Source organism: Phacochoerus africanus, chromosome 11, assembly GCF_016906955.1.
Source record: "Phacochoerus africanus isolate WHEZ1 chromosome 11, ROS_Pafr_v1, whole genome shotgun sequence".
In the NCBI taxonomy this organism is placed as follows: domain Eukaryota; kingdom Metazoa; phylum Chordata; class Mammalia; order Artiodactyla; family Suidae; genus Phacochoerus; species Phacochoerus africanus.
Window position 1 is genome coordinate 2,523,986 of NC_062554.1, and position 144,179 is coordinate 2,668,164.

Consider the following 144,179-nt stretch of genomic DNA (forward strand, 5'->3'; position numbering starts at 1 on the left):
GTGGCTGCCGGCGGCTAAAGCTCCGACTCGACCCCTAGCCTGGGAACTTCCATATGCCGAGGGTGCGGCCCTAAAAAGACAAATAAAAAATAAATTCTCTGTCAGTTAATGAAATATATTTCTGAAATAATTAAATGTGAAATATATCATGCTTGGGATTTGTGTTAAAATACTCCAGTGACTAATAATAGCAACAACAATAACAACGGGGGGCAGGGGGTTGAAACAAGATTGGCAAAAGGTTAATAATTATTGAATAGTTATATGGGATTTCATTTTTATTGATGTCCTCCTTATCATTCTTGTGAGTGTCTGGAAGTTTCCACATTCAGTTGTTAATGATATAAAGTCTTGGAGCAGTTATGACAAAAGCTTTATCAGTTCTGCTTGGTAGTGCACACGAGCGGCTGTGCTTTCATTTTGCATAAAGCTGACTCTGCTAATCTAGTGTAACACTTTTTCCTCTGGTTTCACCTTAGGTGATGTTAACACTGCAAAGTCTACTTTCTTTTGGGCTATATTTTTTACTGTTAGAGATTAGCCTTTCTTTTCATTTTTAATCTGTTGGAATTCCATAGTTTGGATAGTGTCTCTTCTAAACAATATGCCTCTGTATTTTGAGACTGTTTTAGTATCCTTTTGCCTATTAATAAGTTAAGCTGTCATCTTATTCTTTATATAATTCTGTTTGTCCTCTATAGACTTATTGTACCTACTGATTTTGAATGTAGATGTCCCACTTGTATCTCTTCTGGTAGGGAAACTATTTGCGACATGTTTTTCAAAGTACTTTCCAGGGAAGTTTGATAGTGCTTTTAGTTACCTGAAGTGCAGGCGCCTGGTGGTTCTAACTCTGGAAATGTATCTTCTGGGAATATCATGACGGGTGAGTGTCTAATGACCCCTTTGAGAGAACTGTTCACAGCTGTACTGTGATACCCCGAAACCTGGAATCAGTCTTGGTACCCGTCCCTATGGGAAGAGTTCAATCATGGAACATCGTAACGTGAAATGATACGCAGCCAGTACAACACTGCAATCACCTACTGCGCAGAGTAAATTACACTCGGCAGCTTCAAAGAGCCAACATGGGTCATCTCCCTCGGCGTCTAAGGCTCAGGAACCTGGGAGCAGCAGGCAGTGCGGTTCTGGCTCCGGATTTCTCACACGGCTGCAGTCACGCTGTGGGCAGGACCGCAGTCGCTGGGCTGGACCGTCTCGGCTAAGGAGTTTGCCCACAGGGCTGCCGGCAGACGCCTCATTTCTCACCGTGGACGGAAGGAAGGCCTGGGTTCCTCCCCGAGGGCCGCTCCCCGGGGCTGCCTGAGTATCTCACGATGCGTTAGGCAGCTTCTCCCAGAGTGGCCGACCCAGGACAAAGAGCGAGGAGGCGGCTGCAGTGCCGTTTCTGAGCTGGTCTCGGAAGCCGCCCACCACGGCCACCGCTTTGCTGGTTTCCCTGCTCATCAGAATTCAGTCCCTCAGACCAGCCCACATTCAAGGGGTGGGACTTAGGCTCCGCCTTTTGAAGGGAAGGATATCAAATAACTGGGGACTTATTTTAAAATCACTATAATAGGTCTATGTGTACTGCCCGAAATGGGAAATTTACACTATACACCACGTGAAAAAAGCACGCTGCAGAATTAACATGTCTTTGTCGTGAACAAACTTTGGTGGGGTGGGCGGGTGTGAAAGAGGGCCAGCAAGGACACAGCGAAGACCACGGTGGTTACTGGGTCATGAGCGGGGGAGCCCTTCCGTCTCCAGCTGCAGTACTTCAGCGCTGTTCTACCTCTGTGAGCTTCTCTTCAGTAAGAGAAACTACTCCTAATCGGCAGTACGCTTTCGAAAAATAAGTTCTTAAATCTTTATGAAAATAACAATCGAAACCTAAAACATGTTATTGACTGTACTTTTTACAAAATGAAGGACCAGTGAGTTCATTTATTTTTTACACTCACACCAGCTTTTCAGCTTCCGAGGATCCTGACTTTCTTCTGTAATTTATACAGCCATTCACATGTCTTAAAGTAAGCTTGCTATCTTTACGTGTTTAAAACATTATTAATAAACAGTGAATTTATTCTTGAATTTGAACTTGTGACTAGTGTTTCATTTCTTAGGCACAGATTGCCATTTAGTTTATTTGGAAAACAGTACCTGGGTGGTATGTTTTGAATCCTTGAATATTTCAGTACATTTCCGTTTTCCATTCTCTATTAACACGATATGGCTGTGTGTGGAAATTTTTTTATTTATTTGTTTTGTCTTAATAGAGCTGCATCCACGGCATATGGAGGTTCCCAGGCGAGGGCTCAAACTGGAGCTGGAGCTGCCGGCCTACACACAGCTCACAGCAAGGCCAGGGATCGAACCTGTGTCCTCACGGATGCTAGTCAGGTTTGTCTCCGCTGAGCCACGATGGGAACTCCTGTGTGTGGAAATCTTGATTTACAACCGTTCACAAGTTTTTAACTTCTCTCACCTTCACTTAGCCATTAGGCCTGGGTTTAAAAACCACTGCTTTGTAACTGTCTGACCTTGTAAAAGTTACTTAATACTGCTGTTAGTTTCCTCATTGCTGAAGTGGTGCTAATAATACCCTACTGTTGTGATGGTAAATGAGACAAGACAGCTTTCTTCACAGAACTGCTACTATGACTACTATGTCGCTGCTGTCATGATTATGACGGGATAGTCCAGTTCCCTTCCATTTTATTGTAAACTCCTTAAAAGGATCTATTTCTTTTATTCTTAGTATTTGCTGGACTCTTTAAAGTGAACTTTGTAATTGAGAATGTGTCATCAAAGAAATAAAATGAGTTTGTCAGATAACCAACTTATGATCTATTCTTTCCACCAAAATAATTATTTTTAGACAATTAGAATACATGCATTTATATCATCTACTTCCTAAAATTGCATAATAATAATAATAAAAGACCTAAGAAATGTATGAACTTACAGTGGTGAAGCTGCAGAGCCATCGGCAAATGCGAAACTTCAACCAAAACTTGGATGGACAGGAGCACAGTGGTTTAAGAGCCACCGAGGGCGGAAGATGTTAGAGCCTAGACTACTCAGCAGGTGACAGACAAGAAAGGAACTGATGAGCCCTGCGAACTTCAGAGTGTGGAGCAGAGGGCCGGCCAAAACAGAAGATCCCAAAGTACTCCCAGAGAGGAAAGAGAAGGTGCTACAAAGAAATTACAGACTATTAAATTAAAAAAAAGAAAAAACTGGTCTTAGCAACACGAAAAGCTTAGGAACAGTGACGCAGTTGTGAGAAAAAGTCTTTTCACTCTAGATGTCTCCACCCGGGCTCTGTGAGGGACAGTAACAAAGACTCAGGCAGAAGTCATGCAAATGATGCTTGAGTTTGCGCATCCGCTTATGGACCTCCCGATTCACGGAGCAAATCACACGAGAGGAAGAGTCACGGGATCCTGAAAATGGAGCGCTAAGGAGTAGCCGGCCCTGCCTGGAGCAGGCGGATGGCCGTTTCCAAAATAAAGGGGTTGGTGAGGGGCTGAGACACGTGATAGATTATATGGCGCCTGCAGCGAAGGATGTGAGGACAGTCGGTGTATGAAGTTAAACAGGCACCTCCCCCACCAGATGGCATATCATCGAATCCGGAATCGCTGAGCCCTGCTGTGGATTTCGCCGGAAACCCAGTGACGGTGCTCCGGGGGGGAGGAGCGGGGGGGGGGGGGGGGGGGGCGGGCGGCGGCGTCCCTCCCCTCGCAGTGGGAAGGAACAGGTAACGTCGGAAGCAATACCGTCGCAGCTGGCAAGGATGCAGACCTGGGTCCGAGCTGCAACGCCTTCCAGTCCGTGATCTTGCGAATTTACTTCATCTTCTTCAACGGGTATTTACTAACGCATAACATGGGGATGATAAGAGCACTGGAGCTCCCGTCGTGGCTCCTGACTAGTATCCATGAAGTGGTAATGAACCTGACTGGCGTCCATGAAGACGCAGGTTCGATTCCTGGCCTCGTTCAGCGGATTAAGGATCCGGTGTAGTTCACAGACGTAGCTCAGATCTGGCGTTGCTGTGGCTCTGGCGCAGGATGGCAGCTACAGCTCTGATTCACCCGTAGCCTGGGAACCTCCATATGCTGCGGGTGTGACCCCAAAAAGACTAAATCAGTAAGAGGATCTACAACACAGGACTGCTGTGAGGCTCGCCCGAGAAACTTGAGTGCTTGGCCCAGTGCTGGCCGACAAACGCTCCGTGACGTGTCTCTGGTGATGAAGGCCTCAGTGAGGGTACCTCCTGCGGCCCCTTGACCTCTATGATTAAGCCTCCTCTTACCTTGCTTGCTTTTACATCCTGCCTTTCCGCGTGCTGCTTATGTTACCTGTTGTTACCTGCGGAACGTCTTTTTCGTCTATTTCCTACTTAGATTTCTTCTTCCTGGAAAGCCTGCTCTTTGACCAGATGGCAGTGACCTTTGACGATGTGACTGCTATTTTTACTTGGGAGGAGGGGGAATTCCTGGATTCGTCTCAGAAGCAGCTCTACAGAGAGGTCACGCGGGAGAACTACACGAACGCCCCGTCGGTTGGTAAAGTCACCCCGTCTCCTGGGAGCAGGAGTCGCTTCCTCTGGGACCAGTTTTGTGGCGTACTTGGGCTCTTTGTCTGGGTGTTGCATGGAGATAGAGGACATAGTCTCAAAAGTGAGTCGGAAATCACATGACCAACAGAAGCTAAAGCAACGTGTCTTCTAAAACACCGAGGCTATCTAATTAATAGGTATTTGTGGCTATTATTCTTTTCCAGATTACACTTAAACCTCAGATTTCCACCCATAATTCGGGGCAGTCCTAAATGTTTTCTTTGTTCACATACCATTTGTACAAGTCAGCTTTTGCTGTATAACAAACTACCCCAAACTTAGTGACTTAGAGCAAACCTTGTTACCTTTCAGGATTCTGGTTGCTTAGAGAGATCGCCTATCCTGGGTGATGTGATTCGGGCTGGATGGTCTGAGATGAGAATGGACAGCTGAGGTTGGTCAGTATCCGTGTTAATAATGGGCAGGCGTGGACCACACGTCTCTCTTCAAGGAGACCAGCCCAGGCTCACTTACATGGTGGTCACGGGACTGACTTCCCAAACCCGCCAAGCGAGGCCAAGCCCTAACGCACAAGCACCTGCCACGTCTCTGCTTGTTACCACTTGTGTTGTCCCAGTGGCCGAAGCAAACTAAATAGCCAGGCCTGGAGTCAGCACGTGAGGGAAAAGCAAAGAAAGAGATGGGGAGTTTTTCACACAACCGACCACACTCTCCTAGAACAGAAAACAGTGTTGTGTGTCTTAGGACTATGCCCCACGTAGAGTAATTCATTAAGTCTCAGTCTTTATGACCATTTCTGTGAAAGCAGTCAGACCTTCTCTTTTATTTCCAGCAGTATCCACCGAGTAGCAGATGCTCAGGATGTCTGCTGAATGAGTGAGTGAGTGAGTGAACGAATACGTCCAGGAATGAACAAACAAAGGAATTTCACCCCCAAATAGCAGCCTCGGTCATAACCCTTCTTTCCCACTCATGCACACACGTATGTGCCTATAATTCTGGAGCTTGTTGACTGAGATACTTGGAAATTTTTAAACACCGATCTCAACTCTCCACTGGGTTATCCGCTTATTTTTCCAGGAAACTGGAAAGAGAGCTGTAACCCCCAAGAGGAAAGATTCAGATATTGAGGACACAAACATCTTCCCTGCTGGCAAAGCTGGAGGAATGCCAGCGCGCAGCAGGAAGAGAATCCAAACTACACAGACCCCATTCGGGGTATGCATCCCAAAGGCCCTCCCCACTGTCAGGAGCGGTTACTCTCCACACAAGCACCAGGGCACGGGAGCCACGAGCTGACCTTGGAAGGCAAACGTCCCGGGAGCCTGAGGTACAGAAAGCTCCCCCCTTGTCAGTCCTCACCAGATGCTGGTGGAGACGTCTGTGTGAGCGGCTCGGGTGCAGTGCCAGGAAGTAGATACCATGTTGGCACAGCCAGGGAAAACCTCTCTCCAGAAAAAGCGCAGAAGCCCCTGGGTCAGCGTCCTCCCATCCCGGGAGAGGAAGCCCTCCCAGCGCGCCCGGGGGCGCTCGGCCAGGAGCATCGGCTGCGGGGCTCCGGGGCGAGAACCACTGCGGATGGGACGCAGGCACAGACACCTGTTCCTGGAGCTCGCGGTGTGCGCTCCACGAGAGACACAGCACCTGGGAGGAAAATTCCATCGCGGTTCCCTCGGCCCCGCAGGCGTCCCTCAGCGACCAGCCCTGTGCAGGTCCCCGAGAGTCCCCGCAGGCAGGAGGCGGTGCCCGCGCGAGGACGCTGCCGGCAACCCGCGCCCGAGCTCGGGGGTCCACGTCCAGCCGCGAGCCCCCCGGGCGCGGCGGCGTCCCCGTGCGATGCATGTGGGAAGAGCGCCCCGCAGGCCCCCGGCCCGCTCCTTCCTCCGAGAGGCCACGCGCCGGAGGGACGCCGCAGACGGCGGTGCGACAGGGACGGCGAGAGGACGGCCCTGCTTCGCCGTCCGCAGAGCCCATGCCCCGGAGCGCAGCCTTTTAGGTGCGACCCGTGTGGCAAGAGCTTCTGCCGGAGGTCAGGGCTCCGCGTACACCCGCGGGTCCGTCCGGGAGAAGCCGCACACCTGCGACGCGTGCGGGAAGGGCTTCAGCCAGAGCGCGAACCTCCGCATTCGCCCGTCGGTCCACACGGGAGAGACGCTGCACACGTGCGATGCGTGCGGGAAGGGCTTCGCCCAGCGCTCGAACCTGCAGATCCACCAGCGGGTGCGCACCGGGGAGAAGCCCTACCCCTGCGGCCACTGCGACAGGGACTTGGGTCACAGCTCAGACCTCCGCATCCACCAGCAGGTCCACACGGGGGAGAAGCCCTACACCTGCCGGGAGTGTGGCAAGCGCTTCAGCAAGAGCTCCAAGCTGCACACCCACCAGCGGGTCCACACGGGGAGAAGCCCTATCCGTGTGCCCAGTGCGGTAAGGGCCTCCGTCAGCGCTCACACCTCCTCATTCACCAGCGGGTCCACACGGGCGAGAAGCCTCATCAGTGCGCTGAGTGTGGCAGGGGTTTCACACAGGCGAGAACACTCATAAATGCCCTGAGTATCCTAAGGGATTTGACCCGAATTTACATCTTCACAGTAAGGGCACGAGAGAAACCTTATCATTCTGTTCATTTAGTTAAGCGTTTTAACTGAAGCTTCCCCTTAAGCCCAGAAAATGCTGCTGGGAAGAAAATTCCATAAATAATCCAAATAATGCCAAGCAACACTTATAGTTTTCCCTCATTTTTTCCAAGAATCCTTTGCTTTAAGGGGAGATCTTTGGGAGGATATTTAAAATTAAAGTGTATTTTTCTACTATAAATACTATACCTAGTCATTATAAAATACGTACGAGTCAAGAAGAAAGACTTTTCATCTTGTTTCATTCTAGTCTTTTTTTTCCTGTACATTCTCATGTGCATGAAATCATGCTACATGTTCAACTTTGTGTTTTCATGGACTTCAAACCATTTAGTTATATTTTGGTTTGAACTGGAATTGACTAGCTATCAGTGAACCAGTATCCTGACTCTCCCGTAAGCCCCTAAGAAGCTACAGGAAAAGATGAACACACGTAAAACTTGAAACTCGAACTGGTACGCAACATGCTGTTCCAATGTGGAAGAATTAACTAAGGGGCCGGAAGATTCCCACTGCTTGTGACGGAAGACAGGAAAGCACTGTGTGACCTTTTATGCAAGACACCGTCTCTGGGAGATGGTATTTCTGTCAGCCAGAAAGTTCAAGGACCACCTTTTTATTGCAGGGGTGCTATACTCTGAGGTTACCAAAATACACCCCCACCCGTTCCCCTCCCCAGTTTTCCACATTTTTTCTTAGGTTCAGACACCAAATAACAAGAAGTACAAGATTCAGTTTCCCTTACTACATGGGGAAAATATCTGACTATCTACAAAACCAAAGAGGGAGAATGGATAAGGACCTCTGCACAGTAAATGTCCAAAGACAGTGAATAACATGTTCAGAATTGTGAGACTGAAAAATCTGTTATCACCTATAGTTTTTTCTTATCGGCCAATTTGTCCTTTATGTGTGTTAGGTAATAAGATACACAAGAAAACAGAAATAGACATGTACCTTTCTTACAGAGAGCTCAAGAATGTGGAAGTCCTCGGATAAAAGAACTGGCGGCAAACACCAAAATCAGACGTGCAGTTAAGTCCGAATCATTGTTAACTTGTTTACAAAGTTTCAAAAATGTTAAATAGTTGTGCAAGAAAATATCTGGTATACAAACACTGAGTATAGAAACAGTCTATGTTTTAGCCTGGGTGGGAGAGTAGGGTTATCAGATACAATACAGGACACCCAGTTAGGCTGGATTTTCAGATAGGCAATAATAATGTTTTAGTGTAAGTATATCCCAAATATTTCACAGAACTTATGCTAAGAAACTGTTTATATGAAATTCAAATTTAGCAGCGCCTTGTGTTTTGCTTTTTTGTTGTTGTTGTTGTTGTTTGGGGCCACACCTGTGACACATGGAAGTTCCCAGGCTAGCTATAGCTGCCGGCCTACACCACAGCTCACGGCAACGCCGGATCCTTAGCCCACCGATGGAGGCCAGGGATCAAGCCACATCCTCGGGAACCCTAGCCGCCGAGCCACGCCACACGGGAACTTCCGAGCACCTTGTCTTTTTATTTGCTAAATCTGGCAACCGAATGAGGGAAAGACAGCAAAAAGAGTGCCACATTCTGATCTTCAATAGCATGGACTCATTACGTTTTTTTCTTGACTTTAACAATTCTAAAAATAAAGGTGAAATATATATTTTTTTTACAAAGTTAGAAATTGTAACGAACAGAACTTTAAATAAAAAGCACATATAAAAAGCAAAGAGTATTCAGTCCCCATGGCAAAAGATAGAAAAAAAAACAAGAAATGATGTAAAAAATTGGAGAAGATGGATCAGGATGAGAGCAAATCAAATATATCAAAGGAGGTTAAATCTTCCCTTAAAATGTTTCAGAACCCCTGACTGAGTTAAAAGTTTAATTATATAACAAAGATTCAAGAAAAATGATATGAGCACTTTTCAATTGCTCGATACTGATTTATTAATTTTACTGATAGAAAAGAATATGCATTTTTTAGCAAACAAAGGCATGCTTACAATGTTTTTAAAGTTAATTAAAAATGAACTAATTAAACCCATTAAAGTGGGTAAGAATATAAAAACAGTTTCCTAAACTCTTGCAATAATCAGGAAATACAATGGGTGCAAAAAAGGGTTTGTAATAATAAAATTTCTTTAAAAGGAACAAATAGCAAAAATGTAGAATGAAAAACAAAACATAAATTGAAAATAAGAGGTTCTGAAGAGAAAAACCTTATATTTTTAGAGGGAATGGTCTTAATTTATAGATTTATTCCAAATCTCATCAAAATCTCAATGAGATTTGAAATCGAAAAACAATATTCTAAAGTTTTTAAAGAAAAATATATATTGGAGAAAATCAAAGATAATTATAATATTAATGAGATATTAAATGATATATTGAAGTTAAAATATTGAGAATTTGATTGTATACTTAAAAAATGTTCAGAATGTTCAGTTCATAAAGAACTTAAAAATAAACCAGTGTATGGATTACATATGTATATATAACATATTAAGTACATATGCTTAAAAGCTTTACATATGATAAAATTCTCATGAATAGGATTATTCAGTAAATGGTGCTGAGAAAGTGATTTAACTCTTGATGAAAAATAAAATTAGGCTTTCATCTCATGACCTATAGCATATATATTGATCTCATATATATTGATTAAAGCACAAGTTTTCAAGCTGTGTTCCATGAGCCTCCATACAGTTTCAGGAAGGCTGGCTCATCAAAAACATAAAAGCCACAAGTTAACTCCATTTTCATCAATTCATATTCGAGATTAGCTCAAGATTTTTTAGAGGACGTTCTACTACTTTAAACATGAACTGTTTAAAATTCACCAAAGTAGGTTTTTATATGGTTGAAAGACACATATCCAACATGTATTTTTTTCAGAGTTTGATAAAATGGAAGAACTCAGAAAAAATTTAAACTATAGGTTAAGAACACATGTAAGTCAAGACAATAGGGAAAGTATTTGCCATGATTATGATAGTTATGAATTTTTATAAATTAATAAAAGAGATGGGTACCTAGTTTAGAAGGTGGCAAAGACACCAACAGTAAAGCAATGAAACACCACTTTTATTAACAAAAATTACAATAGCTGTTTTCAATGAGAGTAACAGCGTGAGTGATACTTACACACTGCTTATGTCAAGGGTGAATTGCTAAGACTTTCTGGAAAAGCCATGGCCAATCATCAGCCTTAAAATAGTTATTTCTCTTTCTTCTACAGTGATTTCACATGTGGGCATCTATCCTATGGAAATGGTTGCACTGCTGGGGAACTTCTACTCGCAAAGAACAGAGATCCACTTATCTCATACACAAAACGAGTATCACATATGTTTTTAAATCTCACCAAAAAACAAACAAAACCAAGCAACACAGCCCCAGGACAGCCGCTTCACCCCGAGGACCTGCTCTGGGAGCCATCAGCTGAGGAGCCGCGGCCCTCGAGAGCTCGTTTTGGCCCCTCCTGTGTACTCGCTCTGTGCCCGCTTCCAAGTGCCACCTCACCCGGGATGGAGGTTTTCAGTTTGGTCGCCCACGACTCACGTGTACCTTCCTTCCGCATCTCTAGTTAGACTGGGAGGGATCATTGGCTCTATTTGTAATTACCTCCTCTTGGCAAACCTTTGAGGCCAGGCCACATCACAGGCCACCGGTAGGCCTTTGGTTGGCCAGCTTTGTACAGATGTGCACTTGATGTTTTCAGACAGACAGGCCCAGGATGAAGTGATAAGGCATGTAAGGCGGTCATTAAGGGCTGACGTTGAAATAGGTTTCTCCAGAAAGCGGGGCGTCTGGCCAAGCATCTGAACGACGTGAGAACATACACACAAGTAAATGTTCGTATTTACTGAAGTACCTGTATGCTGCGCGACTCCCAAACGGGAAAGGTCAAAGAAATGATGACGCGTCTACGCGAAGCGACGCAGTCATTAAAACTTGTATTTCCCATGAGGATAGACTTACAGTGTGAAGAGTATGGAATATAGAACTCTATGTGGGGTGACAGCCTATTTGTACAGATATTGCCATGGGGAAAATATTGGATATATACAAAAATGTCATTCGTGTGTTTCCTTTATAGGGTACACTGTGGTATCTTTATGTTCTTCATGTTTTTCTGTATTTTTAATATTTTTATTGGTCTTATTTTCATAAAAAATAACTATCTTTACATGCAACTTGTTTAAATGTTAGTGGCTGTATGATACTCCATTGTATGGCTGTAGCATGATACTTAATTTTCTTTATATTTTTAGGGATTTAGACTGGGTTGACTTTTTTTTTAAATGCATGTATTTTATTTTTACATTCAGTCATTCTTTTTTTTTTTTTTTGTCTTTTTGCCATTTCTTGGGCCGCTCCTGCGGCACATGGAGGTTCCCAGGCTAGGGATCCGATCGGAGCTGTAGCCACCGGCCTATGCCAGAGCCACAGCAATGTGGGATCCGAGCCGCGTCTGCAACCTACACCACAGCTCACGGCAACGCCGGATCGTTAACCCACTGAGCAAGGGCAGGGACCGAACCCGCAACCTCATGGTTCCTAGTCGGATTCGTTAACCACTGCGCCACGACGGGAACTCCCTAGACTGGGTTGATTTTTATATCACAGACGGCCGTAAATGTGATTATGTATGATGTTTTCTATTATTGTTTGTAATTTTATATTTTTCTATATTCAATTATTGTGTTACGAAACAGGAGGCGGAAGGTGTACCTTGGTTGAAGAAATGAAAGAGTGACATTACATGCTGTATCAAGCCACTTGCAAGTAACCTGACATCGCTGGAGCCTCAAGTGTAAGCGTGCACAGGGCGGCCAGGGGCAGGAGGGCTTCCTGCGCCCGGTTAACCGCCCTGCCGGTCACGGAGAGACCGTAAAGCATCTCAAGTGAAGGAACAACATGACCTCATTTGGAAAATGTGACTCGAATGAGCCTGTGGTGCCAGAGACACTGCGGAGCTGAGGGGACGGGGAGGAGCAGGAGGGGAGGTCACAAGGCCGAGGAGTGGATGGAACTAGGGGCTGTGGACGCGTGGAGAACGTAGGAGGCAGTTTCGTTTCTCCTTAGGGTTACTTTTCATCCCAGCGCGCTCGCCAGGGTAAAACTGGAAAACGTTCATTTAACAAATGTATACGAAGCCAGAAGAGGATTTTCAGAGACATGGTCTAACTCGCAGTTTGAACAGAGTCCCTCGGAATGCTGTGCTAAGAACCGGCTCGAGACACCCGGAGCAGGGATTCCAGTTAGAAAGCACTGCAGCGGCGCCGGAGAAAGACAAGCTGCTGCAGGACGTGAACAGTGGAGGTGAGAGAAGCGTCCGGTTTGGGATGTACTTGGAGTTTGGGGGCTGTGACATCAGAACGCAGGTTTATACTGGGCGGTAGACGGTATTTCAATAGGTAAAAAGCCGAGAGAGTTTACAGACAGGAGGAACTGCTTCCTTGAGGACAGACAGTGGAGTCAGTCTGTCCAGACTTATGATCTCATGCTGGGGTCTGAGCCACTCCTAAAGGCCCACAGCTTTCTCATCTGGAAAACGTCAAGTGCAGTTGTGTTGCGGCGACAGTCGAGCCCACCTTGGGGGAAAGTCGGGGGAGGCGTTCTAGAGAGCGGTTTCAGCCTTGGTCCAGAAGAAAGCAAACTAAGTTGCGGAGGTAGGGCGGGGGGTGGGAGAGTATCTGAAGGAGAGTCGGCAACACACACAATCTCAGGAGTGAGTACAGCTGAGGGGTTAAGAACTAGGCTGCCGAAGTGCAGATCAGTTTTTATGAAAATCAACACATTTTTATCATCGCTGGGCCAGGGTGGACTGGGAGTAATGCAGCCTGCTGTCGGCAATCCTGGTGCGAGCCGAAGCCGCCTTTCAGGCAGGCAGACCCTGTCCGAAATGCCACCAAATTAACTGGTGAAATCCTATGTCTACTGAATGTTGTACTGGGCTATGCAGGGGCTGAAAACCTCTAATCCAGTCCAAAAGGTAACCCTAAGGCGTGTTTCTGTTCATCTCCTTAGGTTCTAGAATTTAGACTATTGGCCACTAGGAAGTCATGTGTACAGGTGTATGTCACTAAATGTTAAAAGTAGTGGAGTTCCCGGTGTGGCGCAGTGGTTAACGAATTCGACTAGGAACCATGAGGTTGCAGGTTCGATCCTTGCCCTTGCTCAGCGGGTTAAGGATCTGGCGTTGCCGTGAGCTGTGGTGTAGGTCGCAGACGCGGCTTGGATCAAGCGTGGCTGTGGCTGTGGTGTAGGCCGGCGGCTACAGCTCCAATTCAACCCCTAGCCTGGGAACCTCCATATGCTGCAGGAGCGGCCCAGGAAAATGGCAAAAAGACAAAAAAAAAAAAAAAGTATTACATAATGACTTAGAACTCTTATCATTCCTGAAAAGGTTTCCTGGTGAACAGTGAAAAGCACAGCAGCTGAAAAGATGTGAAGAATCACTGGCCTTTGATCCAGGATCCGTCTTCTATGGATAATCATTCGAGCACTCTGGGCTGAAGTATCCCTCACTGCCAATTAAAAGGGCTTAGACAACAAGAGTTCTAAGGTCCCCTAAGTGAACTCAGCTTTGATCTCTATAACATAATGCCTAACATGTAATAAAGTATTGGCTTTCACAGCACACGGATTCTGGGAAGGCGTCCTAAAAGTTCGACGTCATTTTAATTTCACAATCCCTTCAAGAAAGGTTCTAAGTGTACCCCATAGTGAAGAAAAGTCACGGCTCGGAAAGGCTCAGGATGAGCCTGAAGAAACCAAGTGGAGAAGCCCAGGCGGAAACCTCAGCGCCTGCTTCCAAGTCTGGGGACGCAAGTCATCACACACTTTTTTTTTTTAATGGCTGCACTCGTGGCACAGGGACGTTTCCAGGCCAGGGATCTAATTCAAGCTGCAGCTACGGTGACTGCGGGATCCTTTTAATCCACTGCACCAGGCGGGGGAACCAAACCTGAGCCTCCACAGAGACAACAGCGGATCCTTAACCCACCGTGCTACCGCGGGAACTCCCATCCTACACTTCCAATAGCAACTGAAAAGAAGCCCTAAAGACAGACCAGTTACCCAGTTTCCCTGGGAAAGCCTGTGGATTCTAGGATCCCTGGAGCAAACCTGAGCATGTGGACAGGCCAGAAAAGCCCCCAGAGCAAGAGGATCGGGCACCCACACGCAGCTCAGGTGCCCAGGGCTTCACTTTGTGGGAGGAAGTGGAGGGAGAGGCGGTGCCTTCGCAGCGACACCCCCAAGGCTCCCGTGGCTTGGCTGCTCCCCGCAAGGCAGGACTCCACACGCTTGCTGTCCCCGCAGGCGGTCTGAGCCTTCACGCCTCCTGAGGGCGAGCAGAGGTCTGGTGCTGACTTATTTCTGTGGACAGGCTGAAGCTATCAACCGCACACGCACTTGGTTAGGGCTTCACGAGAGATCAGACAGAACTCCCACCGCTCGCGGCTGCGGTGAGCTGAGACTAGGGCAGCTTCTCTCTGGAGACGCTCATCTCTTCAGACCACAAAGGCCACGGTCCCTAGGTCCTCCTGGCCGCCTTGTCGCCTCCTGCCCCTCCCCAGGAGGAGGGCGTGGGAGAGGAGGCATGGAGCCCTTCACAGCCTGGGCTCAGGTCCGGAGGCATTTCTCCTCCATCCGAGATGCAGTTTCAGAGCCACCTCGGAGATCTGGTCCCCGCGCTGGAGGCCTGAACTTGGCCAATCTGGTCTCTGCAACCCCCTGCCTTCACATCATCCGTGTGGCGCTGGCCCCCTTCTGTGATGCTTAGGTATCAGGAGTTCCCGGAGTGTCTCCAGCTTCCAGCCCAGTGCCGCCGTGCCAGAAGTGTTTATTAAGGGATGGAGAACGTTGAAGACATAGCATCATCGTCATAACTTCACATCTCCAAACAATTTCAAGTACGTTGAGAAAACAATTCGAATTTGGGGGTTTAAGAACAAGGAATCCATTTCAAATTTTAAAGGTGCCCCGTACAGAAGTAGTATCTCCAGTTGTGCTTATTTGAAAACTGAGTCCCAGGAAGAGAAACTGACTGAAAAATTCCCTTCCCCCTTAAACGGCAGCTCTCTTTTTATACACATAATGCAACCGCTAAGAAATAAAACTTTAAAGCAGCATCAAGCAAGTTGACATGCAGGAAGACCTCACGTCAGCTTTCTCTGCATTTGCATCATCCGCTCAGTAGAGAACATGAAGCACTTGGTTTAGAATCAGAGCCAAATAAATAGCAGCTGATGCGGAATACTGACTTAGTTTAATTCCAAAACGTTCTACATTTCTATTCAGACGTCAAAATCACTGAGATGTTGCCATTTTCTATCCATGAAGACATAAGGGAAAATTCTGTTCTTCTCCGAAGTTTAATCTTCTAAGAGCCTCTTCCTTTTCTTGCCTTAACCATTCTATCTCCTGGCCTTTTTAATTACTTGGTTTCCTCTCCGATGTACATCCAGGCAAGCTTGATTAACTGCTTCACAGATGCTGCTTTTGTTTGTTTTTACAAACTGAAGGTTTGTGGCAAACCCTGTACTGTTGGATGACGGTTATCACTTTTTAGAAGTATTTTTAAATTAAGGTATACACATTGTTTTTTTGGGTTTTTTTTTTTTTTTTTGTCTTTTTGCCTTTCCCAGGGCTGCTTCCCACGGCATATGGAGGTTCCCAGGCTAGGGGTTGAATTGGAGCTGTAGCCGCCTGCCTACACCACAGCCACAGCAACGCGGGATCCGAGCCGCGTCTGCAACCTACACCACAGCTCACGGCAATGCCGGATCGTTAACCCACTGAGCAAGGGCAGGGACCGAACCCGCAACCTCATGGTTCCTAGTCGGATTCGTTAACCACCGCGCCACGATGGGAGCTCCTGCACATTGATTTTTTAAAGAAATAATGCTATTGTGCATCTCAGAGACTACAGTGTAATGTGTACGTAACGTTTATATGCACTGGGGAACCAAAAAATAAATTTACACGACCCATTTTATCGCCATACTTGCTTTAATGAGGTGGTCTGGCGCCCCAGCCGTGATACCTCCAAGGTACGCCTGTACTTTAGCATTAGACGAGGCAGCTCTGGCTTCATCTTCCAGCGGGCGAGAGGCCCCCTGTCCCGTCATCTCCCAGCAGGCGGACCCGCATCAATACCCACCTGCAGACGGTCAGACAACTGGCCAACAAGCCTCCGCGGGTCAGTTTTTGCTGGATTTTGTTGTTTTCAAGCTAACGGCTTTGATCGAGTCAGTATCTGTCGTCCTGGGCAAGCCTGCACTCACGTGTGTAAACACAGACACACACAACCAGGTGTTTGAGAGTATTCACAATGCACAGGGTTTCTGAATGGAGTTTTCCATAGTTAATATTTGTCTCTGACCAGGTTTTCGAGAGTTGTTACCTTCCTTCTCTAGTTCACTGACAGATGGGAAAAGCAAAGGCAAACCTCTCTTTTGACAAAAAGTTTCCATTTCATGACTGAACATGCGTTAACATAAAAGGTCGGGCGAGTGTGGGATCCAGCCCTGATTAAAAGCGAGCTGCTACATCCATGACAGATTCTGGTGCTAAAGTTTCTTCCATAGATTAAGTTTGATTCTTAGAAAACCTGAACACACATAGTTATAATCCTTTGCCCCTGTAACTAAAATGTATTCTGTCTGATGCTTTGGAGGGTGGACTGTTAATTACTGAGCCAGGCTATTGCTTCTTGGGTCAATAATAATAGTTACAGTGGCTATGACTTTTGAGCACTTACCACGAGCCAAACACTATGCTCCACCATTAAGCACTAACAATGTTAAAGCCATACATTTGCATTTTATTTGCAATTCCTGTACGAAGGTATATCTCTCACCATTTTCCTCATTTCCTAGAGTGGTATCTAGTTAACATCTCTGACAAACAACAGATCGTTTAAGAAATAACCCATTTTTATCTACAGATTCAATGCAATCCCTATCAAATCACCCATGACATTTTTCACAGAACTAGAATGAACAATCAAAAATGCATATGGAAGCACAAAAGACCCAGAATTGCCAAAGCAATCCTGAGGAACGAACACCAAGCAGGAGGCATCTCTCTCCCAGACTTCAGGCAATATGACAAAGCCACAGTCATCAAGATGGTGTGGTACTGGTACCAAAACAGACAGACAGGCCAATGGAACAGAAGAGAGAACCCAGAAATAAACCCAGACACCTACAGTCAATTAGCCTTCAACAAAGGAGGCAAGAATATAAAATGGGGAAAAGACAGTCTTTTCAGCAAGCATTGCTGGGAAAACTGGACAGCCGCATGTAAATCAGTGAAACTGGAACATACCCTCATACCATGCACGAAAATAAATTCAAAATGGCTTAAAGACTTACGTTTAAGTAAGACAAGACAACATCAAATTCCTAGAAGAGAACAAAGGCGAACATTCTCTGATATTAACCTTACAAATGTTTTCTCAGGTCAGTCTCCCAAAGTAACAGAAATAAGAGCAAAAATAAACCAATGGGACCTCATCAAACTGACAAGCTTTTGCACAACAAAGGAACCCATTAAAAAAAACCAAAAACACAACTTACAGAATGGGAGAAAATCGTTTCAAATGATGCAGCTGACAAGGACTTAATCTCTAAAATATAGAAACAACTTACAAATCAACAGCAAAAAAGCCAACAACCCAATTCAAAAATGGGCAAAAGACCTGAATAGACTGTTCTCCAAGGAAGATATGCAGATGGCCAAAAAGCACATGAAAAAATGCTCAACATCCCTGATTATTAGAGAAATGCAAATCAAAACTACTATGAGATACCACCTCACACCAGTCAGAACAGCCATCACTAATAAGTCCACAAATAACAAATGCTGGAGGGGGTGTGGAGCAAGGGAACCCTCCTGCAGCATTGGTGGGAATGTAAATTGGTACAACCACTATGGAAAGCAGTGTGGAAGTACCTTATAAATCTATACATAGAACTACTGTATGACCCAGCAATCCCACTCTTGGGCATATATCCAGACAAAACTTTTCCTGAAAAAGACACATGCACCCCCCCTCCAAGTTCACTGCAGCACTATTCACGATAGCCAAGACATGGAAACAACCCAAATGTCCATCGACAGATGATTGGATTAGGAAGATGCGGTGTATATGTGCAATGGAATACTACTCAGCCATAAAAACAACAAAATAATGCCATTTGCAGCAACGTGGATGGAACTAGAGACTCTCATACTAAGTGAAGTCAGTCAGAAAGAGAAAGACAAATACCGTATGGTTTCACTTATATCTGGAATCTAACATACGGCACAAATGAACCTTTCCACAGAAAAGAAAATCATGGACTTGGAGAACAGATTTTTGGTTGCCAAGAGAGGGAGGGAGGGGGAGGCACTGGGAATGTGGGGTTAATAGATGCAAACTACTGCCTTTGGAATGGATAAGCAATGGGATCCTGCTGTACAGCACTGGGAACTATGTCTGGTGACTTGTGATGGAGAAGGATGACCTGAGAAAAAAGAATGTATGCATGTATGTGTGACTGGGTCACCTCGCTGTGCAGTAGAAAACTGACAGAACACTGTACATCAGCTATAATGGAAAAAAAATCATTATTAAAAAATACTTTACTGAAAAAAAAAAAGAACCTATTTCAGCCATTACGACATCAAAATGAAATAACGAGCCTAAGAGAAATGGACTTGGACATCAAGGAGTATTTGGAGAAAGCTGACAGAGCAGCACGACTACAGGAAAACCACTAAGTTCGAAGACCACACCTACGAGGACAAGAGCAAAGAGGTCCCAGTCAGGGCCACTTATCATTATTCAGTCGTAACTCAGTGAGAACAGCAGAAGTGTTTTTTAATTCAAAGATATATACCAACTTGAAAAAATACTGGTGTGTGGTAGTGGGGTCCTCGGTCTAGAGCCAGTACTGACAGCACTTTCGGGAAGTCTGGCTGGCATGGAGATGACGTGTTGGCAACCGGAGAGGGATCCTCTCACAATGTGCGCAGATCGGTTCACCAGGATGCACACTCGAAGAAGGCTCCAGTTTTGACTTCAGACTTAGAGCCGATGTTTCTGGATTTGACACCAGAGGCAAAGGCAACGAAAGCAAAAATAAACAAATGCTCCTACCTCACTCTAAAAAGCTTCTGTACCGCAGAGGAAATCATCAAGAAATGAACAGGTAACCTACCAAAAGGGAAGAAAAAATATTTGCAAATAGTATACCTGATAAGAAATACATAAAAAACACAATTCAACAGCAAAAAAGAAAACCTTAGTTCAAAACAGGTAGACGATCTAAATAGATGTTTTTCCAAAGAGGACACACAGGTGGCTAACACACACATGAAAAGATGCTCAGCATCCCTAATTACCACGGAAACGCACAGCAAAGCCGCAATGAGACGTCAGCTCAGATCTGTCAGAATGGCTACCAAAATGACCAGAAATACCAAGTAATGTCAAGGATGTGGAGAAAAGGAAACCCCTGTGCAGTGCTGGGGGGAACGTAGCTAGATCCAACCATTATGGAAGACGGCAAGCAGGTTCTTTGAAAAGTTATCAATGGAACTACTGTGATCCAGAAATCCCACTTCTGGGCATTTATTTGAGAAAACAACGCCACTAAATCGGAAAGGTATCCTCCGTTTCCATGTTCACTGCAGGATTATTTACAACAGCCAAGACATGGAAGCAACCCAAGCGTCCACTGGCGGATAAATGGATAAAGAAGATGTAGTATATACACTTATACCCAAAGGAATAACATTCAACCATGAAAAGAAGGAACTCTTACACTTGATAACACAGGTGGACCTTGCGAGCACCATGCTCAATGAAGTCCACTCGCAGGCTGAGAAAACCTCTCCAGCAGTCATCCCCCCAACTGTCACGGCTCCAGGCCCACAAGGAGACTTCGATCCCAACTTAGCTCTGATAGAAAAAATGGCAGCCTTCCTCTCTCCTAGAGGCGGTTCCTCTTAGTGCTGTGAGGATTAGAAGACCTCGTGCATTAGCAAGAGCCTGGAGAGCAAACGTGGGAGCAGATTCCAAGACGGTCCAAATGGAAGTTAAGTTACCTGCGGGTTGAATTCGCTGTCATGGTGCAAACACCTGGGCCCTGGAGTTTAACGTGTTGTTTTAAACACCAGAAAGAGCAACCTAATCTGTTAAATTGGCTAATTAAAATCTGGAATCAAACTGGGCCTACTTCTAAGAATATAACCTCTTGAATACCACAGAGAATCGTGTTCGGAGATGCAGGGTGGTGGGATATAGGGATACGTTTATTAGTCTCTGTTCTCCAGGGCAGAGGGATATTTTGAAAGAGGGGCAAACATGTTCCCCAAGAGCTTCGCTGTGTCTGTTCTGAGATGATGAAAATGGCCACGCGGGAAAGGGGTGTCTTGATCTCTGCAGTAATCACACAACTCAGGAGCGGCAGAGGCCAGGTGGGGGCACCCTGTTAGACACAAAGGGTCACGATCACTGCCGTGAGTCACAGGAGGAGGAGGAGATGCCAGTGTTTTGATCCAGAGGAATCTGCACCAGTGGCGACTGGATCCCAGCTCTAAACACGAAACAGACGGGCCACTCCTTAAGTGCTTCTTGATACCGTTCGGTGGATGCAGGAGAGACTGGGTGCCGTGCCTGCCTCGCCCCAGCTCCTCACCTCTGACCTGGCCCCGCAGCGATTGTTGCTGCTGCTATTTCTGAGCCTGGAGGTTCTTGAACCCTCCTGATCTTCTGTGCTGTCCCAGGCTGAGCTCTGCAATCCCCCCTCCCTCTTCCAAGGCTGGATGCCTGCTCCTTTCTGCAATCTCCGGTGCCTTCCTGTAGTAGACTCTGCACCTGTGATGCCCTGTGGGAGGCTCGTGTATTCCCGAGGGTTTTGAATCCTTAACTCCCGTAAGGACCTGTTCCCGTCTGTGTACTGACTTGGTAAAGGTTCTTCACACAGGGTGTCAAACTGGCCCTCCAGAAGGGCAGTAATTATTTACACTCCTGGCAGTGGTTATGAGCTGCCATTCTTTGAGAGTCCTGCTAAAATTGACTCTTACTCCTTTCGTATGTTATTAGCCCCAAGTGTAATGCTTTCATTAGTGAAAACAGTATTTTCCCCCATGTTTATTGGTTATCTTTTCACGAACTGACAGTAAGTTAATTCTTCAGACCAGTTTTCCATTTATGTTCAACTTTTAACTTTTGCTTTTAATAAATACCAATCTATAGTACATAGTCACATAATTAATGTATCTGTATATGATGCATAATATTAACTATTCTTTTTCACACACCTACTTGAAGTGAAATTATGCCAAATCCCGACACACATTTAGGTCTAGTTACAATCAGTTCATTCACGGGGATGTCAATTCCCAGGGTGGTACCACACCGTGTGACTCGTGAAGTTCCCATCATTCCCCTATTTCACTCATTCATTCATTGCTTCTCTCTCACTGGGGGCTGTCTCTGGTGACCAGATGGCTCACAATGAGGGACATCTTACTTAGAGGAAGACGACCGAGCTTGAAGAGGTGCTTCTGCCAAACCTGTTCTGGGCATGAAATACTGAAATGACCATGGACCACGGGCCGGGAACACGGCCAGTGACTGCCCCCTCCCCCCAACTAGAGGATAGTGCAAACAATTGTGCAAGACTTTAGGTTACATTAAACTTCTGGATTCAAGCTGTGTCACCTGATTGCTGCAATCTTCCCTGGGATTATTTAATTACCATTGTCTCTATTCGTGTGTCCACCTGCTTGTCCTATCGAAAGCACTTGAAGGCCATCACTCTCAGGAACTGTCACTGAACAGTTAGTCCTGAATCCCTGCTTCTCTATCATTTACCCCAGCTCACCTCTTGTGTTACGGCAAGTTTTTTCTCACACACACACATACATACATACTATATGTACACACCTGCTCCTTACTTTTTTCCTGATAGTGTGTCTTGGAGATCTTGCCTGTAAGTGCATTTAATGCCTCATCTTATTTTCTTGGCAGGGGCGGGGAGGCACATGCAGAAGTTCCTGGCCCAGGAACCAAACTCCCACCACAGCAGCGACCAGAGACACAGCAGTGACAAAACCAGACCCTTAACCCATTAGGCCACCAGGGAACTCCCCCTGCTTTTTTAAAAAAGTTCATAGTCATTTTAGCTTATTTCTACAAAATAAACTTTACAATCACTTTTAAGAATTTTTAAATAGTTTAATTGGGGCAATTCAACATCTCTACACTAATCTCGTCATCCAGAAACATCTTTCCATTCATTAGGGGTATTTTTTGAGGACTGTATGTAGTATATCTGAATTCACTTATTAGTATATAGTATGAGCATACGGGAGTTCACTTATGAAATGTTTTTCAATTGATTTTTTTTTTCAAGATTGTCCAAGTGGTCTACCATATTACCAGCAGATGATTTCCTCCTGTCCAATATCCATTTATTGTTCTCCTCTCATTATTTCACTTTCAGAGCACTGAATAATTGGGATGACGAGAATTCTACTTTGTGCCATCACCTTTGGGGTAAAGTCCACACTTGCAGAGTGGCTTACAAGGCCTTTCAGCCTGGACTCTGAGTCTCTACCTACCCTCACCTCTGTTTTCCTGCTCTGCTCCTTCCCAGAACCACATCCCTCATCCTTCTGCAGCCCTGTACTCCTCCTTTCTCCTTTACCACCTATTTTAACACTCGAACCCTCCGCCACGCGCAGTCACGCTTATTTCTACTCTTTCTCCATCTTTCAGCTTAGATGTCTGCCCCTGAATACAGAGAGTAAGATTCAAATACTCATTAAGCAACGAGGTTTGCGGGAAAAGGCTGGAAGATGTTGATCGGCTATAATCGTTCTGCAAAGATTCGATGCTAAGTGTGCTATAAAAGAGGTATTGGAAGATCAGCGTGTTTAACTTCGTAGATAGTGCACAGATCTTAGAGATTTGGGAGAAAAAAATAAACATTTTACTTAGACCCAAATAGCAAGCTGTTGAGAAAAAAGACAAAAAATGAAAATAGTACTTTTATCTTTCAACCGCCCCAAAGAAAACCACAGCTTATAAAAAAAGGTGAACTATTAGATTCAGAATGCCTAAAATGAGAATGTCAGAATCCATCAAATTAAATACGTTACTGCTTTGATAAATGAGTGAACCATATACCTCAAAAATTTATGTTCGGAGAGTTTTCTCGTTAGGATTCCCTACAAGTTGCCTTCTGTGTATATGAATTTCCCTACATCAATTACTTGTGCAGGGTTTGGCCTTAATTTAACAACTTGTGATGTAAAGGACGCACAAGTGAACACAGGATAATCTTTTACATTTATTGTAACTCATCACAGGGGCTCACTCCAGAATACATTTTTCTGCTTTTGGATAAGGGATGAATTCAGACAAAAGCCACCAACAACACTCGTTGGGAATATCTCCAATATGACTCTTTGGGGGCAGATTAAAATAAGCATTTTGGTTCAAGAATGCTTTGGGATCCCGACATAGTTTACAGAAGAGGCGGTTCTGGTACAAGAGTGTTAGGATACTCTGCTGACCTTTCAATGTTGGGGATAAATGACAGCCCCCGGGCTATGGATGTTTCTCCAGCCCAGACCCCGAAGAGAACTTTTAAAGATGCAGATACTGAGAATACAGGTAGATTAATAACACATCCACCTCCCATTACAGCTGAAGACCTTCTTCCAGTTCTAGTCCCTACTCGGCACCAGGGAAGCCAAGGATATCATCAGGGGTGGAGTAACTGGTTGTCACTGTGGTCTCTGCCTTCAACTCAGAGTCAGTCCTTAGGAGTGTCCTTCTATATTCTCATGAGCTCTTGGTTTCTTGTGACCTTCTTCGGAGGACTAGAACTTTGAGTTTTATTAAACACTCCAAGAATACTGCTTGGCTCCTCCCTAATACCTACTTCCTCAATAGATGAAGAGACTCTAAGTATGCTATAGGTCCCATTTTTAAAAAGGGAATGATGATGGTGACAGCTGTTGGCATGATGATAGATAACCACTCGTATGGTGATATGTTTAACTCCAAATCCTTATGGCCTCGTTTGGAACCTGGAAAAACTCTCAGATTTCTATCCAAAACATATTTACCTCCAGTATTAATTCAGTCATATCAATTAAAGAATAATCTGACAAACATTTCATTTATTATATTCACAGGATTCCTTGCAGCATAAATTCATGGACGTTGAATGAGTTCTGCACTCTGACTGAAGGTAGTCCCACATCCTTCCTGTCGCAGGGCTTCTCTCAAGTGTGAAGTTTTTGGTGTTTAATAAGGTTGGAACGCCTTGTGAAGGTTTTCTTGCACTCCTTACATTTGAATGGTTTCTCTCCTGTATGAATCATTTGATGTCGAATAAGCGAGGAGCTCCGGGTGAAGGATTTTCCACAGTTAACACATTCATAGAGATTATCGGCAGAACGGAGTCCCGGAGTTTTACTACTGTCTTCACGCTTACAGAAGGCTTTTCCACGTGTATTGTCTTTGTAGGTCTCTGCTTCAGTGTGAATTTTTTGATGCTTAGTAAGGTTTGTACGTCGATTAAAGAATTTTCCACATTCACTGCATTTATAGGGCTTCTCTCCTGTGTGAATGATCTGATGTCGAACAAGAGATGAACTGCGGCTGAAGGATTTCCCACATTGGTAACACTCATAGGAATTCCCTGTGGCATGACTCTTTGGGTGTCGAGTATCTGTGCTCAGGCTCAAGGCATTCCCACATTCCTTATATTCTGACTGTTGCTCACCTACTGAGTCTAAATTAAATATGTTAGTTTTAAGCTGATCACACTTTGGGGAATCCTTTTTCACAGGAGCTCCCTGTTGTGTATCAATAATGGAGTTAACATCAAAACTTTCCTTATTTTTACTATATTCAAAGTCTCCTTTCTCAGTGCCGACCACCTCAGGGATGAGAGCTTCTTGTGACGAATTTCTAGTCCAGTGTTCCCAGTTCCTATATGACCCATCATCACTTTTCCAGGCCTCTAAAGAAGGGTGCCCGCTTTCGGTTGGTCTTGTTTTAATCACTCTGCAGTGTGATTCTTCTCTAGAAATTCTCTGCTTTGGAACTAAATCTTGATTTTCTGAAATTGTTTCTCTATCTAAAAATCAATTTAAAATTCCATGAACTAGAAGAAGGGAAACCACTTAATTAAGAAAGGGATGCTAGACCGTATAAAGGTTTATGCATATTTTATGGGTCTTTAAATACAGCATGAAAAAGTGAGGCAGGTTAGAAAACCAGGATTAAATGAGATTAAAATGTTAAAAGGAAGGCTGGCAGATCATAATATATGAGGAGAGCTATTCAGGAATCTAAGGAGAATACATAGAGCTTAGGTAAAATACCATCATATTAACTGGGAGGGGGTGGCTTACAGTAGTTCAAGCCATCACGATTCTTAACTAGTCTGTGAAAGTTATACCCAATCTTCCTTTCTCCAGCATCTTGTATCTTTTAACCCAAGATTCCAATAAACCCTTCTAAAATACTAATTTAATCCTATCTTTAGGAACATGTCAAAATTTATAATCCCAATACCTTAACTAGCTAAAAGAATGCTTGCAATCATAGTGCTCCTATTTTCCATATGGCAGCTAATATTCCCTGTTTTTAACAAAGGCAGGAAAACTATAATATGTCATAGCAGAGGAACTACGCTTTTTCTGGGCTCAAATCACTCCTAATTCTAAAAGTGTTCAGACACTTTTCTATCTACTTCCTAGAACTCACAATTTTACCTGTTCTGATTAAGACTACGTTCTTCTCCTTTCAACTGTCTTGTTTCTCTATTTCACTTAATAAATCCCACTTCCTTTCTCAAAATTGCTTTTTCACTTAGCTTCTGTATAAGTATAGACAGTATACTGTACATTCCAGCATTTTTTTAACTACCACACCTGTGGCATATGGAAGTTCCTGGGCCAGGGACTGAATCAGAGCTGCGGCTGCAACTTATGCGGCAGCTGTTCACCACCAGATCCTTTAACCCACTGTTCTGGGCCAGGGATTGAACCCTCACCTCCATAGCAACCCAAGCCACCACAATCAGATTCTTAACCCACTGTGCCACAGCAGAAACTCCCTCTAGCAATTTTTTTTTTTTTTTTTGCTTTGCTTTTTAGGGCTGCACCTACAACATACGGAAGTTCCCAGGCAAGGGGCCAAATCGGAGCTACAGCTGCCAGCCTACACCACAGCCATAATAACTCAGGATCCCAGCCTCGTCTGTGACCTACACTACAGCTCATGGTAATGCTAGATTTTTAACCCACTGAGCAAGGCCAGGGATCAAACCCGCATCCTCACGGATACTAGTCAGGTTCATTAACTGCTAATCCACAAAGGGAACTCCATAGCAATTTTTAAAATTTAACTGACGTCTTTTTTTCCATGTAACTTCAGGTACGTCTAAGGAACTTCTGTTCCACACTGTAATGGCAGCTAAATTAGGTCCTCAGCTTTGAAGCTTCAGGGTTTTTAGGACATCCTCACCCGACTATCCCTACTCTCTCTTCCAACTAAACAGATAAGAGACTGTTGCCTTCTATGTGGAAAGAATTTCCCTCAGTGTCTCATTTTTGTTTAATGGGTCACTGTTCTTCTAACATTTACACCAGAGTTCATGAAGAGAATCTGAATAACCATTATTTTTTACCTCTCATATCTAATCTGTCTTTAGGTTCTAGAATTGTATGAAATGACTTTTACCTCAACGCAGCTTCCACTGATACATGCAACTTTGTCAAGTATATATCAAGTCAACCTTCTTTAGTCTAAATTCTAGGAGAAACCATCAATTGTCTGTACAATACCCACGCTGGAAAATAGACTATTAAATCAGAATCTCCTAGGGTGGAGTTGAAGAATATAATGAGAATATCAGTTGTGGTTCTCCTGTCTCTCATGAGTGCACCCTGGACCTGCTGGGGCAGAAAACTTGTCCCCTCATCTCAAAGGTCTTCTCAGAGGGAGGAACCTCATCCAAACCTGGATTTAATTTGGATGAAGAGTCCCTAGACTTCAAGTTGGATGCCATAATGAGATAAGGTCTCAGGAGAGAGTATATGTATTTAGAAGGGGGAAAATGAAGTTACCTTGTTGCCAGAGGACAGACTAGAGCACAGCAACATGGCAGGGCATCTTCTGACACACTTTCCATTCAGAAGTGGAGCTTACTTTTCTTCCCCTTGAATCTGGGCCCTGTGACTACTTAGCCAAGAGAATGCAGCAAAAGCAATACTACGCTACTTCTGGGCCTAGCCTTTACAAGACTGACAGCTTCCGATTCCACTCAGGACATTCCCTCTCAGAGCCTGGCTGCCCTGCTGTGAGAAGTCCTTGCCTCAGGAGGGCCATGAATAGGTGTTCTGGTCCACAGGACCAACTAAGTTCCCAGTGACCACCAGCACCGACTTCGAGCTAGGATGAGGCATCTGGCCACTCCATCCCAGTCAAGTCCCTGGAACTCCGCATCCTCAGCCAACATCATAGGGAATGTAAGAATTCCTACATCAACTCACAAAATTGTAAATTAGTACAATTACCGTTTTAAGTCACTAAGTTTTAGGGTAATCTGTTAAAAGTAATAGATGACCAAAACCGCAATTGTTCTAAAAGTATTTATTGAACAGCAAAATCCTTGGTTGTAGTTCCCTAAGTGAATCTTTGTTTTCTTCATATTTACAACTAATTTTTCATTCAACTTCCTTACTCCTATTTTTAAAATCTCCGTCACGGATTTTGTTCTTTTCGAGTCACTTAGTTCTCATATGTAGAAAAACTACTAATATTTTTATTTTATAGCTGGCCACCTTACAAAACTCTTAACAGATGCAATAATTTTGATACTGAGTCTCTTGGATTTCGAAGTAGAAAGCTATCATACACAAATAGCTTTTCCTCTTTTTTATTAATTAAATTTCTCATCTGTTTCATTTATTTTTCTTCTATTAAATCTTTCTGGTAAATATTAAATAATTACGGTAATAGGCATTCTTATCTGTTGATTTTAGTGGTAACACCACTGTTTATCTTTACATGTGATATTAACCCATGATTTGTTCTCTTTTTGCTCTAATTAGATTTCAAATCACTGGCTTATTTCTGACCACTAATTCCAAACTCAAAAACTGCTTTATCTGTAAGATTTTGTTCCTGTCTCTAACTTAAGACAAAAATAAACACTTTAAACCTCAGCCTTATAATCCTAATTACGGAATCTCGGCCTACATCCCTCCAGACCAGCCCATGGCCAAACCACCTCCGCCTTTCTTTGGCCTAAAATTTTCCCCCAACTTCAAATCACTCCAGTGGCTATGTGTCCTGACAGATGAAATCTATAGATTTCAACTCATAAATTAAGCTCTCCAAAATTTGGCTTTATGTTCTCTATCCAAACTCGCTTTATAGTATCTCTAATAAACTTGGATCACTGGCTTTTAAATCTAGGGTATACGGAATCATTTGCTGAGCCTGAAAAATGTGCAGGTGTGTGTGTTTACGTCTGTGTGCATGTGTACACACGCCACGTGGCTAGGCCAGGCTTCTCCTAAGTGCAGCGCTGTCAGGGGAGTGGAACTGACAGTTGCTAACCTGAGAGAAAGAAGTAGAGGCTGCAGGCCTGCCACAGCTGAGCACAGTGTCACCTCTGCTACGTCTCGCTGATTAAACGTTCTGGTACCAGCTCAGATTCCAGGGGAGCGGAAGCAACATCTACACCTCATGGAGGGAGTGACAAAGACCTTGTGGCCTTCAATCTTTAATTCACCAAAATTCATTAACTCTTTGGGAAAATAAATTGCACGTAGTGAAGTAAATTCCAGGTTAATTAAGGTGTGTCATAAATCAGAGTTCCCATCATGGCTCAGTGGAATAACCCAACTAGCATCCATGATGTCATGGGTTCGATCCCTGGCCTCGCTCAGTGGTTAAGGATCCAGCATTTCCATGAGTCGCAGATGTAGCTCAGATCTGGCCTTACTGTGGCTGTGGCGTAGGCCGGTAGCTGCAGCTCCAATCTGACCCTTAGCCTGAGAACCTCCATATGCCACACCCACAACACTTAAAAAAACAGTCTGAGGTAAATGAAGTTAGAGTATAATGAAAATATATGTTTCTTAGTTTGGGGAGGGAAAAATTCTTATACATAAAATTAACAGATATAAAACAATGAGGGAAGATATTTGATAACATAATTTTTTTTCTTTTTTAAAAATTTTTTTAGTATTTTTATTTTTTCCATTATAGTTGATTTACAGTGCTCTGTCAATTTCTACTATACAGCATGGTATGTGTGTCTGTGTGTATACATATATACACACAGACACACATTCTTTTTCTCACATTACCATGGTCCATCACAAGTGACTAGATGTGGTTCCCTGTGCCATAAAGCAGGACCTCATTGCTGATCCACTCCAAATGCAATAGTTTGCATCTATTAACCCCAAACTCCCCGTCCATCCCACTCCCTCCTCCACCCTTATGGCCCCACCTGTGGCGTATGGAGGTTCCCAGGCTAGGAGCTGAACTGGAGCTGGAGATCTACACTACTGCCACAGCCACACCAGGTCTGAGCCACATCTGCAACCTACACCGCAGCTCGCCGCAACACCAGATCCTTCAGCGGCTCAGCAAGGCCAGGGATCAAACCACATCCTCACAGAGACAACGTTGGGTCCTTAACCCACTGAGCCACAATGGGAACTCCAACATAAGCTCCTAATATATTAAAAACTTCTAAAGTTTGAATAAAGGACATAAAACAACCATTTACTGAATCACTAATGACCAAAACAAAATAACTTTTACTTTTCTCATAATTCAATACCTACCCACCTACCCACTTTTTTCTTTGGTTCCTAGGTATGTGCGAAGGCTGGAGATATGAAGTAGGGCAGAGAGCTGCGCTCCCCACCCGCAGGGAACATAAAGCCTCATGTGGAGCAAGGTGCACACGGATACTTGTAAAATACACCTGCGACAGACAGCGAGAGGAAGCACGCGGTCCTGGTACATAGCAAAAAACAGGAGCCTAGAAGGGAGACGCTTCCCCGAGGAAAAGTGGGCCCATCGGAGTCTGAAGGAATAGGAGTCAAGGAGGCAGAACAGCAGAAGAGGCTTAAGGAGCAGTGTGCACACGCTCCCCACGGAAGTGTCTCTTCTCTGCTGAACCCCAACAACTGTCAGCACACAGGGCAAAGCAGATGCTCATACCTATGCGACGTCGGCTGACAGAGAGGAGACCCGTGTGGTTCCAGGGCAAAGAGGATGAACTGTGAGACAGGGGGAAAGGGAGGCAGGGACCAGTGTACTGTGAAGTCAGCAAACCCGAAAGCAGCAGAGACCCGAGAGGGTTCCGCGACAACATCTGGTCTCTACGATGCCACGTGGTTCAAACAGCCAAGTTGAGGGGAAAGAGACAAGCCGAGAGGCAAGCCGAGCTCTTTTACTAAGACAAGCGAAGACAAGTGAAAAGGCTACGCTGACGCTTCAGGTGAGAGGTGATGGTACATGGACGAGGGCAGTGATGCTGCAGGTGGAGAGAAGTGGAGACGAGGCAGGAGGCGGATGGGCTCCAGGGTAGACACTTGCAACTAATCTTTCATTTACATTTCCTGAGGCAGGAGTCAGGTACAACTAACCTCTTGTTCATACTTCCTGAGGCAGGAAACAGGTGGATTCTAGGTTGGGCGTTTACAACCAGCCACCTGTCTACACTACAAGACAGAAATAACAACAGGCACAAGGCCAATAACTGGCGCTCGTCTCCTGTGAACTTGTTCAACAATGGTGATGACAGGATCAGAAGAGGGGCTGCGCCCTGCTGGGGCAGAACAAAGAGGTCACGTCCTCCCCATCCTCGAGATCAGGGAGACCCCAACTACACATGTGCAGAGAGACCCCTCTGGGTCAGAAAGGGAGGGGGTGCCAGGCCATAAGTCGAGATAACCTTCCCACCATGCTTTGCTTTGGAATCCATCTTGGCCAAAAATGTGCACGCAGACCAGGGGAGGGCCCTGGGTCTGGTCAGGTATAAAAAAGGTAACTGGCCAAAGGAAGACAAAGACCCAGAAGAACTGCCCTCTGTAAGTGAATTCAGTCAGCTCTCTGGTGGCTTCTCACTGGGGGGACGCCCGCACCCTCACTCCTTTGGGTGTGTATTACTGCTTTGCTTCTGCCTTTGGTAAACACACCATTCTCTCTCCCACGTGTTGTACTGTGTTTATACCAATACACTTTGTACCTGTTTTCAGTCTTTACCTCCTTGGAACATTCCTGCTTTCAACAGGGGCAATTCTGCTCTTAGCCTCTAGCTCGTCTAGTGGCTATAGGACTCCTGGTTCTCATCCAGGCGGCCCAGGCTCAATTCCTGAGCAGAGAATTTAGATCTCGCTTCAAGCCATCACTCACTGCTGTCTCTCTGAAATCAGAGACATTCAAAAGATGTTTAGGAAGTTAAGATAAAAAAGGAGTATTAGTTAGTAGATGCAAACTGGTGCATCTGGAGGAGAGAAGCCATGAGGTCCTGCTGCAGGGCTCAGGGAACTGCATCTCGCCACTTGTGGCGGAGCACGACGGAGGATAACGTCAGAATGGATACATATGACCAGGCCACTGTGCTGTGCAGCACAGACTGACACAACACTGTAAGTCAACTGTGTTAACCCCGAGGATGGGAGAGGGAAGGAGAGGAGGTTCTAGGGAGGGGGATACTCAAACTGCGTCCGTGTGACTGGATGGATGGCAGCTCATCCAGCCAGGGGACAACAGAAGACTGGACAGGAGAAAAGGACTCCGGTTTTAGAACTTAAGGCATCTTTGAGACATTCAAGAGGAGGGTCCTGTGCATATAAGTTTTCAGTTCAGAGAAGAAGCCTGAGCTGCGAATATAAACTTGTAAGCCACTGCAAATGCGTGGTAACTCAAGGTTCCTTTGCAGATGTGATGACCTAGGGAAGAAAATACAGAGCAAGAAAAGAAGACAAAACGAGAGCAGACACTGGTCCGACAAACTCTGAAACTTGACAGACGGGGGAGAAGGGCGAGTCTGCGGGAGAGGAGCGGAAACTCGCACGTTTTACGGGAACCCGGGAGGGTTCTGTGAACGGGGGCCGGGCAACGAGGTCACTGGCCATTGAGAAGCCAAGTGACACAGGGAGTGAAAAAAATCCCCTGGAGAGAGCTACCATCCAGTCCTTCGTGTTTCAGATTAGTCTTTGGGGCGAGAGCTAACCAGGACGGGCTGAGGAGTAAAAGGGAGGAAATGAGGAAGGCAACGCATAAAACCCCCAGCAAAGCCCGCTGTAAAGAGGTGAGGGACGGTGACAGAAGAGGGTGCCAGCTCGAGAGAAAAAATTTAACAAGTTATTTATGACCTGAAAATATTAAAAAGCTGATGGATGAGGCAGAAATGGTGAAAACAGCAGGGGTCCACGGAGTTCCCGTTGTGGCACAGTGTAAACAAACCCACCTAGGAACCATGAGGTTGCGAGTTCGATCCCTGGCCTCACTCAGTGGGTTGAGGACCCGGAATTGCCGTGAGCTGAGGTGTAGGTCGCAGATGCGGCTCAGATCCTGCGTTGCTGTGGCTGTGGTGAAGGCCGGCAGCTATAGCTCCGATCCGCCCCCTAGCCTGGGAACCTCCACATGCCCTAAAAAGCAAAAAACGAACAAACAAACAAACAAACAAAAAGCAGGGGTCCCAAGGATGTCAGGGAGAGGATTTATCTTATAAAGGAGGAAAGAGAGTAAGCGCCTGCCACATTAATAAAGATCTTGGGTACAGAACACCTGCTGGTGGCGAAGCTGGTAACAGAGCGAAACTACTCCCTCATCACCGCCTGCAGGACGCGGCACAACCCTTCTGCAGACAGTGTCGCCTCACGAGATGAGGCACTTAACGGAGTTTCTCCCTTTGACGCCCAAGTTTCTCCTCTACGAAGACATCCTGCGAAGGGACCAGGTGTGCTTGAAAAATTGGCAACAAACTGAACGTCCAGCAGCGAGAGTGGGGGATGGTTAGATACATGACTATACGCGTCTGTGCCGGACCGGACCCCTTCCACAGGCGCTTTAGTTAAACGGGTGTTCGCTCACGAGATCACGTGAGGAGAGAAGAGCAGAACACACAATGACACAGTCCTGATGATCCCAATTTTGTGAGCAGGAAATATTTATGAGCCGCGGAGACACGCCGTCACAAAGAACACAAACCGCAGGTTCACACTGCGCTCCGGGCGGGGAGGAGACAGGGTGGGCTGCACTCGTCTTCACGCAGTCGAAGTTACATTAAACGCACAACTTGTAATCTCTCACCGACAAGACGGGAATGAGAACAAGGAGATTCCGAGGGAGGGGGAGGCTGAGGCGCCCGCGGAGGAGTCCAGGGTGAGAGAAGGAAGAAGGAGAGACCACTCGAGCCGCTCCAGGAAAAAGCAGCGTCTTTCCTTTCAAAGAGAGACTATGATTTCCTGTGAGGCTGGCTGGCACCTGTTTCTAGAGTCCTCACCACATGCCGGGCACTGCTCTAAGTGTGCCACACGCGCCAGCGCGCTTCGCCCTCGAGGAAACGTGGCGGTGGCGCTACTGCTGCCTGTGCCACCCAGGAGCAAAGCGCCCCGCGGGCGCCCCAGGCCAGAGCCAGCGGGGAGCCTGTGCTCCTGCCCACACCGCTATCCTGACTGGCCACAGATGAAAAAGAATCCCAGAAGCAAAAACACGACTTTCTTCCTGCAACGTTTAGCTGCCTGTGTTCACCTCCCAACTCTCAACTCAAAGCTTAGGCTGCACAGTATCTGGGTGTTTCCGAACGGCTGCTTCCTACGGAGGCCTCAGAACTGCCTGGTTCTTACCCAAAACAGCTGTCCTTGGGACTTCTGGCTCCATCATGCAGGCTGGTGTCTGACTTTGCAACTCGGAGATCTCAGCTGGCTTGGAGAGAAGACGCTCTGATCGCGGGGGAAGAAAACCACAAAGACCTTTCAGGCATTTTCAGGGAAGAGAATTCCATCCCAAAGTGGTCATCCGAGAGCTGCTAAAAGCTAAGGCCGGAGACCACCATGGGCCTGTGCGTGCCCGGCTCTATATCCCGACGGCCTTTCAGTCCCACACAGCAGGAAAACCCGCCATCAGGCCCACAAGGCACTAGGAAACCCAAACCCAAACCCAGAGGCCCTTCGCCACTTTCACAGGCCTACAGCTTTTAACCCAGATGAAGGGTGAAGACCGGGCGGCCCAGGTGAACATGCAGACGCCACCTTTACGCAATGAGCTCAGGTTCCTGAGGGTCTCCAGCATCACGTCCCTGCACAGCGTCCTCCCCGCGGGGCCCAGCTGCTCCCACTCCTCCTCGCTGAACTCCACAACCACCTCCTTGAACGCCACCGGTTCCTAGAACATCAAGTTCCTTTTTAATCCAAGGTGCCAAACATACGACGAGAGGAGAAGTGAATTTGGAAAGAACAGGGAGGTGGCCAGAACACTACACACCGAGAAACAGACAGGCCGGTGTTTGAGGTTCTAAGTGAGTTTGAGGCTCGTCAACCTGTTCCTCTGCGAAAGCTGCGGAAGGAACATGAAGGGCCGTCCTAACTTTAGATTCGCTTACATTTTAACTGCGGAGGGAAGAACAGCTGGCATGACGGTGGAACCAGCAACTACCACGGAGCACAGATAGTTCATGCCAAAAGGGTCCAGGAAGAGTTCGAGCAAGATGCTACGGTAGATCTGAGGGAACGCGGTAAGGACGGGAGCTCGGCTCGCCCGGCGGTCGCGTCTCCAGGAAGCGCAGCCTCCGCTAAAGCCTCATCCTTCAGGTCTCAGAGCCCAGTGGCACCGGCCCGATGCGCCAACCGAGCCGCCGTCCTCCTCATCAGTGCCGACTGCATTGGGTTTCTTATTTTCCCGTGAAATTACTGCGACAGCTGCCATTCCCTTTGTGCTCGAGTGTGCCTATCTACGCTCACCAGCAGGCAGTCTCCGCAAAGGCAGGCCTTTGTTTCACTTCTCAGCCCTCAGAAAGCGTCTGGCACGACGGGCACTGCACAAAAGCTTGCTGCAAGGCCCTCTTCCCCTCGGCTGCGGCACCTCCCTGGCGGGCGTCCTAACCCTTCCCCGCGGGAGCCTTCGGGCCACTGAAACGTACAAACCCTTCCTCCAGGGCAGAGCCCGCCTCCGGGAAGAAGCCGTCTACAATAAGCCGTCTACAACGGCTCTCTCTCTCTTTCCTCAACCCTCTGCATCCGGGCTTCTACCCCCAGGCCTGCTCGTGTCTCCACGACAGACGTGAACAGACATGACTCCGGCCGCATTTTCTGAACGTTTAAAGGATTCCTCCCTGAAATCTGCTCATCCCTTGCGATCAAGGTGACGCCACCTTCTCCGGGCTCAGCTCCGCCACTGTGGTCCCTTCCCTCCCGCTCCTTGGAGGTTTCTTCTGCTCCTGCCTATGAAACGACATTGCTCAGGATTCTGCCCCGGCTCCCTTCGCTTTTCATTCGAAACACTCCCCGGGGAGGCCCTCCCTCCATGACTTCTATTATTGTTTAGAATCTCGAGGGAACAGACGCACAGAGAATATACGAAGATGAAGTAGTTTCCAGAGAGTGTATCGCCAACTGAAGCAGGTCAATGTCCTGTAGGAGGAGAACAGTCCTGTCCTTGGAAGCAACTACACTGGGCAAAAAGCCAAAGACGAAGAAAAGAAAGAGCAGAGCACACGTCAGTTCAGGGTGGGGGTGCAGCTCACCTGGCCTCTGCCTGCTGGCGAGTCGGCGTCCAGCGCCTCTTGCGCGACGCTCCCCTTCGGGAGGAGAACAGGCTCCGTGCAGCTTCGCCCTGAGGAAGAGAAGGAGGACTTTAGAGAGACGAGCTGGGCCCGGGGGGACGCCCGTGGTTACAGCCGCTCTTGCAACCCGCAACGCACAGGAACCGTCCTCGGAACCGTGAAAAACGAACGAGGCCAGGCTCCGCCGGCAAGCAGCATCGCCAGGGCTGGGGCCCAGCTCGTCTGTCTTCAAAAGGCTCTAAAAGCGGTTCTGATATCCTACCGGGGGCGGGAACCACCAGATCAGAGAGAAGAGGGCCCGCGCGGTACCGAGGGCCTCCTCTGTGCCTAGAGCACATCCGAAAAAACCACTTTCATCTCTTCAAAAGATCAAGTCACCACAGGCTAAATTCTATGTCACCCGAGCAAGCCCTTCCGCAAAGACACCGGGGATGGCTCCTCTCGCTACGCTGTTCTCCGCACACCACACACGGGCCTGGGCGGTCACCCTGGACGCCCGTCTCTTCCAGGACGTGGGAACCTGAGAGCAGACCATGCTCCTCCCAGCCCTTTGGTGAGACGTCACCCAGGCCCACCTCCTCACGCTTCTCCAAGCCGCTCACTCCACCACTGGCCCGCCACTGCCAGACCCCGGACCCGCGCGCTCTGTGAGGACGTTTTCACTGATTCGGGGGAAATAAGACAAGACAGAAACTATGCAGGAGGTACCTATGACACGGTTTCGTAAACAGAAGCAGAATCTGGGGAAAAAATCCAAATTCCTGAGCAAGACGCTATGTGAATATTGTCACAAGATGACAGTCTGTTAACTTTGTTCAGGCTGCTAACACTTTGTGAAACGCGTTTGCTCTGTCCCATGACCCTCAGGGCAGTTGCCACCACACCCTTTCCTGCTCTTGTCATTTCTGGAGGTAGACAAGGTACCTGGAAAAGACGCAAAAGCCTTCAAATCAGCCGGCCCCTTCCTTGTTCTCACTGCATGTGGTTTCCTTCTCTTAATTTTTCCCCCGGTTTTTTTTTTTGGGGTGGGGGGGAGCGCACCTGCATATGGAGGTTCCCAGGCTAGGGGTTGAACTGGAGGTACAGCTGCTGGTCTACGCTACAGCCACAGCAACACCGGATCCTTAACCCACGGAGTGAGGCCAGGGATCCGACCTCATGGATGCTAGCGGGGTTCATTTCCGCGGAGCCATGGCAGGAACTCCATGTCCTCAGGAGGAATCTTTGCAACTGCGTCCTCTGAGACACTCACGGCATTCAAGAAAAATTCAGGAGTTCCTGTCATGGCTCAGTGGTTGACGAATCCGACTAGGAACCATGAGGTTGCAGGTTTGATCCCTGGCCACGCTCGGTGGGTTAGGGATCTGGCATCGCCGTGAGCTGTGGTCTAGGTTGCAAACGCAGCTCGGATCCCCTCTTGCTGAGGCTCTGGTGTAGGCCGGCAGCTACAGCTCCAATTAGACCCCTAGCCTGGGAACCTCCATATGCTGTGGGTGCGGCCCTAAAAAGACAAAAAAAAAAAAAGAAAAATTCATACACACTCTCAAGCTCTTTATGAAATATTCCCTCTCCTTTTAATCTAAAATGGATTTGGGCTGTCACCAAAAGCCACCTCTTCTCACCCTCCTCTTCTGTGGTCCTGATATACTCAGGCTTCTCCATTCCCAGCCTCATGAAGCCTTTTCTAAAAGTTTCTTCTTAGAGGCTCGTGCCACTCAGCTATGACCCTATTAAAGCTGTGATACACTGAGCTACTGCAAATTCGTTTCTTCAGCCTATACGTGCTGAGTACCTCCCACATGTCAGGCACGCAAACGCCCCCCCCCCCCCCCCCCCCCGCCCCGAGAGCCTGTATCTGTGTGAATGACCCACCTTAAACAAGTAACTGTACTAGGTTTATAAAAACTTACCTCGCTCACACACTGCTTTCCACCGCAAGCCTGATCACGACAGGTTACTTCAATAAAGGCGTCATCAACAACCCAGCCTGAACACCTTGACAACCTCATAGGTACTAGTGGTCAGCAATCAAGCTACTTCCCGCACTCAGAGTTGGGTCCTTCACCACTCAGCGGTTCTGCTCTGAGAACGAACTTGAATAGATCAATCCCCAACTACACTTTCCCGTCCTTTCCATTTTCGCTCTCTTGCCCTTCGAATACTCTCCCATTTTTTTCAAGGTTTCTCAATAGAACACTGGCCTTTAGTTTTCTCCCAGGCTATCGTCCCTCTTGCGAAGTCACTTTCTTTTCTATGCAGCTTAGATTTTGCGGCAGATCACTTCCAGATTTATTCTTCTCAGACTTCAAATTCCTTTGAACATGGACTCTTTACACGTAACATCCAATCTTAGCTTCACCCAATCATCTTTTCCCTTATCTCTTTAAAAAGCTGAGGCAGATCTCGTATAAAACTCACCATACTAATGATCGGAAAGTACGTAATTCCCAGCTTCCAGTCCACTCACAACGCAGGACGACCGCCACCGTCACCCAACTCCAGAACATCCTCGTACGGCCAAGGTGACCCTACCCACCAAGGAGTCACTCCCTTCCCTTCCTTCACATGCCACCTCCTCGCACTTGCCTTTTCTGGGTATTTCACACAAATTCAGTCACACCGTATGTGACTTTTTTGCCTTCTTTAAATTAGCATAACATCTGACGCTTCGTCCACGTTACAGCATGTGTCCGCACTTTGTTTCTTTTGACGGCTGAATAATATTTCATTGCGTGAATATAAATTTCTCTACCCAATCATCAGTCGACAAACTCTTGGCCTTTCTTCCATTTTGGGGTGCTCGTAAGAATAATGCTGCTGTGAACACTTATGTACAAGCTTCTGTGTAAACATGTCTTTGATCCTCTCGCATACATGGCAATGCTGTGCTGAACTTTGTGAGGCACCAGCGAAGTTTCCTCCACAGGGGCACTGCCGTGTTACATTGCCAGGTGAAGGTTCCGTTCCAATTTTTCTACGTTCTCGCCAATGCGTGTTATTATTATTTTTTTTTAAAATTAGTATAATACAACTCAAAAAAACCCCACAAATGATCCAACTGAAAAACGGGCAGAAGACCTAAATAGACATTTTTCCAAAGAAGACATATGGACAGCCAAAAGGCACATGAAACAATGCTCAACATCACTGATTATTAGAGAAATGCAAATGAAAACTAGAATGAGGTACCACTTCACACCAGTCAAAATGCCACCACTAACAAGTCAACAAGTAACGAATGCTGGAGAGGTGTTGAGAAAAGGGAACCCTCCTTCACTGTTGATGGGAATGTAAATTGCTATAACCACTATGCTACTATGGAAAACAGCGTGGAGTAACCTCAGAAAACTAAATGTAGAACTACCATATGATCCAGCAGTCTCACTCCTGTGCATCTATCCGGATAGAACTTTCACTGAAACACATACATGCACTCCTATGTTCACAGCAGCACTATTCACAAGAGCCAAGACATGGAAACAACCTAAATGTCCACCGACAGATGAAAGGATTAAGATGTAGGACATACATACAATGGAATACTACTCAGCTATGCAAAGGAACAAAATAACGCCATTTGTAGCAACAGGGATGGAACCAGAGACTCTCATCCTGAGTGAGGTCAGTCATACTCTGGTTTCTCTTCAAATCGCAGACATCTTCCACCTTTCACTGAGAGAAGCCAGAAATACCATTTTTTATGATAGCTCTTATCTGTAGAATCTAAAATATGGTGCAGATGATCCTACCTACAAAACAGAAACAGATCATGGCCAAGGAAAGCAGACTTGGAGTTCCCAGGGGTAAGGAAGAGGAAGTGGGATGGATGGGCACTTGGGGGCTTTTGGATGTCAACTGTTATATTTGGATTGGATGGGCAGTGGGGCCCTGGTCTACGGCACAGGGAACTGTGTGTGACTGGGTCACTGTGCTGTACAAGAGGAACTAAAGAAACACTGTAAATAAATCAAGTACACTTTAATAAAACTATTTTTTTAAATAAAATTAGTATAGCCATCCTAGTGGAATAAAACTATTTTTTAAAATAAAATTAGTATAGCCATCCTAGTGGATGTCAACTGTTACCCCATTAAGTTTGATATTAAATTCCATAACTAATTATGACCAATTATTCCTATGCTCGTTGGCCATTTAGATATTGTCTTAGGAGAAGTATCTATTCAAGTCCTTCACCCATTAAAAAAATGTCAGGAGTCCCCACTGTGGCACAGTAGGTTAAGAATCCAACTGCAGCAGCTCAGGTCACTGTGGAGGCATGGGTTCAATGTTGGGCCTGGCGCAGTGGGCTAAGGATCCAGTATTGTGGCAGATGTAGCGTAGATTGCAGCTGCAGCTCAGATTCAATCCCTGGCCCAGGAAGTTCCATATGCCATGGTGCAGCCTTTCAAAAAATCGCGTTGCTTGTCTTTTTGTCGTTGAGTTCTAAGAGCTCTTTGTATTTTTCCAATACAAGCTTATATCAGATACAATTTTCAAACATTTTCTCATTCTGTAGATTTCCTCTTCACTTTCTTGATGACATCCTTTGATGCACAACAGCTTTTAGTTTTGATGAAAACTAATTTTTCTTTTGTTGCTTATATTTCTGGAGCCATACCTAAGCATCAGTTATCGAATTCAAAGTCATAGAGTTATTTGTTCTCCTCTAAGAATTTTATAGTTTTAACTCTCATATTTTGTTTGGTTGATCCATTCTGAATTAATTTTTGTATATGGTATGAAGTTTTACTTCAGCGTTTTGCCTGTGAGTATCAAGTTGTTCTAGCACCAACTGCTGAAGAACTATTTTCCCACTTAATGGTCTTGGCACCCTTGCTGAAAGCCAATCGACCACAGATGTGTTGAGTTCATTTCTCAACTCTCGGTTCTATTCCACTGATCTGTATGTCTATCCTATTCTAGTACCACGTGGATTTGATTAAGGTAGCTTTCAGTAAGTTCTGAAATTGTGAAGTGTGCATTCTCAAACTTTGTTCTTCTTCGTGAGGCTCTTTTGGCTATTTGAAGTCCTTTGAATTGCATGTGGACTTTAGGATCAGCTTGTCTTTATCTGTAAAAAAGGTAGCTGGAATTCTGACATGAGTTGCATCTGCTTTGAGGAGTATTTTCTTAACAATATCAGGTCCTCCAATCTATGAATATGGGATGTCTTTTCACTTATTTAGGTCTTCCAACAGTGTCTTGTAGTTTTCAGTGGACAAATCTTGTACCGCCTTGGTTAAATTTATACGTAAGTACTTTTAATTAGGTCATGGTAAATAAAATTTTCTTAATTTCAATTTAGAATACAACTGGTTTTTGTATGTTGATACCTTGAAACTTTGTTAAATTTGTTTATCAGGTCTAACAGCTTTTTATTGGAGTCTTTAGAATGTTCTATACATAAGAACAGGCTCACACTATTTAAGTCACAAAGAGAAAGACAAATACCCTATGATATCGCTTCTATCTGGAATCTAACATATGGCACACAATGAAGCTATCTACAGAAAAGAAACAAACCTACTGACTTAGAGGACAGACTTTTGTGGTTGCCAAGGAGGAGGGGGAGGGGGTGGGAGAGACTGGGATTTGGGGGCTGGTGGATGTAAACTAGTGCATTTGAGGTGGACAAGCAATGCGATCCTGCTGTGTAGCACAGGGAACTGTATCTAGTCACTTGCGATGGAACATTACGGATGATGTGAGAAAAAGAATGTATATGTGTGTACGACTGGGTCACTTTGCTGTACGGCAGAGATCGACAGAGCATCGTAAACCAACTACAATAGAAAAAATAAAAACCTTAAGATAACAAACAAAAAGACCAGGTCATCTGCCAGACCAGAGTTTTACTTCCTCCCTCACAACCGGGCTGTCTTTTAACATCTTTTTGTCTAGCTGCACTACCTAGAAGCTCCAGTATGATGCTGAACAGAAGCAGTGCCAGTGGCATCCTTGTCTGGTTCCTAATCCTGAAGACAAAGCCTTCAGCCTTTCGCCATTAAGGATGAAGTTTGCTTGAGATTTTTCACAGACACCCTTTTTTAGGTTGAACAAATTCCCTTTGAATTTCTAGTTTGTGGAGCATTTTTATCATGAAAGGGCACGAATGCTTTTCTGGGGCATCAATGATCACGTGATTTTTATCTTTCATGTAATCCGTATGGTGTATGATGTTGACTTTCATATCTGAACCATCCTTGTGGTCCTGGGGTAAACCCCACAGGGCCTTGGTGTATAATCCTCTTAATGTGCTGCTACGTTTGGTTCACGAGTTTCCTTTTCTTGCGACACCCGCGTCTCTGCCATCAGGTTAAAACTCCCATCACAGAGTAAGTTCCCAGGGAAGCCATTTTGTTTCTGCGTTTACTTTGCAAAAATTCTAAAAAGGGCTGATTCAATCTCTTGAGTTGCTATAGATGAGTTCAGAGTCATTCTTGGGAGCTTTTGGGATGTTTCTATTTCACCCAAATTATCTAATTTGTTGGCATAGAATTGTTCATGGCATTCTCTTGATTTATGCAAGGTCGGTAATAACGTTTATTCCTAATTTTATCATTTTCATCTTCTGTTTTTTCTTGGTCCTCGTAGCTAAACTTGTTATCTATGTTGTTGATTCTTTTTGAATGTATAAAGTCTAGAGTCTTTGTTGTGTTTGTCCACTTAAGTCTGTTTCCTTAGCTTGGTGGTTAGCTACCAATTCCCCAGAGATTTCCTCTAATGCTTGAAACCAGAAGCACAGAAATGGAAGGCACTTCCTAGCCTTTGCGGATGGGCCGTCTGCATCAGAGCAGGCCGTCGACACTCAGCCAGTGTGCACCTCACTTCAGCCTTCGCTTCCCGCTTGAGCAGAGGCCGAAGGCCAGTCCGAGGGGAGAGTCAGGACACCCTCGGCTCTTTCTGAACAGCTACTTGCCCTTCCAAATCCCCTCTTCAAATCCCCTCCTCCTAAAGCACCCACCTACCGGCCAACCTACTTGCTCAGTCTGTCTGTCTCAACTGTTTACTTGCTGTCGCAGGTGGCAGTGGCCACTACGGTTTTTCACGAAATGTTATCTGACGAAAGGCGGTGGCTCCAGCCCTGAGAGCTGTGAGGTGGGTAAGAGAGGGCAAGGCCTTTAGGTGGGTTCTTCAGGGAGGCACCGCGCAGGAAAAGAAACCAAGCGCCGGCCCCAGTCTTGCATAATCCCACAACCTCTCATTTCCTTCCCACCTACACTCCGAGAGTGGCTAATAATCATCACCGCATACCCACCTCATACTTGCTGTTTTTGACTCACGCGACAAGCGGAGTAACGGCCCCCGGAGTGGTCCTTGGACACAAGGCAAAGGGACTCGGCAATCTTGGAGAACCCGGAGGCGAAGAAAGCACCCGGAGCCCCGAGAAGCAGAGAGCTCTTCCCAGCTAGGAGGAGGGGGAGGAGGGGGGTGAGGAATTGGGGGGGGATGTGAGTGTGTGTGTCGGTGCACACACAGTGCCAGGAGAATGGAATGGCTGCAAGATGGCAGCGTGAAAGGGACCTGGCTCCCGCCGCCAGCCTTGACGATGGGGCAAGAGATCACGAAGCCCGCAGTCCTCCTGCGGCCTTGAATTTTAGCCCAGGGAGACCCATGATGGACCAGTGACCTAACCAATAATTTCAATATGTTATTTTCAATGCTCATCTTAACGGGACCTTTACACGTTGCAACGCTGTTAACACACCTTTCCTGAAGATTTCTTACTTCTTAGCTCAAGAAACCAACCTTTCCTGGTTCTCTGACTTGCTGGATCATGCCTTTCTCGCCTGCTAGAACCTGAGTTTTCTTGTTTTGCTCAGCACACCATTTTAATTATTTTTTAGATAAAGACAAAACATAACCCCACCAATATCATCACTGCCTCTAAGTAATAATACCTAGTAGAGGAATTCCCGCTGTGGCTCAGCGGTAACAAACCTGACTAGTATTCAGGAGGACATGGGTTTTACCTCTGGCCTCACTCAGTGGGTTAAGGACCCGGCGTTGCTGTGAGCTGTGGTGTAGGTCGCAGATGTGAATTGGATCCCGTGCTGCTGTGGCCAGCCGCTACAGCTCTAACTCGACCCCAGCCCCAGAAATTCCATGTGCTGTAGGTGTGGCTCTAAAATGAAAAAAGAATACCTGGGCGAATATCCAGTCAATTGCTTCATGTCTTAGAAGGGCCACACACTTGCACAATCGATTATCCATCTTTTTTGCTTTTAATTTCTACATCTCTCCTCCACACCCACTCCCTGCTTCCTTAGGACTGTTCTGTTTTAGAAGCTGGCCTGTCCCGTCACTTCACAGTTCAGCTTCTACCAACGGCATAGACACGCCTGTGGTGTGGTCTCACGTGGTCCTCTGTCCTCTCTGTCTCCTGTAATTGGCAGTTAGATCTATGCCAGCTCTTAAATACTGAGTCTCCCTAAGGATTTGTATTCTTCCCATTTCTGTTCATACCTGTAAGTTTCCAATTTTTCTTTAGTTTTATCCCAGAGAGACCCACCGATGCACAGACCTGTGAAACTATACATCCGTATTGTTTTAAACGACCAAGTTTATGGCAGTGTTACTGCACCGAAGGAAACTGCTACACTTCTGAACACTAAAGCCGTATCATTACATATTAGATTATTCATTGAGGTTGTCCCAAAAAGACTTCGAATTCAACACGCCACATCATTAATATATGCGTCTCTCCTCCAACAAAATCTGTCATTTATGCTCTGTTCGCGCAAACCAGACCATTTATCCCATCCACACCCGACATGCAACAATAAGCCCTTAGGTTCAAACGTCTGTCCTCCCAAGGCTCCCGCATCCTCTGCCACCTGACCCAGTACAATAGTTCCTAACTGTTCTCCCTGTTTTCAGGGCCCTTGGAGCTGTCCTTTACACTGGAAGTTGATAAACTTTTTCTGTAAAGATCTCGATTGGGAATACTTTCTTTAGGCTCTGCGGACAATACAGGCTCTGCTGTTACTAATCTACGCTAGTCACAGTATGAAAGCAGCTACAGACAGAATGTAAACGAATGGGTATGGCTGTTTCAACAAAACTTCATTTCCAAAATCATCTGCCCTGTGGCCATAGCTCGCTGACTGCAGCTCTACACCGAAAGGAGCGCGATATTTTGGAAAGGCAAAAACGAAACTGTCACCCTCCTCCTTAGGACCTGAGGTCTCGGTTCGGCCTTCCTAATACGTAGGAAAGCCCGTCACGATCTGGCCTCTGACACCTTCTACCTCAGGAAAAGTTATTATGCTAAGTGAAATAAGTCAGAGAAAGACAAACACTCTATTATGTCGCTTATGTGTGGAACCTAAAAAATACAATGTACTTGTGAGTATAACGAAATAGAAATAGCAGTCCTATTGTGGCTCAGCAGGTTAAGAACCCAGCTAGTATCCATGAGGATTCGGGTTCGATCCCTGGCCTTGCTCGGTGGGTTAAGGATCCAGCATCGCCTCAGGCTGGGTGTAGGCTGAAAATGTGGCTCAGATCCTGAGTTGCTGTGGCTGTGGTGTAGGTCACCAGCTGCAGCTCTGATTCAACCCCTAGCCAGGGATCTTCCACATGCTGCAGGTGCCGCTCTAAAAAGAAAAAAAAGAAAGAAACGAGCAAACAAACGGTGGTTACCAGTGGGAAGAGGGAATGGGGGAGGGGCAACATAGAAGATTAAGAGGTACAAAGTATTTTGTACAAACTAAGCTACAAGGATATATTGCACAACACAGGAAATATACCATATTTTTTTAGGGCCATTCCTGCGGCATATGTAAGCTCCCAAGCTAAGAATCAAAAGGGAGCTGCAGCTGCTAGCTTACACCACAGCCTATGTCACAGCCACACCAGATCCACGCTGCGTCTGCGACCGACACCACAGCTCACGGCAACACTGGATCCTTAACCCACTGAGCAAGGCCAGGGATCAGACCGGCATCCTCATGGATACTAGTCGGGTTCATTACTGCTGAGCCACAACAGGAACTACCATACCCCATATTTTATGTTAACTATAAATGGAGTACAACCTTTAAAAATTGTGAATCACTGTATTATGTACCTGTTAATATGTTAATATCACATTGTATATAATGTGCTGATATGTTAATAACACTGTATATCAAATACGTCAATCAATGATTTTTTTCACACGGGAAGCGTCACCTGTTCTAGCTCCGATTCTCTGTATCCTCACCTTCATCCTTTAGCAGATCAATCACGTCCTCTATGAGGCTCACCACTTCTCTGCTGTTCTTCGGATGCTGTAAATTCACCCAAGTCCTGACTTCTTCAGGGAGAACTGTCAGGAACTGCTCCAGCACCAAGAGCTCCAGGATCTGCTTCTTTGTGTGAATCTCTGGTCTCAGCCAACAAAGGCAGAGCTCCCAGAGTTGGCTCAGGGCTTCATAAGGCCCAGATACTTCCAAACACCGGAAATGTCTGAACTTCTGACGAGAGGCCTCAGAGTCCTCTGTCTCCCTCACCGGGATGGTTTCCTGCTGCCAAGACACATCTGCTCTCAGGACCTCACTCTGTTCATGAGGAGCCAGGTTTGGAGGTTTTAAGACGGCCATCAACTTGTTCAGAGGATGCATCTTCCTAGACAGAACTCCCACCGCAGTTCAAATTGTCTCACCAGAGGATTCCAATGATTCTCAGGCTTGGGCTAAACACCTGTGTGCTATATATGTCCAGTGAGAAAAGTTCCAAGGGCTTCAGACCCAAAGCTGGTATTCAGGTACCTGAGAAGCTGAAAAAAGGCAAAAATATGACCTGAGCAATTATTTAACCAAAGCTCGATTTTCTCCACTGTAAAATGAATATAACAATACCTATCTGATTGAATTATAGGGGTTAAAATTCAACTCACTTCTTGGCACTCAACAGATTAAAACAGACACACAGTGCATCTGCTTCTAAGTACATTTTACAAGCTGGCCACAAATCTGTGCGCAAAAGTTATTTTCTATAAAGATCAAATAGGAAATCAATAAAATAGAGATTAAAAAAACAACTGAAGAAATCAATAAAACCAAGAGCTGGTTCCTTGAAAAGGTAAACAAAATTGACAAACCTCTGGCTAGACTCACCAAGAAGAGGAGAGAAAAAACCCAAATAAACAAAATAAGAAATGAAAAAGGAGAACTCACAACGGATACTACAGAAATACAAAAAACCATGAGAATACTATCAACAATTGTATGCCAACGTTTGACAACCTAGAAGAAATGGACAACTTTCTAGAGACTTAGAGCCTGCCAAAACTGAATCAAGAAGAAACAGACCAACTGAACAGACTGGTCACCTAGAAATGAAATTGAGTATGTCATAAAAACACTCCCTACAAATAAAAGTCCAGGACTAGATGGCTTCACAGGTGAATTCTATCAAACATACAAAGAGGAACTTATACCCATCCTCCTTAAACTCTTCCAAAAAGTTGAAGAGGGAACGCTCCCAAAGACATTCTATGACGCCACCATCACCCTAATTCCAAAACCAGACAAAGATACCACCAAAAAAGAAAACTATCGACGAATATCTTTGATGAATTTAGACGCAAAAATTCTCAACAAAATTTTAGACATCCGAATCCAACAACATATCAAAAAGATCATACACCACAACCAGGTGGGACTCATCCCAGGTTCACAAGGAAGGTTCAACATACGCAAATCAATCAACATCATACACCACGTTAACAAAAGAAAAGTCAAAAGCCACATGATCCTCTCCATAGATGCAGGAAAAGCATCTGACAAAGTCCAACATCCATTCACGATCAAAACTCTTACCAAAGGGGGTATAGAGGGAACATTCCTTAACATAATCAAAGTCATTTATGACAAACCCACAGCAAATATAATACTCAATGGAGAAAAGCTGAAAGCCTTCCCACTAAAATCTGGAACAAGACAAGAATGTCCACTCTCACCACTGTTATTCAACATAGTACTGGAAGTCCTAGCTACAGCAATCAGACAAACAAAAGAAATAAAAGGCATCCAAATAGGAAGAGAAGAGGTAAAACTGTCACTGTATGCAGATGACATGATAATATACATAGAAAACCCTAAAGACTCAACCCAAAAATTACTTGAACTGATGACAAATTCAGCAAAGTAGCAGGATATAAGATTAACATTCAGAAATCAATCGCATTTCCGTATACTAACAATGAAATATTAGAAAAGGAATACAAAAATACCTTTTAAAATCAAATACCAGGGAATACACCTGACCAAGGAGGTAAAGGACTTATATGCTGAGAACTATAAAACATTCATCAAGGAAATTAAAGAAGATGTAAAGAAATGGAAAGATATTCCACCCTCCTGGGTTGGAAGAATAAATATTGTAAAAATGGCCATACTACCCAAAGCAATCTACAGATTCAATGCAATCCCTATCAAATGACCCATGACATTTTTCACAGAACTACAACGAACAATCCAAAAATTTATATGGAACCACAAAAGACCCAGAATTGTCAAAGCAATTCTGAGGGACAAAAACCAAGCAGGAGGCATAACTCTCCCAGACTTCAGGCAATAGTACAAAGCCACAGTCATCAAGACAGTGTGGTACTGGTACCAAAACAGGCAGACCGACCAATGGAACAGAAAAGGACAGTCTTTTTAGCAAGCATTGCTGGGAAACCTGGACAGCTGCATGCAAATCAATGAAACCAGAACACACCCTCACACCATGCACCAAAATAAACTCTAAATGGCTGAAAGACTTCAATAGAAGACAAGACACCACCAAACTCCTGGAAGAGAACATAGGCAAAACATTCTCTGACATCAACCTTATGAATATCTTCTCAGGTCAGTCTCCCAAAGCAACAGAAATAAAAGCAAAAATAAACCAATGGGACCTCATCAAACTGACAGGCTTTTGCACAGGAAGGGAAACCAAAAAGAAAACAGAAAGACAACTTACAGAAGGGGAGAAAATCATTTCAAACAATGCAACTGACAAGGGCTTAACCTCTAGAATATAGAAACAACCTATACAACTCACCAGCAAAAAAAGCCAATAACCCAATTGAAAAATGGGCAAAAGACCTGAATAGACATTTTCCCAGGGAAGATTATCAGATAGCCAACAAGCATAGAAAAAAAATGCTCAACATCCCTGATTATTAGAGAAATGCAAATCAAAACTACCCTGAGATACCACCTCACACCAGTCAGAATGGCCATCATTAATAAGTCCACAAATAACGAATGCTGGAGGGGGTGTGGAGAAAAGGGAGCCCTCCTGCACTGTTAGCGGGAATGTAACCTGGTACAACCACCATGGAGATCAGTATGGAGGTACCTTATAAATCTATACATAGAACTACTGTATGACCCAGCAGTCCCACTCTTGGGCATATACCTGGACAAAACCTTCCTTAAAAAAGACACGTGCACCCGCATGTTCATTGCAGCACTATTCACAATAGCCAAGACATGGAAACAACCCAAATGTCCATCAACAGATGATTGGATTAAGAAGATCTGATATATATACACAATGGAATACTACTCAGCCATAAAAAAGGATGACATAATGCCATTTGCAGCAACATGGATGGAACTAGAGACTCTCACACTGAGTGAAGTAAGTCACAAAGAGAAAGACAAATACCATATGAGGGAGGGGGAGGGAGTGGGAGGGATCGGGAGCTTGGGCTTATCAGACACAACTTAGAATAGATTTACAGGGAGATCCTGCTGAATAGCATTGAGAACTTTGTCTAGATACTCATGTTGCAACGGAACAAAGGGTGGGGGAAAAAATGTAATTGTATTGTATACATGTAAGGATAACTTGATCCCCTTGCTGTACAGTGGGGAAATAAAAAAAAAAACAAAAACAAATACCATATGATATCACTTATATCTGGAATCTAATCTTAGGCACAAATGAACCTTTCCACAGAAAAGAAAATCATGCACTTGTAGAATAGACTTGTGGTTGCCAAAGGGGATATCTGGAGCTTGGGGTGAATAGATGCAAACTATTGCCTTTGGAATGGATAAGCAATGGGATCCTGCTGTGTAGCACTGGGAACTCTGTCTAGTCACTTATGACGGAGCATGATAATGTGCAAAAATAGAATGTGTACATGTATGCGTAACTGGGTCACCATGCTGTACAGTAGAAAAAAATTGCATTGGGGAAATAACTATTAAATAATAATAATAATAATAAAAAGTTATTTCCTGACCTCATCTGTTGGGGAATGTCCCCTGAACTGATCATGCAACATTCAAATAAGGATTAGTAAACAGAGTCAGGGATGGATATATGAAGGCCTTTGAAAAGAGTGTAGTAGAAGGAAAAATGCACAATAGTAAAGAGTTAGGGCAAAAGAACGTTTTAGAATATGACATTCAGAAGAAAAAAAAAGTTTGGAGATGAGAGGAAACCACAGACTAAAAGCAAAAGAAAATGTATTCCAGTTGACAAAGTTACTTTCCATGGAGGTATCGGTTAACAATTCTGATACTGCTACACGCCTGCTGAGACTGAGTCATAAGTAAATGCACTGCAGCTTGTGGTTTCTCTGTGTCTGAGGAGGAGTCTACGGATAACCAAGGGAAGGAGGCGAGAATGGTCCATGTGGTAATAAATCAGAGGTGGAGACATCAGCATGAGCTTGTGTTCAGCTTAGTGCAGGTAAAGACAGTTACATATAGACATACTTACAGATACAGAAATATACAGGGGTTGGTATATACACAATCTGTTTCCCTGATGGCAGACTCTCAGATGAGCAGGCTTAGAACAAAGGACCCCCAAAAAGAATACCTAGCTCCAGACCTGCTCATCTTCCGTCCTTCCTCCCTCCCTTTCTTTCTTTTTGGCCACACCCATGGCACGTTTAAGTTCCTTGGCCATAACTGAACCCAAGCCACAGCACTGACAATGCCAGGTCCTTAACCTTCTAGGCCACTAGGAAACCCCTCAGACCTTGGTTTCTAAAATCATTCTTCAGTAAAAGGAACCAAGGCCCCATGGGGAAATAGTTGATTCTAAGACTGGGGCAGGAAATATACAAGATGAGCCTGAAACATCTTGAAGGACCAGAAAGTAAAGAAATGGTCAAAACCAAAAAACCAAAAACACATTCAATGCAGCACGTTAAAGGCATACAGGAACCAAGGTGCAAGAGCTCCCAATGGCCAAAGCTGGAACAATACAAGCAACTGGATGACCACCCAAACTATAAAATAAATACCCATAAGCCACACTGATAATACATGATTGAGCCAATCAATCAATAAATGAAGGAGAAAAACAAATCTCCCATGAGAGGAATTCCAAATAATTTAAATATGCAATCCTTATCAAATTACCAATGGTATATTTCACAGAACTAGGAAGAAAAAAATTTTAAATGGAAACACAAAAGACCCTGATCAGCCAAACCAATCTGGGGGGCGGGGGAAGAACAGCTGGGGGAACTCATGCTCCCAGACTTCAGACTATACTACAAAGCTACAGTCATCAAAATAGTATGATATTAGTACAAAAACAGAAATATAGACCAGTGGAACAGGATAGAAAGCCCAGAAATAAACCCCCGCACCTATGGTCAACTAGTCTATGATAAAAGAGGCAAGAATATACAATGGAGAAAAGATAATCTCTTCAATAAGTGGTACAGCTGGGAAAACTGGACAGCTACAGGTAAAATCAGAACATTCTCTTACACCATAAACAAAATGTGTATTTAAATTCAAAATGGATTAAAGACCTAAATGTAAGACCAGATACTATAAAACTCTTAGAATAAAACATAGGCAGAACACTCTGACATAAATCACAGCAATATCTTATTGGATCCATCTTCCAGAGTAATGAAAATTAAAACAAAAATAAATAAATGAGACCTAATTAAATTTAAAAGCTTTGGAGTTCCCGTCGTGGCGCAGTGGTTAACGAATCCGACTAGGAACCATGAGGTTGCGGGTTCGCTCCCTGCCCTTGCTCAGTGGGTTAAGGATCCAGCATTGCTGTGAGTTGTGGTGTAGGTTGCAGATGCGGCTCGGATCCCATGTTGCTGTGGCTCTGGCGTAGGCTGGCAGCTACAGCTCCGATTCGACCCCTAGCCTGGGAACTTCCATATGCCATGGGAGTGGCCCAAGAAATAGCAAAAAGACAAAAAAATAAATAAAATAAAATAAATGTAAAAGCTTTTACACAGCAAAGGAAGCCATAAACAAAACAAAAAGAAAAATGAAAAGCTGGGAGAAAACATTGCAAGTGGAGAGACTGACAAGAGATTAATCTGCAAAATATACACAAACATCTCCTGCAGCTCTACATCCAAAAAACAATCAAAAAATGGGAAGAATCTCTAAAGAGACATTTCTCCAAAGAAGACAGACAGATGGCTACTAGGCACATGAAAAGATGCTCAATCTCACTAATTATTGGAGAAATGAAACTATCATGAGTTATCCCTTCACACTGGTCAGAACGGCCACCATCAAAAAGTCTACAAACAAGAAATGCTGGAGAGGGGATGGGGAAAAGGGAAGCTTCTTACACTCTCAGTGGAAATGTAAATTGGCACAACCACTGTGGAGGACAGTATGGTGGTCCCTTAAAAGAAACAAAAAAACTAAAAATAGAACTACTAAATAATCCAGCAATCCCATGCCTGGCGTATATCTGGAGAAAACCGTAATTCAAAAAGAAACATACCTCCCAATGTTCACCGCAGCACTACTTACAATAGCCAAGGCATGGAGGCAACCTAAATGCCCATCTACTGAGGACTAGATAAAAAAGATGTGGTGCATGTACACAGTGGAATATTACTCAGCCATAAAAAGAAGGAAGTAATGCCATTTGCAGCAACATGGATGGACCTAGAGATTATCATACTAAGTGAAGTCAGTCAGCCAGAGAACAAACATATCACTTATATGTGGAATCTAATAAAAATGATAGAACTCATTTATAAAACAGAAACAAACAGATTTGGAAATCAAGCTTGTGGTTACCCAAGGGGAAAGGTGGGGTGGGGGGAAGAGAGGGATAAATCGGAATTTTGAGACTGGCATAGACACACTACTACATAGAGACGAGATAACCAACAGAGGACCTACTGCCTAGCACAGGGCCCTCTACTCCGTGTTCTGTAATAGGCTACACGGGAAAAAGAATCTGAAAAAGAATGGGTATGTGTGTAACTGAAACTAACAACACTGTAAACCGACTACAATCCAGTGTGAAATAAAAACTGGAGCTCCTGCTGTGGGTTAAGGATCAGGCATCGCCACAGCTGCGGCTCGGATTTGACCCCTGGCCCATGGGCTTCCATATACAGCCGGTACGGCTAAAAAAAAATAACTTTTAAAAATTAAACTGAAATAAACAAACAGGGGGGAAGAGACAACTCTCTCAGGAGAAGAAGTCCCAATCATTTCCACAGTCAGCCCTCCGGGAGGTGGAGGGCTGTCCACCCCCCGAGCGCGGGCTCTGTGACCTGACTGATTTCCTTCCGCAGCTGTACTTCTACTGGGTGGGACATCGGAGAAACCTGACAACCTCCCTCAGCCGGGTGATCCCGATCAACAGCCAGAGTGACAAATGCTGTGACAGTACGCACCCCTGAGAGGGCGTGGTGGAAACAGCTCTCTTTCTCCGTCATCCTCGTCCCCTAAACGCATCACCGCAGCTCAATCAGGAGAAAAACAGCACACAAATTCTCTAATTCAGCTTCCTCTAAAATACCTGGCCAATCCTCCTCAAAAGTGTAAGGGTCATTAAAAACAAGTCTGAGAAACTATTACAGCCAAGAGGAGCCTGTGAGGATAAAACAAATAAGGCATCCCGGCTGAGATCTGAAGAAAGAGATTAGGCAAAAACTAAAGAAACAGGAATCATGTATGGACTTGGTTGTATTAACATCATTTTGTTAACTGGAACAAATGTACCACACTGTTTGTCAGTGACGGGGAGATGCTTAGAGATATCTGGAAACTCTGTATCAGCTTCTCCATTTTTACTGTAAATTTCATACTGTTCCTAAAATTAAAATTTTGCTTAAAAAATTAGCAGACACTTGCCTGATGTCTGCAGATTCAAAAGGATACATGGTAATACGAGAGAATTAGGGAGCCAATGGTGAAATAGGATGAGATGAAGCTGAGTATCAAAGTGGATTAGCAGACTTCAAATCCTGATTGGAAACAGTAAAGACCAGAAGGGACGGACGCCATTAAACACGACAGAAAAACCTGGAAGGACCACCCAAAACGTGGAAGTAAAAAGGAAGAAAAAAGTTTATGATGAAAAAAATTCAAATCAGTGATCCACGCATATGGCAAAAGGAAAAACAATAGCACAGGAGAACTTCCGTGATAAAAATCAAGTCTGCCACCCTACCTGTCTTTTTATGCCCCGATTTAACCCAGAGAAGTATTTCTTTCTTCCTTTCTTTTGCTATCTAGGGCTGCACCCCAGGCACATGGAAGTTCACAGGCTAGGGATCCAATGAGAGCTACAGCTGCTGGCCTAAGCCAACTCAAGGCGGGTTCCGCGCCGATAAAATTAACAACACAGTGGGTATGAATAATATGCTTAGTCTGATATATAAAGCCAGATAAAATGCAGTTTCTACACTGCTATTTATTAAGCTACCAATCAACTTCTCAATAAACAAAAAGTAAATATAAGCAGTATAAACCACATTTCTTACCAGAATGAAAACCAGAATTTAACACCAAAGAGAAACAAAAATAGAAAAAAAAAGTCTCAACTAATTTTGAAACTTAACTTTTCCTTCTAAAAACAAAGCAAAAACACTAAAAACGCCGTAACTTCAAAATCTGTAGAGCATAGCTCAAGCTCTACTATTATCCAGGTAAGGATTTGCCATCGCCTAATTAAACAAGAATGAGATGAATTAAACGTTCAACTCAAAGAAAAAGCAACAAAACATACAAGAAGTTCATAGGTTAAAAGCAAATTAATCAGTTACTCCATGTAAGTAACGACAGAGCTAGGAGGAGAGGTCAGAGATGTTTATTACACGCTGGCATTAAAGACTCCAAAGCAGGAACAATGATAGAAGGTCCACGGTGCGGCCGTGACTGCACGAAGCCTAAACGCTCTGTAAGCGGTGACTACTGAAATAAACAAGGTCAAGACTAGACCCCTCCGAGGGCTTAGCACGAAACCAACATGCTGAGCCCCGCACTACTGAAGGGGGAGGGGCGTGCACTAACGCCCAGGTTACAGGAATCTAGCGCTAAATAACCAGGATTTTACAGCTTCAAGGTGCTAATTACGGGAAAAGGGAGCATCTGTCTGTGAAAAGGGTTGTTTAAAGCGGTGGCCTGAGATAAGGAGAATCCTAGCTCTGATCAAGAGCCTTAAGCAGTTTGCAAATGAGTGTCTGAAATAAGGGTGCCTGGAGGTTCCGACGTCCGGCGGAGTGGTCGGGAATGACTGGAAAGGCAAGGCGAGTTGGAATGAACGTCTCTCCAATTTCTTTTCCAGGTGATCGGTCCAGTCACACCTGGCACGTCCATGAGGCAGGCATCCGAGTCACTCCCAAACCTACTGAGCAGACGGACCCACCTGGGGGCCGCCCTCTCACAGAACCACCGAGACGACGACATCCCTGGACCTAGAACCCTGCCTCCCGACCCCGACCGCCCGCCCGCCTCTCCTCGCCCGCGCACGAACTTCCCGCAGCCCGCGCCTCCAGGCTCGGCGGCTCGCGCCTCCAGCCGGGACTGGACCCAGGCAGCCAACAAGCCGAGGGGAAGCCGCGCGTTCCACGTGGACGCCCTGCAGCGGAGCCCCGCGTCCTCACCTCCCGCTGAGCAGGGCTCCCGTCGCACCCCGGAGCCAGTTCAGAGGCGCCACAGAAGTCGCCGTCCAGGCTGGGGACAGGAACCCGCGTTGGCGCCCACTCCTGGAGGAGGCGACGCGGCCACACTCCACGCCGACCTGCGCCTCTCAAGTTCCCAGGGCGGGTGAGGCTCCGCGCACGCGCACCAGCCGGGCAAGGCGTCCCCAGAAGCCCCCGCGGCCCCTCCGGTCCCGCCCCCTTCCAGGCCCCGCCCCTTCCAGGCCCCGCCCCCTTCGCTGACTAGAGCCTGACCTGGGGCCAAGGATGCCTGGCCAGGCCCAGGGCCGTTGGGAGAAGGGTGTGTCCAGCTCCAGTTCCCTCTAGAAGCGGCCAAAATCTTACCGTCTCCCCGCCACCCGCTCTCCTCCCCCATTTTCCTGGACTCAAAATTCAGTGAAATAATTTCGAAAAGTTATCGTCTGGTACGTAACATGGTTTAACACGGTTTTTACGGATTCGCTCATTCATTCAGTTTTGCATCTGCAGTTCAAAAAGTCTTGCAGATGATCACGAGTCGGGTTTTGTCTTATTATTTCTGAGATACTTTGTGACATCAAGAAGCATTGTAAGTAGGCAACTGAGTATAAGTTCAGGGGCTTAGAGGTGTCTGGGGCCACTCTTGTGATATTTGTGTCAATAACGGGGAGACGGTAGTTGATACTGGGACGGGGGGGGGGGCGGGCAACTGCGATGAGACTGCAGAGAGAAAAAGAGAAAACAATAGAAGGTGGGGGCCTCTAAGACTGGGCCCCAGAGGAAGAACTCAAACTAGTAAGTCAGGGAGCTTTCAACGCAGGGTAGAACAAGACAGGAAACGAATTTTTTTGTTTGTTTTGGCCAACCTCGTCTGTACTCATTACTTTCATAAGCAAATTTTTAAATAGCATCTCACTCATACCACAGGACTCTAAGAAACAGGTTATCATCACCCAATTTACAGAAACTAAAAGGCAGCAAAGCTGAGCTTCAAGCTCAGATCACTTTGCACCTGTCCCACTGCTCCTCACGGGATGCTTTAAGATTCAAAGGGCTATTAGTAAGATATGCCAGAATTGTGGAAAGATATTTTCCAATATTAGGGGAAGGGTGTGTGCGATGAATTGTTTGTGATGGGGTTGACCTTTATAAAAGTCACTTTCAACTAGCTAGGCAAAAATTCAAATTTTAACTTGTAAGTATTGCCAATAAACAGGCTCAGACATAGTTTTTAGCCAATTACGAGTGCAGAGAAATGCAGAGATCCATTCTCCGATGTCAAATGATCAAATGAATGTGGTACACCTGTACCAGGGAATATTACTCAGCAAAAAAAAAAAAAAAGAACTATTGATGCAAATAACACTTGGATAACTATTGCGGAAGTGATGTTGAATGAAAAAAGTCAACCCCCAAATGTCACAAACTCTATGATTCCGTTTATGGAGCATTCTTGAAATGACAAAATTATAAAAATGGGGAAAAATTCAGTGATTTCAGTGGTCAGGGATGGGAGTTGGGGAGTGAGTTAGCTGTAGCTGTAGAAGAATAGCAAGGAAGAATCCTTGTGACGATAAAACTGTCCCGTTTTTTAAACTGTATCCATGTCAACATCCTGGTCATAGCACTGCAAAATGTTTTCATAAGATGCTACCATTGAGGGAGTTCCCGTCATGGCGCAGTGGTGAACGAATCCAACTAGGAACCATGAGGCTACGGGTTTGATCCCTGGCCTCGCTCAGTGGGTTAAGGATCCCACGATGCTGTGGCTGTGGCGTAGGCCGGTGGCTACAGCTCCCATTAGACCCCTAGCCTGGGAACCTCCGTATGCCGCAGAAGCGGCCCTAGAAAAAGAAAAAGAAAAAAAAAATGCTACCATTGGGAAACTGGATATTGGATACATAAGATCTCTTATACCTGCATGTGAATCTACAATTACATCAAAACTAAAAGTTTAATAATAATAAAAAGGAGTGCAGGGAAATGGAAAAGGGGCCAAGCAGGAGGCAGAATGACCACCCTTCCTCCCACACCTCTTGTAGACATGAGCTTTCTGATCCTGTGTCTTCAAAGATCCGCAGAAGCCTGGCCACTGCGCTCTAACTGAACGAGGGTCATTTTCAGTTTGCGGTCACCTCACTAAAGGTCGGCCTAGTGTCTAATGGCACAACTTTAAAACATTTCTCTCAATATGTGACTTCCATCGCAAAGCCATCTGGGACTAGATCCTTAAGACGCTTAGAATTACTTGGCACAGATTCTTCTCTGAATTTAAAAAAAAAAAATAGAGAGAAAACTTGACCTGACTTAAGCCAAAACTGTTCCTTACATGTTCATTCCGCCATTTTTTATTGAGAGTTTAATATGCGGCAACGCTGTGCTAGCAAGTGAAAATACATTAGTAAATGCAATTAAATGAGGACTGTGTTTATAACCAACCGAAGCATTCTCTATGCTAAGCTATTGTATTTCTTCACCCACAGTTCTGTGTTCACACACCCTCACAATATTGTGTTGTATAGATTGTGAGTTGCACTGTTCAGTCTGGAATTCGTACATATTCACAACACAAATAGGAGTGATTTAGTTTCATGGTCCATGTGCATGGATATTTGTCAGTTTTTGGCTTCTGATCATTCGAACAGCCTTTCTGTAATTATAGTCTTCTGGGCAGTTAAAGACTGTCTCTCTCCGTAGAAACACCTGATACCACTTTCTTTGTCTCCAGTGAAGCTAAGGCAAGGCATTCAACTTGGACTTGATCAATTAGATGCACCCAGTCTAGTCAATTAGGATGTAATTGAATTAAGATCTAATGACATGAAAAAGCCAGGATATCAAATATTTGTTTTCTTTCTAAAATAGGCTTTATTTTTTAGGTCAGTTTTAGATTTGCAGAAAAATTGACAAGATATTGTATGCTAAGTTCCCATATACCCCCCCACCACCACCACCACTTTTCCCTGTTATGGACATCTTACATTATTGTGGCACATTTGCTACAATTAGGAAAATAAGATTGATACATTGCTATTATTATCATCATGTCTTTTTAGGGCCAGACCTGAGGGATATGGAGGTTCCCAGGCCAGGGATGAATCAGAGTTATAGCCGCCGGCCTACCCCACAGCCACAGCAACACCAGATCCGAGCCCCATCTGCAACCTACACCACAGCTCAAGGCAACACTGGATCCTTAACCCACTGAGCGAAGCCAGGGATCGAACCTGTGTCCTCACAGTTACTAGTCGGATTCGTTTCTGCTGAGCCACAATGGGAACGCCTGATACTTTATTTTTAACTAAAGTTCATATTTTGTTTGGATTCCTTAGGTTCTTTCTGTTTTTGTTTTTGTGTTCTGAAAACTCGCATCCTCTTTCGGATCCAGGATCCCACCCAGGATGCCACATTTCATTTGGTTATCATGTCTCCCGAGGCTCCTCCTGGCTGTGACAGTTTCTCAGGGTTGTTTTTGATGACTTTTACGGTTTGGAGGAGAACAGGCTGCATATTTTACCGGAAGCCCATGTACGAGAATTCGATGTTTTTCTCATGATCAGACTTAGGTTAGGGGTTTGGGGCGGGGTCACAGAGACAAAGTCCTATTTCCATCACATCATCTCAAGGGAACCTACGTGAACAGGGTTTAACACTGGTGACGTCCGCCGGGATCCTTTGGCTGAAGCAATGTTGTCAGCAGTTTCTTCTCTTTTTCTATCAGCGGGAAAGGGAACAGGAACATTCCAATTCCCAGGCTCAGCGAGGGAATTAGCAGCTCCAGCAGCCCGGCTCCATGGACGGTGCAGACAGTGTAAAGAGCGCCATCTAGTGCTGAATGGCAGTGACGTCCTCATCAGACACCCCCCCCCCGCCCCCCCAGCCCCCTCCCGCCCCCCGCCCCGCGTGATCATGATTTGGGTAGTTCAGGTTGCGGGATCCAAACTGCCCTTATTCACTATTTGTTCCTTTTAGCTTAAATCATGCATCGTCAGTTTCTGTGACTGCAACTAAAAACTCTGATCAACTTTTTATGATTTTGTGCTATTAAAATTTTCTCTAGGAGCTTCTTGGCGCTTTCACTGTCCAAGGCAGGAGAGGTAGGAGTTCTTCTCCCGAATGTGAAAAAGCCCCACAGGCATCTCTTTGAATGGGGTGGCGCATGACTCTCTCAGAGTTTCAGTTATCCATTGCTGCATAAGAAACCATCTCAACACTTAGTGCCCCAAAACAGCAATAATTTTACTTTGCTCAGGATTCCAGCATTTGGACGGGGGGATGGCAAGGCTAGGTTGTATTTAAATAGGTCGTGGCAGTATTTAAGATATGACCGTGGGAAGGAATGCTTGAGATCATTGGAGGAAGCTCACAAGTTTGGGTTAGATGCTGAAATCCCTTTTCACTCGGATAGTCTGTGCTTATGTGGATTTTGGGGTGATGATACCAAAAACTCATTTTCTGGAGCTTTCCGGAAAGAACATCATGAACTTGGAAGGAGCGTGGCCTCTAGGACCCTTTCTCAGGCTGAAATGCTCTGGGACATGAGTGACCCCAGTGATAAAGACTTCCAAATACATTGGTGATTTTGATCAGAGACGATTTCAATATTTGTACCACTGGGACATCCAAACTTGAAATGTCTTTAATGTTAGAATCACGTATACACCTCAGGTGTTATCTCAGGATAATTCAGTTTAAACAAACCTCTTAGATTTAAGGGTGATCATATTTAAAATACGTCCACATCAGCTGAATTAACCAAAATCTCCTTCAAAAGAGTACTTCATACTTCCATCATCAAGCAGTAACCTCACTTTTCATCCTTTTATTTCTCCCCTGTGTTTAGGGTGGTGTATTCACAGGTTCTGGCCCAAGTCCCTTACTTTTACGCATCTCCTTGAAATGACCTAATTCATAAGTGTCGACGGAACGCCTGCTCCTCTTTTAAGAACGTTACCTTAAAATCAGACCTGGAGGTCACCGCCTCCGAGAAAAGGACTTTCTTCCAGCGAGTTTCCTGAGAGCTCCTTTGACCTCCTTGTTCCTCAGGCTATAAATGATGGGGTTCAGCATTGGGGTGACCACTGTGTAGAACACAGAGATCGTCTTATCCTGCTCTTTCGTGGTCCTGGCGTTTGGCCGCATGTAGGCGAATATTCCTGAGCCGTAGAAGAGGACGACGACAATGAGATGGGAGCCACAGGTAGAGAAAGCTTTGAGCCTCCCCGCCCCAGACTGCATCTGGATCACGGCGGAGACGATGTTCCCGTAGGAGACGAGGATGAGGGCGACAGGCGCCAGGAGGATGGCCACGCCCATTGCGAAGATGGCCGTCTCGGTCTCGTGGGTGTCTGCTGAAGCCAGCCTCAGGAGGGCAGGGGGCTCGCAAAAGTAGTGATTGATCACGTTCCGTCCTTGATAGGGAAGTTGGAAAGTAAAGGTGGTGTCCACCAGAGACACCAGGGCGCCGCCGGCCCAGGACCCCACGGCCAGCCGGAGACACGCTTGTTGGGTCATGACGGTGGCGTAGCGCAGGGGCTTGCAGACGGCCACATAGCGGTCATAGGACATGACCGCCAGCAGGGCACACTCGGCACACCCAACCAGAAGGAAGACGATTATCTGGGCCATACACCCCGAAAAAGAAATGGTTTTCCTCTTCACCAGGAAGTGGACCAACACCTGGGGGACGATGCTGGTAGAGAAACAGAGGTCTGCGAAAGACAGGTTTCTAAGAAAAAAGTACATGGGCGTGTGAAGTCGAGGATCCAGGAAGATGAGAATGATGATGAGCAGGTTTCCCAGCACGGTCAGCAGATAAATGGTGAGAAAAAGAATGAACAGCAGGAGCTGGGTCTGCACGTCCTGAGAAAGGCCAAGGAAGACAAACTCGGCCACGAAGCTGTGGTTTTCTTCTCCCATTGAGACTTATGCTTGTTTACCTGTTGGGCTCAAACAAAAAGAACAAACTTTGCGTGAATGACATCAAGTCCTGAAGCAGAGGCTCATTTAGAGCTCAACGTTAAAACCTAATTCACTACGTCTAGATTTTTTGCACCCAAATTGTTCTAATGGATTCTGAGTATTTTTATTCTTATTATTGGTTTTAATTTAAATCCACTTCATTCCCCCCCCCCCCAGTTTCCTTTCCCCAGTGTCATTTATTTATAGATAGAATATGATGCTATTAAAGCCTCTGGGCTAATTCTGCTATGAGGATATCATGTGGATTTTACGAAGTGACTGCACACTTATTGTTAGGAAATGACATATGCTGTTAGGACTATACCACCATCTGATAAAAACCCTACATATTGAATTATAACATATGCTTGAAAAACGTAAAACTGTTTTTAAGCATCAAATCTAATTTGACCTCTTAAAACAAAAAAACTTTTCTTGGGTTTAAAAATAAATAAAGCCTTGGCATATCAACACTAAGGACCATTCCATTTGGATTAAATAATAAAATATTAAAGTTAAAACATTACAAAAAAGGGGAAAATAGGTTAAAATTGCTGTGATATAGAGACAGGATCAGACTTGAAAAACCACAAAGCCTTCTAAGAAAACAAGAAGGAAAATGTATAGAGTTTACAAAATAAGTTGAAAGGTTTTTGAGCGATAATAACAATGAGTAAAATTTAAAAAAAGATAAACTACAAACAGAGGACAATGTTTCAGGGAGATACAGGACACAAGTTAAAATTCATTAAGATTCCATATCAAACGCTATGAAAATTGTTGAATAATGAAATAATGGGGCCAAGGACACAAACGGACTATTTACAAAGAAGAAACGCAAACAGCTACTAATATAAGAAAATATTCAGTATTGCTATAACGAAGTGCAATTATGACAATGAGACTTTTCATCTGGGACATTAGCTAAGATTTTAATAGCAATAGTCGCAACAAAAATAACTTTTTTTTTGTCTTTTTGCTATTTCTTGGACCACTCCCGCGGCATATGGAGGTTCCCAGGCTAGGGGTTGAATCGGAGCTGTAGCCACCGGCCTACGCCAGAGCCACAGCAACGCGGGATCCGAGCCGCGTCTGCAACCTACACCACAGCTCACGGCAACACCGGATCGTTAACCCACTGAGCAAGGCCAGGGACCGAACCCGCAACCTCGTGGTTCCTAGTCGGATTCGTTAACCACTGCGCCACGACGGGAACTCCTTTTTTTTTTTTTTTTAAGGGATGCATCCCTGGTATATGGAAGCTGCCAGGCTAGGGGTCAAATCAAAGCTACAGCTGCCCGCCTACACCACAGCCACAGCAACGTGGGATCCTAACCAAGTCTGTGAACTACAGCACACCTCACAGCAAGGCTGGGTCCCTGACCCACTGGACGAGACCAGGGATCAAACCCGCACCCTCATGGATGCTAGTCGGATTTGTTTCTGCTGCTTCACAATAGGAACTCCCAATAGCCAGTTTTTACTGGGCATTTAACACAGGTCAGGCATTCCTTTAAGGTTTTATATGATTATTTTGTCCAGATAACATTATGAGGTAGATACCGTCTTCTTTTACAGATGAGAAAACTGAGGCACAGAGAGGTTGAATCACACAAACTAACAGCAGAATCCATTAGCTGTGTAACGTGTAATGCGGGTGCAGAGAAAGACACATTTTTGTATAATGAGAGTAGGAAAGTTAGTACGATATTTCTGGAAAGCAATTTTGTCAATACATTAAATGACTCGAACACTCATATGCTTTGATTCAGTTCTCAATAGTATGGGCAAGGCAGAAGTTCCTTTTTTGCCAGTCCTTTCTCCCCTTGGAGGAATACGAATCTGATCGGTAACATTCTAGGACGCTGACCAGTCCACGTTTACCGCTGGGTGGGCTATTGGGCGTTCCAAGGTCATGCACGGTTCTGTTTCTTCTCTCTCTTCTGGAGCTGAACTGAGAAGGTGAGCAAGGTCCCCCTGAAGAAGTTTACTTGCTCTTTCTCATAGTTTCCAAGTGTGCTCATCATTGCTTCCTTCTACTGTATCATGTTACCAGCCGGAGGGTAGAATGATGATACAATATGGATTTAAGCCACAAGGGAGGCTGAGGTTCCCAGAGACTTTAGACCAGACCAAGCAGCCCAACCCACGCTTATCACAGCTCTGGACCTGAGTGATGTTAGCAACTGGCCCAACTAATAAAAAGTGGTGACTTATTTTCCATTATTTCATGTTTCTTTTATAGGACGCTAAGGGAAGAAATGACCAGGAATAGAGGAGTATGAGGAGTATAAGGAGTTCCTGAATCCCTTAAGTCTAATATCATCTAATACCCTCAGATATTGTCCCAATTTCTAAATCCAATTCGAGGAGTCCATTCTAAATAAATACTCTAAGTTGCAGAAAGTATTTACAGGAAAATATGTCTGTCACATCACACAATGAAATAATAGTTTAAAAATACATAAAAGCAATGCAACACAACAGAGATCCCAGAAATAAACCCACACCTGTATGGCCAACAAGGTGCCGAGAATACTGACTGGGGAAAGGATGGTCTCATCAGTAAATGCTGCTGGGAAAGCTGGACATCCACTGACAAAAGCATGAAATTGGGCCTTAATCTCACACCATATACAAAAATAAACTCAAAGTGGATTAAAGACTTAACTCCTAGCAGAAAATATAAGGAGAAAACTTCTGGACATTAGTCTTGGCAATGATTTCTTGGATATGACACCACAAACAAAAGCAACAAAAACAAAAAAATAGACAAGTGAAACCACATCAAACTAAAAAGCCTCTGCATTCCCAAGGAGACAGTTAACAACACGAAAAAGCAACCTATGGAATGGGAGACAACATCTGCAAACCATGCATCAGATAAAAAGTTAGTATCTGAAACACATGGATAACTCATACAGCTCAATGTCCGAAAAGCAAGTATCACAATTAAAACATGGACAAAGAAACTGAAGAGACTCTTCTCCAAGAAGACATAAAAATAGCCAACAGGAACCTGAAAAAGTGCTAAATATCACTAATTATCATCAAAACGTAAATCTAAACCGCATTGGTTACCTCACCCTTGTTAGGATGCCTATTATTAAAAAAAAAAAAAAGAGAAACCCAGAAGATAACAAGTGTTGGTAACAATCCTTATACAAAACAAAGGATTATTACTCAGCCATGAAAAATGAAATGCTGCCCTTTGCACTAGCGTGGATGGACGCTGAGCGCATTATACTAAGCGAAATAAGCCAGACAAAGATAAATACTTTATGGTTCCGCTTATATGTGGAATCTAATAAATAAAATGAAAGAATGAATATAGCAAAACAGAACAGACTCACAGATACAGAGAACAAACTCACGGTTACCAGAGGGGAGAGGGTGGGGGAGGGGGAGGAGATGAAGAGGCACCAACTACTGTGTATAAAATAAACTATAAGACTATATTTCACAGCATAGAGAATATAGCCAATATTCCAATAGTAAATTCAAATGGCGTGTCATCTATAAAAACACTGAGTCACTATGTTGTATGCCTGAATAAAATATTGTAAATCAACTATACTTCAATAAAAAAAGGATTTTAAAATGTTGACTATACATACAGTGGAACATTATTCACTTTTTAGAAAGAAGGAAATCCTGCTACTTGCGACAACGTGGATAAACTCGGAGGGCATTGTGCTAAATGACCTCAACCAGACAGAGAAGTCCAAATACATATAAATGTGATAGCACTTACACGAGGAATCTGAAATAAGTCAAACCCGCAGAGGCAGAACGTGGTGCGGAGGTCTCAGCGGCTGTGAGGAGGAGGAAATGGGGAGAGATCCGTCACAGGATGTTAGTGATTAGTTACAGGATGAATAAATCCTGGAGATGTACAGTCCCCGCAGTTTATCGGAGAACCATTTCCTCTCCTGCAATTATTTCTGAAATTCCACAGAGAATAACTTACCTACTCTCAGCACTGTCAGCTGCAGAGCAACATCTGCCCCTCTCTTTGGTCGGTTCTCTTGTCCAGGTGTGACCTGGGCAACATCTGCCCCTCTCTTTGGTCCGTTCCTTGTCCAGGTGTGCCCTGGGCACTGCCGTGTCGTCTGACCCGCAGATACTGATCATCAACAGCACTGACAGCCGTGACGGCAATAAGTGTCCATCGGTACTTGCCAAAGGGCTTATTTAGATTAATATACTATATGTTAATTTAAAAATATGAATAGTGTATAACATGGTAAACCCGATGTGTAATTAATGAAGGGTTATCCTGCCACCACCATCAAACTCTCCCACGTTATCTAACGTTGTGGGTAACAGACGGTAACAAACTATGTGATGACAGAGTGGCTTGACATCTATACTAATCCCTTTGCCTGTGGGCCTTAAACCTCAAGTACTCTGAGAGTATATTTTCCATAAGTTGTATATTGTGTATTTCTTCCTTTTTGCAAATACCGGTTCCTTATGACGGTTATAATAAGGAAAGTGTTCCTGAGCACTTACCTAAACTGCACCGTGATGCAGTTCTCTCGGGAATTATTTCATGTAGCCAGACAGCCTGCAGGCAACGTGAACGGACACCAGCCGTTTCTGTGAACATCTGCACTCGATAACAGTCTGCAAACTCACAAGAAAGGTGAGCTCCTGCTGTCTTCCCCAGCAGCCCTGGGATCCACAGATGTCCAGAATCCCAGGTCCCTCTGCTCGTGTAACCCTTCAGCTTACAAAATCCTGCTCCTTTGGATTTTGGAAAAGACTGTCAAACTATAGTTGATTTACAACGTTGTGTCCATCTCTTTCACTTTGATTCGAATGATGTAGCCACACTTCGCCTGGTAGCCCACGGCCCTTCATCCATGGCCACTAATAAAGGCATATGCCCCAAGTTCTGCCCCCCTCAAAAGAAAAAGAAAAAAAAAAGTGGCTTGTCCACAGTCACACAGCTGACAAGTGACAGAGCTGGCATTTGAGCCCCGGCAGTCTGGCTCTGGAGCCTGCACCATTCACCACCTGGCGGAGGGCTATCTGCATGAAGAAATGAACAGAGGGCAGAGGATCACCCCGCGAGGAAAGGGACCTGGCTCCAATCCCCACTCTGTGACATCCAGAGTCATTCAAGTCTGTGCGGTGTCCTGCAGCAGGGCCCCAAAGGCCAGTCGCAGCCTCCACTCGAGTGTCGGGTATGCCCAGAGCATCAAACGCTGGAGCCAGAGCGGGTGGCTGCTTCGGGGAGGAGAGAAATGGCTGTGTTGACATCTTCCACAGAAAGAATTCTTTCTGCTGAGTTAAAAACGTGCAGCAAAATACCATGTATGGGCATGTGTGGGTGCTTCTCCCCCAGAGACTCCTTTAAAGGACAGTCTCACCACACTGATGAACTCTTTTTGGCCACATCCACGGCACGCAGAAGTTCCCAGGCCAGGGAGTGAACCCTCGCCATGGTAGTGGCCTGGGCCACAGCAGTCACACCACCAGGTCCTTCCACACTAGGCCACCAGGGAACTCCTACATCGATAAACATTTTACACACCACAAAACCAAAAATCCAGATAGAAACTGTACGTACACATAAAGAGTGGCTCTCTCGCCATCTGTTCCAGGGAGGATTTGTACATTTAAGGCACATGCATGTGAATATGTTGGTTGGGGAAGAAGGTGGTTTAGGATCTAGAAAGGGGAAGAGAGTTGAGTCATAAATAAGCAGAAAAGGAGCCAAACAAGATGAAATGCGGTATCATCTCTATTCCAAGGAAGGCCAGGGATAATTATTCTTTCAGACTCTAAAGATTTCATAATACTCTGTCAGCTTTACTAATTCATTCAACAACGGTGTCTCTTTACTACAGAGAGAAAATGGCTGGGAAAAATAAAACAATGAGACTAAAAGTTTGAAGAAAGCAGGCCAGGGAAGCTGACCACAGTGGACAGGACTCCAGAGAGTGGAGAAGCGCAGAAAGAAGGGACACAGCCAGAGTCTCTGATCTGTTTCCCCAAACCAAAATGACAGGCAGTGACCCTTCCTCCCTCTGAGCCCCTGGTCACTTTGTAACCAATTCGGCCTTTCCGGCTATCTTCTCTCAGGAACCTTCTCTCATGTGCACACAACTGGAGACACCAGAATGATGCCTTGTTACACACACAACACACGCCACGTACTCCTACTCGGTCAGCTTTGCAAGCAGGGTCTCACACAAACACGCAGCCATGCACATGCCAGAGATGCAGGCACCTGCGTATTTACTATTCTTATATACCTACTCACATGGCCACCAAATCCTACCCACAACAAAAGGAGTCACGGAGTGGGTACTGAGCCAGTGGAAACCGAAGCCATCCTGCCTGACTTGCCCGGGGAGGACATGGAGCATGGGGACCGGTGCGAATCCAGCACTGACTGGACCTGGGCCACTCTCCTCCGTCTGCTCTAACCCACCCAGGTTAGAGCAGACTGGCTCAGCCAGTGTCCTGTCCAGTCCGGGCCCCTTTGCCCTCCTAGACCCAGAGGGTGCTCGCAGGCCAGAAGCTCCTGACGGGGTTCCTCAGGGCAACACCCCGAGCGTCCTTCCAGCTCCCTGCCTGCTCCAGGGGGGACGGTGGGAGGAAGGCAAGCTGCGGGCAGACAGCGACGGGCTGACAGCGCAGGGCAGGGAGAACCAGGCAGAGCTGCCTCTCCCCGGGAAAATGAACGGAGCGGGCCTCTCCCTGAGGGAGAAGGTCCGAGAGGACGGGGCGCTGGATCGGGAAGAGTGGGAATAGGACGGTCTCCGGGGTCGAGCGAGAAAGAAAAGCTGAGGGTAAGAGGGCGAATGATCAAGTTCAGCTTCCCCAGCAGCTCGCGCGCCTCCCAGCCTCCAGCCAGTCCTGCCGAGTCCTACCCACCCCGGCGCGTCTTCACCTGAGGACAGAGATAAAGCAGGAAAACAGCTCAGGCGCCACAGGTAAGGCAGCCAGGATTGAGCACCCCAGGGAGTGATTCTTGCAGCCTGCACCCCCACGCCTGAGGGGCGTCCCCAGCAGCCGCTGGGCTTCCAGGCAGGGTCTCCCACGCCTGCCCCACAGCCAGCCGATGATGGGACTCCATCGCAAACCCGTCCTCCTTCCTTAATTCAAGGCACAAACTCCAATTCTCTCAGGTCCCAGCTCTGACCAGAGGGACTATTTAAGGGGAGGTCCTGAGAGGGATGAACGCAGGTCGTTCCCTGGAGCTTCCAGAACCCTCAAGTTTATTACCTTTCCATCCTCTGAGACACCCCAGGGCGCCTGTCTTACATCTGAGATCACAGGCCAGAGCCTTCACATCACACGCACCTCTTTCTCAAGCCCTATACCAGCGTCATTCAAAGGACGTCAGCCCATCACGTCTCGGAGGCTCATACGTCATCAACACCTGCGTTCTCATTTACGCGGTAACCGAACAGAAATGAAAATGAGTGAATAGTGGATCATGCAGATGCCAGCTATCTAACTGAGTAATGCACCTTGGCCGAAGGGCTTGCATTGTCATTTCAGTTTACGGTGTCTTGGTGCCACGCGACCCTCTTCAGTGGCAGAGTTTCACTTGGTTAGCCCTGTCCTGATACCAACATGACAAAAGGGTGTGCTGCTGCAGTAAAGCTGTATATAAAGCTTTTCTTTGGTGGGAGACTCCACTGTCAAAGGGCAGATCGGTAGAATAAAACAGTTGCAGAATGATTAAGACTACTTTGGCCGCGGGAAAAGGGACCACTCCTACAATTCTCTCAAGCTAATGTCCAAAAAAGTTAAGGTGAGTTTTCGATCCAGATGATGCGCGCATATTATCTGAAGGCCAAATGCTGTGAGAGAAAAACCGAGGAAGAACCGAGTCCCCAGAGGACACTGGAGCTGTGTGATGTGCAGGGAATGCCCTGAAGCAGTCAGTCCTCCAGCCACAATTCAAGGGGCAACTCAGCTCCAGCAAAACGTCGTCTGTCCCGTTAAGGAAATGCTATTAATTTGAACTCTACAGTTTCTCTGGCTTTGCGGTTTGGCTTACACAGTATTTGTAGTTTTGTTGTGGTTTCACAGAACACATAAATGGAACTCATTAAAAATAAATGGATGATGCTCCATGGTATAAATATACCATGATTTATTTAACCACATTCGTATTAATGGACATTTGGGTTATTTCCGATCTTTAGACATTAAAACATTACCAAGGTGACCATCTTAGAATATACATTTATGTCCTTATCAAATGTGTTTGAAGAATAAATTTCCCGGGGTTTAATTCTGGGGTCTAAAGGTATGTCCCTTTAAAATATCAGTAGATATTGTCAGGTGCATTAATTTACGCTCATAAAAATTACATCAATGTTCCTATTTACTCACACCTTTGCGAACAGTTGGTGTTGTCATACTCTTCGACTTTGCAAATGTTAGTTAAAAAAAAAAACCCCTCATTGTTATTTTATTGTAAGATACTTTACACTGTGTTATTTTATAAGATACTTTATTGTATGAACATAGTATCATATGTTTATTGATCATTTTTCAATTTCTTTTTCTGTGAAGGGATTATTTACTCATTTTCTTTTATTGAGCTGTTCAACTCTCTTTTACTGCTTTGTAAAACCCATGGCTATTATGAAAAATTGGCTCTTTGATTTTACCTTGAAAATAAGTTTTTTTCCATTTTGTTAGTTGACTTTATGGATTTTTATATTTTTTGTAATTTAATCTAGTCAACTCAATCAGTCTTTACCACTCATGATTTCTGATTTTTGTGTTAATATTTATTTTTAAATTTTTTTTATTTATTATTATTATTTTTTTTCTTTTTGCTATTTCTTTGGGCCGCTCCCGCGGCATATGGAGGTTCCCAGGCTAGGGGTCCAATTGGAGCTGTAGCTGCTGGCCTATGCCAGAGCAACACAGGATCTGAGCCATGTCTGCAACCTACACCACAGCTCACGGCAACGCCGGATCCTTAACCCACTGAGCAAGGGCAGGGTCGAACCTACAACCTCATGGTTCCTAGTCGGATTCGTTAACCACTGCGCCATAACATAACTCCTGTGTTAATATTTAAAAGGCTCCTGATTATGTTTTAAAAGATTATGGTTTTTAAAAAAATATTTTTCTAAAATTTTCATATTTTTGCTTACATATATGGCTTCATTTACATCTCAATACATCCAGAATTTATTTCTGATTTAAGGAGTGGGGTAAGGGATTCTTAGTTCTTTCCCCAAAATGGTTCTTTCTCCCACAGAATAGGAGAAAATGTTTGCAAACTTATGGCTGATGAGAGTCTTGCATTTAGAATATGCAAAAAATTCATGGGCTCCTCAGAGCAGTTTTCTCAGGGTTACTCGAGATGCTGCCTCCCGGATTTACATCCTCATTTTGCCCCCAAATAAAACGTAACTCTCAAAAAAAAAAAAAATCATGCTGCTGTGCCCTTCCACGTTGCAGCACATGTCAGTACTTCACTCCGTTTTATGGCTGAGTGATAATTCGCTCATGGATGTAACACATTGCTTATTCAGTCCTTGGTTGGTGGCCACTGGGTTGTCTCTACTTCTAAGAGGCTGTTTTGAACAGCGCTGCTGTGACCGTGCAAACACAAGCTTTGGTCTGGTCACCGTTTTCAGTTCTCTTGGGACACACACCCGGGAGTGGAATCGCTGAGACACTTGGTAGTTCTGGACTTCCTGAGGAGTTGCCAACCTGTTCTCAGAGTACCTGCACCAGTTTACAGTCCCAGCAGCAATGCAGGGGGGTCCATTTCTCCACACCCTTACTGGTCAGTACTCTTGCCTGCCTGCCTGCTTTCCTTCCTGCCTGCCTTCCTTCCTGCCTTCCTTCCTGCCTTCTTTCCACCCCTCCCTCCCTCTCTCCTTCTCACCTCCCTCCCATCTCAGCAGCTGTGGGGTTTGCAAATACTTTCTCCCACTCCTGGGGCTGTCTTTTCACTTTCTTGGCAAGAGCAAGTTAAAACAGAGCAAAGCTCTCTTAATCGGCTTCCGGCTGTCTTTTTCTCAATTACACAGTCAATTGTTTGCTGTAAACTTTTGACATTTTTCAGAGTCCAGATAAAGCTGTGTTTGTTTGTTTGTTTGTTTTGTTTTCCAGACAGTATTTGCCCTTTTTTTTTTTTTAACTTCTTCAGAGGGATGGCCTTTTGGAGTCCCCCACGTTACTGTTTTCATTCTTAAAAATAATTTTGGACAGAACTTTGGCTGTTTTAGTAATCGTTACAAAGTGTCAGTTTGGAATTTTGATAATCTAATCACTAATAATCATCTAGTTATTGTCTATTTCATTGATTTCCTGTTTTATTTTTGGATTTGCCTCTGCCCCCAGCAGCTTCAATTAAAAATTCATTTTTTCTCTCCTCTCTCTTCTCTATCCCTCTCAGCTCTCTCTTTTAGTGAGGGGTTACTTAACACAGTAATTTTGCACCCATCTTAAGTAAAACCCGAGAAGTTTTATATACCCGTACACCTGCACAGCCATTACGTAGATCAAAATATAAAATATTCACAGCACATCCCAAGTTAACACTCCCTCAAAGGTAACTATTATCTGGAGTTCTACAAGTAGCAATTAGTTTTGTCTGTTCTTGTGCTTCAAATAAAGGGAACCATACACTATGTACCTCTTTATGTGTCTGGCTTCTTTAGTAAACACCATTCTGTGAATTCTGTCTATGTGTTCTATGTATGATAGTTCATTTTTAAAAAGTTATTTAATAATATTCCATTGTTTGTACCACAACTTATCCTTCCTGTCGTTCATAGAAATTTACATTGGGAGTTCCTGCAACAAACCCAACTAGTTAGTATCCATGAGAATGTGGGTTCAATCCCTGGCCTTGCTCAGTGGGTTAAAGATCCATCATTGCCGTGAGCTGTGGTCAAGTCACAGATGCGGCTCGGATCCTGCATTGCTGCAGGGAAGGCCAATTGGACCTCTAGCCTGGGAACCTCCATACGCAGCAGGTATGGCCTAAAAAGATAAGAAGATTAAAAAAAAAGAAATTTATATTGCTTCCACACTGGGCTATTATGAATAAAGGTATTATAACACCCTTGTACATATTGCGTGTTGGATATCAAAACTCATCTCTCTATGGTATATATTAAGGAAGAAATTACTTTTTAGCTATTTGTATTTTTTTTCTTTGGCAGCATGTGTGGCATGCAGAAGTTCCCTGGCCAGGGATGGAACCCGTGCCATAGCAGTGACCAGAACCATAGCAGTGACGATGCTGGATCCTTAAACGGCTGAGCCACCAGGGAACTCTGCTATTTGTATTTCTTACATTGTAAGTGCATGTTCAAGTCTTTTGCCCATTTTAACAACTGGAATTTTCTGACTTTTCTAATTAATTTGTAGCAGCTCCTTATATATTCAGGGCATCATGTCTATAGCTTACCGTTAAGTTATTAAAATAATAATATATGTGTAAATAAACACAAATAATAAAGAAAATAGGGTTAAATTGTCATGAGACATGTTTCTACAATATTTTCTTAGCCTCTTTGCTTCTGTTTTCTCTGCTGAAAACTCCATCTTGTCCTGCTTTACTTGACCCCACCTTCCTGCGTGAAAAGCAGTCGCAGTGCTGGTGAAGGACATAAGCTTAAGAACAAAGACCTAAAGGCATAAGTTATTCATAGGGTCAGCTGAGTGAGGACTTAATGCTTTGGTCTAGGCACGCCGTTTTGCACAAGCATGCTCTGTCCTCTAAAGAATGAGGAAGATGAGCCTCATGGCCCCAAGGGGTTTATGAGGGGTCGTTAGCAGGATATGCATTAGCAAAGGGAACCAAGGTGCAAACCTAGGCACGCTGGGTTGCTGCAGAAGCACAATGGTGATTCTCTAGAATGCTATGCATGGACAGCTGACACCAAGCTTTCTCAACTGCTAATGATTGTTAAATGCCTAAAGGTCAGAATAAAAGCTTAATCAGCAACCCGCTAGGTGACTTTTAAAATAATTAAAAAAAACCCTATATACTGCACCTACAACCCCCTCCTCACTTGACATAGGCCTAAAGAGCACAATAAAAGCAGTGTGGTTTCTTGAGGCGGAGCTCTTGGTCCCTGAGACCTTGAGTCCCCCGGTTCCCACCTTTAATTAAGATAAATGTCTCTGTGTCTTGCTTTATGTTAATTTTTTCCTTAAGTTTCATAGCACCCGTTCTTCAGCCCCATCCTGCTGAGCGGGTCTCGGCACAACTGTTAATAATTAGAGAATCTAAACATTTTCTGAGGCACACAGTATTTGCATTCTACAAATTATAAAATTCCTCAAAATCTTACATAGAGTATGTGATAGACCTGGGTAGCAACCTAATTATTTTTCCCTCCAGAATACAAATACTTTTGCAAAACATAACACTTCTCCAAAGAGAAGGCACGTAAGAAGAACGGATGACGAGGCTCATAAATGGAGATCCGAGGGCTTAGTACGTGTCATTTTTGTCCTCCTTCGGCCATTTGGGAAACTTCTGAGAGGAAATGCAGCTCAGGATCCACCCGAACGACTCAGAAATCTCCTGGGCGCTCCAGCTGCTCCAGAGACTGCTCCTAGTATCCCGTGGTTACCTCGCTTAAATGGAACTGCTGTTGCACAGTGTGCCCCAAAGTCAGCAAGACCTTTGGGTAGATGGAGCAGGAGGACACAGGAGATGTGGGGATTCCCCTTCCTGCCTTGCCCTTGCCCTTGACTTTGGGGATTTAATAAGATAGCCTAGACTCTGCTCTTCCCCTGCAGCCAATACACCTGTGGCAATTTCCCCCTTAACAGCGAGATGTCCTCACTGGTTTTAACATGCTGATATGATCTTTTCTCTCCACCAGATGAGAAAACACTGGTAAGATTATTAGAGGGAAGAAAAGAGAAGGCATGCTTTGAACAGAGGAGATAAGCTGGCATATACTGGGAGGGATCTGGTTTCAATCTCTTTACAGATTTGATTTTAAAAATTCAACTGGTTTTGTCCAAACAGTCTGCTTCTTGCCGCTAAGTCTTTCGCTGTTGATCTGACCAGGGTTTTTTCCCACAGTGGATCTACCATATCAAACCACCATCACAATGCCAAATTCTTTGTGAAGAAGAATTATGGTTCTCACCTGACGAAGACATAGCAGGACTTCCATGGGTCCATATTGATCCTTCAGGTGGGAATTCCTATGCCCATGTTGATCTGGGGTTGGAGAATAGCAACCGGCTTGGAGAGTAGGAGGTGATTTCGAGCACAAAAGATCTTGGTCTGAGAAGAGAAATTTAGTATTTTCTCTGGGTTCCTATGGATTTCCTTGGCATCTTCCTCCTAAAGGAAATATCAGATTAGACAGTGCATGGCTCTGTGATCCTATCACTCTGTTCCACATCTAGTAATATATGCCATCTTCAGAGAAATGAACTTACAAGCTGGTGTTAAATCTGGAGAAAAGGCAGAGTAACACGAGAGAAAGGCTGACGGTAAACATAACGTCTTCACAGAAGCTCGCTGACCTTGGAGGCAGAGTCACAGCCACCTGGGCAGCATGTTCCCCCACACACTTGCACGGGAGAAGGACATGCTTTTAAAAACAAAGCAGGACAGGTCAAGAGTGTCACCTTCTAATGTCCCACGCTCAGGGTCAGCGAAAGCCCCTCTACCGGGCAGGTCACACGTCACACTCATCTCTGACTCACATTCACCTCTCTGTTTCCTGTTACTTTGGCTCAGGTCAAATCAGCTCAAAAAACATGCGTTAGACACTTCCTCTGTGCCAGGATTTCTCTTATTTGCTGTAGAGAAAAATGACTCAGATGAGGTCCCTGCCCTCGAACATCTTACAGTCACAAAGAAAATATTTTCAATTCGGTTTGTTACGAGCCATGATGCTGTAGGTACACTATGTATCCAGGGTAGGCTGGACGTTTGAGAACGTGTGTGTTTTTGTGTGTGTCTATGTCTGTGAGTGTTGCGAGAGGTGGAGTGGGGATGGAGGAGATGTGTGGGTCAGAAAGAAAAAGGGTCCAGAATAATACTTTTCCTAAACGGAACCTTGAAAAACCGGTAGCAGATGAAGAAGGCTTAGGAATCAGAAATGACCTGTAGCTGCTCTTGCTATAAATTAACGGTGGATTGTAGGCATCACTTAGAACTTTGTGACATGTACTTAGTCTTATGCTCAATATCCCTTTTCATCAACCCCAAGAAGGAGCATTTGTTCACCACTTCCTTTTTCCCTGAGCTCTAGACACACGAGTGGTACAGAGCATTGATTTCTGTTCTGGGAAGGGTGTGAGCTGGGGGCAGAGAAAGGAGTCTAAAGGACCTGAGCTGAACCGTTACCCGGAGACTCTAAGAACCAAGTGGGTAATAACGTCCTATAAAGCGGTGTTAATTTGAAATGTACCCATCCTAGATTAGCTTGTATTTTCAAAGCTTATTTTCACATCAGCTATTTTGACTATAGGCCATATTTCCCTTTGGAAGCAATTCTAAAGTCTGATTGACGAAATCGTTAGATGACGCAGCAGACTCAGTTGGCCCCATTGTTCATTCACTAAACCACTGTTTGCTACGAGTCTTCACCAAGGACCACGCTGGCCCTGGGGATGAAACACGACTACAGTGTGTGTCCACCTGTCTGAGATGCTTTGGCCTCGGGAGCTGGGTTTTCTATCTGTATCCCCTTTACCAAGCACGTGCTTGGCCAACGAGGTTTGCTTAAGAAATAAGGTGATGGAATATTTGAAGTGTGTCGACTGCTCGGGGGAAATGATGCTAACTGTACGTGGCGGGCATCTGAATAGAGAGATTATGCTGAACAAAACCCAGTGAGGTTTAAAACGCAGTGTGTCCTGGTGTGGGGCAGGGAAAAGGGCTGGAAAGGTGGCCTGTGGTCAGACGAGGCTGCCACCTACGATCATCAGGTAGAGAGACGATGCTCATATTGGTGCTTTACTTGTTCACTTATTTCAGCGATGAACTGAAATCTTTCATCATTTCTGACTCACAGACCCATTCAGATGCCTAAGGCCCTGTTATTAGATTCCATGGAATGTAATTAGGTCTTTTTGAGAAAACTCCTGGGAATTCCTTTAGCCTAGAAATGCTGAACATGGAATTCAGGGGGTTCTTCAATTTAGATGTGAATGCTCCTTCTTTATTTGTACTTGAGCTGAAATTTAAAATTTGTTTGAATGTAGGTCCCGAAACCATCGCTAGCAGGATGCATGACTTTATCACCAATAGAAATCAGAGGAATTAAATGGATTGACTTCAACCTATTGTTTTATTACTAGAAGTGTGATATTCAAAAGAAGATACTTTTGATCTATCATATGTTTGCCAGATAGCAGAAGTGGATGCATCGTCTTCGAAAGTATGAAGCTTCACAATATTGAAAACGTTCCAGATAAAGCAGCACGATCATCCTCGAAAAACCTTGTACAAGCGATTCTTGAAATGATTGGCCGTGACTGGGGGCAATTCCTAGGCCCTCCACCTCGGAATTATATAATTGCATAGGCTATGCACACCCACGTTTAATGACTTTATACTAAGAAAAGAGACAAACTATGAGACGGACAAATCAGACCCAGGTGACCGAGTTCCTCCTTCTGGGACTCTCTGATGACCAGCGCACCCAGCAGCTGCTGTTCCTCTTATTCCTGGCTGTCTACCTGCTCACCGTGCTTGGAAACGTACTTCTCATGTCCCTTGTTCTGGCCGACTCTCGCCTCCACACACCCATGTACTTCTTTCTATGCAATTTATCTCTGGCTGACCTCTGCTTCTCCACCAACATCGTCCCTCAGGCCCTCGTCCACCTGCTGTCCAGGAAGAAAGTGATTTCCTTCACACGCTGTGCAGCGCAGCTTCTCTTCTTCCTCCTCTTTGGGGGTACACAGTGTGCCCTCCTGGCGGAGATGTCCTATGACCGGTATGTGGCCATCTGTCACCCTCTGCATTACCCTAGCATCATGACATGGAGGCGGTGCGTCCAGCTGGCCGCAGGGTCGTGGGCGAGCGGCATTCTGGTGTCTGTGGTGGACGCCGCCTTCACGCTAAGGCTCCCTTACCGGGGCAGCCGTAACGTGGCTCATTTCTCTTGTGAGGCCCCTGCCCTGGTGGTCCTGGCGTCCACAGACACCCGCGCTCCAGAGATGGCCATTTTCCTCATGGGGGTTGTGATTCTCCTCATACCTGTTGCCCTAATCCTGGTGTCTTACGGCCGCATCATAGCGACGGTGGTCAGGATGCAGTCAGCCTCGGGGAGGCTCAAGGCATTCTCTACCTGTGGCTCCCACCTCGTGGTGGTCATCCTTTTTTACGGGTCAGCAATCGCCACCTACATGACACCGAAGTCTTCCAAAGAACAGAAGAAGCTGGTGTCTGTGTTCTATGCCATAGTGACCCCCGTGCTTAACCCCCTCATCTACAGCCTGAGGAATAAGGATGTGAAGGGGGCGCTGAGGAAAGTGGCCACGAGGAATGTCCCATGCAGGCTTGCAACTTTCCACTGACAGTGAGACGCTGCTGGCTGCAGACTTGTGAGGCTTGCTGAGTAGGTCCCCGAGCAGGACTGCAATATGGTACAATTTTCATCTGTGGACCGACTCTCCACCCTTTATCGAGCCCTTTCTTTGTAGAAGGACAATAATGCATGAAACATTAGGAAGGAGGGTCTGCTTCCTTCTAGTCGGGATTTCAGGAAGTCCCCTGAGAAATATTCCTGTTTCATAAATCATAAATCCTGGAGCCAGTAAAATCTATCTTTTAAAAAATCATATCACTATCTATTTCAGATCCTATTCCAACTCCTCTATCTTTTGGTTATTCATGAATATCTTTGCATCCTCAAATAACCAATAAACTGACCAACAGTACATAACCACCTGACATGGGCTGGGGCTCCACGCATGCGTATGTGTGCACCTGCACCTGCACGGGCATCTGAGGGGGAGTGAGGAGCATGGGTATGAAAACGCAGAACCTCTGAGCTCTGCTGTCACCTCTCACACTATTATTAGAGACATGATCTACTGGGGCCCATCTTTATAAGGGTAAACAGAGGGGTTTGGAAACCAACAACAAATAGTGACATCCAAGGGGAGCGAGAGTGAGAAGCTATTACCAATCCTAGGCCTGAAGGATCAAAGGGAGGCAGCTGAAACTTGGGGAGGGAGCTGTACATGGAAAGCCACCGACAGGAGCTGGGACTTAGGTATTTGGAGGCAGGAAGCTGTGGGAATAAACATGTCCAGCTCATTCTCTACATATGTTTTGATTTCCTGTTACTGTATTAAAAAAACCCAGAATAACCTCCTCATCCGAAGATCCTTGATTTCATCATGTCTACAAAGGCCTTTTTACCGTGTACAATAACGTACCCATGGATTCGGGGGACTGGGATGGGGACATCTTCCGGGGCCAAGAGTCTACCTACCATCCTGAGGTCAAGTAAAATTAACGTGCAAATTCCCGAAAGCTGGCTCGAATTTTTATCATAGTGCTAATGGACCGAGTCGTGTGAGCGCCGTCATGTGAACAGAACCTCATGACCTGCCTTTTTATTTGCAAATTCTTGTGATATTTCAGAATGTGCTGCCCTTCTGGTGCGTGAGAGCTGCAGGATACCCCACATGGGAGCCTGAATGGGTGTGGGTACCTCCCTGGCACACAGAGTTAGAGCTGTTTGTGGCGTCTGAGGAGAGGACGGGCCTGGGAAGTAAAAACTACTTTACTCTGCTCACTGTCAGTAAATGCGTGTGAACGATTTACAAAAAGCTATGGCGCCCACATCCCGAGTCTGCTCTTTGTCCAGAGTCCAGAGTTGAACAATATTCACGGACAAAACCCTACACGGGGGCTGCTAACTTGCTTGAGGGACATGCAAGCTTACAAAGGACAGTTGATTTCATCCAATCACAATAGCACTACCAAAAAAAATCTAGGAGACAAAAAGTTTGGGGTTATTCACAGCAGTTTCCCATACTTTGTCCACATACAGTCATTTGGGATTCTTTCACACCCTTCCTATCAAGCAGCTCTCATATCCGAGATGCACAATTTGAGACTGAGGCAGTCATTGGTGTGAAGTAGTCTTCCTCCAGATGAGGCACCGGTTATGGCAGCAGAGGAAGCTCTCAACTGACAGCCCCCTAAACATGTATACGTGACGAGACAGTGGAAGATTTAAAGTATCTTTTGATTTTCTGTCCTTCTCACCAGAATATAATTCCATGAGGCAAGACAATTGTCTGTTTTCTTCACCAGGGTATTTTCAGGGTCTAAATAAGGTTTGACACATGCTGAATGCTGAATAAAAATGTGTGAAATTTTGAATTTGAGTTTTGACATTTTTGAAAGTTTGAGTTTAAACTCAAAGGCTGTTGAAGAAATGAGTGCAGGAATAAAACAAACTCTCCTGTTTATTGTCATTATTCTCATCTAGCGCATAAACAGAAAGCTCGGTGAGAGTCATAAGTAGAAGTTTTGGACAAAAAGAGAGTAAGGCAGAAAAATATAAAATGACAGGGATGGAGAAGGTCAAGAAAAATTAAAACCAAAAAATGACAAATTTTTGTGAGGTTGTCAACTTTCAGAGAGGCTGCTAACGGTGCAAACCAGCAGCAGCCTCAGAGACACTGGGAGGGAGCACAGCCTCAGAGAACACGGGGCCACGGAAGCACCTTGGTTCATCGCGCCTGCTTGTCCACTCACAAACGGATGCCCGTGGAAAGCCCACACCCCAGTGGGTACACGGTGGCACCTGGAAAGAGTGGAGGGCAAATACGTACTGGAGAAACTTGCTTTTCTTCGCCTCGTCCTGGAGTGCTGCCCCTTGGTTTCCAAGCCCGTCACAGTTTCCGAGGGCCCAGGGCCCTGAGGACGACTCGTCTCAGTGCAGCCTTCACCTCACTGTTCCTTAAGCTGTAGATGATGGGGTTCAGCATGGGCGTCAGCACCGTGTAGGACAGGGACAGCAGCTTCTTGCCCTCGGGGGAGGTGCTGGACCGGGGCCGGAAGTAGGTGAGGATGGCAGTGCTGTAGAAGAGAGAGACCACCAGCAGGTGGGAGGAGCAGGTGGAGAAGGCCCGGTGCTTCCCCTCTGCCGCGGGCATCCTGGAGACGGCAGAAAGGATGCGGACATAGGACCCCAGGATCCACAAGAAAGGGAAGAGGATGAACAGGACAGTGGCTGTCAGGGCCTCCAGTTCGAACACGGAGGTGTCAGCACAGACCAGGGCAATGACGGGGGGGCTGTCGCAGAAGAAGTGGTTCACCCTGTTGGGGCCACAAAAAGGGAAGCTGAAAATCCATGTGGTCTGCACAGTGGCCACTGGAAACCCTGAGACCCAAGAGGCAGCGGCCAGCTGGGCACAGGCCCTGCGACCCATGATGACCGGGTAGCGCAAAGGGTCGCAGATGGCCACGTAGCGGTCGTACGCCATGGTGGCCAGGAGGCAGCACTCAGCAGCTCCAAAGAAGAAGAAGAAATACATCTGAGCGGCACAGCCGAGGAAGGAGATGGTTGTGTCCTGGGCGATCAGGGTCCCCAGCACCTTGGGCACAATGACCAGGTTGAAGCCAATCTCCAGGAAAGACAAGTTCCTGAGGAAGAAGTACATGGGGCTGTGCAGGGCAGAGTCAGCAGCAGTGACCAGGATGATGAGGACATTTCCTGTCAGGGTAACCAGGTAAATGATCAAGAAAAGGAGAAACAACAGAGCTTGTATCTCAGAGGACAGGGCTGAGAAACTCACAAGAACAAACTCGCTGACGATTGTCCAGTTTCCCCACATGATTCTTCTGCCCCGGATCTCACTGGGCATCCGTACTCCTGGAAGGTGGAAGTTCCCATATATTATTTAAACCTCTATCATACCCTCAGAAAGGGAACGTCCTGTGGCCTCATTCTTCATTCTTCTTATTGTAGTTGTTGACATTCAAACACTCTACTTCCTCAAATGTAAAAAACAAGTCTGGCTACGGGATTCACAGGTTTTTTGACAAATGCTAACTTTTTTTTAGACGGAACTGAGGCGCACCCTATGTATCACACGCATGTCCTGACTTGGCCCCAGGGAGGACGGTCAAGGTCACAGCTTCCCTCTTGTGCGGGTCCCCATCTCTCCTCCACCGTCAGTGGTGCTAAAAGAAGCTGCCAGGCCACGCTTTTCTGAAGAGAGAGGTCCTAAGGCACAGAAAGGTGGTGAAGTGGGCCAGGGCATGTTTCCTACAAAGCAAAAGGGTGGGAAGGAGGAAGTCGAGGAAAGTGAGCCAAGGAGCACCAGTGTTCCCGAGCAGGAGTCCTGCAGGGGTTCACTCTGCAGCAGCTCATACTTGGGAAGATTTCAGAAAATTGAGGAAAACGTCATCTCTAACCTCAGACAATCATAGTTGGAAGACACGTAATATAGAAACGGGTTTATCTTGATTCCTGGACTAAGTATTGTCTTCAAGGCTCCATGTGCTGAAACCAAGGGAAGGCAGGCTCTAGACAGTGTCAGGCAGAGAGAGACTCTAGGTGTGCTATGTGAACTCCTACTGGTTGACTTGGGTCTTGACTCTCAAAAAATACAAAACCTAATTTTACGTATTAACAAAAGCCAACTCAAGCATGCAACTATAACTAATAATGTTAAATTCTATGAAAAAGGATCAGAAAGCTTCATCATTGCATCAACAACTAAGCTTCAAAACTGGGACCCTGAAAGTCTCTGTAATGACGATAAACGTAAATGAAGCAATAAATCTAAAGAATTTAGCATGGTGACTGGTACATAATACATGTTCAATGAATGCTAGCCATTATAGTTCTTATGATATAATGCCAGATCTACCTTCCAAAACCCACCTCTTATCTAACCCATTGCCCAAACTCACTGTAGCCCTCGCTTTTCAATCACTGAGAAAAAAAATTGTTTATTCAATAAGCATTGCCTTTTGTGTGCCAGACATTATTCTCAACACTGAAGATAATACATCAGTAAATAAAACGAACAAATCTCTGCCCTCATGGAACCCACCCTCTAGAGGGGAAGACAGATTTAAAGTTAATTATGTAAGTAGAATGTACAGACTGTTAGATGGGGATAAGAATAATGTTGAGCTTCTTTTCATGTGCCTATTAGCTACCCATATGTCTTCTTTCGAGAAATGTCTATTGAGGTCTTCTGCTCATTTTTTGATTGGGGCATATATCTGGACAAAACTATAATTCAAAAAGACACATGCACCTCTGTGTTCATCACAGCAATACTCACAATAGCCAAGGAATGGAAACAACCTAAATGTCCATCGACAGGTGAATGGGTTAAGAAGATGTGGTACATATATACAGTGAAAAACTACTCACCCATAAAAAAGAACAAAATAATGCCATTCGCAGCAATATGGATGCAATTAGAGATTCTCGTGCTAAGAGAAGTAAGTCGGAAAGAGAAAGACAAATACCATATGATATCACCTATATGTGGAATCTAAAATATTGTACAAATGAACCTTTCTACTAACAGAAACAGACTCACAGACATGCAGAACAGGCTTGTGGCTGCCAAGGCCTATGGGGGAGGGAGTGGGATGGACTGTGAGTTTGGGGTTGGTAGATGCATTACATTTAGAATGGACAAAAAATAAGGCCCTACCATAGAGCTCAGGGAACTATATTCAGTCTCTTGAGAGAGAACATGATGGAAGATAGTATAAGAAAAAGAATGTGTGTGTGTGTGTGTGAGAGAGAGAGACAGAGAGACTGTGCCATACAGTAGAAATTGGCACAACACTGTAAACCAACTATACTTTAAAAAATAATGCAGAAGAATAAAGCAGTGGAGAAGATAGGATTGGGGGTGCAGGGAGGTCACAGATGGCTTCACTGAGAAGATGATATTTGCGTAAGGGCTGAGCAAGCGAAAGATGTGAAGTCAGGGTGGTGAAGGAAAGGGGGGGTAAAGAGCAAAAATAATGAGAAAGTTATTTAAAAATGTTGCTCATCCTTATTCATTTTAAAAACCTCAAGCTGGGCATCACTTCTTTATGAAAACTTTTGATACCTTACTTATTTTCATAGTAAGAATGAACATTTATTGAGCACCAGGTCAGTACCAGACAGCACCTTGAGTGTTTTGCAAGTATTATGTTTGTCTCACAACTACCAGAAGATGTAGGGACTATTATTAGATCCACTTTCCAGCCAAGGACTCTGAGGCACAGAGAAACGGAGTAATTGCCCCAAAGTTAGGCAGCCAGCAAGTGTTGGCATCAGGGTATGCTTCCTAGGCAGTGTGACTCCAGGGCAGGAGTTTGACAACAAGGAGGCACTTTCACCCACTCTCTGAGAAGGAGAGTGAATTGAGCTTAGGTGAGACTAGGCTGGAAGGTTTGGCATAGCATGGTAGCGAAGGAGAAAAAAGCAAGATGACTTATAGAGGGGCGGAAAGTTTCAAGGTATTAGCACCATCGGAGAGCTGAAATACCACTTTCACAGTCCTTATCTTAGAAGAACCATGAATATATGTCTGCATCTCACATTCTAGGTGGTACACTCCTTGAGAGCAGAACTTGTGTCAGCTACCCTGTGATCCCAATGCCTTGCAAGGTAGACGCCCAGTCAACCGTTATTGAGTGATGAATGAAGAATGAAGAAGATATGGAAACTAATCAGGGAAATATCTCTACAGACAGAGTGCAGGCACAGTAAGCCCCAATGGCTAGGAATGCAACACAAAAGATGATACACATCAACAATACAGCCTTAGATTTCAACACTGATAAGAGTCACGAATTAGGCTCATCAGCTTCCTCCACACACACCCCCCGCCCCCGCCTTTATCTTCCTCACTTCATGAAAGGATACCACCTGGCTGTATAACCCAGGAACTGGGATAAAAATCCTTCACCTCCCCTCTACAAACTTGATTGTTTTTCTTCCTAAACCCTGACTCAGTGTCACCTTTTTCATTCCTATCACCACTGCCTTTAGGTTCTGGCTCTCCTTTTCTCTGGCCTGGAGTATCGTAGGAACCTGATTCCAGCTCATTCTCTCCAAACCATCCTTGTCTTGGGTGCGCTCTGACAGCAACTCCGATCTGGTTACTTTCCTCACCTGCTGACCATCTTTTGGTCGCTCCCTACTGTCCCTGGAACACCAAACCCTCTGGCAAGGTCTTTTTCTCTGACAGTTGCTTATTCCAATTTGCAATCCTACACAGCTGATGCCCTGATCGTACCAAAACACTTCCTGTTCTGTGCACACCTTCTCTCACTCCTCATTGCATGCATGTATATGGTTTTCTATTCTCAGAAATCACTTCCTGCCATTATGTATCACTGTGTGCTCATCTTGCAAGTCTCAGTTGAAACATCATTTTCTTTGTAAAGTTTCCCTGTCCTCCCTTGGCCAGATTAAGGGATTATTCTTTTACTTTCTTAAAACACTTTGTAGAAGCCTCTATTTGAGCATTTTTATAATTGTGTATGTATGCATGTATTTATTACATACGCAACACCGTGAGTAGAAACATATCCATTCATCACTGTGTCTTTTGTACCACCTAGCAGCATGCTTAACTCCAAGTGCTTAGTGATTAATGCAGCCTAAGGTATAGCAATTTTCACAGCAGTTTAATCACACTATTGAATCTCTAGCTGAGCCTACAGTCTAATAAGATGTGTGTGTGTGTGTGTGTGTGTGTGTGTGTGTGTTTCATAGGTGGTACATCAGGTTTTATTTTCCATGGTGTATTTATTCTGCTAAATTTTTTGCTATGTGCTGAGCAGCTATTTTTACAATTTTATTCTAACAGCTTTTCACCACTCACTGTGCCATGGATATCCACTTCTCTCAAGTATTTAGTTGAAATACTTCTTAAGACAGAGCCAAGAGCCTGGGGCACATCTCTTAAGCCATGTAGCCAAATGGCTTGACATCAGTTTTTAGCCTCTACTATTTGGGCAAATAGCAAAACTATTTTTTTCTATCAGAGACTTTAAATTATTTCAGACATGGGCTGGGTATAAACAGTTACCTGCACTGTCATCTGAAACATATCTCTTTAATGTAGCAACAAAGCCTCTGAAAGAGTTCTCAGATGCCTCAGTGAAATGTGGATAACTTGTATCGGTCCTCAATCTTTAATTCAAATCTAACGTCAGTTTCCTTATGGAAACCATTTCTGACCATGCCCATCCCCCACCTGGGTATAATTACTCTCTCTGTGGTGTTCTTCCATTGGTTTTAAAATACCCTTATTACAGCAATGGTTTTGTGTCGTAATTACTTTTATATGTGTCCTCTCCTGCACGTTGTGCACTCTTTGAAGCCACAAATCGAATGGTATCCATCACTATATCCACATTACGTTGCCCTGAACCCACAAAGTAACATAAATGTTTGCTGAATTACAAATTAACATTTACCTTGATGCCATCAGTTAATTGGCTTAACATACTAATATCTTAAAAAGTTAATGAAGTTCTTTGTCATGCGATTCTTAGGGATTCCATGATAGAGTCAAAAAATCACTATTATTTTTTAAGTATTTACCAAAATCCTCTTCACAATACTTTAGATTTTTGCCTGGCAAGAGATAAAGAAATAAGTTTAGAATTATAAAACACAATAAACATTTGAATTCTTACTGTCGTTATAGCTATTATTATTGATACTACTATTTTTTCAAAAAACCTCTCAATCCAACCTTTGGTAAAGCCGTGTTAGACAGACAGAGAGCAATCCAATGAAGTGTAGCTAAGACCTATCACAGTTGAAACCAGAGGAAAAATGCAGCATAGTTTGAGAATTTCCTAGTGACCCCCTACCTGATGGTGTGACTTAGACACTAGAGAGCACGTGACAAAAGGCGAGGAAAGAAAAGGTTTTCAGGCCCCGAATGCCGTCTTTATTAATGAGAATCTCTCCTTAATGAAGCCAAGGGAATTTGCATATGCAAAAGGGTAGATTTTCTGACTTTTAAAGCAGAGGTGGCTCTTCTCTTTTCCTTAAAACCAAATCTTTCAGGGACCTCAGTCCAATGTGGATGAACAAGGGTAGGAAAGGGGCTCAAAGCCCTACTTGCTTTCACTTTTCTCCTCCCTATAACAGCCCCCCCCCCCAATGCCTCTTCTTAGGACCCTAAGGCTGCTCAGACCACAGTATGAGTTCATGATTTGCCATCTGCCTCCCTCTCATATCTTTGTATTTCTTTCTTTTGTTGTTTCTTTCTTCTCTTTGTATTTCTTTCTTTCGATCTAGCCTTCCCTCCCTCTTGCATATCTTTGCCTCTTCTCTTTTGTTTTTAGTTTTGTTTTCTCCTACTAAATAGGAGAGGGGTGGCAGAGGGGAAGAGAGAGCCTTGGTGGGGATGGGGCATCATGGGGATGCTTCGCTGGGGTGGCCTGGCCACAGCCACGTCTCTACCCAGATGGTCCCCTTCCGGACACAGCATCGTGGAGACTCTACTTCTGTTTTAACACGGAAGAGCTAGTGAACACACTTAAGAGGACTTTGGGAATCTACCACACGCGTGATCGCTTGAGACCACGTGGCTATGATGGCAGGACTCTGGAGCCGTACATTTGGAGTTAAAGTTCTGGTTATTGTTTGTTTTATCTGAGAGACACAGAGCTACCGACACGACAGTATTTTGAGTCATACTTCTTTCCAGCTATAAAATGACAGCTATTACCAATGCCCCACTCATCTGATAGGTGGCCGTGGGTGTGGAGTGAGATGATAGATGTGCAGGCACTCTGGACATGCTAAAGCACCATGCACGTCTTACCACGGGCTTCTATCCTTGCCCGGGTCCCTCTGCCCCACTTCTGTTTGTCAGGTCCTACAAAACTCCATGTTTTTCACTTGAGACCTGGCCCCCTTGCTCATCTCTCAGAAATGTGTCAGAGAGGATACATTTTTTCATGTCGAGCCCTCGTCTTCTTTACTAGAGGTTTCAGGTCCGGGCCCCCTTTACTTACTTCCTGTGAGCGAGACTTGCCTGAATCACGTTCCAGAGAAGCCCTGGGTTTTCTCAGCTGCTCTAGAGCAGCTTTTGACTATGTCGGAATGAGTGACTCCAAGGGAGCCTTAAATCACGGCTTTGTCTGTGCAAAGCATTTTGGAAACTTATTGGATGGGGTCTGTGCCGGTCATTCCAGAGACACTCCGGGCAGTGCTTGTCCTGGTCCACATGCTGCTGAACGCTGGGTCGTGCTTGTCACATTCTCAGCAGAGCTTTGTGCAGGGCTGTGTCAGACACCCCGGGTGAAGCCTGGGCAGTGGCCAGGCCAGTCTGTAAAAGAGCTCCGAGCTGTGCAGCATTAGTCCCTCCAGAGGAGCTCTGGGCTGGGCCTGTGCCAACCCCTCTAGAGGATTCCAGGCTGGGTCTCAGGACTGTTTTGGTCCCTGCTGTTCACCGTAGGGAAGTGATTCCCTCAATGCCTCCTCTTGCTCAGCTGAAGTCAAAGGTTCATTTTCTGACAGAGGAGAATTTTGAAAGGTTCTCAGGGGTGCAAAAATTCATGGAGATTCTACAACCCTGTAACTGGAGGAAGGATGTGACGGCAGCTCCAACTTCTCCGGCACTCGTGAGGCTACAAGAGAAAGACAAAACTCAGTGGTCTGTCTATTCTCCAAGGTCTCCGTCCGAGAGACTAGGGAGCAGCCGGTATTCTTTACTTTATTCCAGCTGTGTTGAGATATAACTGGCATGTGACGCTGTGTACATTTAGGGTGTGTAATGCGATGATTGATACATGTTGTGTTGTGACGTGACTGCCACAACAGGGTTACTCAGCACATCCATCATCTCACATAATTTGCTTTTTTTGAGGTGAAAACATTTAAGATCTGCTCTCTTAGCAACTTTCAAGTATATCATCCAGTATTCCTAACTGGAGGTACTTCGCTGTACATTTGATCCCCAGAACTGATTTAAAACTGAGTTTGTACTCTTTGACCAACATCGCCCAAGCCCAGGCCCTGGCAACCATTCTACTCTGAGTTCATTTTTTCCCGATTCCAGGTGTAAGTGAAATTATACAGGATTTGTCTTTATCTATCTGACATCTCATTTAACACAATGACCTCAAGTTCCGTTCACATTGTCTCAAGTGGCAGGGTTTCCTTCTTTTTGTGGCTGATTAACACCTCACTGTGTGTGTGTATTCCGTTTTCTTTATCTGTTAATTTGTTGAGGGACACTTTGTTTCTACGTCTTGGCTGTTGTGAAAAGAGTTACAGTGACTATGGGAGCGCAGGTGTCTAAGATGACGACGGTTCTTTCACGCAATGTTCTTTTCCAACTCCCCTCATTTCGGGTTCTCACTGGGTTGGTTCTTAGGCTGTTTCTGAGCTGGACTCAAGAGAGGTGTTCAGGCATGGAGAGAAGCACTCAATAATCATGCTGAAGCCAAGTGGAGGATATTAATGAAAACCATAAGCAGTGGGTAGGGGATGTTTTGGGTGGGGAGGCTATTAATGTGTGGTTAAGATGAGAAAATCTAACAGTTGCAAAATCCTTACCCTTCTGGAATAGGAATTGAAGTTCAGAGAGTAAGATGCTGCCCATGCTTGGAGATAAAATTTCATCCAGCTGGTTAGCGCTTAATCCGAAGACTCTAACGCACTTCTGAACATTCCGTACAGTGCTTTGAAAACACATTTGGTTGCATGTTCCTCATGGAAAGCAGTCACCAGATCTGACTTATTCGTTGTTTGCTTGGTATGTGGCACGGTACATGCACACATGTGCTTGAGTTTTGCCACAGGGCATACTTGAAATACTGATGTTCTGCCTCACCCTCCACCTATAACTGGAGATTTTCCATCTTAATTGATGAGGAAGGTAGCTTCACCTTGCAGTTCTCTCCAGGGAAGTGCTCCGCACTTCCAACAAAAGTGGTAACAGAGGTGACTCACTGGATTAAAAAGGACAACTATTTATTGTTCCCCTTGATAACCCCTGTCATTGTTTAGTATATAATATAAATCCCTGTTAGCGCACACGTGTGCTGGGATTACAACCAAACACAGTGTGAGGGCAGAAATGGCTACGTGACTTCTCTCTGCCACTTTTCACTCATCCTCACTCTCAAGTCCTGCTTACTAGCATTTAGGGGAGGAACAACTGTATTTTAGGCTCCAGTGGCCAAAGAACACGTGCACAAGGTCCAATCTGCATGTTAGTTTATTCGCTCAACAGAAGTTTATCAGATATCTAACGTGAGTCAGGCACTGGAGTTTCAGCAGTAGATTTTATAGGTATTGTCCCTGGCCTCATGGCACATACAGTTTAGAGGGGAAGACAAATGTCAATGAAATCTATTATATAAAAATGAGAATTTGCAGCTGTAATGAATACGTAACTAGAAAAAATGATGTAGCTGCAAAAGTACCATTTCCCTGGACATAACGATGCATATGAGGGATATGGATTATAATTTAATAGTTATTAGAAGCCGCAACCCCAAAGCTTTAGATATATTACCCATTCAGTTATTCACCTTTCACATACTACTGAAAAAACGGAGACTGATTTCATTGCGATGTAACATTTTTGTTGGGCAAAGTAAACCAGGATAGATTGAGTCACGTAATAATAACCACACTGAAGTCAATGTCCTGAGTCCTTGGCATCAGGAGCTCTCCTAGCTGCTTTTAAGAACACTTTAAAAGCATTATTTTACCTAAGGCTTCATCCACAGAGAGGGGTACCGCTTGCTCTGTGCAGCTGGTGGCTCCTGAAAAGTGGTCCTGACTCCCCTGGCCTTATAAGGGCTTCCCCACTGATTCAGAGCATCGCACCCATCTGCACTGCTTCAGCACCAAACGTCCTTTTTCTACATAGAATTGCTTTTTAAGACAATAATTATTTGTATTGTTTCCATTATAGCTGGTTTACAGTGTTCTGTCCATTTTCTGCTGTACAGCAAAGTGACCCAGTCACACATACATGTATACATTCTTTTTTCTCACATTATCATGCGCCATCATCATAAGTGACTAGATACAGCTCCCAGTGCTATAGAGCAGGATCTCATTGTTTATCCATTGCAAAGGCAATAGTTTGCACCTATTAACCCCAAATTCTCCATCCATCCCACTCCCTCCCCCTCCGCTGTTGGCAATTTTGTCCTATGTTATCATGCTTGTTGAATGCTCGCTAGCATCACTGAGCTGTGTGCCTAGACCATCTCTGTTGTCTCTCCAGGTTCCAGCTATTCTTTCTGTTACTACTCTGGCCTCAATGCCACATGTATTTTGAGTGGTCTGCCCTAACCCTCTCTCCCCGTCGTATTTTTAGTGTGAATTTTGCAGAAGAGACGGTTTTCAGGAACACCTGTGTCATATTAAACACCTGTGCAGCTCTCATTTTCAAGGAGTTACAGGTACAATGGGGGAATGCAGAAACAAGTACAGTATAGTATATACAGAAATGAACTTAGCTTTTGACAAATTTGGAATAGATGCATGTAGGAGGGAATAATTTATGCTGCTTGAGAGACGGGGGTGGGGCCATGAAAGAAATGGATCTGGTTAACATGAAGCTCAAAAGAACCTTTCAGGTAGAGGAAATATAATACAAGACATCATCAACTGCTAATCATCTAAACTATGAACTCAGAAGTCTAAATGGAATGCATGCCTATTTTCTCTGTATTTTTCAAAATTTATTTCTTTCAAGTTAAAATTTAATTATGATTTTTAACCTATTATATAAGCAAAATTCCAAATGACTGATGACAAATATTGTTGATGTGGTTGTGGGGAAACAAGAACCCTCATATATTGCTACTGGGAGTGTAGCATGGTACAGTACGCTTGGAGGAAATTCGCCGATATAGCCACACAACGTGTGTACATACACTTTGCAAGGTAAAGGCAATTCCTAGATTTCTGTGTGTCAGATACACTGGCAGAAATTTTTAAAAGCATAGGCATAAAGTTATTTTTTGTAAATATAAAAGGCTCATATAAATTATGGTAAATCTAGAAAATAGAGTCATATGAAGTTATAAAAAGAATGAGGAATTTTTTTGTGGTTAAAGAAGAGCTATGTTGGAGTTTTCTGGATCCATTTTAATCTTTGATGAAAACAGTACCATGATTGAAATTATATTCCTACAACAAGGTGTAAAGACCTGAATATAGGCTAGAGAGAAAGCCAGGGGAACCTCAGGTCATTGCTCCTGAGAAAAACAGAATGAGGAATAAAAGGATGGTTGGGGTTATAAAGGTGTAGGTATGGGAATTATTGATCCACTTTCCTAGATCCATACCACATACCAGCGAGCTATCAAAAACTAACACTGCCTCAAGGGCATGAGAATTAAAATAAGGCAGTGAGGAGAGCTATGCACTGGGAGGACGCATAGGGTTTCCTCTCTGATGAGTGGAGTCAGATTTGCCCAAAGAAAGACAAAGTGAAAAGGTGATTTTTCATGAGTTTTGTCTTCCTTTACTATGTGTGTTCCTATATTAAGATTAAAAGCAGTTTTATTCTGTTCACAGTGTGGACACAGGAATGTTACTCTCTGGAATTGCTGGGCCACAGAAGTGTTGAAATGCCAATAAGAAAAACAGTGCAAGTCTACAATAAGCAAGCAAAGGAAGTTTCTAGGTGGTAGTGTTGGGTCTAAACCACCCTAAACCACCTCTATCCTGGATTTTTTTTTCCCCGTTGAGTTTTGCAATAGTCATTTCAGCAGCTGGGTTTCATCACAGTGAAGATGGGAAGCAAGGCAGAGGAGTCCCAAATATGAAACAGACTGTCCTTCATTTAATAAACTTTGGTCTTATTTCTTAATGTCTATGGGATGCAGCTTCTTAAGGTCTAGGGCCTTGCGGAAGGTCCGGCCAAGAGCATTCTTGACCTCATTATTTCTCAGGCTGTAGATGATGGGGTTCAACATGGGAGTCACAACAGTGTAGGACAGGGACAGCACCTTCTTGCTTTCAGGGGAATTAGTGGACTTGGGCCGGAAGTAGGTGAGGCTTGAAGATACATAGAAAAGGGAGACAACAAGAAGATGGGAGGAGCAGGTAGAGAAGGCTTTGTGCCTCCCTTTGGCCGACGGAATCTTGACGATGGCAGCGGCAATGCAAGTGTAGGAGCACAGGATCAGCAGGCAGGGTATCATGACAACGAGAACGGTTCCAACGATTGCATAGATCTCAAAGAATGCTGTGTCCGCACAGACCAGCCTGAGCACCGGTGGGCTGTCACAGAAGAAGTGGTTCACCTTGTTGGTGCCACAGAATGGAAAGCTGAAGAGCCACGTGGTCTGCACCGTAGCTACAGGAACGCCTGGCAACCAGGAGGCAACAGCCAGTTTGGCCCGGGTCCTTGGGTTCATGATGACCGGGTAGCGCAAGGGATGGCAGATGGCTACATAGCGGTCATAGGCCATGGTGGCCAGGAGGAAGCATTCCGAAACCCCAAAGAAGAAGAAGAAATACATCTGAGCGGCACAGCCAAGAAAGGAGATGGCTGTGTCCTGGGCCATCAGGGTCCCCAGCATCTTGGGCACAATGGCCAGGTTGAAGCCAATCTCCAAGAAGGACAAGTTCCGGAGGAAGAAGTACATGGGGCTGTGCAGCATGGGGTCAGCCCAGGTAACCAGGATGATGAGGCCGTTCCCCATCAGGGTGACCAGGTAGACGGACAGAAATGTCAGGAAGAGAAAGGACTGTACTCCAGGAGGGAGGGAAGAGAAACTCGTGAGGATAAATGCACCAACTCTTGTCCAGTTGCCTTCAGCCATAGAAACGGTACGGGAAGGAATCCCCAGCTGTGGTGATGGAGCGAGAGTCTTAATTGGAAGAGTCAGATTCTGGATTTGTTTTTCAGACTCCTTCGCAGTGTTAGTGAAAGAGGCAAGATCAGGATCTCAGTGGGAGAGGAAGGGCCTTGTGTGGTCTACTGATAAAAACACAAGGAAGAATGGCCACAGCCTATGCCCTGAAATGGGCCTGCGTCAGCATTTGGAAGGACTGATATGTCTCCATCTGTCCCTTAATACATACAGAGAGGCCACGCCTAGTGAGAGCCATGTGCCCCTCAAGGGGTCACCACAGGGCCTGTTCTGGGGGACAGAGATAGTCCTGAAAACATGTATACTTTTGAGAAACAACCCCAGTGTTCATGATTTTATTATAGAACACACGTGTGAATTTATCAGAACTTTAGAAGTATATTTGTAATTAGGATAACTTTTCCACCCTTCACAAATCTTGTTTGTCTGGCTAGAATTTAGGAGGTGAATAAGGAGCTAGCATACATTGTGTTAAATCACACCTGTACGTTGTCCTTGTGTACGTGCATTTTACAGGTGAGGAAACGGATCCCTGAGAAGTTACAAAACAACAATTAAAGTGCTTATCTGGAATTCAAACCACATCTATTGGATTCCAAAGTCCTCTGATTTCTATTAAACTACTTCACTGAAGTGCTCTGACTTGATCTGAAGATTATCTTATAAATACTTAAGCGAATTTCAACTGGAAGTTTTACAAAATCGCAGTGAAGAGAGAAGAAAGGAGACAGCAGCTTTGACATCAAATTGTCTAGACTCAGTTTTGCATTATTTGTTTCTAATTTGTAACTGATTATCAAAAGGCTCTTCTGTTATTTTGCTACATTTAATGTAATGAATTCTAATGGGGACATTATGAGATGAAGTTGGAAAACGATATGGGCCAAAGAGGCTGGGATAAATGAAAAAGGAATTAGATGTGGTTAGAGAACTATAGAAAGAGCAAAACAGGTTTAATAACAGAAGTAGGACGTTATTAGGAGCAGTGAAAAACCACAGAATTGACACAAATAAAAGAGAAACAAGGACATGATCAATGTTGTGGATACATTAGGTCCAAGGACTTTGATTCTGTGCTGAGGAATTCAGACCTTGTCCTATAGAAAGAGCGCCACCTGCACACTGGAAGCAGGGGAGTGACACTGTCATACAAGCACTGTAGAAAGATCACGCTGACACTGTTATGAGAACGGATGGTAGCGGGTGGGGCTGGGAGGCATCAGAAGCTATATGCCTGGGATTGGGAAGACCAGGTGGCACTAGCATTCTTCAGGGATATCTGATTTCACCTAAAATCCATTTTCAAGCAACAGAGTGGCTAAATAATGAAGAGAGACCAAATACTAGTCAGATCATGGTGAATAATTTGAATTTCTAGGTTATATTTAAAATAAAATTCCAAATCATCTATGCAGGAAGAGAAAATCATTCTTACCAAATCATACTGATCTAAGGTTTCTCTGAATCATTAAAAATTAGAAGAGGCAATTACAGCTTTTAACTCAACTTCAGAAAAACAAAACACATCTTTAAAAAATAATAAATGGATCAATGATGCAGCACATACAGCATCTCAATTAGAAACTCTCCCAGTGTCATTACTAGACAAGCCAGCCCTATGTGTTTCAAAATAAGCAACAGAGAAGCCATGTGAGATATGAAGGCACCACAGCTTCGATTAATGGGGTGAATCTAAGACAGTAGAGTCGTTGTTCCCCTTCTCAAAACAGAGTCTGGGAAAAGCTGGAGAGAATTGAATTGTTTTAATATATATCCTCAGTAAATCCCTTCTAAGATTTTAAAAATCGAATAAGCAGTCATGAAGATGACAGTCTTAGGTCAGAAAAGACCACCTGGGCAGAAATCGGGATATCAAATGAAGAGGTTACAGAGCCCAGTACTAGAAACTTAGGGAAAGTGAACTAGTGATTTAGAATACACATTGGAGAAACTATGTTTAAATTACTGAAGGGACAAAAATAACGTAGAAGAATTATGAAGTAAAATGCAGGAAATAAAAATCAATTTAATAGGCGTTCCAGAATAATGTAACAAAAGACAGAAGAAAAACAACATTCAAAGAAGACCCAGAAGAAGAAACATCTCTGACCTAAAGGAAGACATGACTTCTTGCACTGAAAGCGTCCCTAAATACAAACAAATAAATATTAAAAGATTCTCACAAGCATTTGTCTTTATATTAATAATTTTTAAAAAAATATTGAGGATAAGGAAGAATTCTATTAAGTAGCCAATCTTGAAAATGATAAAAGCAAAACAAAACAATTAAAAGCACACCTTGTAAACCATAGCCAAACAAAACTCTGGCTCAACCATACAGGAAAGAATAAATCAGGAAATTCTGGGTCTAGGAGATAGGGTAGATTTGCTTTTTCTTATTCTTCCTATTAAGTATAGCTAAAAACCCTGCACATTATTTATGAAGGAAACATAAGATAGCAAGAAATGGAGAAGAGAAGGTAGACCAGCTAGCTACCAGCTAGGTACCTGAGTTCACTGGGTGTTCTTTTGGCCTCACGCACCCCCAATTTAGAGCTGCAGATGCAACACTGAAATGCCAACAGGCACAGACAAAAGGTCCTGCACAGAAGTCTGCTCTCATTCGCCAAAGGACCAAGAAAATGTCAGTCTAGCAAGACTTTTAGACAATAGCCCGTCTACTCCAGCCAACACTGAAGGAAAAACTGTGGTCCCACCTCCACTCACAGCAGTAAAGCTTCACGGGGAAACTTAGATTTTCCCCTCAGCAGCTATGACAGGTTCCCCAACCCACCTGCTGGGGTGGTATTAGAGAAGGCCTAGTGGGGAGCCAGGACGTTCATCCCCGCAGAGTAATGAGGACGTCTCCCACCCCACCCCGTCTTGATGATACTGGAGACACTGTGGGGAGCCTGGATGTCCGCCTTCTCTTGGCAGCAATGAAGCGGCCCTCCCATTCCCCTTCTCTGCAGGAGCAATGTTAAAGGAAGCCAGCTAAGACGGCGGGTTTAAATAAGATTCAGAGTCTCGTAATAAATACTCAAAATGTCCTGGCAAAATGGTAAGCAAAAATATGGGTAAATATTATAGACTTTTTTCTTCTCTCAAGTTTTCTAAATTATGGTTGGTGGTTGAAACAAATTCATAACACGTATATGGCTTAAATATATGTAGAAGAAATAGTGAAGAGAATCATAAATAGGGGAGGTCAGAGGATGTAAAGGAAGGTAAGGTTTTATAATCCCTCAAACTGGGGAGATGACCACATCAGCAGATTGCAAAAAATTAGGTATACATAGTGCAGTACCTACAGTAGACACTAAAAAACCCATACAAAGAGATATATTCAAAAACATTATAGGTAAATAAAAATGGAATCATGCAAATGTTCAAGTAACCTAAACAAAAAGAAAACAGAGAAATGAAAAAGAGAAAACAAAAAACAAAATGGCAGACATAAGCTCTTAGCATATCTACAATTGCATTAGATACAAAAGTTCTAAATACACAATTAAAGGACAGAACTTGACAAAGAGAGTTAAAAAAACCCAACTATATACTGTTTACAAACATTCATACTAAATACAATTATATAAGTAGCTTGAAAGTTAAAAAAAAAAAGACATATCTTGTAAACATTAATTTTTTTGCCTTTTTTTTTAGGGCCAAACCTGCAGCATATGGAAGTTCCCAGGCTAGGGGTGGAATCAGAGCCACAGCTGCAAGCCACAGCCACAGCCACAGCAACGTGGGATCCAAGCTGCATCTGTGACCTACACCACAACTCAAAGCAACGTCAGATCCTTAACCCACTGAGCAAGGCCAGGGATTGAACCTGCATCCTCATGGATACTCGCCAGGTTCCTTTCCACTGAGCCACAACAGGAACTCCCACAAATATTAATTTTAAAATGCTTATCCATTTATAATTTGTAATTATGACAATAACATGTGTCTTTTTTCCAGAATTTGAAAAGACAATACATGTAAAATTCCCCATGGACCAATCTTGCTTGTGAGTATAGATACAAAAAAGTCCAAATAAAAATTAATTCCAGGAGTTCCCATCATGGCCCAGTGAAATGAATACGACTAGGAACCATGAGGCTGCAGGTTTGATCCCTGGCCTTGTTCAGTGGGTTGAGGATCCGGCGTTGCCGTGAGCTGTGGTGTAGGTCGCAGACGTGGCTTGGATCCCACATTGCTGTGGCTGAGGTGGTGGCCAGCGGCCCAACTTGAGGGTGAGAGACACTGCAGAACCTGGTAGCCCAGGGCTGGTCCACAGGCTCCTTGTCAGTCCCTCTAGAGTTTCTGCAGGAACATCCCTCTGCTAATCATTCGACTGACGGTCCCAAGAAGGAACCCACTCTTCTAGAATTGTCCTCGAGAAGCAGTGTGCTCTGATGTGCTCTGCCTCAAAAATGGTCCACTGAGGCAGGTCTTCCCTGAGTTAGCCAGAGGAAAATTAGGACTGGAGGGAATATGTCCTGTCACAGCAGCAGGGACAGAACTTTTTCTGACACAGAAAGTTTTAGAGGACATAACGGGAAAAAAGTTACCCTGGGTAATCTCAGGCTGCTTGTGGTCTCAGATCTCACTTCTCCTATGACACAGAGGGGAGAAACTGGGGCTCAGGGAAGAGAAGACTGATGAGATCTTCCCCGAGTGGAAAGGAACAGAATTACACGTCCAACAAAACCCTGCCAAACCTCGTCCCCTTGATCGCCTGAACCTGGGAGGGGCCCTGGTTAGTCGGCCTTGCTAAGAGCCTTACCTGTGCCCAATGGGGACAGCGGCCTCCTTCCGCTCTGCCTGACACCTGTGCTTCATGCACGCCCTCGAGTGTTTGGGGAAGCTTGGCTCTGTTGCCAGAAGAGCCAGAGGAGGAACCAGGAGGTCGCACTCCCTGTCCTGGAAGAGCCGTTACTGGCTGGACCTGCAGCCAGGCCACTACTGCCTTCTCTGTGTCAGGCATCAGGGAGCATCCTGGGTGGATTGGCCAGGCTCCCGGTCCCGCCTTAGGAGATTTAGTCCCAGCTGTGCCTCTTTTGTCCTCAGGGCCAGGTGAAGGGCTGGCAGCTGTCTTTCCCCCTAGGTGATCCTGGGTTCATCGCAGTTCCTCTCCCTTCCCTCCCCCAAGAGACTGACCTTTCTTGACTCCACTGTTCTCTGGGGTCTAAGGAATGTCAGATGCCAGTAGGATGAAGTTCAAGAAAGGAAAGCCATGCTCTGGGAATGTCGTATAGTGCAGAGAAAAGCACAGCATTTTTGGAATCTGCGTGACCTCCGTCTAATCCCAGCTCTAGAACTCTGATGTGTGATGCTCGGCAATTTTAAGTTTACATAAAAAACCGTGATATACACATTATACCACATAAACCATATAAACTGCATATATTTTATGAATAGAAATTTGAAAATATATAAATCAAATTACTTATTAGAACATTTCTGTAAGGAGATACAAAAAGTCAACAATTGCTGCCTTGAGGCAATAAATTTGGGTGACAGATTAGTATTGAGAGAAATCTACTTTTGGTTGACAAAATCTCACAATGATTAAAATTTTTTTACTGAAAACATTTTGTTTTGAAATAATTTTAGATTTATAAAAGAGTCAAAGACAGTAAGAATTATTTTTTACACTCCACCCATTTTCCACTAGTTTTAACATTTTACACGACCAGGTTCATTTGTCAGAACTAAAAAATTAACATTGGTACAATACTGTTAACTAAATTGCAGGGCTTTTCTGAATTAGATTCCTTTACCCACAACTGTCTTGTTTCCGGACTAAGATTCATTCCAGAATATTCTATTGCACTTAATCATCAGATATCCTCATTGTTTCCAATCTGTGATGTTTCCTCAGTGTTCTGTTATAGTTCATGACCTTGGCACTTTTGAGAGTAACTAGTCAGGTGTTCGCAGAATGTCCCTCAATTAAGGTTCTATTGTTTTCCCACGATTTGACCTCCCCCTTTTTTGGTGAGGTGGGGCCTATGTTATCAGAGCATATGACCCAGGGTGATATGCTCGTCCCATCACATCACACCAGAGTGTGCAGGATATGAATATGGCTTGTCACTATTCCCTTGTCATGGCCTATTCCATAGAAGAAAGTTACTAAGAGTCCAACCCACGTGCAAGGGAGGGCAATTAATCTCCATCTCCAGGAGGAAGGACTCTGGTGAATTTCTGTCATGTGCAAATTTTGGATTTTTTCTTTAAGGAAATGGAAAGCTATCTAAAACAAAAGAACTGTAATTTTGGAGGGACCCCTTTGCTACACGGTTGGGGGAATGTAAATTGGTGCAATTAACTATGGAGAACAGCAGGAAGGTTCCTTAAAATTTAAAAAGAGAGTCACTATACGATCCAGCAAAAACAATCCTGGGCATATTCCAAAAAAGGTGAAAACCCTAATTCTAAAAGATACATTTACACCAATATTTGTAGCAGCACTATTTACAATAGCCAACACATGGAAGCAAACTATGCATCCACCAACAGGTGGATAAAGAAGATGTGGAGGGTGTGTGTGTGTGTGTGTGTGTGTGTGTGTGTGTGTTATTTAGTGTGTGTATAAACAATGGAATACTACTCAGCCATAAAAGAGAATAACGTCATTTGTAGCAACACGGATGGACCTAGAGGTTACCAGACTAAATGAAGTCAGTCAGACAAAGACAAATACATCAATCACCTAATATGAAATCTAAAAAAAAAAATGACAAACGTGAACTTATTTACAAAACAGATACAGGCTCACAGACACAGAAAACAAATTTACAGTTTGTTTCCAAAGGGAAAAGGGGGAGTGGCTTAGATGAGGAGTCTGGATTTAACAGAAACACACACTATATAAAATGGATAAACAAAACAATCTCCTACTGTACAGCACAGGGAACTATATTCAATATGACCCAAAATGGAAAAGAATCTGAGAAAGAATCAAAATATACGTATAATTTATTTTCAGGTGAAATGTATATGAAACAAACAAAAAATGGTCAACCAACTATACTTCAATTAAAAAAAAGGAAGAAAACGACCTTTCTAATTTCTTCCACTGATTCCGAATCTCATAACCTGGAGAAAACTATTCCATCCTAGTTCTGACGTATAAAATGCCCGGTACCTGTTGCGAGATGGAAGTGGAATATGAAGTACAGAAGATACGCCCTGCACCGGCAAATGTCATAAATACTAAGGCTCCGCCAAGATGCTGCTTGACCTGGGGTTTGAAGGCTGTCATCAAAGAAAGGAAGGGGCATTTCACCGACTCTGTGATGACGGCATCCGTACTGTCACTTCCACCCACCCTGTCTCTGCAATGACAGACCTAGCAGCTTTGCATACACTACTTCTTCTGCTTTGCGTTTTTTTCCTTTTTGTTTTTACCTGGTCAACTCCTACACCATCTTCCGAGAGCAATTTAGGTGTCACTTCCTCAGTGAGGTCTTCTCTGAATCATGAACACAAATCAGGACTCTCTTATTTTTTCTCCAGAGCCCTGTGTTCCTTTAGAGCAATGATATCGACTTGCAATTATATTTATTTATTTGTGCCCACCTTTCCTTAATATCTCTCCTCTCCACTGGACTTTGACGTCCCTGAGGGCAGGGGCTCTGTTGGGTTCATCCCTGTAAATTCAGGACTTAGCAGTCAGGGTAAAGGAAGATTGGGAAGAGAGCTGGGAAGCAGCGAGAACAGTGAGGAGATTGTCATGAGGACACTTTAGAAACGAGCGCCTGGCTAGTGTCATAAATGCAGGGTTAGTGGCAGTGAAAACGGGAATCGAGCCAAGGTTTTGAGCAAGAAGAACTGTGCTGAGGAAGAACGAGCAGGGTTAGGAGACTGGCGGAACACTTCCAGGACAGCCTTCACGGAAGCACAGAACTGTAATTGGTACCGCACTCTGCCCGGCACTGACTTTATTCACAGCTGTTTGCGTATGTGTCTGTCTGACAGCCAGGAGCTCCGAGAGGGGAGCACCTGGTTCATTTGTATACCAAGATGCAGTCTGGGAATATTCGGATTCACAGAATCAGATCAGAATATTCTGATTCAGTCTGATTAAATGAAAGAATATGTCAACAAATGGTGAGGTCAAAACGGTGGATAAGTGAAAAGAAAAACCATTTTTTTAATATTTCGAGACCATCTTGGAGAAAGGCGCTAGATACATGCTCTGACAGCTCTGCAGACCTGTCCCAGAGGCAGCTGGAAATGTGGAACTCACATTTCAGTGAGAGGCAAGGGCTAGGGCAACAACCTGGGGTCAGTCATTCATTTGTTAAGAACCTACTATATTCCAGGTACTGGACTAGGCCTCAGAAGTACAACTGTGAGGGATAAAGTGTCTACTGTGTCCTCTCTGCACATGAAAAGTACTATTGCAAAGTCTTTCGTGCTTACCAGTGATATGTGCAAAATGCCACATGTGTTCCAAGGAGAGGGAACTTGGACTTGCTTAGAGGAATCAGGAGAGATTGATAGAAGGGAAAGCACTAGAGTTTAATCTTAAATGATATGTAGACGTTTTCTTGGTATGGAGAGTAGGGGATGAGAGGCAGGAATTGTAGACAAACTGAGGAAAGATGTAATAATACTGTCCATCTCTTGTTGCAGACTTATTCTATTCCAGGCAGCTTTGTGTAGGTACTAAAAAGAACCATATTAGTCCTTTCAATGATCCCAAAGAAATACTTCGCTATTACACACACACACACACACACACACACACACACACACACACACGCTTACATATATGCTAGCCTGAAAGTAGTTTTCTCCTATGATCCTTCTGAAGCCTCTTGGCCTTCCATGTTAGGTATCATTCTTTCTTTGTCCTTCCAGATCTTGATAGTTTGTGCCTTTGAACTTTAGGGAAATCAAGCTATACTGAGAAGAACACGGTGTGTGAGATCACAGAGAGCTGGAACCTTCCCTAAGCACGGACGCGTCTGGGCTGTCCCTCTGTCCTGTTGCGTCCCTCCTGGTGACACTGGCGAGGAGTAAATCATGACGTATGTACAAATAGGGACCTCACATCAGACCTAAAGACACGTGAACTCCTTTCTTTACCCTGTTCTCGAGGAAAAGGAGAGAACCTCATAATTTACATACATGATAATTAGTTGGAACCTAAACAAGAATTCTGCATAACTGATGTCTTACTTTCAATCCCCAAAAATACTAAAGAATAGAACGAACTGCAAAGTTTTACAAGTGGAAGTGGTTGCCTACCCAGTGTCTTGGGTGTTGCCACAGACTAACTGGCTTTAACACTTTCATAGTAAGTTTCTTTAATATCATTTTCATCTCTATCAATACCATGAGGTAGGTACTATCACCATCATAGATGAGGAAGCAACGTAGAAATTTAGAGTAATTTGCATGAATTTGCACAACTGGTAAATTGCAGGCACAGGATTCAAATCCAGATTTTCTAGATTTTAAATTCTTTAGGGAGGAGTTCCCGTCGTGGTGCAGCAGTTAACGAATCCGACTGGGAGCCATGAGGTTGTGGGTTCGATCCCTGCCCCTGCTCAGTGGGTTAACGATCCGGCGTTGCCGTGAGCTGTGGTGTAGGTTGCAGACGCGGCTCGGATCCTGTGTTGCTGTGGCTCTGGGGTAGGCCAGCGGCTACAGCTCCGATTAGACCCCTGGCCTGGGAATCTCCATATGCCACGGGAGTGGCCCAAAGAAATAGCAAAAAGACAAAAAAAATAAATAAATAAACAAATTCTTTAGGGGAATTAAAAAGACTAGAAAAACTAAAAGTATATGGCATAGGAGAAAGAAAATAGTTCGAAATGGTTGAGGTATGGCAAGATCTAAAATTGGAAAGATAATCTAGAGCTGAGGTATAAGAGGGCTTGTATGACATGGTAAGAATATTAGTTTCATTCTAAAGAAGAGGGTGAATTGTAAGGATTTTAAACACGATGACGATGGACCGTCACAGGTGCCCTTAGAAAGAACTCCGGAGTTGGTAAGAAGGAGGAATGAGAATGAGGTCTATGGCAAAGTCTGCAGCATGACTGGAGGCTGGGAGAGCCATCAGGAGGAGTTAGTCATACTCCTAGTGGGAGATGTCAGCCAGCACCCAAGTCTCATCTCCACGGGGGTGCCTGCTGAGAGCTTGAAAATGGAGAGAGCTTCTGAGACGGTCCACAAGGAGCAGAGAGGAGGGCCAGCAACTGAGCACCCGGGATGCGTACAGTTTGGAAGGACTTGGAAAATAACCCCAAGAGTCGGCACTTGGGCCTGGAGGGACCAGCAAAGGGACCCAAGACTATGGAAGGCACGTGAGGAACAGCTGCGAGAGCAGAAGGCCTTTGACACAAGCATCAAAGGAAACCGGAAGAGCATTCGACTTCCTCAAGGGTCTCTCTAGCCCAAGAGCTGGGCCAAGACTGGACTCACTGGACCTCGTTGTAATGCCTCCCACCTCCATCCCTGGTCCCTCCAGATCTCCACCTGCAGAGTCAGAGGCACCGAGAGCTGCAGGGGACCCTGGAGACCCAGGGGCAAAAGCCTGGAAACTCCGCTAGAAAGTCAGTTCACACTCCCTCCCCCGCAGCTCCACTTAGGCTCGGCTCTGTTCTCATTGGCTTCTATGCTCTTCCACCCCTGGGGCTGCAGACTAACCAGCCAATTAATGAGCAGTCACAGGCTGGATCTCATTAAAAAGTTGTTAATGAGACATGCTGCTGCTCAGGGAGCACAGCTGAGGGAGGCTCCCAGTGGCCCCTCCTGGGGCCTGGTGAATACACAGGATCAGCTCCGGGGAGAGGGCTAATGAACTCAGGCAGCAGACCCAACCTCTGAATGAGCTGGTGTTGGCAAGCGGGCCAGCTGTGAAGCTCAAGTCCCTGCTAGCCCGGGGGCTTACAGGCGTGGCTGTCACCCAGAGCAGCAGTGGTTTTCGCTGAGCTGTCAGCTCTGCTTACTGCCTGTTCTGGTGACCCATTTCAATGGAGGACTCCAGGTTCTGAGATTAAGAAGTAACTACACATGGAACTACTATACGACCCCACAATCCCACCCTTGGGCATATATCCAGACAAAATTTTCCTTAAAAAAGACACATGCACCCACAAGTTCATTGCAGCACTAGTCACAATAGCCAAGACATGGAAACAACCCAAATGTCCATCGACAGATGACTGGATTAGGAAGAGGTGGTATATATACACAATGGAATACTACTTAGCCATAAAAAAGAATGACATAATGCCATCTGCAGCAACACAGATGGAACTAGAGACTCTCATCCTGAGTGAAGTAAGTCAGAAAGAGAAAGATAAACAACATATGATGTCACTTATATCTGGAATCTAAAATATGGCACAAATGAACCTTCCCACAGAAAAGAAAATCATGGATTTGGAGAATTGACTTGTGGTTGCCAAGGGGGAGGGGAAGGAAGTGGGGCAGACTGGGAGATTGGGGTTAATAGATGCAGACTATTGCTCTTGGAATGGATTAGCAATGAGATTCTACTGTGTAGCACTGGGAACTATGTCTGGTCACTTATGATGGAGCATGATACTAATGAGAAAAAAGAACATATACATGTATGTGTGACTGGGTCACCATGCTGTATAGTAGAAAAAAATAATAATGCATTGGAAATTAAATAAATAAATAAATAAGAAAAAAAGGTAAATTTGAGGGAGTTCCCACTGCATCTCAGTGGGATAAGAGCCTGGTGTTGTTTTTGTGAGGATGCAGGTTTGATCCCTGGCCTCACTCACTGGGTTAAGGATCTGGCATTGCCATGGGCTGTGGCATGGGTCACAGATCTGGCTCAGATGTGGTGTTGCTGCAGCTGTGGTGGAGGTCTGCAGCTGCAGATCTGATCTGACCCCTAGCCAGGGAACTTCCATACGCCAAGAAGTAATTTTGTGTTGTGCTAAGACTGAGGTTGTAAGCCTTTTGGCCGGCCTCTCTTCCACAGGCTTTGTCCCTTTGCCACTCATCCTCTAGACTCCACAAGGACAATCTTTCCAATCGCGCAGCTGATTGCTACTTTATGCTTACAACGTTTTGATGGAGATAGTTCACAGGATAAGACTCAAAGTCCTAGCATGGAAGACTCTTGAATATTTGACTCCTGCCTATCTCCCCACGCTCATCTCCAGACTGCTCTCCTGTGGTATCATCTTCATCGTGATTGCCACTGCCATCACCACTGTCATTATCATGATTGTATATATATCACAACCCTCATATCCATAGTGCCTCTTTGTGTCCAACAGTTGTTTTACATATATTAACTCATTTAACCCCTCAACAAGGCAATGGAGCAGGTGCTCTGATTTTCTGCATTTTATACGTGACGCCAAGTCGGGATATGCCATGTCACTTGGACGTCTCAGGAAGAGAGACTTGGGAATACATCCCAGGCTTCGGTGCTTATGCTCTTCCACACTAGGGAGACTTGCTTCTGAACCACGTGCACTGACTACTTACTTGTCTTGGGATGTCTGTCTCTTCAGGCTGGCTCCCACTCCTTCTTACTCTTATTTTACTACTACTTTTAATCATTATGCAGGTCTGATGACCTAGGTCCTAATGATTTATATGTCTGCTCCCCACTGGAATGAGAATCTTGAACTTGGATTGAGTTGGGTTCAGTAACTGTTACTGTGGTTTTACCGAATCTTTTTAGTATTTGTTACATTACTTTAAACCTACACTCTTCTGGATTCTCTTTGAGGAAACAGAAACAGTTCTTGACTTCTCTCTTGTAGCCATGCCTCTGCAGCCGTACATGCTCATCCTCCTCACTTTCCCATCTCAACGAAATGAATCTATATCCACATGGTCGCTTGCGCCAGAAATATGACTATAATCCCTGACCTCTTTCCAGAGCTGAACCATCATCAGCTCTTACCTGATCTACTGCCATCCCTATACTGGTCTAATTCTTTTTATCTCCTTGATACCTGCAGTAAATTACCTACAAGTAGACATAATTATCTTTTTTTTTTTTAAAAATTGCCCCTTTCTCAATATGCTTCAATGGCTATTCATTGCATTTAGAGCTCAAATATATAACATGGTCAAAAAGAGGTTCTGAATGGTCTGATCTTTTCCTACCTGTACCTCTCTTGTCCTTTTTCACAAACAGATTTTTTTTTTAATGGTTTTGGTGACTGGGCAATACTGACCTCACATAATGAGTTGGAAGTGTTGTCTCCTCATATATTTTGGAAGGCATTGAGAAGGATTAATATTAATTCTTTTTTAAATGTTTGGTAGAATTAACCAGTGAGGCCATCTGGTCCTAGACTTTTGTTTTTTGAGGTTTTTGGTTAATGATCCAGTTTCCTTGCTGGTAGTTAATGTGTTCTATGTATTCAGTCTCAGTCTTGGTAGATTATATGCTTCTGGAAATTTATCCATTTTTTTCTAGGTTGTCCAGTTTGTTGGCATATGATTGTATTAGTCCCTTATGATCTTTGTATTTCTGTGGTGTCAGTTGTAATGTCTCCTCTTTCATTTCTGATTGATTTTAGCCCTCTCTCTTTCTTTTCTTGATGAGTTTAGCTAAAGGTTTGCCAACTTAGTTTATCTTTTCAGAAAACCAGCTCTTAGTTTCTTTTGGTCTTTTCTATTGTCTTTTTGTCTCTATTACATTTATTTCCACTCTGATCTTTTTTTCTTCCTTCTACTAGCTTTGGGCTTTATTTGTTCTTTTTTTTCTAGTTCCTCAAGGTGTAAAGTTATGTTGTTTATTTGAGACCTTTCTTGTTTTATAATATAGCCATTTATTGCTATGAGCTTCCCTCTTAGAATATCTTTTGCTGAATTCTGTAAGTTTTTTATGTTGTATTCCCATTTATTTTCCATTTATGCTGTGTTTCTTTTTCTCTTTTAATGTCTTTTTTCACCCACTGGTTGTTCAGTAGCATGGTGTTTAATCACATATTTGTGAATTTTCCATTTTTCTTCTTGGAATTGGTTTCTAGTTTCATACATGGTCAGAAAAGATGCTTGATATGATCTCAATGTTATTATATTTATTAATACTTCTTTTGTGCCCTAACACATGAAATATCATGGAGAATGCTCCATGTGCACTCAGGAAGAATAGGTATTCTGTCACTTTGGGATGGCATGTTCTCTATATTTACACTTAGTCTATCTGGTATAACATGTTTTTAAGGCCAACGTTACCTTACTGATTTTCCATCTGCGTGACCTATCCATTATTGTACAGTTGTTTATTTCTCTCTTAAGGTCTTTTAATACTTGCTTTATACATTTTGGTGTTCCTAGTTGGGTTCATAAGTATACACAAATATTGTTGGAATGACCCCTTTGTCATTATGTGATGACTTTTGTCTCTTACTACATTCATCTCTCTCTTTTCTGGGGATCCCTATAATGCAAGTATTATTCCGGTAGATGTTGTCTTTTAAGTCCCTTAAGGTATCTTTATTCTTTTTTGCTGCTCTGGTTGGAGAAGTTCCAGTGCCCTACGATGGAGTTCACTGATCCTTTTGTACACTTCACCTAGCCTGGCTTTTGAACCCCTCTAGTAAATTTTTCACTTTAGTTATTGTATTCTTCAGTTCTGTGACTTCTATTTGTTATTTTCTTATATTCTCTCTGCTTAAATTCTCGTTCTGTCTCTCCATTATTCCCCTGGGCTCAGTGAGCATCTTTATGGCTATATCATTTTAAACTTTACCTGGTAAATCACTTATCTCCATTTCGTAAGGTCTTCTTCTGAGGTTTTATCTTGCCCTTCACTTGCAACATATTCCTATGTTTCTCATTTTCCTTGACTCTGTATGGGTTTCTACACATTAGATAAAGCAGCTACGCCTCTCAGTCCTGAAAGAGTGGCCTCATACAGGAAATGGAAGTTATTGCTCAGTGCTGCCCCAGGTTTGGTTGTCTCTCAAACCTCTGTAGACTGTCTGGACGGCTTATTTTATTGTTGGTGGGCTCCTAGTAGTTGAGGGTGTGCCAGGAGTCATCAGGATCCCAAAGGAGAGAATCCCTACTGGGAGCTAGATTCAGATTAACTGGAATCAGACCACAGGTAGCAACTTTTAAAGCATTCAAAGATACTTCTTTCAGGGGAAGACTGGGAGATGAGCATTTCTATCTGCTTCCTCTCCATTGATTTTTGAGATGATAACCAATTCAGAACTGCTTCTTTGTTTAATCTGTTGATGGAAGAAATGCACAACCTAAAAGTTGAGAATTATTTTTTACCCTGAGGTCTTCTCAGGGTACCTTCTACCTACCTACCTACCTTCTTCTGGGAGGTAGCCTCTCAGATAGCTCTGAGGGACTGTTTCAAAGAGGTAGAAGAGGGCTGGGATATAGAGAGAACCCCCCAGGGCCAGGTGATCCACAGCACCCCCTTGGTAGCAGCCACAGCGACCGGGGTCACAAACAGGTGGACAAGGTCCTCTCTGGGAGACACCGGCGCTCGGAGGGTGGCGGGTGGATGGAGAGTGTGACGATAGTGCTCACCCTCCAAAGTCTCCGAAGAGGGTCAGAGAGGCTCTTAAGTATATTTAATCATAAGCCTGGCCTTTAGGTCGAAGCTTTAGGATAAGCTAACAGGCTTCCTTCACCGAAAGATTAAGTGTCTCAATCTGTTGCCTCTCTGTTATGCCCTGGAATGTAGCTGCTTAAGGTCAGTTCTCTGTTTGTTACGGTCCTATGGGACCCATGAACCGAAGCCCCAAGGACCACCAGAGCCAGGTAAGCAAGGGGCATCTCCTAGGCAGCAGCCACAGACACCAGAGTACCAGACATGTGCACCAGTGCCCTCCTGGGATCTGGAGTGCAGCAGAGGGCAGGGTGCCTACCCGCTGAGGTTTCCAGAGAGGATTGTGATGTGTGTTTACTAGAAAGCTTGCCCCTCGGGCTGCACCTAAGAAGATAAGCTAACACCTCTCTGTTACAGAAAGACTGGGCACCTCAGTCTTTGCCTTTCTGATGTGCCCCAGGGTGTTGCCAATTAAGAGCTCTTTCTCTGCTTGGTATAGTCCTCTGGGACCTGAGAACACCTAGTTTGCTATCTATGATCAGATAGCATAGACTGGAGTTCCCATTGTGTCTCAGTGGTAACAAACCTGACCAGTATCCATGAGGATGTGGGTTCGATCCCTGGCCCCATTCAGTGGGTTAAGGATCCAGTGTTTCTGTCAGCTGAGGGGTAGGTTGCAGACATGGCTCAGATCTGGTGTTGCTGTGGCTGTGGTACACGCCAGCAGCTGCAGCTCCGATTTGACCCCTAGCCTGGGAAGCTCCATATGCCATGGGTGAGGCCCTAAAAAAATATATAGATAGCTAGATAGATGATAGATAGATAGATGATAGATAGATGATAGATAGATAGATGCACTTCATCCACTAAAATCTCCGTGGCTTTCATCAACACCGGCTTATATTTTACTTGTGCTCTATTTTCAGTGTGGGTTTACCGCAGTGCTGCTCCCTGTTTTCTCCACGAGAGGACCCAGGCAAATGGAGCCCAGCCTCAAACACTGTCTCATGGGCGAGGAAGAACACAGAGGCGGTCAACCACAAAGTATCTGTTAAAGCTTCAACTCTGAAAGGACATACACTTGCAACTCACGTTTCACGGACCAAAGAAAGTCACATGGCCAGGTCTGAACTTAGCAGGAGGAGATGTAAAATTCTTGCACAGAGAAGAGGTACAGCAAGCAACGCGGTCCCGCTGGACTCCGGGGGCAGCGACATGCAACCGCCCCACAGAGAGGAGAACTGCAGACTGTGACGTAACAAGTCCCGCTCTCGGGGTCATCTTCTGGGAATTAAAACTTCTTACCTGAAATGGGCGTTTTTTCAACAAATGTCCTGCTGTTTAATATTCAGACAAGACAGCCATGTAGCTAGCTTGGCGGAAAGTGCATTCGTTTGTAACAGATTCTTGAGTTTGTCTCACTTGCCTTTGTTGGTGTTACTGAAATTCATTACTATGGTTTTACTGAAAGGTAGAAAGTATTGTTACATCAATTATGTATTTGTGCTGCCGCACTCTGTTGAAACTAGTAACTCCAACATTTTTTTTAACATTCCATCTATTTTCTCTGAAAATATATTTGATAAACCAGTATTTTTTTCATTTTCTCCTGTAAAGATTTCTTCTTTTTTCCCCAAATACTCATACTTTTCTAAAATTAATTTCCAACATTTGGAAATAAATTTAATCCAAGTGTTTTAGTTTCATACTGATAACACTTTAAAATATGTATCCAATAAGTCACAAATTTTAACAGAAGACAACTTTTATATGACACAATTTCACAAAAATAAGCAATTACTTTTGTGCAATGAGGCAATCATCGTATTAGTGATCCTCTGTCTACAAAATTTACTCTGGGTCACTGATGATCAGTGAAAGGTACGAGTACATTATGATGCCTGCTGTGATAAAAATACTTGTAAGACAAAAATTGGGGCCTCGGCAATTCCATTCTTAAGCAAAAGGAAGATAGTATGAACTATAACATGAATGAGAAATTTTGCTAGTCATGCCATGCTAACAGAGATTGTGATTTTTTTTTTGTTTTAGTATATTCATTTCTCTCTACATAGGCCAGAAAAGAAGCACTCTGTGCGCAAATATTTGATGTCCTTATTGAATTTTTGTCCAGCTATGATAACAACTAGTGAGAGAAGACTGGTGGAAGTGCCTACTATAATTGTAGACTTGCTTATTTATCTCTTAAATTCTATCATTTTGGTTTCATGTATTTTTGAAGTTCTTATATTAGAGGCATTCAAAAATTACTTTTTGCTTTAGAAGTATTTATTTTTCTGCAAATTCTTGATATGGTCTATTAACTCAACTGCTTAATTTTTTATGACCAGTGTTTGCTTTTCATACCATTTTCCATTCTTTTATTATAGCCTATATGTGTCTGTATATTTAGAAAGCATCTCTTATTGACAGCATATCTTTGCGTCATGCTTTTTAACCTGGAGTGACAATCTCTGTCTCTTAATAAGAATACTTGGTCTACTTCTGTTAAACAGTTAGTCTAAATTTTGGGAATATTTAGTTTCCAATTTTATTTTATTTTATTTTTTGGTATTTTTTTAGGGCCATACCCTTGATATATGGAAGTTCACAGGCTAGGGGTTGAATCAGAGCTGCAGCTGCCAGCCTACACCACAGCCGCAGTAACATGGGATCCAAGCCACATCTGTAATCTACACCACAGCTCAGGGCAATGTCAGATCCTTAACCCACTGAGCAAGGCCAGCGATCAAACCCATGTCCTCATGGGTAGTAGTTGGGTTCATTATTGCTGAGCCATGATGGGAACTCCTAGTTCCCAGTTTTAATCTACAAGTGCTTTTATCATGCTGGACATCATCATGTAATACTATTTATTTTTTGTCAATGGACTACAAAGTAAATTTTGTAAACATAAAGATTACTACATAGTGATTCCCTAATTACATTAAAGTCACTGCCTACTATTGTGAAAATCTGTATAAAAATCAACTTCTGTTCAAATAAACTAAACTTACAATTAATTTTGATGTGGTTGGATGTGTGTCTGGCTTTTCCTCCCTTCTTTTGGATTTTTTTTCTTCTCTCTTGATATTTTAAATTATACTATAAGTTATTTCTTTCTTTGTTTATGTGTTTCCCCAAGGACTTAACCATATGCATCCCTAACATGTACCAATCTACCCAGAAGTAATATAAGTATTTATGTATGAGGTAACATTTTATAAAAGCGAACTTCCATTTACCTCTCTTCTTTTTTGCTATTGCTATCATACATTTTACTCAATATTTTCTGTAAATTTTACAACATATTGTTATTATTTTCCCATAAAAGTTGATTGTCTGTATTTATTGCTAAAAACAACTTAAAAATCCTAGGCATTATATATTAAACAAACCTAAGACTCTGAAAGGCGGCGAACAGAAGGATGGCTAGCTAGGAACATTGTGGACAAGGAATGAAAAGGCAGTGTGTTCCCTGGGTTTGTTTTTGGCTTCATGTATCCTAGGTCTGATATTGGAGAAGCCAGTAATCTGGAAATCTAACAAGTACAAATTTTAAAAAGCTTCAACTAAAACGTGCTCTCTTTAGCCAAAATACCAAGAAAGGGTGAAACCCAGCAAGACAGAAATGTTTCAGACAACACTCTACTACGTGCACACACAATAGGAAATACTGTGGTCCTGTTCTTACCCACAGGAGCAAAGCCTGAGAAGTCTACTTCCATTCTCACCAGCCTAGGTAGGAGCCAGGAGTTTCACCCCCACTGCCACCAGGTGTCAGTAGAGAGCCTAGACTTCAACACCCACTGAGCAGCATGGTAGTGATGCTAAGGTAGTGTCAGCAGGTGCCTCCTGGAGAATCAGGACTCAGAAATCATAATCAACAAAAAAGCCTAGCTCTAAGAGTGGGTTCATAAAGACTACAGGATACAGAATAAATCTACCAAAAAATCACTGCCGTGATTGCAATGAACACATGGATACTCAAATTAATAAAACAATATTTAGAAATATTTAGGTGGTGTAAATCTAAAACCACATTTTCAGTACCTGCACGCTTAAAAACACAGAGTACTGATGAAGGAAGTGAATGAAGAGCTAAATAAAAGGAGAAACACACTGGACTGGAACGCTGAATATGGTAATGATGTCCATTCTCCTCAAATTGATACACTGGTTTAATTCAATTCATCTCAAAATCAGAGCAAGATTTTCTGGTCACATAAAATCTCTACACAAATGCTTATAGCAGCTTTACTCATAATAGCCTAAACTGGAAACAGTCCAGATGTCCTTCAACTGGTTCGTCTCTAAACAAACTGAAGTACATACAAAACACGCAGCACGACTCAGCAAGAGTAACAAAAAAAGAGTGAATGAACCATTGATACACACAAAAACCTGAAAGAATGTCCAGAGAATTATGCTAATTGAAAAAAATCTCATTTCATATGATCCTATAATGTATGAATCCACTGATGTAACAGTTCTGAAATGACACATGATAGAAATGGAGAGCAGGTAGTTTCCAGGGCTTAAGGAAAGGATAGGAGCGGGAGAGAACTGAGTCTGCCTGTAAAAGGACAACATGAGGCACTTTGCGATGGAGCTATTCTGTGTCCCGCCTGTTACTATATGGCTACTCTGTGATCATGCACTACAGTGTTATAACATGCTACCATGTGGGAACCTGGGCAAAAGTTACATGAAATCTTTCTGTAGCATTTCTTATAACTATTTAATAATTTTTGTTTAGAACTTTTGTTTTTCTTAAGTATAATCAAATATGCAAATAATATTTTACATATATCTTTTTAATATTTATTATTCACCTTTTCAGATTGTATTATATTGACAAAAACTGCCAAAGCAATACGAAACAATGAGGATAAAGAATATTTTTGCCATCTTCTGTTTTAATAAGAACATATCTAGTATTTTTCCATTTGACTTATGCATTGGTTATAAATAGGTTTGTATAGATTCCATCAGCCTTTATCTGCAAATCCAAAATCCAAACAGCTTTGGATATGGAGCATTTCCCTCCTAAGTTTGGGGTCTTAACTCACTGGACGAAAAAAATCTGTCATGAACTGATTACTTATTGTTTGATTTATTCTATATTGTATATTCATATATTTCGCTGTAGAAATATTGATTTTTTTTTGTCTTTTTGCCATTTCTTGGGCCACTCCCACGGCATGTGGAGGTTCCCAGCCTAGGGGTCTAATAGGAGCTGTAGCCACTGGCCTACACCACAGTCACAGCAACACGGGATCCGAGCCAAGTCTGCAACCTACACCACAGCTCAGGGCAACGCCAGATCCTTAACCCACTGAGCGAGGCCAGGGATCAAACCCGCAACCTCATGGTTCCTAGTCGGATTCGTTAACCACTGAGCCACGATGGGAACTCTGAGAATTGTTGGTATTTTTGATTACAGGACATTGCTTCAGAACTCTCTGGAGGTGATAGGAAACATATGGCATATGCAGCATATATACCTTTCTAAAACCTGAAAAATCCAAGTGCCTCATTTGTTTTGGATAAAGAAATTTAAACCTATATATATATATATATATATATATATATATATATACACACACACACAATTTAAACATATATATACACACATATATATGTATGTGTGTGTGTATACATTTTTTTTCTTTTTCTTTTTCTTTTTTTTTTTTTTTTTTTTGCTCTTTAGGGCCGCACCCGTAGCTTACGGAGGTTCTCAGGCTAGGGGTCCAATTGGAGCTACAGCGGCAGGCCTACATCACAGCCACAGTAACGCAGGATCTGAGCCACACCTGCAACCTACACCACAGCTCACAGCAACACCAGATCCTTAACCCACTGAGTGAGGCCAGGGATAGAACCCACCACTTCATGGTTCCTAGTCGGTTTTGTTTCCACTGTGCCACAACAGGAACTCCTAAACCTGAATTTTTAATCTTAAGGATGTATCCCTCTATCCTCATGGATGTTGAGTTGATCACATGGATTTAACAGTGTATATATATATATATAGAGAGAGAGAGAGAGAGAGAAATTATTATGGCTTGTTTTACTTAGCCTATTGAGGTGGTCTGTTAGCTGATAGTAAATGCCAAAGGCAAACTGACATCAACCTCTTAATCTAAATGTTTGCAAACATTCCTCATTTAAACAATATTAGCATATTAGCCAAATCACTGCTAATTCGAGCAACCACTGACTCGGATGGTTTGTCAACCAAGAGCATAGCACGTCAGAAATAATTTATGTACATACGCGTTTCCTTGTTCAAGGTAGGGCCGACTACAAAGACTATGGCACACAGTTTTATTCGAAATTAGGTTTTTATTTGAGGAGCATTTCTAGCTGGTCTGCCCCTCCTCCCTGCTGCATCATTTTCTTATGGACTGACTTCCTCTTGATCTCCTCAGTTTTTTCCCATTCCTGGAGAACTGAGTTTGGTTCCTATCATAGGGCCAAGGAGGCTTATGGATCTCACATTGATCCAGACAACGATAACTGCCAATCATACTCATTTTGTTCTCATTACTCAAACTTTGAGAACTGTTCCCTCCTAACTACTTATAAGAATCTCTTTCTCTCTCTCCCTCTCTCTCTCTCTCTCTTTTTTTTTTTTTTTTTAAGGGCCACACCCAGGGCATATGGAAGCTCCCAGGCTAGGGATCGAATTGGACCTGCAGCTACTGGCCTTCACCACAGCCACTGCAACGCCTTCTCTTAATATCCAGCATTCCCACTAATAATTCCTCTCCAGTCTCAACAGACTCAAATTCAGCAAGCATTTCTTGAACACTACCTAACCTTTCTTGAGAAAACTGTGTTCTAGGTTCTGTTCTAAGAAACTTTCACCCATGTATTTATTTAATCTTTTCAATTCTGTGAGATGGCGTTAGAGTTATTCCTGTTTTCCAAATGAGAAAACAGATGCATAGAGATGCTAAATAAATAATTTTTCAAAGTCACACAGCTGAACATAGTCTGAAGGTGGATCCCACGTTGTTAAGCTCTACTTACCGTGATTACTAGGGACTGAGATGGTGCCAAACATTTCACAGACTTTTATCTTATTTAATCCTCAAAACTTCTGTAATGCATGCTTTATAACAAAACCCTAGACTAAACAGAATATCAATTACAAACATGTAACTAAAACCCAGAAGCTCCTAACTCTCAATTCAGTGCTCCTGCTATGAAATCATGGACGTGAGAGATGCTACGCATATGGATTCGGGAGACAAAGGAGCAAACAGTGTTGAATTGTTGAGACCCTATCACGTCCCAAACATCCTCTATACATCATAACATTTATCCCTTTCAATTACTCTGTGAGGTATACTAACCTCATTTTATAGATTAGGAATCTAAGGCTTAAAAAGGTGAAGTAAATTGCCCAAGATGACATAAGCGATCCAGGATACAAGCCCAGGTTGACCTGGACTAAAGCCTAAGGCTCTCCTCCGAGCAGGGATGTGCAGGATAGAAGGCAGGCGAGACTGCAAAGGAGGGAGAAGGCAAGGGGAGGGGATCTACGAGGTTGTGGGGGGTTGTGACACTCTCTGTTCATGGAGCTTTGCTGGTAACCTCTCTTTCCTGTTTCCCAAACCTATCCTTGCCTGTCATCTGCCGCCGTCTTCTCCCCACCCCCGCCCCTCGTATCTCCACGCTCTATTGGGCTCTGGATTTAGAGTCCTCTGGAAACATCCGCAGGAGGAGGGCAAAGTGAGGACTACCAGAGGGAGTCAGATAAAAGAAACCTTCCTGCTTTGGCAGTGCTCTCTGATTACAGGAGGAAGAGAAGGTAGGGTCTCTGCTGCATTTCCTTGTCCTGATGCTTCAGCTTTCTTTTCTTTTAAGTCTTATCCTATCTAGCAGGTCATCTTAGAAGGATTCTGGGTCAAAGCTATCTGAATAAAGTAAGTGGATCCTGTTACCTGCTCCATCCCCTTCAAGGAATCAAGTCTCCCCTGTTTTCTTTCCACCCAATATACCCATCTTCCTAATCCCCCCCATACCTAAGCAAACCCAGACCCCTAGCGGCATTTCTCACATCTGGGCCATTCTGATACTTAGACAATAAGACTTTATTTATTTTTTTCTGCCCACAGCTGGCTTTTGTATTTTATGTGTACTCTGCCTCGCCCCCCTAACAGCTTTCATGACCCCCAGTCCTAGTCTAGCCTTTCTATATTACAATTACCTTCACCTAATCTTCCTCTTGGATCTCTTGTCTATATATCAAGTTTATTTTACCCTAGTAATGCTCTATGTCTGTAGAAATATGGGTAGCTGTAGAGGAAGATAACTAACAAACTGAAATGTGGGAAATAAATAAGAATCCCTAGGAGTGGGAATGGGGGTTTTGACAGAAGCAGTATGTACAGATCACAGACTTAGAGAGCATCACAACACGTGTAGAGGAGGAAAAGGGTGGGTGATGACTGGACCACTGTAGCACAGTTAAAAGGAGAGACAGTGATGCATTACTGAGGGATTTTTAAAATCTGTTCCCCCAAATCAAATGCTTTGGGGAGTCATCTTCTATGTAAAATCTCACTTTAGAAACAAGTGTAAGGTGAGACTGATGAGAGCTGAGGCTTGAGGAAGATGCACCAGCCCCTAGGCTGTTGAAATAGTTCGGTCAAGAAATGGCAAGGGCCTCACTGGTTAAGGGAGTAGGAGAAATAGTAGAAATAGGACAGGAGAAAGTGGAGAAATATGAGATAATTAAAGAAGTTTAGATAAAGCTTAGGTTAGCTGTGGGCAGGATGTGGATGCGGGTGGGAGGACAGGGATGGAAGGTAACAGGAAACTTCCACCTCCAGTACCTTCCAGGCGACTGCAGAGACACTAATATCATTCACGGCGACAGACGAAGAACAGGCTTAGGGAACTTTTTCCTACACATTTTGCATTTGAGGGACCCCGTGACACTGAGGGAATGATGCCCATTTTCTGCTATACTGTTGAGGAATATGACACCACTCCGGCATATCCTTCTTCTTTTATGTCTGCTTAAGCAGTAGCAGCAGTGATACAGCTATTAAAATGACATACAGGCTTTCAGGGACTCTAACAGCAACAGTAATGGGAGGAAGTTTACCAAATCAGTGGAAGGAAATGAAAGAAAAGACAGCTAGTGTTTCCATGGGGACATGCCACATGAGTCAACATCCGAAGGTTTCTGTGAGGACGTGCCACACGAGGCAACACTGGAAGGTTAAGCAGGAGTTAGGTGATACATGCCAAGGGCTGCAGGGTATAAAATACCATGGAGACTGTGGCAAGAGATAAGGTTTTGGCACTAGCAGTAGCAGGTCATGAAGCACTTACACGCCGTGTTAGATTGTGTAGACAATGCGATACTGCGGGTGGATTTAGGGAAGAGAACGAAATGCTTGGATGTGAGCTTTAGGAGGGAGACTACAGGCAGTGAGACCAGTTGGGAGGCTAAGTTTTTTTTCATGTGTGCAGAGCATCAGTTGTGGAAGGCAGATAAGATTAACAGATAAGCAGGAAGATCTGGGGCCAAAAGGGTCAAAAGCATCATAAATGGCACATGAGGCAGGTATTGAGGATAAAGAGTCAAAGCTAAGACTATGAGTGAAAACCGTAACTTCAAGGTCCCCGTTAATGACGCTGCTACATGGTGTAGGAGTAGGTGCGGCATCTTAAACTCCAAGGAGGAGAAGATGAAGATGTCTCCACCACCGACTCCCTGAAGACTTAGGACATGGCTTATTTACTTTTCCCTGTCCCTGTGGTCTGGAACATACATTTTAAATAAATAAATGGTGGGTGTGGGCAATAAGGACAGGAGGATGGAAAATGTAAACCTGGCCCATGGGTGTTTTGTAACGCACTCAGTCCTGCAGTATTGAGAGATATGCCAACGGCTTGAGTACTGAGTAACGCTCAAGAACTGACTGCAGCGCATAAAGAGAAGAGAGACTCAAGTACAAAATCACTGCAAGACTGATGTTTTCAGATTCTATATATAATTGAGATATTTACAGCATTTGTCAATATATGCAGCATACGAAAGTTCTCAGGCTAGGGGTCAGATCAGAGTTACAGCTGCTGGCCTACGCCACAGCCACAGCCACGCCACATCAGAGCCACGTCTGTGACCTACTCCAGAGCTCACAGCAATGCCAGATCCTTAACCCACTGAGCAAGGCCAGGGATCGAACTCGCAACTTCAAGGATGCTAGTCGGGTTCGCTTCTACTGAGCGGGAAGTCTGGGATACACAGCGTTTGTCTTTTTCTCTCTGGTTTATTTCACTTAGCATAATGCCAAGACCCAACCATGTTGTCACAAATGGCAGGATTTGCTTCCTTTATTTTGTCTGAATAATACTATATTGTGTGTGTATATACACAAACGCACACACACACTATATATAGATAGATATACATAGTATATATGTGTATATTGTGTGTACTATATATGTGTATGCTATAATATACATAAAGAAAATTTATATATTCAGTTTATATATCCAATCAATTTCTATATTCACTGATTGACTGACATTTAGATTGTTCCAATGTCTTGGCTACTCAGAAACAGAAAGTAGAATGTTGCTCGTCAGGGCCTGAGGGCTGGGAAAAGGGCAGGTGTTGGTCAAAAGGTACAAACTTTGAGTTATGAATAAGCAATGTTCTAGGTCAATTATAGCTCATAAAGCTGGGAAAAATCACTAGCAGATTGACTAAATCATTAGCATATTTGATGTGTGAGCACATTCTGTCCCTGTTAATCTCACTGGAACAGGCCTAATACCAAAAACCAGGGAATCTCCTGCGGAAATAGCCCCCTTTGTTCATCTGGTTCTCTCCGCTCCCCCTCTCCTCACTACCCTCCAGCGCAATGAATGCACGAATGTACAGTGACACGAGAGCAGCAATAACCCTTTCTTCAAACCAACTCCCATGTGGATGCGTCAAATCCGTGTATGATCCAGAAAAGGCTTGAAGTTTTGAAGGGGCAAACTGTATTTTTGATACCAAGGTAAATGAAGAGAATTCTCTACTAAATGTATGCACATCCTTTGGTCTGCGGCAGTCAAGGTACCTAAGTGAGGTGGCCATCAGACTGAGGAGGCGCTTAGGCTTTCTAGCCTCCATGAGCAAAGCAACACGTAAGCCAGCGTCAACTGCAAATGGGTTTATATCCAAAATAACAAAATTTAAGAACTCCCAATCACAAAGAGCCGACTGGGCTTTCCCAAATGCGGCACTGGCGAGAGCTACAGCCCATCCAGTCACGTGCTTGCCTCGCCTCAGGCTTTGCTCTGGGAAAGTCTTGCCCCGGCTTCTGCCACTGCAGCACTCCCAACCATTTTCAGGTGGGCACAACCCCACATAAGCTGATGTTGCTCAAATAAACTCCTAAATATTTTAATGTGCCTCAGTTTATCTTCTAACCACATTAAAGGAAGGTATTCTTCTCTCATTCCAAGAGAGCTACCACAACCTACAGAACTGACGGAATTCAGTTTTTCTGACATCCAGAGTCCCTTCCTGATATGACTCCCAGGAGGCTCCTACCTCGTCTTAAGTACTAAGTTATGTGGTACTTTCATTCTACAGGTGCTGCGACCTTCTTGGGTTCCCCTCTTCCCCTCTTTCTTGTAGGAGGAAATTGCTTCCCTAGCTGAGTCCTACAGATACTGGATGTAGATACAGGATGTATCTTACCATCCCCCCTTCAAGGTGCTTGAATATTTTAGAAGCTTTGAGATCCTGACCCCATGGTTCCATCTCTTACTGTCTGTGTGAGCTGGAACAAGCCACTTAACCTCCCCAAGCTTCAGTTCCCTTAGGTGTGGAGGGGTTAAGAGCGGTGCTCACTCATAGGTTTCTTCTGAAGGTTAAGTGGATTAACAGCCACAAACTTTTTGGAAGAGTGCCTGTACTAACATCACGCAGTAAACACTCAGTGTCCGTGCTTGCAATAATTGGCAGAGAAATGCTTTATGTTGCTGTTATTGCTCCGTTATGTAACTTATTTCCAGCTCACACAAACTCTCACTTCAGGGAAGTCCAGACTCTTATAATATTTTTGGTTCTGATCTACGTTTCACAGACACAAACTGGGGCTTATCAAGCCGTGCTTCTCCAAGGGCCAGGACACACGCCTGTCCTGTCCCAGAACAGAGCAGTTTGTTTTTGTCCACTTTGATTTCAGCTCATTTCCAGATTACAGAGGGAACGAGGGCTTCAGCTCAGTGGCAAATTATATGCACAGACCCGGCGAGAGAAAGGCTGGGCTCTTGATGCTGCTTCCTGAAGACCCCCTGTTCTCCCCGGAAGAGCAGCGGGCACGTGGACAGCATGGAGAGGAGGAACCAGAGTGGGGGAGTGAGTGAGTTTGTGCTGCTGGGCTTCCCAGCTCCTGGGCCGCTGCGGGCCCTGTTATTCGCCCTTTCTCTGCTGGCCTACGTGCTGGTGGTGACTGAAAACACACTCGTCATTACGGCGATCAGGAACCACCCCGCCCTCCACAAACCCATGTACTTCTTTCTGGCTAACATGTCCTTCCTAGAGATGTGGTATGTTACAGTCACTATTCCCAAGATGCTAGCTGGCTTTGCTGGGTCCAGACGGGACCAGGGACAGCTAATCTCCTTTGAGGGCTGCATGACACAGCTCTACTTCTTCCTGGGCCTGGGCTGCACTGAGTGTGTCCTCCTTGCAGCTATGGCTTATGATCGCTATGTGGCCATCTGTCACCCTCTCCACTACCCCATCATTGTCAGCGGACGGCTGTGTGTGGAGCTGGCAGCTGGCTCCTGGGCTGGAGGCTTTGGTATCTCCATGGTCAAAGTTTTTCTCATTTCTCGCCTCTCTTACTGCGGCCCCAACATCATCAACCACTTTTTCTGTGATGTCTCCCCACTGCTCAACCTTTCATGCACAGACATGTCCACAGCGGAGCTTACAGACTTTGTCCTGGCTATTTTTATCTTGCTGGGGCCACTCTCTGTCACTGGAGCCTCCTACATGGCCATCGCTGGCGCTGTGATGCGCATTCCCTCGGCTGCTGGGCGCCATAAAGCCTTTTCCACCTGTGCCCCTCACCTCACTGTGGTGGTCATCTTCTATGCAGCCAGTATCTTCATCTACGCCCGGCCAAAGGCCCTCTCAGCTTTTGACACCAACAAGCTGGTGTCTGTCCTCTACGCTGTCATTGTACCCCTGCTCAACCCCATCATTTACTGCTTGCGCAACCAAGAGGTAAAGAGAGCCTTACGCCGCACTCTGCACCTGTAACAGGACCATGACACTAAACCCGGGAAAGTGAGCAGGGCTGGGTAGAAGGGAGGTGTTAAATCTGAGAAAATGCTCTTACACTTAGGGTCTACATCTTTTATGAAGTCCAGAGGAGCTCTTAGAGCCTAAATTAAGGACGAGGGTTTCAAAGACACCACCAAAGAACCAGTTCAGTATGAGGAAGAGCGGTGGATTACAAGCTAGAAGCTGGATTTCAAGACAAGGTCGGCACATGTAGGTTAGAAGCTGATTCCGTGTTGTCTACTCTACTGTCATTTACATGGAGCAGGCTCATGAACCCTCCTTCCTGGTGGGGTGGAAGGGAGTGCCTATGAGCACAAAACACGACAACCCCAGGATTCAAACCAATGAAAATACAGAATTAGCATGTCCTTAAATGGCTCTTCCTGGGTTTGGTTCCTGGATTTAGTTCTGAGGCAAAAGGTATAAAAAGGGGAAGTGGAAGAAAGAAACCATTGAAGGAATCACAGGCTTCCTTGTGGAAAAGCATCAGGAGACCTCTGGATGATATCTCTTCCAGCCAGAGGACACCAACCGTAGCCTGTGTGAGGCAGTGGGGCCCCAGGTGATTATTCTAATATAAATTACAAGGAAAAGAGTTAGGAAACTGATGTGTGTGTGTGTGTGTGTGTGTGTGTGTGTGTGTGGCAATGTATCACCTCCTGGATTACAGGGGTTTCTTGCTTCATTTCCTGACTGACCAAGGTCAGTGTGCACAATGAACTAGTGGCTGGGGTGCATTGTTAATTTAATCTTTACTCTCCCTAATTAGATCACATTTACTGGTTCATCATTTTATTACCATGGCCCAGAAGAGTATCTAGCACACAGTAGCTATAGAGATGTATTTTAATGAATATAATTTGGAGCCATGTAGGCAAGGCATGTGTGTCACACCAGTAGGTATGACTGGCAATTTCAGGGATTAAACCCCTCATATTTTGCCAGGGTACAAGGAGGTACAAAATGGCTCAGCCTTGCTAAAAGGAAATTTGGCAATACGTATCACTAATACTAAAAATATTGAAAACATTCTAAGACATATTTTTGAAGGTAGAAATTTTTGTTTATGATAACAAAAACATGGAAATACGCTAAGCTTCCACAGAGGACTGGTTGAATAATTTACAGTTTATATGTTCAATGGAATACCACGCAAACATTAAAATAACATGATCTAAATAGAGCTGATGACAGAAAAATATTTCTAATACAATAAATGAAAATATTAGGCTATGGAATAGTATCAAAAGTATCAGTCTTATTTGTTAGTTCATTTGTTTAAATAAGACTAGAAGGAATTCGACTAAAATATTAGCAGTAACGAGGCATTGAACACCTTGCTCTTATAAACTGCACACTGTGGCAAAGGCATCGATAGAAACATATTTATTTAAATTCATATTGCTTACCCAGTAAAATACACACTTTATTCATATGGTTGGAGAGATGGTTAGAGGGTATGCCAGTATGATTTTTGGAAATTCAGCTCCCTACAATCCTCCAAGACCCAGAACAAGGCTCCATCAAGCTTCTCTCTGCAGATCTGGGAGGCCTGTCTTCTATAGTTCTCTGTAGCTTAATAAAGTGTATGAAAGGCTACAATCTATAAAAATATTGAATAGTAATGCTCTACACCTGAAACTAATATATTGTAACAACAGTAATTCAATTTTTTAAAGAGAAAATGAGAGTCTTCTAGCTAAGATATCAGGCATTATTAGCTAGTCCCCACGTATTAAAAATTCTCATATAATATTTACATCTATTTGTGCCAAAACAGTTATGGTACCTTATAAATATCTTGTTACTATAATGTATAAATGACTGGACACACAGTTCATCAAAAATCTATCACCCGGAGTTCCTGTTGTGGGTCAGTGGTTAATGAAGCTGACTAGGAACCATAAGGTTGCGGGTTTGACCCCTGGCCTCGCTCAGGGGTTAGGGATCCAGTGTTGCCGTGAGCTGTGGTGTAGGTTGCAGACGCCACTCAGATCCTGTGTTGCTGTGGCTGTGGTGTAGGCTGGCAGCTACAGCTCCAATTCAACCCCTAGCCTGGGAACCTCCATATGCCGTGGGAGCGGCCCTAGAAAAGGCAGAAAGAGAAAAAAAAAAAAAACCTATCTCCCAACTGTCCCCATTGAATATGTTTCTGAGATGGAGTAGTGGTATGGGATTGGAGTTTCCTCATCTGCATCACTACTGTAGCTATTTTATGAACTTCCTTATCAATTAACTTCAGTTTGCAGGAAGTAAAAACATAATGTTGATTTCCTTCATTGTGATTTTTTTTTTATTTCTAAAGATTTTTACAACAATGTGCACTATTTTCTTTTGAGTTTAAAAAACATCTCTAATTCTGACTTCGAATTTTGAAAACAAATAATTCAGGTAAAGGAAAAAATGTTTTTACACAGTATCCTGCACATATTTATCTTTCAACAACAAAAATGAAAGATGTTTGAGTTACTCTAAACTCTGGTGGAATTGACAGTTCTCTCGACTTAGACTGCATGTTCATAGCCATATGATCCTCGTGGCTGATGTTGAATTTGATATTACAAACCCTAAGATTTTCAGATGAACTATTAATTATCAGATTAAGTATTCCTTATCTTTCATTGATGTAATTATTTTTTTCCATAAACTTCCATAAAGTCCATAGATAGAGGACTTTATTTTCACCCTATTACATTTGATCTTGTTTGTTTCAGGTCATGTGTCAAACTTTCAGAATATTGCATAGATAACTTAGGTCTTTCGTAATTCCCTTTTGTTGGGGTCGTGTCTGGGAGGGGTCTCCAGTCTCCTTCATCATTACAGGAAATAGGAGTACTGGATCCAGAAGGGGTCATTCTGATAGGAGAGGTACCTCAAATGGCCAGAGGCAGCCAATTTCTCCAGAGCAAGTGAGGATCAATGGAGACAACTTCTGCATGCAAAAAAATCTACTGGTTCCCATCAACTTTGAATAAGCTAAGTTTCTTAGTCTGCCCTTCAAGTTTCTTCATGTATAATCTCAATTTTCCTTTTAGTAATTATAATTTTTTTGCCCACTACAACCTTGTGCAGATGAGTTTTAAATTGTGATTAACATTTTTAACTTGAACTTAATATTTCAATACCTTTTACTATTTCCTAACATTTCATATTGAATAGAGTCAGAAAACATCCAAAAACCCAGAAAAGGGTATTTAAAAATACTATTCTTCTGTAGTACTAAAAACCTTATTCTGCCTCATTGAAAAATCTCTTAAGGTTGTGAAATACAAGATTAAGAAACTATCAAATCTAGGGGACTAAGAGACAGGACATCTAAATGGAATATGGTATCTTAGATTGGATCCTGGAGCTTAAAAAGAATATAGAAAATCTGATAATATCTGAATAAAACCTAGAGTTTAGTTAACAAAAATGTACAAGTCTTGCTTTCTTAGACTTGAAAGTGTACATGGTAAGTTAAGGTGCTAATATTAGGAAAAGTAAACTGGGGGAAGGGAACATGAGAACTCTCTATATTATATTTTAATCCAAATTGGAAAATAAGAAAGTAAAACTATCATTGTTTGCAGGTAACATGATACTATACATAGGAAACCCTTAAGATGCTACCAGAAAATTGTTAGAGGTCATCCATGAATTTGGTAAAGTCATAGGATACAGAATTAATACACAGAGATCAACTGAATTTCTATAAACTAACAATGGAAGAAATTAGGGAAACAATCCATTTACCATCACATCAAAAAGAATGAAATACCTAGGAATAAACATACTTAAAAAGACAAAAGACCTATACTGTAAAAACGCTAAGATTCTGATGAATGAAATCAAAGATAACACAATCAGATGGAAAGATATACCATGCTCTTGGATTGGAAGAATCAATATTGTCAAAATGACTATACCACCTAAGGCAATCTACAGATTCAACACAATCCCTGTCAAGTTATCAATGACATTCTTCACAGAACTAAAACAAAATATTTTAAAATATATATGGAAACACAAAAGACCCCAAATATCCAAAGCAATGTTGAAAAAGAAAAACATAACTAGAAGAATCAAGTTTCTTAAGACTATATTAAGAAGCTACAGTCATCAAAACAGTATGGTACTGTCACAAAAACAGAAATACAGATCAATGGAACAGCACAGAAAGTCCAGAAAAATAAACCCAAGTACCTATGGTCAAATCTATGACAACAGAGGCAAGAATATACAGTGGAGGAAAAACAGTTTCTTCAATAAGTGGTGTTGGGAAAACTGGATAGCTACATGCAAAACAATGAAATTAGAACATTCTCTAACACCATACACAAAAATAAACTCAAAATGACTTAAAGGCCTAAATAAAAGCCAGATACTCTAAAACTCCTAGAGGAAAACATAGGCAGAACACTTTTGGACGTAAGGCATAGCAATATCTTGTTTGATCTACCTCCTAGAATAATGAAAATAAAACAATAAACAAATGGTAGCTAATAAACTTAAAAGCTTTTGCACAGCAAAGGAAACCATTAAAAACAATGAAAAGACAACCCACAGAAGGGGAGCAAATCATTTCAAATGAAGTGAACGACAAGGGATTAATCTCCAAAATACACAGATATCTCATGGAGCTTTATAGCAAAAAAATAAAAACACAATTAAAAACAGGCAGAAGTTCTATACAAGCATTTCTCCAAAGAAGACAGATGGCCCAAAAATACATGAAAAGATGTTCAACATCACTAATTATTAGAGCAATGCAAATCACAACTCCAATGAGGTGTCACCTCACACCAGTCAGAATGGCTATCTTCAAAAAGTCTACAAACAATAAATGCTGGAGAGGGTGTGGAAAAAAGGGAACCCTCCAAAGTGTTGGTGGGAGTGTAAGTTGGTATAACCACTATGGAAACCAGTACGGAGGTTCCTTAAAAACTAAATATAGAACTACCATATAATCCAGCTATCCCATTCCTGGGCTTCTATCTAGAGAAAAACATAATTTTAAAGATACATGCACCTCAATGTTCATTACAGACTTATTTACGATAGCTAAGACATGGAAGCAACTTAAATGTCCATAGATAGAGGAATGAATAAAGAAGATGTGGTACATATATACAGTGGAATACTACTCAGTCATAAAAAAGAATGAAATGATGCCATTTGCAGCAATATGGATGGACCTAGAGATGATCATACTGAGTGAAGTAATTCAGAGAAAGACAAATATCATAAGACTTCACTTATATGTGGAATCTAAGAAAAATGGTACAAAAGAGTTTATTTAAAAACAGAAACAAACTCACAGATTTCAAAACCAATCTTATGGTTACCATAGGTGAAACCACTGGGCAGAAGGAAGAATCGGGAGGTTGGGAATGACATAAACACAGCACTGTACAAAATGGGTGATTACCAAGAACAGACCGTATAGGATAGGAATATCTATTCAATAGTTTGTAATAACCTATATTGGAAAAAAGAATGAATACATTTATATGTATGACTGGCTCACTTTACTGTACACTTGAAACTAATACAACATTGTAAATCAACGATACTCCTATAAAATATTTTTAAAAAGAAATGTATAAAAAAATAAAACTTTTCTGTATATCCAATATTATTCCAGAAAAAAAGTTTATTTTAAAAAGAAATGTATTATTAGTCTTTTTATACTAAATAATTTAATAGAATTCAATAGATTTCCATGACTTCATATGTTTTTTGGGGGAGGGAGTTAATTCCCAGGCTAGAGGTCCAATCAGAGCTGCAGCTGCTGGTCTATGCCACAGCCAGAGCAACTCCAGATCCAAGCCGCACCTGTGACCTATCCTATACTGCAGTCTGCGTCAGCTTGTGATAACACTGGAGCCTTAACCCACTGAGCAAGACCAGGGATTGAACCCACTTCCTCAAGGATACTAGTCGAGTTCTTAACCCACTGAGCCACAGCAGAAACTCCGCAGTAACTTCATATTAACTTTTTAAAATTTTTCTGTATTTTTAATTCTCATAGAATTCATTCATTGATGCTGTTTTAATTTAGCTGATTGATAAGGGGAAGTTAAAATATAATTAGCACAATCATTGCTTTATACGTTTAACAACTCTGACCAACTGTACCAGCTCTTTCAGATGCCAACATCTGGAATAGGCGAGAATGAGTGGACAGAGGGAGGGGTTTCTAGCATAGCTTTTTTCTTTTTTCTTTTGTCATATTCTCTTAGAGTCATTCCTTAGGGGGCTCTTGCCTTCCCCGATTTTCATGTTGCACAGCCTCGTTTCATGAAGACCAGAGGTCTAGGCTTTGCAGAACAGTGTCAACTCACCATATGCCTTCGGACAAAGCTGTGAATGGATGGAGGATGAGGAGGGGATGGTCCAGGTCCAAACTTCTCCTTCAAATCCCAGCTAGTTTTTTAAAGAACAAAACAGGTTCTTTATGGTTATACAGAACTACCTGATACAGAAGGATGTGGGGGTAAGGACAGATAGTATAAAGGATAAGTAAAACAAACTGTATCTTATTTGAAAATAAACAAAAATGCTTACACGACTCAGCGGGTCACTTGGAAACAAATTCTTGTTTGACTGTATCACTGAGCAAAAGCAAAGCTGAAGCACACTCATCCTTTTTGACATGTATTTGGAGATATGTAGGAAGACACTCCTCATTATTTAAACCGATCTTCCCCCAAGGCCTGGTCATGCAAGTGTAAACAACGTAAAGGAATCCACCACGACCAGCTGTCCCATCATATCCACTCCCGATGTACCCTGAGGTCACACACATAGCTGCCAATCTACTTAGGAAGGGTGACTATATCGCAGTTACATTTGAGCTCCTGGCGGGCAGGACTAAAGAAGAGCAATCTGGAATGAGTTTTCCATCCTATTTAGAACAAATCACTATTTAGAACAAATTACATCCCGTTGATTCCCTTAAATAACAGGGTGCAATAGACAGGTGCTTCCTGGAAGGTACACTTTAGGATCTTGAGGAGTTTATCTAAGATCTCAACTTTCCCTAGAACTTCTCATTTTTTCAGGCCCCTCTTTCACTCCCTTCATCCACCTCTGGCCACTCACAGAGACACAAGCGTATCTCCTGGGTCTCCGTCCTTGCAAAACTCCTAGCACTTAACTCTCTATTTTGTGGTGACTGAGGCACAGCCAGGAGCAAAGATGCCGTGGATTTTCTCTCTTGCGGAAAACCTGACAGGCAGAGGGGCTGTCACGACGCACTGCTCTCAGCACGCAGCACCTACCTAACAAACGCTGGGCAAACGACCGAGGGCCTCCCGCCGTCCAGGGCTGTGGGCTCCAGCCAGTGCAGAGCCTCAGCAGTTCCTGGTTCCACCTTTTGCTGTCGTTACACTGTATTCTTTCTGGGGCTGGTCCCTCCACACTGCAAGTCCTCTCACATCATTTCTCCTGATAAAACTGTGGCTGCGGGCCACATTCCAGCACAGGCACCATTCTGCATTTGTAAATGTGTATCCTCACCGCAAGGCAGTTTTAGAATTGTTTTCAGGTACACGTTGCTTTTGAAACCGCACATCGATGATACGATGCTGAGAAGGGGATTATTACCGGTCCTGGTGCCGCAGCACCTACTACGCAGTCTAAGCAGAGACCTGGCATCCTGTTCTATGGAATAAAAAACTGACGAATAAAGACAATTTTATGAGGTAAAATTCTTAAAAAAGATGGTACCTAGATGAAGAACCAGACCTCGGACTACCGGATCAAAATTACTTCTCATCACACTGTTTATACACGATCTCCCTTCCAATGCATCTGGATGATGCTTCTTGGATAAACCTTTTCTTAGTTCCCATGTTAAAAGGCATTTCTTCTCACTGGAGTTCCTGGGGTACTTTGTTTGCACCTCTCTTTTGGCTCATGCCACGTTCTATGCTCATTCCAGCACGTCGTCCTAAGTTTACTTAGAATACTGGAAGTTTCTGAAGGGAAGAAACCGTGATACACAAATTTAAGTCCAAAGAATGCACAGCACAGTGTCCTGTACGTGAAAAGAGCTCAATAAAAGCAGGATGTGATTTTGGTAACGAATGAACAAGTGAGGGTATTAGTTATTAGTATCGTTAATCCACTTAGCTTCCTTACTCAGGTTTTTGAATAATTTAGTGCTGCATTACCTTGCATATAGTATAGGATTAGGGGGCTGTAGTCTACCCACAGGTATTAAGAGACATGGTCCAGGTATGAATAGGAATTGGTAGGTAGATGGAGTGTCAGCTTCCCTGTCCAGGTCCCTGGACATAGTCTTGGCAGCACAGTCTCCCTAGAGCCCGGACAGACTTCAGGTGCGTGAGGCCCCGTGGGAAGAAGGGCTCATGAGTGTTAAATGCATTTCACCCTGGCTCCAGGCTTCTGGTCCTGGTGCTGCGACAGCTACTATGCAGTCAAAGCAGAGACCAAGCAGAGATCTCCGTTAAACAGAAAATATCCAAACCGGACTGCTTCCTATGATTAGTGCAAAAACCTGCAGCATTTTCCACCCTTGAAGAGAGGGCAGGGAGACCCTGCTGAGTAGCTGAAGGTACCAGGTGAGAATGGTTGATCCCTGAAGAAAGCTCCAAGGAAGATGGGGAGAGACTCGGGGAAATGGCTTCAGGCACCACTTTCAGATGGGAAAAGGGTGTTGTGGGGAAGGATGGGACATGAACATTCGATATATCTTTACCCAAGGTCGGGGAAACCTGGGCAACTGTGAGACCTTTCGGAGGTTGGATCCGGGCACAGAGGATATGTTACTTATTCCAGAAGAAGTCTCTTAGTGCCTCTCTTGAGAACAAGCACAAAAAAGACTGAAAAAAAGGTTCTATAGTTTAATGAAAGGATGTCTTTCCTCAGATGCTATAGACATCCTGGAACTCAGTGCAGTTAGTTCTGAAAACAAGGAAAATAGTAAAAGGGAATTCTACATCTTTCCACGAAACAAAATAGGCCCTGCTGAGAGGTGCATTTGCAGCAAAAAAAAAAAAAAAAAAAGGTGTGCGGCGGGGAGGAGAATAGGAAGTAACAGGGGTGTGACCGAATATGTGAAAACAATGTATTACAGGATAAGAAAGGAGGCATGAGTTGTCTGCAACTCAGAGCTTTTCAGGGATGCCATAATCTTGTTCTCCAGGACAGGAGGCTTCCCTCAGCCCCTCAGAATGTAACAGGAAAAAAAATGAGGAAGAGAGCAAGAAGGCAAATGGCTGCGTGACGAAAGGAACGCGTGAGTCGCAGGTATGAGGCCAGTGGGACGTAATGTAACAATAAATGCCACTAATAGAGAGGAAGGAAGGACGGGTTCCTGTGCCACCTGCGTTCCACACAGCATCGCATTTATTCTCACCACCAACCGGCCCAGGAGGCGGCGCTAACACCTGCCGCTGCGCACGGGTGGGGGCTGACGTCCACGACTGTGACATGTTCTGCTTGGGAGGACGGAGGGGTCGCCTTCGCTGACCCCAGCGTCGGAGCTGGGGACTAGCAGGCAGAGGTAAGTGTGTGAGAAATTGCGGGGCTGACAGTGAAAGTGTGGGCGGTCACTCAGGTCCTGAAGGGACATCTCTACGTTCTTCCTCCCGGGCAAGACTGTGGGAAGACGCACTGCTTTCTGCTACCAGCACCGAGGTTTTCCCAGGGAAGAGCATTAGGTCCAAGGCATGGAGGGACTCAGCCAGGACCTGCTCGAGAATGAACGACGTTGGGGGTGACAGGCCTGGGGCGAGACCTAACCTCGTCCACGCAGGGAGCCGCGTGGCGCTCTGCTGACGCATGCGCTACGGAGATGAGGCAGGGGCACCTTCGTCCTTCTGGCCCGTGCCACCAGCCAGGGCCAGACGCTCTCTAATCCCAAGGGACGTGGGGATGATCCTTAGCTGGTCTCCCCCACTCTGTTCAGGGAACAGTATGGTGGACACGCTGTTTGGCAGAAAGAATGAGCGATATTCTGAAGGCAGGGCCTGAAGCCGGTCTTTTCGGATGAGTGCGGCGCTTAGTGGAGATATACATTTATTCACGTTTTTACAAGAGAGGACCCAGTGGTGATCTCTTTCCTCAACCAGAGAGTAAAATAACTGGGCCAGCTCATAAATAATTCGTCCTTCTAGCCTTGCAAGAGTGGCCTATCCTTGTGGTTTTTTCCTTAACTCGGTGAATTTTATTACATTTACAGTTGTGCAACGATAATCACAACCCAATTTTATAGCATTTCCATCCCAAATCCCAGGCCATTCCCTTACCCCCTAACCTGTCTCCTCTGGAAGCCATAGGTTTTCTCAAAGTCTGTGAGTCCGCTTCCGGTCTTGGTAAGGAGCGGCCTATCCTTGTACTTTACTGCTGTACACTCCCGCCTGCCTTCTCCTTCCTCCTAGGCAGAGCCCACGACAGGTCACCCGACCCAAAGATCAAGTCCACTGTTCTCCAACCTGGTGGATAGGCTCGCCACGAAAGCACCCTGGGTGTGCAAGCTGAGCCTGTGCCCAAAGATAGGCTGATAGGTGCCTCCCGTCAGCAAAGACCCTGAGAGCACAATCCTCTGCCCCTGAACTGCTCTCTGTGGACCCCAAAGCTCTGAGAGTACCTACGTTCACTTGTTAACCCACACCATTTAATACTCACGTGTCTGCGGGTCACTATCCCAGGCACTGGGTCTGCAGTCATGAAGGACACGGCCTTAGGCGGCCCCAGGTTTATTGAGATATAATCAACACACAACGCTGTGTAAGATTAAGGTGTATAATACGATGGTTGACTGCACGTCTAAATTGTGAAATAAATACCACAATAAAATTGAAAACGCCTCCATCGTGTCACAATTTTGACTTCTTTGAATGTGAAGAGGGCATTTAAGATCTAGTCTCTTAGCAACTTTCAAGTGTATAATTCAGTACGGACAACTAGAGTCACCAGGCTGTACATCAGATCCCAGAACATATGCATGTTAGGTCTAGAAAGTGATACCCTTTGACCAGCATCTCCCTGAGTTTTGACAGATGCAGCGTAGAGGAGAGGAATCTCACTGCATGACGTGGCTGTGCCCTGGGGGAAATGCTGCACAAGGTCTGAGGCAGCTTTGGTGAGACATCTCCTAAACGGCATCTGCAGTCAGCAGATAGAGACTGGGGAACAGACCAGAGAGGCAGGGGAGAGAGTACACCCAGAGTGCAGGGGGGATGACGGTGTGTTTGGGGAGCAAACTATCCGAGTGTGTCTCACGCAGGAACACCAGTGGGAGGATCTCAAGAGAGAGCCGAGAGGAATAGGTAGGGATGAAAATAGGAAGAGCTTTTATCGAAAAGCAGTTGGAGAGCCACTAAGGAACCATCCAAGAGTTACTGTCTGTTAATTTCCACAGACTCTACTCTGAGGGAACTGTGCTGGATCCAAGCACTACAGCCAACAGATCACCCCACCCCACCCCACTACTAAACGGGAACCTTTTTCTGACAGCATGTTATTCTATACGTTTCCTTTCAGGCAGGAAAAAAAAAATCTTTGTGCTCTGAATTCCTAATCAAACAGAGATCTTTGACCAAGAAGGAAGAGTTGATCAGCCCATGTTCACAGACAAAGGTACTGCAGATAACACAGCTAGACATGTGCAAATATCTTATCAGGTGAGGGGGAGAATTACAGACAGGAGAGCATTTTGATTCTAGCAGATCTTCATCAAAAAAAAAAAAACACCCCCATTTTTTTATGGAAAGGCGTGCATCACATTGGAAGATTACTCCGCACTCACAGAAGACGTTTTATGAGTCTCATTCTCAGGGAAGCCTGACCCACTGACTCATTTTGGTCCCTACCTGATGCTCAGCCGCCGTCATCGCTGGCGACACTGTCTCAGAAGACGTCCTGCCTCTCAGGGCTCGCGGTCATGCCGGAGAGAAACACCACTCTGGTCAGCGAGTTCATCCTGGTGGGCTTCCCCACGGCCCCGTGGCTGCAGGTCCTGCTCTTCTTCCTCTTCCTGGTGGTCTACCTGCTGGTGGTGGTAGAGAACCTTGTCATCATGCTCACCGTCTGGGTCACTGGCTCCCTGCACAAGCCCATGTACTACTTCCTGAGCAGCCTGTCCTTCCTGGAGGTCTGGTATGTCTCCGTCACCGTCCCCAAGATGCTGGATGGATTCCTCCTGCAGAGACGGCACATCTCCTTCACAGGCTGCATGGCCCAGCTCTACTTCTTCATCTCCCTGGCCTGCACGGAGTGTGTGCTTCTGGCAGCCATGGCCTACGACCGCTACGTGGCCATCTGCCACCCTCTCAGATACCCGGCCATCATGACCACAGGTTACTGTGCGCAGCTGGTGGCCTTCTCCTACGGGACTGGGTTCTTGGTCTCTGTTATCAAGGTCTATTTCATTTCACTTGTCTCCTTCTGTGGCTCCAATGTCATGAACCACTTTTTCTGTGACATCTCACCCATCCTCAAGCTGGCCTGCAAAGACATGTCCACGGCCGAGCGGGTGGACTTTGCCCTGGCCATCGTCATCCTTGTCTTCCCGCTCACCACCACCAGCCTCTCCTACGGCTACATTGTCTCCACCATTCTGCGCATCCCCTCCACCCAGGGCAGGAAGAAGGCCTTCTCCACCTGCGCGTCCCACCTCACCGTCGTCGTGATTTATTACACAGCCATGATCTTCATGTACGTTCGGCCCAGAGCCATTGCTTCGTTCAACTCCAACAAGCTAATCTCGGCTGTGTATGCAGTCCTCACGCCCATGCTAAACCCATTCATCTACTGCCTGAGGAACCAGGAAGTCAAGAACGCCATCAAAAGGACCATGGGGGGCGGCCAGTGCCCCCTGCTCAGCTGAGCCCTGCTGCCCTGAGGAGGCGGTGGTGTTCTAGCAAGATGTCATTCCCATGACACGTATCGCATTTGTGCATATTTGCTTTTACTCTATAGATGTAGATCCTCAAAGTAATCACAGGATCCGAAGAGAAAAAAATTTAAAAATTGAAGTAGTACACATTATGTATTGCTTTAATCTTGAAATATATTTAATATGCCCTGTACATGATATAAGAAATTACTTGGAATGAAAGAATAACAGTAAATGTTAACATATAAAACAATGTTTTTAACCCTTTACACATAATATATTATTTTATTCTCATAACACCTCTATGAGCTACTCATGATTAGTTACTTGAATTTCAATTTTGGAAAACTGAAGCACACAAGGAGAGATTTGCACATGTTTTCCAAGATTGCATAGTTATCCCAGGGAGTCTAGCTTTATAATGCACCGTATGAGACTATATCTGAGAGCCTGTGATAGCAGCTCTAAGGGGGACTTTTGTTAGCACACACTGATGTCTGGCAGGCACAAGAAATTCAGTAGCTAGGCCACCTGGACATGTGATGGTAAGCGGTGCAGCTGAAGCAGCGAGGGTGACGACAGTGCTGTTTGGGATCGCCAGCGGGTTAGTGACGAGGACTACCCCTGACGTGAGCAACAATAATGTGGGCATTTCCCAGTTCTATCCCCACTTTAGCCTTCTTCTAGATAAAGGATCGGTGAGAGGGGTGGGACGTTGTAAGGCGGGATCCACTGTTTCATGAGAAATGAAAAAGATCAGCCTTACTACAACTTTTGCAGTTGATATGTGTCTCTTGAGACACTCCCTTTGGGGATTTTGGATTCTCATGGCCTTTCATGCTAAAAGCAAACTAATAGAATATCATTACATCAGCATATGTCTGTGTTGACTATGTCAACATAACAGGCATTTTACATAAAAATTAGGTGAAAGACAAAACCAAAATTTTCTAAGACAAATTCAAGTGTTAAATATCATAAGGGGAGACTCTCCTAGATAAGAAAATATAGAATATTGAGAAGAATTTTACAAAATTAATTAAAATGAGACTAAAATATGAAAGAGATAAGCAGAAAGAGTCTCCCTGACTCCACATTTTGTCCATTTGGTCTAAAATTGGTCACCTGGGTTTTGTTTTGTTTTGTGGCCATGCCTGCAGCATGTGGAAGTTCCTAGGTCAGGGACTGAGCCCATATGACAGCCAGGACCCAGGCCGATGCAGTAACAAAATCAGACCCTTAATTCACTGTGCCACAAGGGAACTCCTGGTCTCCTAATTTTGACCTAACCTTCCTCAACATATTATTCAACATTCCTGGCTTTACTTTTCTTAACTATTACTTTTATAATGTTCTTTAAGAATTCTCAACTTGAATTAAACAGGACTTACTCATTCTATTTATTATTGTTTTATAATCATTCTAGCATTCATGATTTCAATAACTCTGATTTTTTCCCCACCTACACCGACTCAGTCTTAATTTTTTACTGATCTCCAATATGAAAGATCCATTCTGATATTACTCCCCACAATATACTCAATGATTACAATATATACTAACTCTTGTCTTAACTTCATCCATTTGTTCACTCATTCAGTATTTCTTGTGCCCTTATTTCTTGCAAAGCCCTGTGAGAGCCTGTACTGGTCAACAACAACAACAACAACAAAAAACAGACAGATTCTTCTTTCAAATGTCTGGCATGAGTAGGGAGGATGAAGGCACCATTACCATCAGTGCTAATAAATGCGATGATGTGAGTACAGGGTACCACGGAAGCAAAGGACAGGGAGACCCAGGACGATCAGAGACAATGTTCCAGCAGAAGCAGCACTTAGGGAGTTCCCTTGTGGCTCAGTGGGTTAAAGGTCTGGTGCTGTAGCAGCTTAGTTCACTGTCGTGGCTCAGGTTTGATCCCTAGCTTGGAATTTCCACTTGCCGCGGGTGGCCAAAAATAAAAATACAGAAGAAGCAGCATTTAGGCTAACACTTGAAGGAATCAGAAGAAAATGGTGGACAGCAGTAAAGATTGAGGGTTGCAAAGATGGAAGAGGTTCGTACACCTAAAAGCCTGGAAGATGATTCACACAAAGTGACATAATGAAGACAGGGCCATGTGGGGCAGTAGGTTCACGTTCACCAGCCCAATCTGAGCAATTTGTGAATTTCCTCTCGCTACATAAGTCTGTAGATACCTAGCAGGTTCTGCAGAGACATTTTCAGGTCCTATAAGCACTAGATTTTCAGTTTGTTGCACTTCTACCAGGTGAGTGTCAGCCACTGACAGAGAGAAGCAGGAACAAGGGGAGTTGACCTAATATCCAGCCTCGACTGTACACCTGCTCCTTCTGAATGATGGATGGCGGTTTGTGTCTGCCTCTCATAGACTGTGGGTTCCTCCAGCACAGAAACTAACTTTATTCACCTTGAATGCACACTGTCAGCTCCAGCCCTTGACATGGTCGACACTTGTGCTCATTGCTCTCTACGTCCCACCATCCCAGGTTTGTTAGTTTACTGCGCAGACCTGCGCCTTCACTCTTCCCCTTTTTGGGTGCTTTTCTTCTCTTATCAGAGTGAATCAGACTGTAAGAACTGTGGCATTTTCGCTTTTGCTTCCTTTTCACTGACTCAGGCTTACTACCTGCCAATAAAACACATAATGAGGCTTTTCGAACAACCTCCGTGGCCCCTGGATACGTGGGAAAATACTGGGAAAGCAGATGATCTTGTGAGGCAAACATTTACCTTAAGATTCTGGCATTAGCAGTCCTTGGCTTTGTGGTCTTCAGAGGTTATCAGAACTTCGGTGTCTCTGAGCTTCGGTTTTCTCATTTGTGAAATATGGATGATAGTATCCACCTTTAAAGTTGGTGTGCAGATTAAATGGGAATGAATATATGTGAAGATGTCTGGTTATCATTTGATACACAGTATTCTGAATTATCCAACAAAATACAAGGTACATGATTGCTCATATATCTTTAAAGCTCAGCTGGAGTTCCAAGCCTTTTATGTCACTTTTTCTGTTTCTTCCAACGTCCAGCTTGTGCTGATCTGTCCCCACATCTATCAGGAAGAAATGGTCTCTAGCTGTGCATAACTTCTGTTCAAGGTGATGACATCTTGGTTATAACACCCTTAAGAATCTGTCTTATACTGATAATGATTCAAATACACATACTATTTATCCTATTAGGTTGTAAGTTATGACTAATGGTTATTAAACATTATTATTATGTGTTCAACAATCAGTATATATTTGAGGAATAAATCCTCATCTGAATGTAGGTCCTACTCTCCATGGATAGCCACAGGGGCCATACCTTGCAAATTTTCAAACATAGTTTCAATTTTCAAACATTCTGTTCACTCCGACTCCTCTAATGTTTAGACTGAAGCAAATACCATGGGTTAGTTCTTCGCATCCACTTCAATACTTTCTAACATGCTAAGGCTGGAAAACTTAAAAGTACAGTCCTCAGGTTTTCATTCATATTTGGGTTCCTCTGTGATGCACTTACATCATTTTGATTCACACATAAATCACATGCAGGAGGAGGCAGAGTGTGCAACATTCATTTAGCTGGTGTGCATTATGGCCAGAGTTCTGGAGCCAACAGACTCTGTTTCATCAGTCCCGGAGAGAAAGCAGCAGGAATAGCAACAACTTTCTCTAATGCGGTTGAGAGAAAGGCATTCTGGAGGCCGAAAGTTGTTCCTGGGGTGCAGCCTAAGCACCCTTACTCCAGTCCTGTCAATGACTTTACAAGAACCAAATTCTCTTTCTGCTAAGAAACTAGCTAAGGTGAATTCTCTTACCTGTAGCACAGCACTGACGATAACTGATACAATCATCCGGGGAAAATTTTTATTTAATATGAACCTTGATTTTCTTGTTTGGAAACTGGGAATATTGATCATGTTTTATAGCATTGTTAGAAGCATAACATGAGATAACATATATGTGAAGTCTTTAAACACAGCAAGGCATATAACTTATTAATGTTAGGTTTCCTGCAGAGTTGCTCTTGCTCTTCTGTTTTCACAGATATCTTTACAGCCCCACCAATGGCAGCCCTTGCATTTTTTAAACAGGGGTGACTTTTAGTCATTTAATTGACTATGGTGGTTGAGGTTAAAAGAATTAAGTTTAGAATAATTCAAAGGTTTCTGGCTTGAGAAATTAAATGGATAATGTTACTAATCCCTAAAGTATCTGGAATTATCCTAGAATTGGAGTGTTTCAGCTATTGACAAAAATTAACCAAGTTAAGTAAATCTTACGAACATTGGGACGCAGGACTCTTTCTAACCATACAAGTAAAAATATCAAGAAAACCTCTACGTTAAATGAAGGATGTGAATACAGCAACAAGTATTTTCCTATTGAATTTTATAATTACTTCAATTAATTTTATTTTTGCTAAAGGGTATTATCGAATGAGCAAACTGATAACTCTTATGTACTTTTATAAAAATAAATTCACCAAAAAAATTTTTATCTTTGTTCTTGCTCATGAATTTTAGTTCAGAAAATACATCCACATGAATGCTTTAAAGATGGCGCCAAAATGCTACCTATCAATATACTTATGTTTGTTAATCTTATCTCTACTAGAGAAGTATTTAACGGGGGATTAAAGAACTCTCCAAATATTGGACAATAACCCTCACCAGCTACCACCACACTTGCTGTTTTCCAAGAGAGGGTATGCTGCAGGCAAAGACACATTGTCACACGTTAGGTCTGTGTCCTCAGTCTCCTAGCAGGTGGTCAGATCTGGACCAGTCTGACACATAAGGCCATTTCCTCTTCCACTGGCCTAACTCCTAGACTTTGAAAAGCCTGAGCAGTCTCCTTGTTCTGTCCACCAGACCCACCATCTAATCACGGCCTGCAATGTCTTATCACTCTAAAGGTAACAGCAGACATGGAAAGATTAAATTAGAGAAAAGAGACGCTTTCAATCTAAGGTCTAGAGCAGAGATGCCATCAGCTGCCTGTTCCATGTGCCCCTTGCCTGGTCTCCTGCCCTTCGTTGCTTTGGGTCCTTGCTTATTTTCTTCCTCAGGTTATGGAAGGAAAAGTCAAAACAAGAGAAGTTTCCTTAGAACATAAAAGAGCCAAAATTGGCTACTTCTACATTTGCTTTACCCGCCAAAGCTTGATTCCCTAGTCCTGTGGGCAGCTGTTTACCTTGAGCCTTAGGAGTACTCGTCTCTTGAGTGGGGAAGTGGAGAGAAATTTGTTCTTCTCTCCGGGGCTTAGTAGGTACTAGTAACACTGCTAAATCCTCTTTTATGTATTTTGATCCTCTCACAGTACCCCCCTGAATAATATCAGTGCCTTAAAGTGATAAGGTCGTGAGTAAGTTACTTCCCAGACAACCAGAGAGTGGAAGAAAATCAAGGTTTAGGAATAGGATTAGGATCAGTTATTAGGTTGATTTGCCAAAAGCTATTGTCGTTCTGTTTCTCCAACTAATCATTTAGCATCTCCTCTGTTTGTTGACCCTTGGAGGTCACTAGGGAAATTCTCTAACTTCTTTGTCATTATGGCTCTGGAAAATCCTACCGCGTTTGTGAACCAGATCCCCAAGGACGTGTTAGTCATCTCTACTGAGCAGCGGACTCGTTGCATCCCGGAACTGTCCAACTCTAGGTTTTGCCTGAATGAAGTTTGTGGGAGGAGTCAACATGCAAAGCCGGCCCAAGGTCAGTGGCAGAGAAACAGAACAAGAGCAAGAAGAAAGGACTGGGAAGAGATGCACGCAGAATGGCTACAGAGAAAAAACATTTAAGACAGAAAACATTACTCCCACCTTCGGTTCTCATCATCCAACAGGAGATCAAAGAGGCCTAGAAGTAACTTTTGAATCTGGGATTTGAAAGTCTTTCCACAAATATGAATTGAGTTTATGGTACCTCTTTTTTTAATCAATAGAAGAATAATTTTTCATTTCCCTATAACCCACCTGGACCACAGAATCTTTCCCAGGAAAGGAGAATTACAAAGTCATGGAATTCCTGAATTTCATAGAAAAGCAATTTTCAAGGATTTAGATCAGGTGATTGCAAAACCTCTCCTTTATTCCCTTTTCCCTGCCCTCCCCTTTTCCTCTCATCCCCTGCCTTCAAGTCTTTTCAGGTTAAGAGGCAAAGACTCAGAGAGGCAGCATCAGCCATTCTCTGAATACTATCCACAAGTCGGATTACTGGGTGACTGAACCAAGCTCTCCAAGCCAGGCTCAACCAAGGTGATCTATTTCACCTAGTTTCCTAAAAGAAATAACGAAATGCACTATGGTAAGACATCTGGTCTTAATTAAACATCACAAAATTTGCTTACTGAATGTTAATCATGACTCAGGAACTAAGCTAAACTCCAGAGATAAAAAATAAACAGTCCGAAAATAGGATAAAGTTGGTCATTTCAAGGAGTTCATAAATCTAGTAGTAGTGAGATAAGCAAAATGATACATGTTATCATGATATGATGCTTTTAGCTCCAAATGTTACAAAACCAGATATACAGAGCCATGGGCAGTAAGTGGTACTAGTAGGGCATGGCTAGGGATGTTTGAGATAGAGGATGAACCTGAGTAGGCATTTGCCAGGTAGCAAGAGCCAGAAAGAATTTCAGGTAGAAGACAAAGTATGTGCAACTGCATGGAGTCTTAAAGGAGGAAGTTGCACTGAAAAACTTCAAATTTTTCAGTGTAGCCTGAGCTTGGGGTTGAGTATCTAAGAAAAAATAGATTAAGACACGAGACACAGAGGCGTCAGATCCTGAGGGACCTGCTGTGTAGTGTAAGTTTTTCAGATGCACAGTATAGTTGTTGAAGGGTTTGAACTGGAGAGTCGCCTGTCACATATTAGTATTTATAGTTTAGTAAAGGAATCCACTCTGGATTATCTTAGTAAATAGTTAGTCTCTCCAAATGGACAGTAGACCTTTTGCCAGACTTTATTCATCCTGCCCCTGCAGTGCATGCCAGCTCTGTCTCTGATGAGACTGGAACTTTTGATTTTCCTTCTATCCTGCTTTCCCCTGATTGCACAAACTTCCTTCCTTATGTGCACTATTCCCCTAAATCTCACCTAACTTCCTTCTTGAGGAAGGAACTCTATTTCTCACCTGTAGTATCTTCCCAGTACTGCACATCGATCTATTCCTTTGATTCGGTAGGTGAGTCCCTCCTCTGACTGCGCCAATACTCTTTTCCTCATAAAGACCATCAGAGCAAGGAAGTGGTGACTGGGTGAAGCACATGAGGTTAATGGCTGGAAAGAGGTCAGCACACAGTGGATGGTCATATAGACTTAGAAACGCACGAGGGTCAGCTGGTGTGGGGAGAAGAGCATCATGAGGTCATTCTGCAGGTCTTGAGTGTTCCGTGGACTGAAGAGGAAGGCCTCATGAGAAACGAGTCGGCAAAGCGGGTTTGGGAACTTTTGATCACAGAGGCTCAAGTGGAGTGTCAATGCTAAACTCAGAAGTGAGGCACTTGGACATGAACGACGTGAATGAGAAGGAAACTTGGCTTCAGTACGAGGGTCAAGGCCAGGGGTCGGGAAGGAGTACTGCACGGTAGAAAGAACACAGACTTTGGACACTGTGCTGGGTTATAATTCCAACTCTGCCACCTTTTACTTGTACGAGTTCAGCCAAATTACTCATCCTATTATCGTAATGTGGGACCAACAGTATCTACTTTATTAGGTTATTGTGAGAGTTGACTGCAGTAAAGCATGGGAAAGACCGAGTACGAATGCTGCCAATGATAGATACCCTGAGATAACGAATATTTTTTATTACTGGACAGATCACACGGGCAAAAGCAGAGATGAAGAGCAAAGGTAATAACGGCTGAGGACGAAAACTGGGTGAGCGTTTGGCAGGGAGAAAGTTTAGGACAATATCCCATGTGGGGCTCCTGTGTACATAGAATGGTAGGGCGTATGCGAAGATATAGGTCATGGATGAGGCGATATAGGACCTATCAACTCACCCCAAATTTCAAGAATAAAATGTGGGGTTTAAAAATCAAGAGAGTTCAAGCTCATGTTCAAGAATGTGTAAATGGAACCCCTTTTGTTTTCCTCATGCGGTCAGTATGACAGGAGGTACTTTGTCAGATGATACAGGACACATTGTATTGGAAATAGGAGAATTCGTAAAAAGTTACAGGAAAAAGTGTAAAGAGGACTGGCTGTATATAACCTCATCCTCCAGCCTTGATCCAGCCCCTCCATCAGGCTGCAGGTCCTTTCTAGTCAAAACGCAAATCCTTCCCACCATTAACTTGTGAATGCATCACTCTGTGCCTTTGCATTTGCTATTTCTGCCCTTGGTATGTCTCCTCCCCTCCAAGACTCTATGATGCTTCATTTCAGTTCAAGTGACATCATTTAACTGAAGTCTTTCTGAGTTCCCCTAACAAAGAATTACTCTACCCTGGTTTCCAATATTCGGTATTCTATTGCAGTGCTTGCTAAATTATATTCTAATTTTCCGTTCCATTCTCTGTCTCCTTTACTAGATACCCCAAAGTTTATCTGTCATGGTACTTTCAGTGCCCTGAACTACTTGGTTCATGGTGGGGTTAAATTAATGGGGACTAGGGTGAGGCGAAGGGTCAGGGAGTGAGAAACTAAAGCTGGTATTTTTAAGATCAGAAAGACCTGGATATTACCAGACAGATGGTAGCAGTAGAAAGCCAAGGTAAAAAAACGGGGTTAGTGGGTGGGACAGTGTTCTGAAGCAG

General features: G+C 44.0%; 8 protein-coding genes across 10 annotated transcripts; 4 read left to right on the top strand and 4 right to left on the bottom strand.

Moving 5' to 3' along the window:
* The first annotated feature begins 4,450 nt into the window (after positions 1 to 4,450).
* On the top strand, positions 4,451 to 12,625 carry ZNF214 (zinc finger protein 214). The gene is given in 6 exon segments (XM_047753287.1): positions 4,451 to 4,577; positions 5,672 to 6,656; positions 6,658 to 6,983; positions 6,986 to 7,182; positions 12,187 to 12,281; positions 12,418 to 12,625. Coding segments are annotated over 6 exon segments (1,938 nt in total).
* Positions 12,626 to 23,568: 10,943 nt separating this feature from the next.
* ZNF215 (zinc finger protein 215) lies at positions 23,569 to 56,074 on the bottom strand. Its single transcript, XM_047753123.1, has 6 exons — positions 55,917 to 56,074; positions 46,281 to 46,835; positions 36,035 to 36,123; positions 34,545 to 34,677; positions 34,140 to 34,235; positions 23,569 to 25,384 (listed from the first exon to the last, which is right to left on the bottom strand). Exons 2-6 carry the CDS (start codon positions 46,678 to 46,680, stop codon positions 24,525 to 24,527), a joined length of 1,578 nt encoding a protein of 525 aa, XP_047609079.1. The 5' UTR covers positions 46,681 to 46,835; positions 55,917 to 56,074; the 3' UTR covers positions 23,569 to 24,524.
* Positions 56,075 to 59,827: 3,753 nt separating this feature from the next.
* LOC125111239 (olfactory receptor 2D3) lies at positions 59,828 to 75,070 on the bottom strand. Of its 3 annotated transcripts, XM_047753127.1 has the most exons (3): positions 66,408 to 67,115; positions 65,647 to 65,707; positions 59,828 to 61,870 (listed from the first exon to the last, which is right to left on the bottom strand). In XM_047753127.1, the coding sequence occupies exon 3, from the start codon at positions 61,848 to 61,850 to the stop codon at positions 60,906 to 60,908; it is 945 nt and encodes a 314-aa protein (XP_047609083.1). In that variant the 5' UTR covers positions 61,851 to 61,870; positions 65,647 to 65,707; positions 66,408 to 67,115; the 3' UTR covers positions 59,828 to 60,905. The 3 variants fall into 3 exon arrangements, with proteins under 3 accessions (XP_047609083.1, XP_047609084.1, XP_047609085.1); XM_047753128.1 differs by lacking the exons at positions 65,647 to 65,707; positions 66,408 to 67,115 and adding an exon at positions 75,011 to 75,070; XM_047753129.1 differs by lacking the exon at positions 66,408 to 67,115 and having other exon boundaries at positions 65,647 to 65,754.
* On the bottom strand, positions 75,009 to 82,558 carry LOC125111236 (olfactory receptor 10A4). The gene is made up of 2 exons (XM_047753124.1): positions 80,682 to 82,558; positions 75,009 to 75,210 (listed from the first exon to the last, which is right to left on the bottom strand). Exon 1 carries the CDS (start codon positions 81,714 to 81,716, stop codon positions 80,742 to 80,744), a length of 975 nt encoding a protein of 324 aa, XP_047609080.1. The 5' UTR covers positions 81,717 to 82,558; the 3' UTR covers positions 75,009 to 75,210; positions 80,682 to 80,741.
* Positions 77,457 to 78,404, top strand: LOC125111238 (olfactory receptor 2D2). The gene has a single exon (XM_047753126.1). The coding sequence runs from the start codon at positions 77,457 to 77,459 to the stop codon at positions 78,402 to 78,404; it is 948 nt and encodes a 315-aa protein (XP_047609082.1).
* A 10,071-nt stretch (positions 82,559 to 92,629) lies between the features above and the next one.
* LOC125111237 (olfactory receptor 10A2) lies at positions 92,630 to 93,676 on the bottom strand. The gene has a single exon (XM_047753125.1). The coding sequence runs from the start codon at positions 93,646 to 93,648 to the stop codon at positions 92,680 to 92,682; it is 969 nt and encodes a 322-aa protein (XP_047609081.1). The 5' UTR covers positions 93,649 to 93,676; the 3' UTR covers positions 92,630 to 92,679.
* Positions 93,677 to 121,592: 27,916 nt separating this feature from the next.
* LOC125111242 (olfactory receptor 226) lies at positions 121,593 to 122,531 on the top strand. Its single transcript, XM_047753131.1, has one exon. The coding sequence runs from the start codon at positions 121,593 to 121,595 to the stop codon at positions 122,529 to 122,531; it is 939 nt and encodes a 312-aa protein (XP_047609087.1).
* Positions 122,532 to 134,451: 11,920 nt separating this feature from the next.
* LOC125111241 (olfactory receptor 6-like) lies at positions 134,452 to 135,396 on the top strand. Its single transcript, XM_047753130.1, has one exon. The coding sequence runs from the start codon at positions 134,452 to 134,454 to the stop codon at positions 135,394 to 135,396; it is 945 nt and encodes a 314-aa protein (XP_047609086.1).
* The last annotated feature ends 8,783 nt before the right edge of the window (positions 135,397 to 144,179 follow it).

Coding starts and splice junctions, on each gene's coding strand:
- LOC125111239 (XM_047753128.1), bottom strand. CDS start 61,850: ATGGGAGAAGAAAACCACAGCTTCGTGGCCGAGTTTGTCTTCCTTGGC.
- LOC125111242 (XM_047753131.1), top strand. CDS start 121,593: ATGGAGAGGAGGAACCAGAGTGGGGGAGTGAGTGAGTTTGTGCTGCTG.
- ZNF215 (XM_047753123.1), bottom strand. CDS start 46,680: ATGCATCCTCTGAACAAGTTGATGGCCGTCTTAAAACCTCCAAACCTG. Junction 36,124..46,280: donor TGATCTGCTAAAGGATGAAG/GTGAGGATACAG, acceptor TCTCTTCCTCAG/GGCGAAGCTGCACGGAGCCT. Junction 25,385..34,139: donor CCCAAGGACAGCTGTTTTGG/GTAAGAACCAGG, acceptor ATTGATTTTTAG/ATAGAGAAACAATTTCAGAA.
- LOC125111237 (XM_047753125.1), bottom strand. CDS start 93,648: ATGGCTGAAGGCAACTGGACAAGAGTTGGTGCATTTATCCTCACGAGT.
- LOC125111238 (XM_047753126.1), top strand. CDS start 77,457: ATGAGACGGACAAATCAGACCCAGGTGACCGAGTTCCTCCTTCTGGGA.
- LOC125111241 (XM_047753130.1), top strand. CDS start 134,452: ATGCCGGAGAGAAACACCACTCTGGTCAGCGAGTTCATCCTGGTGGGC.
- LOC125111236 (XM_047753124.1), bottom strand. CDS start 81,716: ATGCCCAGTGAGATCCGGGGCAGAAGAATCATGTGGGGAAACTGGACA.